This window comes from Bufo bufo, chromosome 1 (assembly GCF_905171765.1).
Source record: "Bufo bufo chromosome 1, aBufBuf1.1, whole genome shotgun sequence".
Lineage (NCBI taxonomy): Eukaryota > Metazoa > Chordata > Amphibia > Anura > Bufonidae > Bufo > Bufo bufo.
In genome coordinates, this window is record NC_053389.1 from 393,917,921 (window position 1) to 394,062,099 (window position 144,179).

Below are 144,179 nucleotides of genomic sequence, written 5' to 3' on the forward strand. Positions count from 1 at the left end.
TCGACCAAGACACTACAACCATATTAAACAAGTACTATACACACTGCATACTACAGTAAGAACAGAAGAGTAACGCTGAGATCATGTCACATCCTTGGTGTAGAGTTCTGTCCCAACATCGTATGTGAATTTAGTTTGGGCTGGAACACCCACATAAGAAAACCATAGCCTAAGTTTCAAGCCAATGATCTTAAGTACCTTGGAAGAATGACATTTCTATAAAAAAAATAATAATAATAATTTACACAACTTTTACAATAATTCGTCCTCTAACATTGGATACCCTTCTACTATACATGTTTGACATATGGGCTATGCAGGAGGAGCGTCTTGTCACCTTTGCCCAAAATGAAATCATTCAGGAGATAATTCAAGGTATGGATTATTCCTTTCAGTCTGTACATCTGACTATATATGACTAGGTTATGATAGCAAAATAAATCTATAGAATCCAACAGGTCATGATTTGACAAGAAAGTAATTTGCAAGTGCAAAAAATATCTATTTTAGATCAAGTCTATTGAATGGATCATTTCTTCACATATTTGTGTAAATATGCTAAAAATGAGCTCCCTCTAAATAGTGTCCTTAGTATTGTCTTACTTCACAAACGGAGCAGGTAATCTCTTCAACTGACAGAAGACACCGCCTCAGGATATATGTGTGCAATGACCAACCCTGATGCTGGTGGAGAGGGTGCCACTAACTACTAGGAGAAGGAAGCAGTAGATGTAATGTGTCTGGGATGGGGTTAGGGGTCTCAAATGCGCAGCAGTCATGCCACATGTATTCAATTCAATCATCATTTTCTAATTAGCACTCCGCAGTAGGGAAGTTAGGTTCTCATTGCTATTATTTTATATTATGTACAGTATTAGTATTGGATTAAATGGAAAACCTACTTAGCCACCTGCTGCATGAAAATGTAATTGTAGAGTATGAATATTACGGTGATGTTGGATTTTCTTTTTGCCAGTCAGTGGATGGTAACTAAATGCGTAAGGCAAGATCATTTACCAATTCTGGCCAAACCTTCACCACTTTGCAATTTTTGTTTTTCTATTTCACGTTTTGTTTAAAGGGGGAGGCCATCAATAGCTGATGGACAGGGGTCCAGCACCTCCACTGATCTGTGTAACTTCATAAACGGGATGTCAGTGCCAGAGCTATTCAGCACCAGGGAAATTGTAGCGGTGGGAGCTTACCATTATAGCACTGTTCCCAGGGAAGTAAACGGGTGCAGCGCTGAAGTAGTGAGCTCCCGCCGCTACAATGTCGAGTGGAGCATCATTGCTGACTTCCAGTGACTAATTGACTGGCAGGGTGCTAGGCCTACACCAATTAGCTAGGGATGGCCTATCCTAGAGATAGGATCTATGGACAACCCCTTCAAAATGCTTGTGTGCCATTTTAGTGCAGCATGTTAATTGTCTGACTGTATGAATAAGCAACAAAAGATTGATCGACACAATGTGGTAGATCCTAATTTTCAGTGTATGGTCTGATTTAAGGAATGAAACAGGTCACAGTTATGGGTGACTTTATCCCATAAATATAAAACCATTTTACTTGCTTATCTGGAGGATTTTCTTTCCTTTCTGTGGGTGGGCAGCAGCTCAATAATCACCTGCATCTACCAGGATCCACTGCAATTAGCTCCTGTTAATCCTTTCCTCCCTTGGATAGAAAATAGTCACTCACAAATAGCAGCAAAAGATACATGTGCTATGTAATGCCCCCAATTTCCTTCTCCGCTGTCTAGAGAGAAATAGAATTCTATAGATCTATATGAATTTTTTACCTTGGGATGAATGAAAGGTGTCTGGGCTGTTTCACCTGCATGAGATCACTAGACCAAGGGAAGGGAGCAGGGAAGCTACTGAGCATGTTAGGCCACCTCTCAATGTAGGAGAAAATGGACCAGAAGGGGGTGGAAAATGTAAAATGTACATAAAAACTACTGTACTTTTAAAATGCCCTATTCACTGCAGAAAAATACTTTTTGTGGGATAACCCCTTTAAGTTCAGTGAATGGCCCCCCTGATGTGAAGAGATTACAGAAACAGCAGAAAATAAAAAGCAATGTTAAAAACCAAGTTGTTACTGACAGCACAGCCCATTACTTCCTTCCTTCATGTCTGAAATAGAGACAGTGGGGCTTACTTTCCCTCATCTCTCTAACACTGGGATGTAACTCATCAATGGAAAATTGTACGCAGACCTGAAGTTGCAATCAAAAGGTGAATTTCTCCTATACTGTGCACAACAGTGCGCATAATACAGAAATAACCCAGAACTATGTGACACGTTTTAATGGGCTCCTGCTAACAGCCCACGTTCTAGAAATTTACTGTGGTAAGGCACACAAGAGGAGACCGTGGCATTGGGCCAAATACACAGCCATTGCTTCTCTCTCATGTATAAAAGGACCCACACAATGTCTTATATTTCATGACTCCATTATTGTTACCTACAAGGGACTGGGAGACCCAAAGAATTTACAGTTTTAAATGAAATTTAAGAACTCTATATGTGGGCACCATAAGATGCACCTTCTTGTGATACTTTGGATGAAAGCCATTTGATAGCAGCCCTCCTAAAGAGAAGAGTCACCTGTATGGTGAACAGATGGGAACACTGACCTTGCATTAAAGAGACAATGGGTAACAGCAGAAATCCGCAATACATACAATATTCCCTGCCAAGTCAGCGCGCAAAATGTCAAGTATTACGTATTAGGGAGCATTTATAACAAGGGGCATTCTGCCAAAGGCCTAACAGAAAATGTTGCACATACCCTATAAATCTGAAGCAGGCTTGTGAAAAACTAACCGTGACCCTCCAGTCGTGTTTGACATTTCATATGCCAAGCTGGCTTCAAATATGTCATAAGATTTTCTAAATGTGCCACAAGCCACACATCATTTTCATTTACTTATTTGGGGGAAGGTGGAGAAAACCAGTCAACCAAATATACCATGCGCTAAAAAAAAAAAAAAAAAACTGTGTAATGACGAGGACTGAACTACTGTCCACAGGCCAGGGTTGGTATTGCAGTTAAAGGGAACCTGTCACCTGGATTTTGGGTATAGAGCTTAGGACATGGGTTGCTAGATGGCCGCTAGCACATCCGCAATACCCAGTTCCCATAGCTCTGTGTGCTTTTATTGTGTAAAAAAAACCATTTGATACATATGCAAATTAACATAAGAGTCATATCTTACTTGTGTGACCAGAGAAGAGTCATATTTTCAAGCTCTGACTCATCTCGGGTTCATTTGCATATGTATCAAATAGTTTTTTTTCCACAATAAAAGCACACGGAGCTATGGGGACTGGGTATTGTGGAAGTGCTAGCGGCCATCTAGCAACCCATGTCCTCAGCTCTATGCACAAAATCCTGGTGACAGGTTCCCTTTAAAGAGGACCTGACACCACAAATGCAGTGCAATCTACAGGCAGCATGTTCTAGTGCAGGAGCTTAGCAGACTGGTAAATCATTTTGTGGAAAAAGATTCAGTAAAACTTGTGATTTATACATTTATATATGCTTTGTTTTGTTTTTTTTACTTAAGACCAATCTGCTCAGCTCCTCCCACTCTATAACATGCTGACTGCAGATAGCATTACATTACATTGTGACCGGTTCTCTTTAAGCACCATTTAAGTGAATGGACATACCCTGCAGTATTAGACACTGTTTCTGAGGGGAAAAAATAAATTAAAAAAAATTCCAAATCACACCTTTCAGCCTTCTGGACGATTACCTGGTTGAGTATGGATAAAAACATGGAGAATGGCTCTTTAAGAACAGTACAATAATACAGTAACATGATTATGAATATATTTTTTCTGGAGTAAAAAAGTGCATTTTCAACACTGTTCTGGGGAAAAGTCTAATTTCAAACTTGGAAGTGAAGTGACAAAGTGGTTAGCTTATGTGCAATAATTACAGCAGTCACAGTATATCGTAATGTCATGAATGGACATCCTTATATCTGCAGAGAGAATTTAGCTGTAGATCTTTGACAACTATTATTACCTATCCTCATGAAGAAACATTAACCAAGGTTTAGAAGACGACCACCATCTACCACTACTGGTGGTCAGATTATGACAGCACTGACTTGAGTCAAGGCCACATCATAATCAAAATCAGAAGGTGATAAAAACACATGAGGAAGTGTTCTTTCTACCGCACCGTTAAAGAAACTGAAGGAAATCAGTAGCATGCGGCCTGATATAGCTGACAAAGAGCAACCAGTTCTGCAATGTGGAACATGTAAAGCATTGCTACCAATGAGGAAGCTTGATGTAGACTTGCTTCTTTTCTATGTGATCATTTTTGAGTTATTAACCCCTTTAAAAGCAAGCAAGGTCATGACGGACCCTTTCCTTCAATGAATATACAGGACTCCTAGATGTTATCACATTCAAGGGGTCTTGCCACATGGAAATGTATGGCTCCATTTCTGGTGATGTGCGATAGCTCCTGTTCTTGAGATAGGAGTGGAACCCACACCTGGCATATCCTCTGTATATGCCATAAACTTCCAGATGGAACAACACCCTTTGAAGCGAAATGGTCTATATAAGAGCTTTCCATGAGATCCACGTAAGGCTACTTTCCCACTAGAGTTTTGGCTTTCCGTTTCTGAGCTCTGTCATGGGCTCTCACAAGCGGTCCAAAACGGATCAGTTTTGCCATAATATATTCTGAATGGAAAAGGATCCGCTCAGAACGCATCAGTTTGCCTCCGTTCAGTCACCATTCCGCTCTGGAGGCAGACACACAATGTAAGTCAATGGGGACGGATCAATTTTCTCTGACACAAAAGAAAAAGGATCCGTCCCCCATTGACTTTCAATGGCGTTTAAGACGGATCAGTCATGGCTATAGAAGATATAATACAACCGGATCCGTTCTTGACGGATGCATGTGGTTGCATTATTGTAACGGAAGCGTTTTTGCAGATCCATGACGGATCCGCAAAAAACGCTAATGTGAAAGCAGCCTAAAAAGTATTGCGCGCAGTACCCAGGGCACTGCTGCTGACAGTCACTAGGAGATACTGCACAATTGTTCAAGCACCATTTTCACTTCTGAAGAGCAAAAACACTGTACACGCTAAGGATTATATGTCCATGCCAATAAGAGTAGAACATCCTTTCTCCCGTATAAAAGCAATTCATAATTGAGCTACACGTTAAAGACCTTAACGTTTCTTGGCACCAGGGCTAATACATTTTGTAGGTACATCCTACCAAGAAGGTCTTGTAGACCTCCATGTTAAAATCCAAAGGATCCCATTTCATGGGCTAAATACAGAGAAGCCTTGCTTCACATTACACTGTGTTTCTCTGCCATCAGCTGAAAACCAGCTACACTTCTGTATATCTCAACATTTTAATATCCTAAACTCTGCACAGAATACTGGGGGAATACAAGAGAGTGATTCAATACCTGACATAGTTAACGTGACTCCATCATTGATAGATTATGTATAATAAATCATACCCTGTTACCCAATCTGAAGATTGCCTTTCATACAAACTATGTATCATACTGATTGTAAAATAGTGTTATGTGGTCTAGAGCAGTCCTTCATCGCCCACTCAATAATACTTCTATATTTCCATATATTTCTCTCTCTCTCTCTCTATATATAGTCTCTTGCTTATATTGGCTCTTAAATCTGATGTGCGCGCTCTGTTCTGCTTTTTTCTTCTTAATAATATGATCATTTCACAGGTCCTAAATGACATGTATGAAAGTACCTATCGCTACACTAAAATGCACTGCTGCTTATTCTCTTCTCTAACACGGTAAGACAGTACAAAGTGACAAAGCCCACAAACCATTAAAAAAAAAAAAATGCATATGTTGTATAATAAAGAATTTGGAAGGCTAATTTGATAGGAGATATATTAAAAACTGCACAACCCCCTTTCACTGCTGAAAGACAGGATTTAAGGTGTCACTTACTTGGTCCAACCCTGTGACACGTCACAGCAATCAGAAAACGTAGATGTGTGGTCTGTGGAAAATACTACTTACTACAGGTGGGGATCCAACCCCCCCCCCCCCCCCCCCCCTGACACTGACGGTTTGACCATAGACAAGGGAAGGACTCTGCTTCCCTGTACTTTTTACATTTGCAATAAGCTTTATAAAATAAATAGTTTTAAAAAGTTATCGTGCATGATATCAGGAATATCGATTCCTCTGTAAAATGATGGAAAAAAAATAACATTCATTATGCTATGAAAAATAGTTTAAATAGTTTTCTATTCTTAAATAAAAAGTGAAGCTTCAGCATGTGTCTCTCAGCAAGATGATCAGGAAAGTGTTACATGGTTATGGCTGAAACAAAGTTGTGCGGAGCGGTTCGTCCTCAGCACCAGCCAGACAGTATGTTATGGCAGTCTTCCTTCTCAACAGGACACAGTGTTGTGGAAAAATAGAGAGGCAGCAAGAAAATATTCCGGGTCCTTAATGCTTCAAACCAGCATCTAAGCGCAACCAATGCAGGCCTTGACGAGTGTAGCGTACCAGTTCTGTCATGGTGCTTGAATTAAAGATCAAGGGGCCCATTACTTTATCCAGTTCTGTAAAATAATCTGAGGGGAGAAAACAAAAAAAAACAAGATTTCAGAAATGGCCCGCTACCAGAAGACGACCACATTTGTCTAATCGCTCAGTAAATTTAGAACATACCATTTTGCTCTTTACAGAGCTGTTCAGCTTGGTCCCAAATCTCAGTGGCATAAATAAAATTGGATGTGACCTGGACATAGCTGGCTGCCATTTGGTGAATCCTCTGTGGAATAGTTACAGACGACGTACCACCCGATGAACTAGACACACTGGAGGTGTAGCTGTTGGAACTACCAGGAGACAGCTTTGGAGACACGGGAGAAGGCATGCTGACAGACTTACTGTTTAAAGAGAGGAGGACACAAGGGGTAAGATAATCATCACTGGTGGCACATGGACGTACAATACATTGATTGCTGAAGAGAACCTGTCACCAGAAAATGCAATGTGATCTGAGAGCAGGAGAAGCAGAGCAGATTCATATACAGCTTTGCTTCAGTACAAGAAGGGGTTATCAGCATTGTGGGTATAAGAGATAGCCATCAGTCTCTCCTTCCTCTACAGATCGCTATTTCCACTTCCTGTGAAAACCTAAAGATACAATTGTATAAATTACAGGTTTAAATCTTTTCCTTTATCGATCTGCTTAGTTTCTCCAGTTCACGTTGCATTGCGTTTTCTGGTGACGCGTCCTCCCTTAAGTCTGTCAATAATTTCATCTATTCAATAAAGTATTTTTATAATACCATAGTGTGAACAATAATTATGAAAAAACATCCTTGACTGCTAGGGCATAAGCACAGAAGATGTGCAACAATTTTCAAATGATGAAAAATGATTACTGTATGACATGCAAAAAGGCAACTATCTAATAAATAAATTTAAAAAAAAAGACACGTAAACTATTGGTTGAATGCAAATGCTGCAGATTGGCTGTAGATTTTCTGCACTGCAAATCTGCAGCTAATTACAGTACAATCCAGAAAAAATCTGCAGCATATCACTTTTGTCGTGGATTTTTACCCCTACAATGTATAGGGTGGAATCTTCTGTGAATCCACATGAATATCTGCATGTAACCGCAAACTCTGCCACAATATACACAACAGAAAAAAAAAAATCTGCTGTGTGCACTCATCATTTTCTTACCTTCCCAAACCCGGCGATGGAGCTTGTGAATTATTGTAAGAATTCTGAAAACAAGATAAGAAGGGATTCAGCGCACAGTTTGTACATGAATAGGAAGATGTCTAATACTGCATAAAGAGAAATCAAGTTCTTTCCAGGTTACTAATTCTCAAGAGGATTATTTCTCCATTAATATATAAAATGGAAAACCCCTTTAACCTTCCAGTGTGTCCTGGACATGGGACAATATTAACAAGTAAATGGACCACATCCCGCTGCTTACTTGTACAAGGCAAGGGGACAAAAATCCCAGCTGCACTAACTGTTCATGAAGACAGCGTTAGTACATAGAGCCACTAATGATTCCCACTGGTGGCGGATGTTGGGTGGTCTTACTTTTAGGTGCTCCGTTAAGGTTTTTGAATACTTCAGTGCACTCTCTTTCTTCAGTTTAAACAATCTCAAGTACAGGAGGGACTGACATCGAAGACTAGAGAGAAAGAAGCATATACTGTCAACAAAATCTAACATACACATTATATACTGTATGTATCTCTATATACAGTGTATACACGCACAGAGCCAAAAAGTACTGTAGAAAGACAAGTCCCTTATACATGGATTCTGGGGGCTTAGAGGCTGGCAATGTGGGGAAGAAAGGGGGAAAGAGATGCAGGACTGAGTTTCCTTGAGGGTAAACATTACTATCTTTAAGAATTTATCAGTACCTACCAAAGAACAGCCAATCTTTTATCAGCTGCTGTAGCATCTGGTGCTAAAGAACTTTTCAGTTTCATTGTATACCTAAGGAGTAATGGACAATACGTAAAAAAAATAATATAAGTATCTTAAGGCCTTACTCAAAGCATAGAACATGAATAATCAGTGCAAAAAATTAATAACTGCTGGCCAACCGATTTTATCATCTAGAATCTGTTCAGGAACCATTGATCGCACATGAAATCACATTCCCTCCATTATTTACCAGGCACAGCTCAGTACTGGATTACTACAGTGTTTATGTGAAGAGACTGAGCTGAAATACCAGGCACAGCCACTGCTGAAAGTACAGAACTCTGCCTGGAAAACCAGAAGCAGGAATGCATTTAACACCACCAGGTAAAATATTTAGCAATATATATCGGTAATGCCTGCGTAGCCTGGAAGTCAAAGAGAAAAGAAAATCTGCTTTAGGCCTCATGAAACGCATGTATTTTGTGGTCAGCAAAATACAGATGACTACAACGGATCAGTGGTCCACATTTTGTGGCCAAGTATAGGACATGTTCTATCTTTTGCAGAACTGACAGATAAATGTGGAAAGCACATAAATCATCCATGTGCTTTCCACATCCATATGTCCGTCCCACAAAACGGGTCCAAAAAAACTGATGCCACACAGACGTCATCAGTATATATTGAGGATCTGCGTTTCAAGGACGATTAAATACATACGGCGTGTGCATGAGGCCTTATTGACAGGGATGAGCGACTTGACTTCAGATGAAACGAGCGCTCCGTACAGTAATAGAATGTATTGGCTCCAATAAGCCAAAGTTATTACGTCGCAAAGTCTCGTGAGACTTCAGGTAATTTCATAAATTGATTTCTACTGTAAAAAAAAAAAACACACATTTTCCTGAACTCTGGCTCGGTTCCAAGGTACCAATTGGAAAAAATGTTTAGTTTTTTTTACAGTAGAAATCAATTTATGAAGTTATTACGCAAAGTCTCACGAGACTTCGCAAAGTCAGAACTCTGGCTCATCGGAGCAAATACAGTTTTATGCGAATCGACTTCGGACGTTTAATAAGTCAATTCGCTCATCCCTAGTTATTGACATTAAGTCGCCTAAGAAAGGCTTAACATATGACTTCTCCACATCTGCCTTCAAATTGTAAGCAGTTCATATATGGAAGGTATGGAAATCATGACCAGAAGATGTATGTATGAATGAAAGAAAGAACACATACTTAATCAGCTCCACAGTCTCAGAGTACATAGGAAAGGGGGATTTTGACTCTTGCACACTTTTCTCCAATGCATTCCCACACTCGATGAAGGAAACCACAGCATCAAGGTAGTATACTGCTTTTTCAAATCTGTCAGACTGCAGATAAAGAAAGGTATCTGTTAGAGGCAAGAAGACTCTTGAGGTAAATGAAGAGCACATATCATTATCACATGACACTACCACTTTACAAAAGGCAAACTGAATAAACCACTACAGTTACTTATGAAGCACACAGAACTTTACTGCAGCACTGTGCGTTACAAATTAGGATTCTGAAAGTGGGCACATTTGCACCCTTCCACGGACTGGAATACTATTTATCAGTGCAATGATAAAGGCTTACAAAATAAGCGGGGACTTAAAGGAAATGTATCATCAAAAGTGGCCTATTGTTTAAATCACATTTTTATGTTTAACATATTTTCAAAGAATTTTTGACTATGTTTCTTTTAATTTTCCATGTCAATATCTATATTTAAACAAAAAACTGAAAATCCTGCAGCTTTCGCACCGGCCACTAAGCCTAATAATAGGTGCCATTCCTAATCTATACACAGAGGTGATATCGTTCCAGGCAGGATCAGAATAATAGATAAGACAGGATGTAGGCGATTATAAAAGTTTCTTTTTTTCCTTGTACGATGACCTCTGCAGAGGTCACAGAGCATGCCCAGAAAACTCTCCCATAGAAGTCGGTGAGGTGCCCTCCAGACCATTGTGTCTATGGACCATGGGGCTGCATTAAAGCAATTTTCTTAATGCTTTCTAAATGTTGTTAAGCTGGCCATACATTTGAGATAATGATCCGCCATAACAATCAGTCGTCCATGGGATTGTTATCGTATGAACAATCCCATCAACTAAACTGCCCAACGAAGGAGCAAGTTTTTTGTTTTTTAGATAAAAACTGACTCCCTGGTGCTTGAACAGAATGGCAAATGAACGGCTGAATTCTGGTGATCATGCCATAAATATCCAGTTTCGGCTGATGGCCAGCCAAAGTTTTCCAGCGCGGCGGATTGCATTTCTGCAGACAAGAGTCTGCCATCCATGATCGCGATCTCTCGTTCGTGCTAGTTTCTTTTTAAACAGTTGGCCAACCTGGCCGACTTTAAAGGGAACCTGTCACCTGGAAAAGACAATTTACACTAATCACAGTACCTTAAAGTATCTCTCATAGTGTGCCCAAAGATGTATTCACATCTTCTTTCTGCGTTGTGCTGTCTCATAAAATCGACTTATAAAACTGTGTTTGTCACCTTTTTGAAGTCGTGCTGAAGTCACAGGGGCAGCAGCCTCCTTGACTCAACCGTCGGATAAGCCCGCCCCCATGCCGCTCCTTCGCATATTGATGGACATTTTTCCCTGTAGCCGTGACCGCGCTCTTCTCGCGAATTCGCCGTGCGTGTCCTGCCACAGCACGATCCCGGCTACGGCTCCCTCCCTCCCTGGCCTCTTCTTGTTCACTGCGCCTGCTTTGTTCCTATACAGCACGCTCGAGCCCATCGCTTCTCCCCTGCGGCGTGAGCGCGATCACTGTCTGCTTGCACTGCAGCGCAGGCGCAGTGAACATGCAGATGCCAGGGAGGGAGGGAGCCGTAGCCGGGATCGCGCTGCGGCAGGACGCGCACAGCGCATGCGCGAGAAGAGCGCGGTCACGGCTACAGGGAAAAATGTCCATCAATATGCGGAGGAGCGGCATAGGGGCGGGCTTATCCGACGGTTGAGTCAAGGAGGCTGCTGCCGCCGTGACTTCAGCACGACTTCAAAAAGGTTCCAAACACAGTTTTATAAGTCGATTTTATGAGACAGCACAACGCAGAAAGAAGATATGAATGCATCTTTGGGCACACTATGAGAGATACTTTAAGGTACTGTGATTAGTGTAAATTGTCTTTTCCAGGTGACAGGTTCCCTTTAATCTTATGTGTATGGCCACTTTTAAGAGGAGCTCAGGCAGGATTGCAGCCCCTATAATCATGTTCAGGAAATACATTAAAACAATAAAAATAATCTGTCATAAGCAAAGGGTATGTGTTGCTATCTGGTTTTAACTGGCAGAAAATTTTTGGTGACACATTTTCTTTAAAAGGGGTGTGAGGTAATAAAACCATTTGGCAATAAAATATAGAGATGAACTTTTAGAGAGGACTGCAACCTTTCCTGATGTGTGTTTTAGTATCTACTTCCATTCCCCATGTAATAACAATTCTGCAGCATCTATTCTTATTACTATGTTTCATTCCTTTATTATTTCTGCAAGAAGTTATGAACCTCTGCAGACAAGATACTGATGAGTTATCCCGAGGATAAGTCATAAATATCTTTTCCTGGATAACCCCTTTAATATTCAATTTCCAGACAACCCAGTTAGTATCTTGCTTGAAAAGTCCCGTTCACATATAGCAAGACCTAGCCCAATACTCGCCTCTACCCTCTGCCCACCAAGTACTGTATTCATGCATTTATTTACACATTCCATATAAAACATGAAGCATGTCATAGTTTACCAGAGCATCCGCATTGTGCTTGAGCTTCTTTGCTTCTTGTAAATAATGGTCAGCTGAATGATTCCTGGAGGGGACAAAATACATAAATATATATATATTATATATATATATATATATATATATATATATATATATATATACATACACACACACACACACGACAAAGGCTCCATAGAGAGCTGAAAAGTTGCCGTCACATGGGTTAATAAACCACCCATTTTCTTCACAATATTTTTTCAATGTATTCAGCAAGACCTTGGTTGCCGGTCTTTTGCTCTTTACTTTTTTTGTTTTGAGATAGAGATATAGATACAACACACACACACAAGCTCAAAATTAGAGAACATACAACTTCCTAAACATCACAGTCACCGCATAGTCCTATTTGAAATTATCCAAAACAGGAGTATAAGGCAGTATTTTAAACATTTTTCATGAGTTACATTTTGTGATTTTTAGAACATTGCATCTTTTCAACGTCGCAAACTCATTCAAGTCTTAAGAAAGGCTGGTCGTCCATGAAAGAAAAATGCAAGAGAGGACAGGATGATGCGGAGAATATCGAGGAGCAATCCGTTCAACACCGCAGCTGGAATTGCACTGAACAGGGTAAGGATCTCTCTCGTCGTTTAAGAGCATTTGGACTGAAAGCCCACTCAGCAATGACCAAACCTCTTATGAGCAGAAAAACAACAAAAGGCTCGGCTAACTTTTGCTGAGCAACATGCTGTGTGGACAGAGGATGAAAGCAAGTTTAATGTGAGTCCAATGGGAAAGACTGAACCCAAAGTGTGTAAAGAAGTCTGAACGGTGGAGGAGGAAGTGTCATGGATTGGGCAATATTTTTGGGAGCAAGAGTTGGGCCTCTTATACAGATACATGGCAAAGTGAATGCAAATCTTTATCAGAAGCTTCTTTGACAACATGTGGTTCCTTCCCTGCGTTCATCACTCAATCAGCCAGCAATTTTCTTGCAGTACAATGGCCCCTGTCACACAGCAAAAGCAGTTCCTTGCAACTGAAAACATTGAAATAATAAAATGGCCAGCTTAGAGTCCTGATCTAAACCAAATAGAAAACCTCTGGAAAATCTTTGGCGACAACGTTATGGCCAATAAACCCACTACAGTCACCGAACTGTGGAAGGGACTGAAAGAAGAGTGGACCAAAATCACACCAGAGCAGTGCGAGAGAAGAGTGAGGTCCTGCCATTCAAAGCAAAGGCCTTTACACTTTCTACTAATTGGTGACTGTTGTAACCTTCAAAGAATGTAGTTGTCATTTTTCAATGTACTACAGTAATTGACGTTCTAATTTTGATCACTGTGTTTTCTGCAAAATAACGTTTTTTTGTTGAAGTGCTGAAGTCATTTTGTAAAAACACGGTTCTTCTAGCATGGTATAGCCACAATAAAAATTCCTTTAATGTTTGAGCAATGAAGAATACATTATTTCTGAAAAAATAATCGAATTGTTCTCTCGCTGGGCAGCCCATTTATCTTCAGGTGAGTAGCTGGCATTGATGAAACTGGATGTTATGACATACCCTAAAGATATACTATAACATTCCAGAACGGGAAAATCCTTTTAAACTGCAATAATGTTTGTATTTCTATAATATGAGCTGTTAACCATTAACTAGCACGCATTCCAAATCCACTGAAAGGATAACCACGTAGAAGTATTCTTTTACCCTTGCAATTAAGAGACATTTGGGGTCCAATACCATGGGGTCCAGTCAGTAAAAAGGCTACATGGTAAACCTTTAAGCAATTGCACACAACAAAAGTCACATGCAATGTTTGCAAAACTTAGATTGAGCAACTATTGCATTCTCTGTTTCACCTCCCAGGATTCCATATCCGTATTTCCACTCCTGAATAGGTCTGTACGTCTCTCATTGAAACAAATGGAAATCTGTCACAGAACAGTATCTAGCAGTCACAGTATATCACCCGAAAAGTGCAATTTAAAGGGGTTGTCCCACTAATATAAGAATATCCCGTCCAACAGATATCTGTTATATCACCTCCCCCAAATAACACCATTTATCAAAACTGACGTATTCGTAAGTTATAAGCCTACCATTGCACCCTGCGGTAAATGTGTTTCACTATTCAGTGGGGAGAATGGACGTACGTCTTATAAAGCGAATACTAGTGAGCACTTCCATTATAAAAGCGCTCACTAGTATGAATTAGGTGCCAGGAGTTGGGAGCGAAGCACCGCAAGGGCTTTTAGTACTCACCCTCCCTGATCTTCCTTGCTGGGGCTGGCGCTTCACTGTCCTGACCTGGTGCTGCAAGCAGTCCGGGAAGACAGGGAAGCGCAACTTCTGCCGGAGGTGAAGAGGAACCATGGCGCAGGATAGGCAAGAGGAGGTTTTTATTTTAATATTTTAATCTGATCTAAGGTATGATAACATTGAGGGCTGATCAGAGGTCTGACAATGTGGGCTGATCTGAGGTCTGATGGGGGTTGACAATGTGGGCAGATCTGAGGTCTGATAGGGGTCCAACATTGAGGGCTGATATGATACCCTGATAAGGGGGTCAGATGTGATGCCCTGATATAGGGGCCTGATCTGATGTCCTGATATTTATGGGGGTCTAATCTGAGGATCTGATAAAAAATAATATCAATATTTTCTTATTTTCCTCCTCTTAAACCTGGTGTGTGTCTTATAAAGCGACAAATATAAATATATATATATATATATATATATATATATATATATATATATATATATGTATATATATATATATATATATCTCTATCTATATATCTCAAAGGAGAAATAGGAGCTAGAATATTTAATGAAAATACAGTTAGAAGTAGATCATGGCACAACCCCTTTAAATGTATGCAAGGCAAGTGACACATAGCCTTCCCCGTATAATAATATCCTAAAACTGTAAGAAATAGACATGCTGAATTAAAGGGTTACTGAGCTTTCTGAGATCTTTCGATATGTCATAGAGACATACCAAAGCTTTTAATAGGTGGGGTCTGAAAGCTGAGACCACCCCATGATCTATAGACTGAAGAGAGAGAAAGAAGCACTCAGATCAGACACTTTCCTTGCTGCAGTTTCCTGCAGTGAGGAGAGAGCATGAGCATTTCTCTCACTTTGTTCTAAGGCCCCTTGCAGATGAGTGTGTCTGGATTAGGTCCGGATGCGTTGCGTCCAGTGAAAATAATAAAGTAAATGGGGTCCTGGGTTGCTCATCCCTCATCTCCTTAGCAACCATCAGTGAAAACCACATCCGCACTTGCTTGTGGATGCTTGCGATTTTCATGCAGCCCCATTCACTTCTATGGGGCCTGCGTTGCGTCAAAAACACAGAATATAGAACATGCTGCGATTTTCATGCAACGCACAAGTGATGCGTGAAAAAAAACGCTCTTGTACAAAGACCCATTGAAATAAATGGGTCAGGATTCAGTGGGGGTGCTATGCGTTCACCTCACGCATTGCACCCGCACGGAATACTCTCCCGTGTGAAAGGGGGCTAAGATTCGGTGGGGGTCTCAGCACTCAGACAACAACCTATCAAAACCTTTCATATATTTCTATGAGATATCAAAAGTTTTCTACAAACTCAGTGACCCTTTAAGATACATAGGTTCACCCAGTTTAGGAAGAGTGTCATCAAAACTTTGTAAATGTATTAAAAAGAAAAGAAAAGGGTTACCTGTCTTCAAAAGTCAGCTTTGCTTTTCGGGATTTGTTATCAATTGGAGGAACAAAGGCAACTGCAGCAGAGTTATTTGAAGCTTTCTCCTAGAAAGGAAATATTCTCCATAACTACTAGAAAATTATACCAAGCGCGCCAAGGTTGTATCAAACCATAAACCCCCCTTTCTGACATACTGTTAGAATTATTAAGTAAGATTTGCTCATTTCAGTGATATAATAGCATAAACATAAATCTATTCTAAGTGTAAAAGTGATTTATTACTATGACAATATAAGCTAAATAGCAAAACCAGAAAACTTTACAGTTGTGCAGCTGAGCCTCCGACCAACAGAGAACTTAACCCCTTAATGATCATGCCCAAAAAGGTCTTTAAAAGGTGTATTTCCATCTAAGCCAGAAATAACCTCCGGCCAGGGTGAGTGAATGCAAGCTACGCTGACAACACAGGACAGCCAGCTACACCATTTCCGTAACACGGCTCCTATTCATTGCTATGCGAGTTACAGAAACAGCAAAGCACCAAACACTTGGCCATTTCTGTAACTCCAGCCCCCCACCCCTCCCAGTCATCACACCTGGCTCTGCCAATCAAAGTGGTGAGGGCCCGACAGTGGCAGCGACAGCAAAACCTCTAGGTGTAATGGCGACGCCCCTGTTGCTCCTGGAGGCTCATTTGCATATATTAAAACCTCATTTTTCTCAGAAATACGGGCACATATGAACATGGGATCAACACAGATGCCTACAGAAGCCAAGCGCACATGTAACAGGTCAGCCAGTTTCATAACGTACAAATCTGCTGACAGATGTTCTTTAAAAATCCAGGACTGGAAGTAGAATATATGAAGTCACTTCAAAAAATAATATCCACAAAACCATACACCAGATTAAAAAAAAAAAACTGTTTATAGAATATTCACATATTGGTTGTTTATATGTGATAAAAAAAAAATGTTGTTGGTAGTGTCCTTTTACGGTTATTATGGTCATCTAATATGTGTAGGTTGTTTATTTTTTTACTACATTAATTATAACATTTAAAAAACAAAAAAAAAACATTATGGGACTATTTTATAACTATTCCATAATCCGTTGTGCTAATACATTATGCACAGTCTCTCTATGGTACTGTTAAGGCACGATTAGTGTCTCATAACTGCAGGATAACTGGACAGACATCCTTGGGGTCCCTTGTAGGTCTTCAGGACTGCCTTCAGAAAGCTCACCCATTCTTTGAGCAGCTTACTGGGAAACTTTGTGATCTAAGAGTAGGGAGGAATCCCCCTTGATCATTCTACAGTAATGGACCATGGCAATCAAAGGGCAAACAGCCAGGATTAGATTCCTCTGACCCCAGCTGTGAACCTGAGCCGCTGGTAACAGCTAGTTCTTAATGTAGGGGCACTCCCAGGGTCTGCAACCCGCCTTTACTGCAGACATAGCAGAAGACATTGCTGCAGACTGAGGACCTGCATCGCCCACCATCAAAATATAGTAGGTGCTTCGTTGTGGAGATTAAAGGAGTCCCCTACTGTCAAAATATAGTAGGTGCTTCGTTGTGGAGATAAAAGAAAAACATCCAGTCTAAGCTGGATATGGGAAAAATACCAAATAGGCACGGACTTGGCTTTCACAAATCATTGATTCTCTGCTGGTCTGTCTATCATTGTAGATAGCAACTGACCAGCATAAGAGCTGCATTGGATGTAGAAAGTGAGTGTGTGCATACCTGTTATTTCTAAATGTTAGCAAACCCCTATGGAGGCTCTCTGTCACACATTCTGTTGCAGAAACCTTGGCAGTGGATCTGGCAAATGTGAACAGAGCCTATGATGGGATATGTGAAGGCACACAACTGCAGAACTGTAGAAACGTTACAGTTCAGAACTCATTTTCACAGACACAAGGTGTAAAGTAAGTGCTGGCAAATCATAAGGACTTAAACCTTTTCAACATCACAACCAGCTAACCCCCACCAAATAAAAGCCAAACGGCAGACAGTTACCTTCACCTTGGGCTCCTTTGTAGTGTTGGCTGATTTCCCTTCAGTCTTTCTTTGCTTGGCGGAAGAGTTACTTTTGGAGCTGGTATCTTTAGTGCTGCCACTGCTGCCTGATTTCAGGGAGGACGACTGACTAACTGTTCTCTTCCGCTCCGTCTTTGAATCCTTCTGTAGTGCAGGAGGGGCCGGAGAGGGAAGCGGATCTTTTTCTTTCACTGGATTCTGTTTAGTCGACCTGTGAAAAAGGCATAAATTAAGGTTTCCACACCACAATCCTGCAAATAGCTGACTTGAGTTCATACCATGGGGATGGTGGTCTGAGTTTGTGCATAATGTTGTAACCTCTTAACATTTAGACAATTGGAGGCTGCAGAGTTGAATGCAATGCTGCTGCCTGTCTTATGGGAGAAACTCCTCCAATCACAACATGACAATAGGTAAGAGAGGTCACATCTCCAGTTTAATGGAGCGGCAGTGGACACACAACAAGAAAGGAGGAACGCAGGACCCCTGTCCGTTATCAGTTTGGGTCCCAACAGTTGGATCCTGTTGATAGGGGAAATGTATTACCCTTTTAATGTACCCCTTTCCTCACATGCACCAGCACAGCATGGACAGACTGATCATTGACTCACTCTTTGCTGGACGTCTTGTGGTTTGATGACTTTTCCTCCAGTTTCTGTTTCTTGCTATCATTACCCCTGACCTCTTCTTCGTTCTGTAAAGAAAAGTAACAAAACATCATCCTCTAGGTATAAGTGAAATAGCTTGGATTTTCTTCTGAGCCTGGATCTGTGAATCTGGTAACATGTACGCAAATGATCCTCTTGGAAATTAACTGCAGTCTTAAAAGGGTTAGCCACTTTCTGGTTATTGCTGTCCAACGTGTTTGTGAGATGATTATATGGCTCTTACTAATAGTCTTTTTTGAAAAGCTGCACAATTTTCTATATTTTATAAGGTATACCCCTTGTTTGCCCCTTTTGCGGTCCACACAGAGGTCCTGTCCATAAAATGGCTGCTGATGGAGGGTCATGTGACCAGGAAAATATCCTTCATGTGATGTCTCCTCTGTTCAGATACACTACACCTGCCATCTGCACTTGTACTGTTCGGAATTTAGTGCAGGTGCAGTGTGTATGAATGGAGGAGACATCACATGGAGGTGATATTCCTGGTCACATGACCCTTCATCAGCCATCTTATGGGCAGGGCTCTGTGTGGACAGCACAAAAGACACTATAAGGCTCCATTCACACGCCCGCAATTCCGTTCCGCATTTTGCGGAATGGAATTGCGGACCCACTCATTTCTATGGGGCCACACGATGTGCTGCCCGAATCCGGAAATGCGAACCCGCACTTCCGGGTCCGCAATTATAATCCCGAAAAAAATAGAACATGTCCTATTTTTGTCCCCAATTGCGGACAATAGGCATTTTCTATTAAGTGCCGGCGATGTGCGATCCGCAAAATGCGGAACGCACATTGCCGATGTCCATATTTTGCAGATCCGCAAAACACACATGGATGTGTGAATGGACCCTAAACAAGGGAGCATACCTTATGAAATATAGAAAATGGTGCAGAATATCAACAAAGCCTATATAACAAAGAGACAGTCATCTCACACTGGCCAACAATAACCAGAAAGTGGCCAATCCCATACAATGATGGGCTGAGCAGAGACTCCTTTTATAAAAATGCAACATGCGCATGTCCCCTTCCATGCCACGCCCAGAATTTTAGACCTGGTTTGAGCCGGGAGAAGTTGCAGATTGTGGCGCAACTAAGGGTACTTTCACACTAGCGTTTTTCTTTTCCGGCATAGAGTTCCATCACAGGGGCTCTATATGGGAAAACTACTGATCAGGTATATCCCCATGCATTCTGAATGGAGAGTAATCCGTTCAGGATGCATCAGTTCAGTCATTTTGACTGATCAGGCAAAAGATAAAACCGTAGCATGCTACGGTTTTATCTCCGGCGAAAAAAACTGAAGACTTGCCTGAATGCTGTTTCCCCATATTAATGTATTAGTGCATTCAAAATACCGGAATGCCGGATCCGTCCTTTCGGTCTGAGCAGACCGGTAAAAATGTGAAAAAAAGATACAAGACGGATCCGTCTGTCCGCATGACAAACGGAGAGACGGATCCGTTCTTGCAATGCATTTGTGAGACTGATCCGCATCCGGAGGAGTCTCACAAATGCTTTCAGTCACATCCAGATCGGCGGATCCAACGGCACTGCTTGCCGGATCACACTGCCGCAAGTGTGAAAATAGCCTAATTGTTGCGCCGCAATCTGTGCCCTGAAATACGCCTAATGACCCCCGAAGTCTTTAATTGTAGACTGTAGCCAGATTACAAACAGTTGTCACTTTATCAAATGCATCAGTTATTAAAGGGGTTTTCCGAGATTTGAACTGATAATCTATCCTCTGGATAGGTCATCAGTATCTGAGAGGTGGGGTTCCAACTGTTTGAGAAGGCACCGATGCTCACAGTAGAGCTGTGGGCTTTCTCTAGGCTTTTCCTAGGTCACATGATGTCACCATTCATCGGTCACGGTTAAAGTGAATGGAGCTGGACTGCAATACAAAATACAGCCACTATACAATGCACAGCGCTGTGCTTGGTGAGGTGAGAGGAGGCCGTACTGTGAGCACTGATGCCTTCTCAAAGGGCTGGTTGGCGGGGGTACTGGGTGTTGGACCACCACTGCTAAGATACTGATGAACTATACACAGGATAGGTCATCATTTAAAATATCTTGTAAAACCCCTTTAAAGGGAGTCTTTCACCTAAACTGACCATTATAGAACACTAACACCATGATCTGCATTTTAGTCCCCATATTGGAATGCTACTTACCGTATAGCCTGCCCTAGGTTCTTCAGAAATCCAGCGCTGTTCACAAGATTTGCTGCACCTGCGCACTTCATTCCCCATTATGGACAGAGGCACAAGAGCGTTTAATGCGCATGTGCCGGCCCGTACATCTAGCCGGCCTTATGCTTTTGCCCATAATGGGGAATGAAGTGCGCAGGCGCAGCGAATCTTGTGAACGGCGCTGGATTTCTGAAGAACCTAGGGTGGGCCAGAGGGGTGAAAGGGGAGGGGTTTCATATGAAAAGCGACGAGGGGCCTAGGCACCGGCCGCTTGAACGCTGCCCCTGGGCACCTTCAGAACCTAACATATTGAATAAAAGTGTTTTTTAGCGAAAATAGGCAACGGACAGCCATACGGTAAGTAGCATTCCAATATGGGGACTATAATGCAGATCATGATGTTAGTGTTCTATAATGGTCAGTTTAGGTGAAAGACTCTCTTTAAAAATGTGTTGACTATTCCAAGCACTCAGCCAGAGACTAAATGACCAGATCTGGCCAATTGTAGTGGTCATACTGGTGAGATAATGAGATTTCATGTTGTTAAAAGGGGCTGTCCGGGCTTTTACTACAGATCTATCTTCAGGAAAGGTCATCAACATGAGATCGGTGGGGTCTGACACCTGGTCCCGTCACTCTTCCTGTCCACTGCTGCTGTCTATGGCACCCCCGCCGATCTGATATTGATGACCTATCATCAACAGTAAAAGCCTGGACAACCCCTTTTAAAAAAAGGTAGTGATTGTAAAGCACAGTTTGAGTAAGATTTCTCTATTGTTATATTCCATATTTTTCGCTTTATAAGACGCACTCCCCCCCCCCAAAAGTAGGGGGAAAATGGCCGTGCATCTTATAAAGCAAATGCTAGTGAGCGCTTCCATTATGGAAGCGCTCACTAGTATGCATTAGGTGCCAGGAGTGGGGAAGAAGTGCTGCAAGCGGTTCCGATACTCACCCTCCCTGGTCTTCTTGCTAGGGCCCGGGCTCCACTGTCCTGACCCCATATAGCATCAGGACGTAGTGCACACACTACGACCTGACGCTGCATGCAGTCAGGGGAGTGTGACACCGGAGCGGAGCCGCGGCGCAGGAGAGGCAAGGACGTTTTTTTATTTTAGTCTGATGGGAGTCTGAAAGAAAAGGGCTGTTCTGATGTCTGTTTGGGTCTGACATAGAGGTCTGATGGGGTTCTGACATGGAGGGCTGATGTGATGTCCTGATATTTATGGGGGTCTGATCTGAGGATTCCACTCCAAAAAACCTCCGGCAGTCACACAGAATTCGCCTCCTATAGTCCTCAAAACAATGAGAGACTGCTACCGCTGTCTTTCTGGAATCCATGCCAAATTCCACTGTCAAACGTGGTTGTGTGAACAGCCCCTAAATGTAGCTGAATTCAGTACAAGAGAAGCAAGGGATGTTGTGGAATTTAACCATTCAGTGGTAGGAATTTTGGTGAAAAGCAAGGTTTCCTTCTGCAGAGTCTGCACGTGTGTAATGTCATTTGCTCCTGTCCTCTTGCGGATTTCCCAACAGCTGCAATAACGGAAATATTAAGCCTGCTCTGGGGTTACCATGGTAGCAGATTTCTCTATGTCACCTTCCTGTCATGTGACCTCTGCTCTACGCACAGAAGACTTGGGCTGGGGTACCTAGTTGCTTGACCTATTTTATGTGTCTACAGAGATATAAAGTAAAGGCACATGTGGACAATATCATTAAAGGCAACGCAATGAGGGGCTGTTCACAAGATGGATTTTCCAGCTGAATTTTGGCGCGGGCAGCTGCAATGAAATTCTGCCAAAACCCAAAAGGTGGCACCGTCCTTTCTGCCTCCCATAAATCTCAATAGGAGGGAGGGCTGAGGATCGCAGAGCAGTGGCTTATAGCTACTTCATGCCGCGGCCACGGCTTTACAAGTAACGTTTAAAGAAAAAAAAGTTATGCTTCTCGTTCCCGCACTGCTCCCCTATCCTCTCTGCTGGGTTTTGATTTCCTGACCAAAGTGATGACATGAGAATGGATCAGCCAGCACTCACCCTGTGCACGCTGCACGGATAGGAGCAATCTCCAATAATGGTATAGAAGAAATCCCAGCAGTCGTGTCTTGATAATATGATGTTTTTTTATTGCATCAAATCGATATGTCCTACACCCAGGATGCGTTTCGGCAAGCATGCCTTCATCAACAGGTAAGAATATACTCAAAGGATACAGGTATATATAAGGAAAGATATAAGGTACCGCCTCTCATGACGTCACGCCCACAAGGGCGGGAACTAATTAAACAATCACTTGATACAATTAACTGAGCAATATATATAGAAGGGCAATGAGAACAAATGAATCAAAGTAACCTATCAAAATACCATATTGTCAGATGTTGGATCCCACATCTGACATGAGAGGCGGTACCTTATATCTTTCCTTATATATACCTGTATCCTTTGAGTATATTCTCACCTGTTGATGAAGGCATGCTTGCCGAAACGCGTCCTGGGTGTAGGACCTATCGATTTGATGCAATAAAAAAAAACATCATATTATCAAGACACGACTGCTGGGATTTCTTCTATACCAAAGTGATGACATGTCCATATACTGCATGTGACCACTGCAGCCAATCACTGGCCTCAGCTGTATGCAGCACAAGCCTGTATAAATGGGGAGGGAGGCGTGTGTGTAAAGGAACACTGGCTTAGCTGATCATAGCAACCACTCAGATTCTATAGAGCTCCTTTGGAAAATGAAAGGTGGAATCTGATTGGTTGGGGAACTAAGCCAGCTTTGATAATCCCTCATAATTCACCACCCCCCCCCCCCCCCCCGATGTTCTTTACATCTCAGTTTTAATACTTTGAACGCTGCTATTTAAGAGATGACTTCTCATCTGCTATGCCACAATGGCAGCATGTGTAGGTCTTAACTTGTAGAGAAAGTTATTACCAGGCACTTACTAGGGTTGGGCGATATACCGGTGTTCACGATATACCGCGGTATTAAAAAACGACGATATGGCGATATCGCTGTTTCCTAATTACCGCAGTATTTTGGGACGTCATCGAAGCGGTCATGTGTGCTGACCGCTTCTAAATCTGCGTCCGCCCGCCCCTGCACCTTGCATAGCGTTGAGAAGTACAACACATTACTTTCACTCGCTCCTGGCTCCTTCTTGCTCCGCCTCCCTTATTCAAGTCTCTAGACTCCACCCACCATCTGACATCAACGTCCGTCACCCACCCGTGCCGGTTCCATTGTATGTGGTGAACTCTGTGTGAGTACTGGGTGTCTCTGGAGAGACTCTTCCTGCGCCTGCCTCGCTAGTGTGCTCTGATGACAAAATTAGAAACATATTACTTCCCGCAGCGGGCCGTTCCCGGCTCTCCCTCCTCCTTGCTCCCATATTCAAATCTCCGCCCACCGACATCTGATGTCAGAATCGGAGCACACAAGCGAGGCAGCCGCGAGAAAAGTATATCGTAAAGTATTATTGTATGTATGGTGGCCTGTGGCCACAAGACTTTATTGTACCGTCTCCTTGTGGCTGCCCCCCCATACAGTATAACGTCTCCTTGTGGCTGTCCCCCCATACAGTATAACGTCTCCTTATACTGTATGGGGGGGCAGCCACAAGGAGACGTTATACTGTATGGGGGGCAGCCACAAGGAGATGTTATACTGTATGAGGGGGCAGCCACAAGGAGACGTTATACTGTATGGGGGGGCAGCCACAACGTCTCCTTGTGGCTGCCCCCCCATACAGTATAACGTCTCCTTGTGGCTGCCCCCCATACAGTATAACGTCTCCTTGTGGCTGCCCCCCCATACAGTATAACGTCTCCTTGTGGCTGCCCCCCCCATACAGTATAACGTCTCCTTGTGGCTGCCCCCCCCATACAGTATAACGTCTCCTTGTGGCTGCCCCCCATACAGTATAATGTCTCCTTGTGTTTTTTTTTCTTTTAAACGGGTATTTATCGCGATATATATCGTTATCGCGATAAATTTCTTAATATAGTTATCATCTGAATATTTTTGTTATCGCCCAATCCTAGCACTTACTAATATATTGTTATAGTCCATATTGCCTCCTTTGCTGGCTCAATTCATTTTTCCATCATATTATACACTGCTTGTTTCCATTGTTACAGACCACCCTGCAATCCTTCAGCGGTGGTTGTGCTTGCACACTATAGGAAGAAGCACCGGCTTCTCTGGTGGCCAGGAACGCGGAAGTGCACAGGCGCTTTTTCCTATAGTGTGCAAGTCCACCACTGACTGATTGCAGGGTGGTCGTAACCATGGAAACGAGCAGCATATAATGTAATGGAAAAATAAACCAAGCCCGCAAAAAAGACAATATGGAGAATCACGATACATTAGTAAGTGTCTTGTATTAACTTTCTCTACATGATAAATGCCACTTGCTGAAGTGAGATAACCCCTTTAAAAAGGACCTTTCATGGGTCCAAACATTGTAAGATAACTATCTGGCCATGTAGAGCGGCGCCCAGGGATCTCACTGCACTTACTATTATCCCTGGGCGCCGCTCCGTTCGCCCGCTGTGGCCCTGTTACCTTCTCCCGCACTGTATGATAATTACTACTCTCGGTTCACCAGGGAGGAGTCTGCCCTGTTTCTCCCTGGGCGTTCCTTCTCCCTGGCTGTAGCGCTGTCCAATCACAGCGCAGAACTCACAGACTTGGGAGTTTTTTTTTCTCCCTGGCTGTGAGCTCTGTGAGGGAGAAGGAACGCCTAGGGTGAAACAGGGCAGACTCCTCCCTGGTGAACCGATAGTAGCAATTACCATACAGCGCAGGAGAAGGTAACTGGGCCACAGCGGGAGAACGGAGCGGCGCCCAGGGATAATAGTAAGTGCAGTGAGACCCCCTGGGCGCCGCTCTACATGGCCAGATAGTTATCTTACAATGTTTGAACTCATGAAAGGTCCTCTAACTTGTTTCCGAACATTAGCAACTGGACAGACAATATGCCAAAGCACGACTACTACAATTGCACTGGTTGGCACTTGGCAGCAGTAATATTTTCCACAGAGCATGATGAGAAAAATTATGTTTTAAGATATACAAAGTGTGTCTCTAGGAGCAACGGGGGCGTTGCCATCACACCTAGAGGCTCTGCTCTCTCTGAAACTACCACTCCCTCTCCACTTCGACATGGCCATGATCCGTTTCATAGGTACAAATCTGCTGACAAAAGGAGACTTTTGTATTACTTACCAGTAAAGTCTCTTTCTCGCTCTTCCTTGGGGGACACAGGAAACCATGGGTATAGCTCTGCTCCCTAGGAGGCGTGACACTAAGTGAAAGCTGTAAGCCCCTCCTCCATCAGCTATACCCTTCAGCCTGGAGAAGAGACTGCCAGTTGCGTGTCCAAGTAGTGAAAGATAACCACCAACCGGAAAAAGAACTGTCGAGCCCCAACGGGGGCAACCAAGCCGGAACCACAACTGTAACCCAAATGAAGGGCGGGTGCTGTGTCCCCCAAGTAAGAGCGAGAAAGAGACTTTACTGGTAAGTAATACAAAAGTCTCCTTTTCTCGCCCATATTCCTTGGGGGACACAGGAAACCATGGGACGTTCCAGAGCAGTCCCAAAAGGGAGGGACCAGAACAAACTAGACCAACACCAGAGGCATCAATTAACTGCCGCCTGCAACACCAGACGGCCTAAAGCAGCGTCAGCCGACGCATGAGTATGCACCCTGTAGAACTTGGTGAAGGTGTGCAAGGAGGACCAAGTGGCCGCCTTGCAAATCTGCTCCGTAGAAGCCCGATTCCTCTGAGCCCAGGAAGCCCCGACCGCTCTAGTGGAGTGAGCGGTAACACCAAGGGGCGGAACCTTGCCCTTGGCGAGATAAGCCTCAGTAACAGCCATCTTGACAAAACGGGCGATAGCAACTTTGGATGCCGCCATCCCTCTGCGCGACCCTTCCGGGACCACAAAGAGCGAGTCAGTATGCCTGAAAGAGCTGGTTACTTCCAGGTAAATCTTGAGCGCCCTGACAACGTCCAGGCGATGAAGCTTCCTCTCCCGCGGGTGGGAAGGGGAAGGACACAAAGAGGGGAGAACGATGTCCTCGTTCAGATGAAAGGCGGAGACCACCTTAGGAAGGAAGGAAGGGACCGGACGAAGAACCACCTTGTCCTGGTGGAACACTAGGAAAGGTTCCAGACAGGAGAGTGCAGCCAATTCGGACACCCTCCGAAGAGAGGTGACGGCTACAAGGAAAATAACCTTGCAGGACAGAAGTCGCAAGGAAACGGTCCGCAGAGGCTCGAAAGGAGAAGCCTGGAGCGCTGAGAGAACCAGGTTCAGGTCCCAGGGCGGTACCGGAGGGCGGTACGGGGGAACCGCGTGAGCCACGCCCTGAAGGAAGGTCTTGACAGGACCAAGGGGGGCCAGTGGGCGCTGAAACAAAATAGACAGCGCAGACACCTGACCCTTCAAAGAACTAAGGCCTAGACCTTGGGCCAGTCCGCTCTGCAGGAAGGACAAAACGGTGGGGAGAGAAAAACGGAGCGGAGGAATCCCCAGATCGGCACAGAACCCCAAAAAGGTCCTCCAGGTCCTATAATAGATCCTAGAAGAGGACGGCTTACGGGCGCGGATCATGGTGCGGACGACGTCCGCAGAAAAACCCCTACGTGTCAGGACGGTGGTCTCAACAACCACGCCGTCAAACGTAGGGACCCTAAACGCGGGTGGAAGATCGGTCCCTGAGAGAGAAGATCTTCCCTGGCGGGCAGCGGCCAGGGCGCGTCTGCCAGGAGCAGCATGAGGTCGGCATACCAAGACCGGCGGGGCCAGTCCGGAGCGACCAGAATCACCGAGACGCCTTCCGCCGCAATCTTCCGAAGGACCTTGGGCAGGAGAGGGATGGGAGGGAATATGTATGGGCGCGCGAAGCCTCGCCAAGGAAGAACGAGGGCGTCGGCTCCGCAAGCTCCCGGATCCCTGGCCCTGGACAGATAGGCGGGGACCTTGTGATTGAATTTTGAGGCCATGAGGTCCACGTCCGGTATGCCCCAACAAAGGCAAATGGCCTCGAATACCTCCGGGTGAAGAGACCACTCGCCGGGGTCGACGGTGGTGCGACTGAGGAAGTCCGCCGCCCAATTGTCCACCCCTGGAATAAAAATTGCAGATAGGGCCGGGACGTGGGCTTCCGCCCAACGGAGAATGCTGGTGACCTCCCGCATTGCTGCAGCGCTGCGAGTGCCCCCCTGGTGGTTTATGTACGCCACAGCCGTGGCGTTGTCCGATTGTACACGAACTGGATGACCCTTCAGCAGATAAGTCCAGTGTCGTAGAGACAGAAGGGCCGCTCTCAGCTCCAGGACATTGATCGAGAGTTTGGACTCCGATGGAGACCAAATGCCCTGGACGGATCGGGGAGGAAAGACGCCTCCCCAGCCCAAGAGACTGGCATCGGTTGTAACCACCAACCAGTTGAGTGGCAGAAAAGACCTGCCCAGAAGAGGGGACTGTAACCACCAGCGGAGAGATGACCGCACCGGAGGCGATAGATGGAAGGGATGATCCAGAGACTCCGGCGATTTGTCCCAGGAGGAGAGGATCGCCCGTTGGAGAGGGCGGGAGTGAAACTGCGCAAATGGGATCGCCTCGAAGCAGGCAACCATTTGCCCCAAGACCCGCATGCAGAAGCGGAAGGACGGTTGACGGTGGAGAAGGAGACCCCGAACCGCCCCACGGAGGATCAGACGTTTTTCCGAGGGAAGACGTACCTCCGCCGCTCCCGTGTCTAAAAGCATTCCCAGGAAGACTAGTTGTCTGGAGGGGGGAAAGAGAGGACTTGGGGAAGTTGATGACCCAACCGAACCTCGCCAGAGTCTCTAGAGTGAGATCCACGCTGGCAACCGCTTGAGAAAGGGACGGAGCCTTGATGAGGATATCGTCCAAGTACGGTAGCAGAAAAACACCCCTGGAACGGAGTAAGGCCAAAACCGGGGCCAGGACCTTGGTGAACACCCGGGGGGCTGTTGCCAGCCCAAAGGGAAGGACGACAAATTGGAAGTGGAGGTCCCCCACGGCGAATCGGAGGAAGCGATGGTGACACCGGGCTACCGGAACATGGAGGTAGGCATCCTGTATATCGATGGAAGACATGAAATCTCCCTGCTCCAGGGAAGCCACCGCGGAACGGAGGGACTCCATCCGAAACCGTCGAAGGAGGAGAAAACGGTTGAGCTTTTTGAGGTCCAAAATGGGCCGCACCGAACCTCCCTTCTTGGGAACTACAAAGAGGTTCGAGTAGAACCCTTGGAACCTTTCCTCTAGAGGAACGGGGGTAATCACCCCCCTGTCCAGTAAGGCTTGAACGGCCGCGGAGAACGCAGCCGCGCTTTTCGGGTCCCGCGGCGGGCGGGAGCAAAAGAACCGATCTGGAGGGAAGGATGCAAATTCGATTTTGTATCCGGAGGACACAATTTCGAGGGCCCAGGCGTCGGAGACGTGAGCCATCCAGACGTCCCTGAAAAGGAGGAGCCGGCCCCCCACCCGGGTGGGTGGGGGCGCGCCTTCAGGCAGAGGACTGTTTTGCTGCGGGTGTGCGGGCAGCCTGCGGCTTGCGCCAGGAGGGCTGCGCCCGAAAAAACGGCTTCCTACGCTTATCCTGGGGAGGAGCCGAAGCGGCAGCTGTGGTGGGAGCCCCAGAGGCCCTGCGGGAGGACCGAAAACGAGACGCACCAGGGCGTCCGCGGGGGGCGCCCCTGGCTTGGGGTTGAGGAAGATGGGTGCTTTTACCACCCGTGGCCTCCGAAATAAGTTCGTCTAAGCGGACCCCGAAAAGGCGGGAACCCGCAAACGGTAGCCCCGCCAGGGAACGTTTGGAGGCAGCGTCCGCTTTCCAAACCTTCAGCCAGAGCTCCCTCCTGACGGCAACTGCCAGGGCGGAGGAGCGTGCAATAAGGGCTCCCGCATCAAGGGAGGCCTCACAAACAAAATTCCCGGCCCGAATAATAAGCTGGGCCAAGGAACGTAGGTCCTGGATGGGGACGTCCGAGTCCAACTCCTGTTCCAGCTGCGCACCCCAAGCAGAGATTGCTTTCCCTGCCCAAGCAGAGGCAAAAACCGGTCTGAGAGCAGAACCGGAGGCAGCAAAAATGCCCTTGGAAAGGGTCTCCATGCGACGGTCCTCCGCTGACTGAAGAGAGGATCCGTCAGGAACAGGGATGGCCGTGTTCTTTGACAGCCGGGCCACAGGGGGGTCCACCTTGGGTGGGGAAGACCAGGTGGCCACGACATCAGCTGGAAAAGGATAGCAAATGTCCAGCTTCTTGGGGTTGACAAAACGGGCGTCCGGGCGAGCCCAAGCCTTAGACACCACGGAGGAGAAATCAGAGTGGATTGGAAAGACTTTTGAGGCCTGCCTGGGTCTGATAAAGGAGACGCTAGCTGCGTCAGAGCTAGGGGGATCATCCTGCACCTTAAAGGTGTCACGAATATCAGAGATGAGTTGACCCATCGCTGAGGCTAGCTTGGACGGCAGGGCCGAGTCCATTTCCAAATCTGAAACCGCCAATTCACCTTCAGAGAGTGAATCCCTTGGAGAGGAGAGGCCCGTCTGGGTGCGCACGCGTGGCGGGGAGAGTGAGGCCTCAGAGGAGGAGGCTCGCTCTACTCTAATACGCTTCTGAGAGTGCCTAGCTCGGGAGGGGTCACTAGGAGAGAGTGAACCCGCTGCAGCGGCAGAAGCAGTGGACCCGGAGGGCGCGACAGTCAGAGTGGCGTCCTGCGGGGTAGGTGGCCTGTCTATTAGGCGGCCCACGACATGAGTGAGGCTTTCCACGGCCTGGGACAGGGATCTAGCCCAGTCAGGCGGGTCAGAGGAAGCAGGGAGCGATGCAGCAGTGGCCATGTAGCAGTGGCCATGGGGGATGTAGCAGCGGCCATGGGGATGTAGCAGCGGTGGGAGGGAGGAAGGGGAGGCTGGAGCAGCCACTCTCACCATACGCTGTCTTCGCCCTCAGTCCATCCAGCGGGGGTCGCCCCTTCAGCTTCTGGCACCGCAGTGGCAGGAAGCCGGGGGAGGGACTTGGCGTGCGGGCGACCCTGAGCTGGCGGGACGCAGGGGAGCGAGGCTGCCCTGGTCCACCTTGTCTTCTGTGGGGGAGGCGGCAGTGCGGAATTACCGGCACTGGCGCAACTCAACCCCGGGAGAAACAGAGGGGTCTAATGCGCCTCTGTTGTCCCTGTAGGTAGAAAAAAAAAAAATCGAATTAAAAACAAATAACGCAAAAATAAAAAATCATAGGAAAACAACCCTGCATAAGCAGGGGGTGTCTTGCCTCCTTGGACACTAAGCAAAAACTGGCAGTCTCTTCTCCAGGCTGAAGGGTATAGCTGATGGAGGAGGGGCTTACAGCTTTCACTTAGTGTCACGCCTCCTAGGGAGCAGAGCTATACCCATGGTTTCCTGTGTCCCCCAAGGAATATGGGCGAGAAATGATCTTTAAAAGAAGAATTTTACGTTTTTAAACAGCAGTTTCACATCAAAGTAAAATTTCTGTCAAAAGGAGCTGGACAGGACTAGACAAGTTGAATGAAACCTTTTCTTAGGACAGTGACAACCACTCAAAATTTCAGCAAGGTCTTCTGGGGAGGGAATGTCCTCAAAGAAGAGGCCAATGTACATAATATGAGGAAACGAAAGTCCATCACAGATAAATCTTATCTAAATAGGCTCTGGACCATCACACAGATATGGACTTTTGGATAGCGTTCACTGTATAGGTCGTAGCCCCTGGGGCTCATGTTTCCTTACTACAGACAACTAATCTATCCTCCCCGTACACTTAACTTAGAAGGCTCTTTTAAATGAATGCAAGTAAAGGAACACACCATACAGTGCATTCACATTACATTTGCTTTGTGCATCGGCACAAGCAAAAGCAGATCTACTGCGCACTCGCCGATGGGGGACTGTAGGGCGCAGGTGTGCGAACGCTGCTGATCCCTGACCTTGGCAATCAAGTGGAATAGGGAATGTCCAATGTTTCAGAGCAGTGAAGCTAATGTGCACCGAGGACCTTAGGCCCGCCCCTTAGTGTACTTAGAGGGGTTCTCCAGGAATAAAACATTACTGAAAATACTGAAATATTACTTTATTATTAACCTTCCATTATTTATAATGGCTCATTCTGTCTAGAGGGGATTAATAATCAGCCTGAAATATTAGTACACACAAATCCTGTCCTACAGGTTATACAGAAGGATGGGTTACTTATCTTGACCTGCTTCGACTTCGCTCTTCACTCAGTAGGATCAGCAGTAAGTCTGTCTCTGGAGCTCATGACGTGCAGAGAGGACGAGAACACACTGCTCTTGCCGTCTTCTCATGAGCTCCAGTCCGAAAGACATACAGCTGAAGAGCTTGTCCATTGTATGTTTAAAACTGACTATATTAATGGCACTAAAGTGATAAAAAAAAGGAAAAAATAAAAACAGCAAATTTCCAGCAATATATCCTCTCTAGACTAACCTTGTGTTTCCTCTTTCCCTTGCTGGAAGTTTTATCTGTCTGTTTTTGTGTTTCTTTCGGATGCTTCTCTGATGCAGTCTTTTCCACCTTCAGTGGTTCTGTCTCTTTAAAAGGCCTCCCTGGTATCCGTGATAACAGGCTCAAGTCAATTTTAACAATAAGTGGGTATCTGTCCTCAGGCTCACTTAAGGGGGAAAGAAGCTCCTTCTCTTCCATAGGAGAGAAGAATCGTTGCCGAAAAATTGTATCATCCTCCTCAACGGAGGGTTTAGCTGGAGGAGTCCTATTGCTCTCAGAATATTTGGGGGTTTGGGATGAAGGCGGAAGGCTTTCAATTTCATCTGAATCAGAAGATGAGGTATCAGTGTCAATAAACTCCTTGGATTTTTGAGAGGGTTTACTTGAGTTCTTGTATTTTTTCCTTTCTGCTGCAGGCCGAGGTGATGACTTGGGTTCTTTTTTTATGCTGGGTTTTCTGGACCCTTTTGTGGCCGCTTTATGGCGATTAGCAGGCAGATTAGTGGTAGTTTCTGCCGTTGTCACGCTTTCAATTTTGAGATCTCGTCTTGGGGCCTCTACAGTTGTCTTTTCAGTTTTTTTGGGTTGTTTTTTACCAACATTTCTCCTCTGAGATGTACTTTCACTTTGAGCTGGAGACTTCTGCCTTCCACGACTTCCCTCTGATCCTTTTTGGGCTGACTTAGAGTCTCTGATAGGAGTAGAGTTGCTAGACTCCTTTGGCCCACTGGGTTCTGTGTAATTTGCTCCAGTTACCTGCTCTTGAACATCCTTTTTGTATCCTTGTGAAGAAGGAATATTACTCTCTACTGAAGATGCAGGAGACACTTTATGAGGATTAACTTTGTTCAGCCAATTATCCAGTTGCCATTTATTTGATGGTGGAGGCTCAGGCTTAAAAGAAAAGAAACAAAATATCATCATTCACAAATGTGCCAATCAATTCAGAAACAAAAGAAAAACAAGAGCACAAAAATTGCTCCTTAAAATGAAACTTTATATCGACATGAAGAAAAAAAAATATATATATTTAAAAATGACAAATAGAAACATATATAAAACAAAAAAACTACTCCTAGCACAGTCACATTATTAAACAATAGGTAATTTTCTGATGAGACATTTCCTTTAAATGCAAATCTTGCAAGTGTGAAATACATGCAGCATTTTTTGTCTGGCCGGATCCTATGACAGTGAATGGGGGTTCGGCGGTGTGCGGTGGTATCCGGGCTGTTCTGGATACGGTAAACTCTGACAAAACAGCAGATGTGAACCCAGCCTGAACAGTAGTCACATGGTTAACAGTCATTAGATTACTGTTGACCAATTAGGAATCATCAGGGTAGGTCCACACGATAAGTAATTTTCAGAGACAAAACCTGCATTGCATAGGGTAAAATCAGCTGTGGAAGTCAAAAGCATACACCGATATGCTGCAGATTTAAAATCCACACTGCAGGTCAAGTTATGTTGTAGATATCTTCAGATGAGTGTGGATGATATTTGGTAAATTCCTGTCCACTTAGCTGGTACTATCATACACTGCAGATTTACACAAATTTAGGACGGCAACTCTGCAGCATATTTGGGATATTCAAGTCCCCAAAAAACTGCCACTTTAGACCTTCTGCTCAATTGGTATTGTTACTTCTAAGCTCAGTGAGAAACAGAATGGCAAAAAGTTTGTGACAGAAATTTCCACTGATGCCTACTTATTAGCAAAGAGACGCATATAGGTTCCTAACTGCAGAGGATAATATCTTTACTTTGACGAAAATACAGGCACATGGTGGGTGGGGGACAGACCTTTACTGATTGCTAAAATGAAGGTGCAGAAGCGCTGCGCTCCTTTGTTCATGACTTGCTCTCACCGAAGAGCTAGGTGAGCAGTGCATGGGCTTGTAGACTTACTATAAAACTACAATAACCCTCGCTCTGCACTCCTCAGAGATCCGAGCTGAAATGAAGGAGCATAGTGCTAAGGCGAGTGCTTTTGTTGACTCATTTCTGCAATTTGAAAGGGTTGTAGCGTCCCGACCTCACAAATCAAAAACTTCAGACATGTTGCTATGATTTTGTAATTTTTTTGTTAGGTACCACTAAGTATTTATGTAGACTTGTTTGAGCAGCTGCATGTGTAAGGCCACTTGTGAGAGGTTTCACCTTAACCAGCATATATGGCAGTTATTTGGTCATGTGAGCAGAATTTATATTTGCTGTACAACACTATAGACTTGATTTTTACCTCAGGAGAGGCACTGCGGGAGGGTTCATTAGCCTCGCTATCACTGGAACTGCTTTCACTTTCAGAATCTGACCCGGAACTGCTCTCTGATCCGCTGTGACTGCTTGAATCATCCCTGGAATTCTCTGCTCCTTCGCTGTTAAGCTGTGATGGCTCAGAGTTACTGACACAGAAAAAACAAAAAAACGGTCATGTTCACTCCATGGGTAACATAATACACTTAACTTTCAATGTTCACTTTCATTTATTAACAGAAATAAATAAAAAATTTAATTATTCAAACAGGAAAGAATTTATTTATTTATTGTCACACCACGCAAAAAAAAAAAACCTTTTCGTCTGCTACTGGGCAAAAACAGTTTGTCCTATACTAAATCGAGTGTGCGGATTACAAATCCGAAGTCAGAATTGTTGTAACAACAAATTTTGCTATACATAAATATGCCTAAATGAATTAAGCACTTGGAAAGCATTGAATAATTTTGAACAGAACGAGTTTTACTCCAACAATTACCTGATCTACATCAAAGTTTGAGTAGTAAACAGTGTATGAAAATGTAATGGAATAACAAAATTTCAAAAAGTCTAGTTTTTCATTTTAAAAGTCTTACTTGAGCAAGACCCAGTACTGTTAAAAATGCTTCAGACATCTGCCTTTGCGTTTGTGAACGGTCATATTTTCCCGTTGCAAAAACCAGCAGTAGTCCCCCATCATCTTGGGATTCCAGCGGCCTTGATACCTGTTCTCCATTGTAGAAATATCTTTATGGAACCGCTCTCCATGTTCGTCACTTACGTGTCCCAAATTGGGTGGGAAACAGTCAAGATGGGAATGTAAGAAATGCACATTCAATGACATTTGGCAGCCATGTTGTTCATATGCTGTAAGCATATGGTCTACTAATTGAGCATAGTTTGCAGCTCGTCTGTTCCCAAGGAAGTTCTGCACTACTAGCAGAAATGCATCCCAAGCTGCAAGTTCCTGAGGGTTGAGTTTTGTTCCGAATGTGTCATCATGCATTAGTTTGCTGATTTTGGGGCCAATAAAAATTCCGGCCTTTATTTTAGCATCAGTTCTCCTTCAAATACTGGAAACCATTTCCATCACGATCAAATGCAATTTCCAAATTTTTCATTAAACCAAGTTTAACTTGAAGTGGATCGACCAGTTATTTTTGTCGTACATTGTACTGACCAACTGTGTGCTCGACTCTAAGAGGCCACTGTCTCATTTTGTAATGATTGTTGTCATCACGACTGTTCCATAGGCACAAGAAACATAAGCTTTTCTACCCTAACTGTAGGTCAAGCAGCAGTGCTACCACTTTCACTTTCTATTTATGTTCTGAGTATTTGATAATTTTCAAAATTAACTCCATAGAAGCACGAGCCAATGAAACAGATGTTTTTTCGTTACCATTGTGCAACAAGACAGCTTTCAAACTTGTTTTGCTAGAGTCTATGAATAGCCTCCATTCATCGGGAACATGAGTACCATCTAACTCCATCATAAGACCATTTACATTAGTACAGAAACAAACATTGCTTTCCATTGCATAGTATGCAGCTAACTTGACTGGATCGCTAACACATTTGCGTTTATCCATCTTAAGTTTCAAAAATATAGCGCTATAACAGATTACTATGAAAATCTGTCCAGCTTGCCTTATATACTTACTGCTGACATCAGCCTGAGTGCGTCCAAACAGGTCTGGACCTGTCCATTGGAATATCTCCAATATAATGCATTAATAATATAACAGAATAGGCATTGCATGTAGAACTTAACCCTTTAAGGACCTCGGCCGTACATGTACGGCGGAAGTCTGGTCCCCAAACATGGAGCCCGCTCGCATGAGCAGCGGGCGCGATAGCCATAGGGTTTCTGATTTATGGCTGATCACATACATTTTCCCTTTCAGATGGCGTGGTCAAATGTGACCCACTTCCAGACTGCACAGATGCCGTGAAGTCGCGCACTTCTGCTCCGGTAACAGCATTCCCCGACTGAGATCGGGGAACGCTGTTACATTGATCTATTAGGCTGAAGCCCCAAGCAGGCTTCAGTGCCTATTAGCGGACCAATACAGGCCACTAGGTGGCAGCATTGTATTGGTATAGTGTAAATTAAGTGTTCAATGGTGTCTATATAAACATCAATGAACACAATAGGCAATCTAATGATTGCCAGTTATTGTCACCCAAGGAGACTTAAAAAAAAGTTTTTGCTAATAAAAAAAATTCAAATCACCCCTCTTTCCTTAAAATAAAAATACTTAAACAATAAAAAAGAAAAAAACACGTCATGGGCATCTCCTCATGCGAAAATGCCCATACTATTAAAATACAACAATAATAATGGCATCCGGCAAATGGCGTAACGGGGGGGGGGGGGGAAAAAAAAAAAAAAACAGCCAATTTGCCATTTTTTGTCACTTCAACTACCCAATATATTTTTTTATAAAAAGTGATCAAAAAGTCGCACACACTTCAAATAGGATCACTGAAAAGAACAGATCGTCCCGCCAAAAATGAGCCCTCACACCACCCCGTACACAACTACAAAAAAGTTATAGGTGATTTCCCTCAAAGATTTTTTATTTTTTTTCCAGTATTAAAACGCAAGAAAAATTATACAAGTGTGGTATCGTAACCGTACTGACCTGGAGAATGAAGATATAAGGTCAATTTTACCGCATGGTGTACGGCTTCCCACTACATGGTATGCAACTATAAATGGCGCCATTAGAAACTACACCTTGTCCCGCAAAAAAATAAGCCCTCATAAGGCGATGAGAATGGAAAAATAAAAAAGTTAGGACTATGGGAAGGCGGGGAGTGAAAAACGAAAACGCTAAAATGGAAAATCGCAGGGTCCTTAAGGGGTTAAAATCTAGACGTGTCAGGCAAATTCCAAGTTCATATTTGGAATAAGTGCGCTCATTTTAGTATAAATCAGATGTTTTTCTCTGAGTAGCAAAATCATCGTTGTGCGGTGTTATTTTTCCCAGAAAAATTGGGCCAAGCACAAAGGAGAACAGAAACATTCTCGAAGGATGTTTAAGAACATATCTATTTTTCACTTGTAATAGGACCAGTTAAAAAGAAACTGGTATCTGCCCGGTTTCATGTTACAGCAGCAGCTTGCATTTCAGAGCTGCTCGTCCTTCAATGAGGTCCCCAAAAGTGAATGCCAGTTTCCTGTCCCCAGTTACAGAATGGTCTTGAATAAAATGAATATGTGCATTTCTTTATTAATATGCAATCGATAACATCAAAATCATAATATACCCTATAAACTTCGCTAGCAAGAAAAACTAGGAAATTTCATTTTTGGTCACAGCAGAATAAGGCTACTTTCACACTTGCGTTTTGTGCGGATCCGTTCAGATAATACAGCCGCATGCATCTGCTCAGAACGGATCAGTTTGTATTATCTTTAATATAGCCACGACGGACCCGTCTTGAACACGATTGAAAGTCAATGGAGAACGGATCCATTTTCTATTGTGCCAGAGAAAACGGATCCGTCCCTATTGACTTACATTGTGTGCCAGGACGGATCAGTTTGGCTCCGTTTCATCAGACGGACACCATTTTGGTGTCAGTCTCCAAAGCGAAAAGGAGACTGAACTGATGCATTCTGAGCGGATCCTTTTCCATTCAGAATGCATTAGAATGCAAACTGATCCGTTTTGGACCGCTTGTGAGAGCCCAGAACGGATCTCACAAACGGAAAGCCAAAACGCTAGTGTGAAAGTAGCCTTATGTATGCAGCTCTAAACGAAGGACTTGCCGTAGCTCAGGATCTGTATAAACTATGGATAAAATCATTTATGTGCTAAGCTGCTATACGTAAGGGGAATGAATTGCTAAAGCTTTGCACACTTACCTTACTGGGGTGTTGGTTGGGACAGCTTTATCACAGTCCTGGAAGAAAATAAAGTAAGAGGTTGTAAATACCAAGATGAACAGAGGTGAACATGTCAATCACAGAACCAACTATGAGAGTGTATTTCAGATCACAACTAACAAAATAATCACTACTCATGAGAAGATGTTGGCAAGCTGAAAAATGTATTAGGATAGTGTAGTTCAGTTTTTGGAGCTGGCTTCAGTATCATTTGGGGTCAAAAAACTTTTTTCTCAATTCGGTCTTAATTAAAAAAAAAAAAAAAAATTTAAACTGTTTTTCTTCTACATATTTCACTTTCAGTGTACAGTATTTGCGGACTATAAGGTTCTGCTTCACACTGAATCCGTCAGGAGCTTCTCTGTTTGCTGGATGAGTGTTTATAGCTAAACTGTTATCAGTGTGACAATGTGTTTAATGAACTATTTTAGTTGAAAAATGAGTAGAATGCTATAATAAAAATATAATTGAACCCCAAAAGTGTCCATAGCCTTTTAACCCCACAACAGACACATTAAAATTGGAAAAAACCCGTCTGAAAATGACTTATTGTAGTAAATATAGTTGTGCACAACTCAGGACAAAAGTACATTCTAATCCCTTAGCGACATAACTAAGATTCAAGGACCAGTAACATTTTCTGTTCTCTAGAGGTCTGAATTTTTTAATTTTTTATTCAATTAAGCTATACGAGCTGTAGTTTTTTTTTTCTTCTAGGAAGCATTTTGGGGTGCATTTAGTATACTAAATAACTTTTTATTTTTAGGGAAAAGAGAAAAAGTAGCAATTTAACCACCTCATCTCCCCTAGCTTAAACCCTCTTAGACCACTTTTTACAATTCTGCACTACACTACTTTCACGGTTTATTGCTCGGTCATACAACTTACCACCCAAATGAATTTTACCTCCTTTTCTTCTCACTAATAGAGCTTTCATTTGGTGGTATTTCATTGCTGCTGACATTTTTTCTTTTTTGTTATTAATCTAAATTGACCGAAATTTTTGCAAAAACAAAAAATACATTTCTATATAAATTTTTCTCTAAATTTATTGTTCTACATGTCTTTGATAAAAAAAAAATGCAATAAGCGTATATTTATTGGTTTGCGCAAAAGTTATAGCGTTTACAAACTATGGTACAAAAATGTGAATTTCCTCATTTTGAAGCAGCTCTGACTTTCTGAGCACCTGTCATGTTTCCTGAGGTTCTACAATGCCCAGACAGTAGAAACACCCCACAAATGACCCCATTTCGGAAAGAAGGCACCCTAAGGAATTCGCTGATGGGCATAGTGAGTTCATGGAAGTTTTTATTTTTTGTCACAAGTTAGCGCAAAATGATATATATTTTTTTTCTTACAAAGTCTCACATTCCACTAACTTGTGACAAAATTTTTTTTTTTTACATGAACTCACCATACCCCTCACCGAATACCTTGGGGTGTCTTCTTTCCAAAATGGGGTCACTTGTGGGGTATTTATACTGCCCTGGCATTTTAGGGGACCTAAAGCGTGAGAAGTAGTTTGGAATCCCAAGGTATTCTGTGAGGGGCATGGCGAGTTCATAGAAGTTTTTATTTTTTGGCACAAGTTAGCGGAAATTGATTTTTTTTTGTTTTTTGTGACAAAAAGTTCAATCTTTTATGGACTCAATATGCCCCTCAGTGAATACCTTGGGGTGCCTACTTTACGAAATGGGGTCATTTGTGGGGTGTGTTTACTGTTCTGGCATTTTGGGCAAATTGTGAGCAACCCTGTAAAGCCTAAAGGTACTAGTTGGACTTTCGGCCCCTTTACGCACCTAGGCTGCAAAAAAGTGTCACACATGTGGTATCGCCGTACTCAGAAGAAGTAGGGCAATGTGTTTTGGGGTGTATTTTTACATATACCCATGCTGGGTGAGAGAAATGTCTCTGTAAAATGACAACTTTTTACATGAACTCGCCATGCCCCTCACAAAATACCTTGGGGTGTCTTCTTTCCAAAATGGGGTCACATGTAGGGTATTTATACTGCCATGGCATTTTAAGGGCCCTAAAGCGTGAGAAGAAGTCTGGAATATAAATGTCTAAAAAAATTTACGCATTTGGATTCCGTGAGGGGTATGGAGAGTTCATGTGAGATTTTATTTTTTGTCACAGGTTAGGCCTCTTTCACACTTGCGTTGTCCGGATCCGGCGTGCACTCCACTTGCCGGAATTACACTCCGGATCCGGAAAACCGCAAGTGTACTGAAAGCATTTGAAGACTGAACCGTCTTCAAAATGCTTTCAGTGTTACTATGGCACCCAGGACGCTTTTAAAGTCCTGGTTGCCATAGTAGGAGCGGGGAGCGGTATACTTACAGTCCGTGCGGCTCCCGGGGCGCTCCAGAGTGACGTCAGAGCGCCCCATGCGCATGGATGACGTGTCCAATGCGATCACATGATCCATGCGCTTAGGGCGCCCTGACGTCACTCTGGAGCGCCCGGGGAGCCGCACGGACGGTAAGTACACTGCTCCCCCGCTCCCCACTACACTTTACCATGGCTGCCAGGACTTTAGCGTCCCGGCAGCCATGGTAACCATTCAGAAAAAGCTAAATGTCGGCTCCGGCAATGCGCCGAAACGACGTTTAGCTTAAGGCCGGATCCGGATCAATGCCTTTCAATGGGCATTAATTCCGGATCCGGCCTTGCGGCAAGTGTTCCGGATTTTTGGCCGGAGCAAAAAGCGCAGCATGCTGCGGTATTTTCTCCGGCCAAAAAACGCTCCGTTCCGGAACTGAAGACATCCTGATGCATCCTGAACGGATTTCACTCCATTCAGAATGCATTGGGATAATCCTGATCAGGATTCTTCCGGCATAGAGCCCCGACGACGGAACTCTATGCCGGAAGACAAGAACGCAGGTGTGAAAGAGCCCTTAGAGGAATATGAGACTTTGTAAGAAAAAACAAAAAAACAAAAAAAAATCTATTTCCGCTAACTTTTGCCAAAAAATAAAATTAAAAAATCTATGATCTTTATAGCGCCGCAGCGATTTTACGGTGTTTTTGCAGTGATCAGAAAAAAATAATTTCTGTCACTGCAGTGGGGCGGACTGAACGCAAGTGTGCGCACAAGATCAGGCCTGATCGGGCGAACACTGCGTTTTTTTGTAGAGCCTATAGAACATGTCCTATTCTTGTCCGCAATTGCGGACAAGAAAAGGCATTTTCTATATAGTTCTGGCGATGTGCGGATCCGAAAAATGTGGAAAGCACATTGCCGGTGTCCGTGTTTTGCGGATCCGCGGTGTCCGTGTTTTGCGGATCCGCAAAACACATACCGACGTCTGAATGGAGCCTTACAGGAGGGTGATCAATGACAGGGGGGTGATCAGGGAGTCTATGTGGGGTGATCAGGGGTTAATAAGTGACAGGGGGGGTAGTGTAGTGTGGTGGTTGGTGCTACTTACAGAGCTGCCTGTCTCCTCTGGTGGTCGATCCAAGCAAAAGGGACCACCAGAGGACCAGGTAGCAGGTATATCAGACGCTGTTAACAAAACAGTGTCTGATATACCTTTCAGGGGATAAAGAAATCGCATCTACAGCCTGCCAGCGAATGATCGCCGCTGGCAGGCTGTAGATACACTTGTTTACCTCCCGATCCTGTGAACGCGCGCTCCTGTGTGCGCGCGCGTTCACAGGAAATTTCTCGCGTCTCGAGAGATGACGTGCCGATGCGTCAAGGAGGAACAAACCGATCGCCCGCAGGACGCATCCCTGCGTTAGGCGGTCGGGAAGCGGTTAAACATTATGTGGGTCACTACGATTGAGCTATAACTCCCAACCTGATTTCTAAACAGTTATGTTTCCTGATATAGAAGAGATAATGCAGTGATTCTGGACTTATTTTAAAGCTTAGACTATCAGCTGTCAAACAAGACTAGGCTGAGATATGAGCAGTTAGAAGGATTTTCCTAGAGTTTTTTTTTTTTTTACTGATGACCTATCCTCAAAATGAGCAGGAATTTAAATGACTGAAATACAAGTAATACTGAATCTTATTCATAAAAATTATATATCAGTCTGCTGAGCTCTTTTTCCTTTACAACATCCTGCTGGCAGATTAAACTGTATTTTCATGGCGAGTGGTTCTTTTTAAATGGGTTTTCCAGGTTCACAATACCAAAAGACAATTCCTTTGGATAGGCCTTCAATATCAAATTAGTGGGAGTCCAGACACCCGTCAGTCAGCACATCCTGAACACTGGAGTCCCTTCAAACAGCAGATCAGCAAGATACTAAGAGTCTGCTCCTACCACTGATTGGAGATTGATAGCCTATCATATAGGCCAGGCATGCTCAACCTGCGGCCCTCCAGCTGCTGCAAAACTACAACTCCCAGCATGCCTGTACAGCCTACAGCTATCAGCCTACAGCAGGGCATGGTGGGAGTTGTAGTTTTACAACAGCTGGAGGGCCGCAGGTTGAGTATCCCTGATATAGGCCATCAACAGTGTGAACCCAGAAAAAGCCTTAAACTTGCAAGACCTGTCTCAAAATGTGTTTCTGAACAACGGTACTCTACAAACCAAAACAAAGAATAAAAAAAAAAGGTGATGCTGCTGTTAAAAGTACCTGATCTCCATCGCTGTCTTCACTGCTGCTGAGCTTTAAGTCCTCCTTCAGCATGCTGTAAAACAGGGGTCAATTAGCTCAAGACCTGTTAAACATAATAGCTTGGCTGTTATGTTTCAAGCAAAAAACATCAGATGAGTGTGAACTTGTACGAATGAGAATGCTTAAAAGGGATACCACATATTTCTAAAGATTTTTTTCCATTCTTAAAATATAATAAACCTTATTTCTACTGTGCATAATTTTAGAGAGTCTTAGAAATGCAGCCAACAATACAAACCGCAGAAATTTTAATGTGGTCTTCCAGGGCTAATTCCAAATTTTATATACAAAATAATGATCCCTTTAAGATGGTGAATCTACTCTTAGACAAATTAGGGAACCAAATCAGAAACACAAATACAGGTCATCAAATGTTCTTTAAGGACAGAGGGCTGCTGCCAGCTAAGCGGCATTAGGAAAACTCCCAGGGAGTTATTTATACTCCTCCGTATAATCCTGTACTACATAACTTGCTATAACAATAGCCTGCGGTTTAGGACTTGCACTATTCTAATTACTTATCAGCTGCAGATGGAGAGTATTATTCTATGTAAAGAACAGAACAAAGAAGTTAACTTGCCTTTTTATACCAAGATTACATTTAAAGGGAGTCTGTCACCACATTTGAGCATATTAGACTGATCAAATAGTGTTATATGTGCCACCCAGAACTTAAAAACGGTACCTTTGTTGTATGTAATGGAGTTTTCTTTCAGCCGAAAATGAACTTTAACGATTATGTAAATGAGCCCTCAAGTGCCCAGGGCGGCGTCTCAACCCTCCGAGCCCCAGGCAGCACCTCCTCAACGGCTCATAACCCCGCCCTCCGTGTGACTCTGCCCGCCCATTTACTCCCCTCCTCTGTCCTTTTCCACTGCAGCTGCGCGGTCAAATTTGTAGCAGGCGCCTGCGCAGTAGGTATTGCGATGCCCTGCCAGGAGCGGGCATCGCATTGCGCGTGCGCCCGCTACGAATTTGACCGCGCAGCTGCAGTGGAAAAGGAGAGAGGAGGGGAGTAAACGGGCGGGCAGAGGCACACGGAGGGCGGGGTTATGAGCCGTTGAGGAGGTGCTGCCTGGGGCTCGGAGGATTGAGACGCCGCCCTGGGCACTTGAGAGGGCTCATTTACATAATCTTAAAAGTTCATTTTCGGCTAAAAGAAAACTCCATTACATACAACAAAGGTACCGTTTTTAAGTTCTGGGTGGCACATATAACACTATTTGATCAGTCTAATATGCTCAAATGTGGTGACAGACTCCCTTTAAAGATCAGAAAAGTACACAGAAGAAAATGCAACTTACGATTTTGGTTGATGACCTTTTGATACATTGTATCTCTCTAAGAAGTGAAAAGAAATACCACAATGGTAATAGCAGTTATAGATACCTACTAATGTATACAATGAAGCTCTGCACACCATTACAACACATACTTCTCTAGGATACAATATTAGATAGCACATGTAGAGTACACTTACTTTGATCAGTGTTGGCAAAGTTTGATTGTTGAGATTCCTACAAACAAGAGGGTTTAAAACTAGAATCAGCAAAGTTATATCTTTACTATAAAGGTTTTACTTATGTTTTTATTTTAGGCCAACCTCTATTACACAAAATGTGAATATAGAAAAAATAAACTTACTAGTATTACTATTTTTATTACTAATATTACTATTTGTAGGCAAATGGATACGGATACTAATGCCTGCAATGGACATTCTACGTATGTTAGCGCTAAAGATTATGGACTGAAAATCAACGTCTAAATGACTAGCTGGGGGCATTCTGTACCAACCATGGAGGAACAAGCATTAGCTCCTCATAATAAATAAGTATTCTTAAATGAGTTGTCCAGGATTTTTATATGGATAGCCTATCCTAAGGAGGTCCTCAGGCAGGAGTCAGACACCCAACACAATCTGCTGTTCCAAAGTAGCTCTGGCAGTGTGTAGTGGACAGAGCAGGTGACTGCAGCTCTGCTCTCATTCACTTTAATGGGTGCAACGCAGCAGTAACCATCCTCTACGCAATGGATGGAGCCCAGAAGTTCTGGTACTGGAGCTACTTTGGAACAGTTGATTGGTGGGGGATGCAGGCTGTTGGAACACTGCTGATCAGATATTAACGGCTTAACCTGAGGATAGGCCAATAATACAGAAATCCTGGACGGACCATTTTCTTATAGAATTAGGGCTCATGTACGCGGACGTAGTTTCTCAGATGCAGACCCATTAATTTCAAAGGGGCCACAAAAGATTCCCCTTCCAAGGCCCTGCAAAAAATAAAATTAAAATAAAAAAGAGAACATGCCCTATTCTTGTCCGTTTTGCAGACAACGATAGGACATTTCTAGGGGAAAGAAAGAAAAAATGCCAGCAATCGGTTGGGATCCTTAGATGCATTAAGAGCTAAAAAATAAAAAGGTGCAGAATGCTGTTCACAATGAAATCAGTCAAGGTTCTTCTGATGCAGCATCTCCAGCACCTTTTCTCTCATCTCCTGAACAACTGAAGCTGATTTATGGTCAAATCAATGCTCAACATAAAAACATGGCTCAGAAATTACACATACATAAACGTATGATGGCTGAGGGCCCGACCGCTGGAACCTACAATAATCACAATCAAAATTTAGTATCAAAGTTACTTTTTGCCGCAAGTACTCAATACATTCTGAAGACCAACTACCAAACACTACCATTTCACTCATGCTCCACAGCGGGCCACACATTTATACTGCTTATGCGTCTGCACAATACACTGCTCTCTTTCACCACTAAGAGCTAAATACAAAGTAAGGACACAAACCTTTGTAGGGAATGGAAATTTGGAAGGCTCAGTCTTGCATGGGGTATGAATTGCAGTCAGAGGGGGTGGCCATGAGTGGGTCATCTCCTGCAAACAAAAGTATACATATGTTAAAACAAACAAACAAAAAAAACTCAGGTCTATAAGAAACCTTAATGACAAATGAGGTATATCCCACCAAAAAGTAAGTAGATTTCACCTCTGTCCACTGACTGCTTCGGCAAGTCAGACATGGCCGACCCTTTTCTATCTCGTTTAATGTGCATTATTTTAGGAACATTACCATCTGCCCCGGACTGGCGGGGAATAGAAGAGAGCAGTACTTTTCAGTTTAAATAGCATTTGCGGCTCATTTTGTTCTGTTAGAAGCCAGGTGACTCCTTTAATTATTTGCTGCAGTGAATTCTGATAACATTCTGTAAATTCCTCTTCCCCAAAACTGCTGTGTGAAAGGTTTGAGAAACAGTAGTGTCAGCAGAGGAAGCGGCAATGTAGATATTCTGGATGTCTGATCAGAAAAGCTCCCTGGAACAGGTCCTCCTCAATCTCTAATGCCACCTGAAAGCGCAGAGTCTTTCCTGTGAGCCACCTAGCAATACACTGTATACCTGAAGTGATAGGAGCCCAGACCGTGTAGGTCATTTCTTACTGACACGTTCCCTTTATTGTTAAATAATGGGGGTCATATACTATGCTGAAATACACCTAAATTAGGCTACTTTCACACTAGTGTCGGGGTTCCGCTTGTGAGCTCCGTTTGAAGGGTCTCACAAGCGGCCCCGAACGCATCCATCCAACCCCCAATGCATTCTGAGTGGATGCGGATCCGCTCAGAATGCATCAGCCTGGCAGCGTTCAGCCTCTGCTCAGCGAGCGGACACCTGAACGCTGCTTGCAGCGTTCCGTTGTTCGCCTGGCCGTGCGGAGGCAAACGGATCCGTCCAGACTTACAATGTAAGTCAATGGGGACGGATCCGTTTGAATTTGACACTATATGGCTCAATTTTAAAACGGATCCGTCCCCCATTGACTTTCAATGTAAAGTCTGGACGGATCCGTCTGAAGCTACTTTCACACTTAGAATTTTTTCTACAATATAATGCAGACAGATCCGTTCTGAACGGATCCCAAGTCTGCATTATATGAGCGGATCCGTCTGTGCAGACCCCAGACGGATCCGCTCTGAACGCAAGTGTGAAAGTAGCCTAAGACGTATATGAGGGGCAGATAGCGGTGCAACGGTTAGTTGCGCCACTATCTGCGACTTTACCCTGCTCACAACCAGGTCTAAAATTGTGGATGTAGCACAGGTGGAGGATTGTTTGAAGCATAGAAAAAGGTCTAAATGTAAGACTGCTCGGAAGCTGTCTTGCATTTAGAACTGGCACTGGATGCCCCAAAGTTATGGAGAGCCTGTGCCTCTTCATAACTACAGCGGATCCACTGCCAGTTTATGGCTTTATAAATAATAATTAGTGTGCCCCAATGTTTTCATGGTAAACTTTTTTTTAAAAATAATTTTCGGTGATGGTATTTTACATTTTTTCCATGTCACTATCTAAACAAATTGTAAATCCTGAAATTTTGACCTTGGCCACTAGGCCTAAAATATGTGAAGACTTACTGTCTTTTGACAGCAGCTATACAGGCCATAGACACTATGGACAGGAGGGGGACCATTGACTTCTATGGGAGAGTTTTCTAGGCATGCTCTGTGCCCTGTGGAGAGGTCAGGAGGCAGCTGATAAGCTGTGATACCACCTATTGTAAATGGTGGACCCTGTGTTATCTGTCATTGCAAGTCTACCTGTAGGGATAACTATAATAGCTACTGAAAAGTTCCCTGTGCAGGACAGGAAATCGTGACCCATTAGTCCTAGTGGCCAGTGTGAAAATTGCAGGATTCTATACATTTTAAAAATATAGATCGTGACAGAATTTTTGGTAATGTTATTTTTTAATTTTTGGCTTAAAAAAAAAAATGTTAAACATAAAAACATGATTTAAACAACATTTTCTGATGACACATTCCCTTTAAAAATTGGCAAGGAAGGAGTCATGTACCCGTCTAGCACTGTTAAAGCTGTAACCAAAAGCTGGACAAACTGCTGAATGTATGGGAACGCCAGGATTACCTATAATTACTACAGGGAATTTGGTTTCATTTTCTCCGTAATATGAGAATACAAGGAGAAAACATTAACAAAAAAAACCCTGGCTACAGCTACATGGCGGCCTAAGGCCAAACATAAATAAGACTGCCACTGTGTGGCTGCACAGAAACGTCATGTTTGGCCAACGTGGGGGTCACAACACGACAGCATTCACTATCATTTAGCGTGACATTGTGATCTCATGTTAAGAGACTAAAAGTGCACGGCTGAGTGCTGTTCTCTTTGCTTTCGCAATCAGTGGGGATCTCAGCACCCGGAACCCGACAGGTTAAAAATTCTGACATGTGAAATGTTTTCTGAAGCTGCAGTTACACTTTCAACTCCTCACTGTTCAAGATCGACGCCTGCGGTCATTAAATAGTTTATTTTCAGTGGATAAAAATGTATCTCAGAAATGTGAGGATCACAAGGGAGGGCCCTGATAAGCGTCTGGCTTACATGCATGGCCAGTCCTGCTCTACGCAGTCTAGACCATGCTCGGTGAGCGGCCTGGACTGCAGAGATCTGGGCAGCTGAGTTATACACCCATAGATCTTCTCTCGTGTTACAGCAGGACTAGCCACGTACGTCAGCCCCTCATTCACTCACAGCAAACAGTTATCTTGAAGATGGTGAGGACCTGAAACACAAAGGTGGACATTTATGAAGACCGACGATTTAGACGCCAGTCTTCATCCCTCCTGCGACAAATGTAGAGTTACGCCTCATGCACACGACCGTAAGTATTTTGTGATCCGCAAAAAACATGGTTGACATCCATGTGCATTCCGTATTTTGTGGAAAGGAGCAGCTGGCCCCTAATAGAACAGTCCTATCCTTGTCCGTAATACGGACAATAATAGGACATGCTCTATTTTCTTGTGGAACGGAAAAACGGACATACGGAAACAGAATGCACACAGTAATTATTTTTTTTCTGGACCCATTGAAATGAATGGTTCCGTATATGTTCCGCAAAAAAAACAACGGAACTGACACGGAAAGAATATACGTTCATGTGCATGAGCCCTTATGAAGAGGCCAGACTTTACACTTGTCTAAATCTATGCCAGCTCCCTTGCTGGAGTAGATTTACACCATTTTCTATGCCTAAAACCGGTGCAGAAAATGATAAATTAGAAGGGCCTCCTGGCCCTCCCTTTTCCCCGCCCCCTTTTTCACACCTGGTGGGGGAAAGTCGCACATTGTGGCGCAAATGACGTTTGCGTCACAATCTTTGACACATATACACCAAAAAGTAGCGTATATCTGTTTGTAAAGGACCCCCAGAGTTTATTAGAAGGTTCTACAACTTTCCATTTAGTGGAAAAACTGGAAACCCCTAAGGGTTTTGCAAGATCTCATGGAATTACTATGTAAACAAACAAAAAACTGTATACTTAAAAGGGTATACCCTTCTGGAATGTTTACGGTATACCGCTAAATGTCAGATAGGTGCTGATCTTAGAGGCGGGAGCAGCATTCATCTCTAGAACAGGCCCCTGAAGTCCCATAGCACTGAATGGAGAGCAAGCTACACAAGCGTGGCATCCATTTATCATTACAGGACTTCTGAAAATAGCAGAACCAGTGTTCCGCTAGAACTCTCATACTGGCCATTTCCGTTGGGTCTATTGAAGTGAATGGGAGTGGTGGCCGGTCATGCGTGGTGCGCTCCCATTCACTTCTATGAGGAGAGCGCATGGTGGTGGCCGGAATGGAGTCCTCCAGCCACCACCTTGCGGGGCTCCATTCCCGATATAGATGCGGGTCCCAACGGTGGGACCTGCACCTATAAGACAATGGGGGCATATCCTAGCAATATGCCCTCGTTGTCTGAGATGAGACAACCCCTTTAAGAACAATGGATGCAAACATCTGAGAAAACCCCTTTGAGATCATCCAAGTAACATTAGCTGTCTACAAAAAATAAAAAAATCACTTACTTTTAGAATTTCATCCACACAGCTAACATCACCAGATGCTGAGGCCTGAAATACAAAAAAGTAACAGCTGCTAAAGGACATGGCAGAAACCAGCGAGACAATCCTTGCCGGGTGTCATTTGTAATGCTGAGACTCCTTTACATTCTTTTGCAGGTTATGCACAAAGCTTTATACTGACAACTATCTTCTGTAAAACCAGAGGGAAAAGTGGTGCAGACTGTTTCCATGAAATCACTAGTGCTTCAATCGTCAACCCCTAGCGATACAACACTGCTAAGTCACGTTGAGCTGATTCACCATGAGTGATACTAAGTGACGTGGTTAATGGCCGTGCAACCTTTGAATTGCTCTGGGCACGGGGAAAACAAATGAGCAAATAATTATTGTATCCTTCTGGTGACCTAATCCGGGGGGGTTTTGCTGGTAAGTTTTCTTGACGCGATCTAGACTTCCCACATCCTAGAGCATCAAATGTTTCATCAGCACAACCAGAAAGTGACATGTCAAAAGTTTTGACTATTGGGGGAGGAGGGTCTGCACATACTGCAGATGGTGGCCTGCCTGCGTTAGCTGAAGAAGAGCTCACAGAGTCTATCAGCCCATCTAGAGGAGCATGTGAAAACTTTTTTTTTTTTTTTTACTTTCTGAACTCAAGGCTTCTACATGCAGCTCTTTCCATTCATTTCTATGAGCCTCAACAAAATAGCCGAGCATGCTTGCTCACCTAACCCCCACAGAAGTGAATGGAGAAATATGTCATCACCTCTTCATTCATTCTCGGCTCAGACATGACAGCAAGTGGTGGCACCGCAAGAAATGGGAGAGAGTTCTGGGGATCTCGCTTCTGGAAATAGGTGCAGATCTGACTGGAAGTAAACTGCTCTAGTGAGACAACATTTTCAACAGAAAACTGCAGTGTGGTACTGAATGTCACCAACAACGTGATCAATAGAAAAAAAACAGGAAAACCATACTGCATTTATCAATTCTGGAAGGTTGGCCCTAGCCTTGTGTAGATTCATAATAGGTGTGTTTTACCTTTAAATTGTCATACAACTTTACATAAATCAATAGTACAATTTATGACATGTCTTATCAGTGAGAAATGTCTAGTTTTCATGTTATCAGCTTTTAACCCTCCCCAGAGCCCTTTATACAAGCAGAGAATCCACCAGATAATCACTAACAAGCGTATGAACGCCCTTTAGCGTTTATATGGCGGTGTAAAGGTGCTGCTGATTACCCGATAAACAAGTGAAATGCTCATTCGTCAGGTAACTGGATCAGTTGTGTAGGCACCTAAATCATCGTCTGCCGGCAGTAAAGTGTGCTGTGTAATCACACTCTACTGCCGGCATACAACGCAATCTCCTCCCATACCGTGGAGATCGCTGCATGTAGATGCAGTAGTCTCCACGACTGACGAGCAGGCGATTGCCAGGAAGGAACAATTCCTTACTGGCAATAGGTTGCTGAACTGACCCATCTAAAAGGGACCTTTAATCCTGTCCAAGATGGATCTGCTCCACAGGAGAATCATATTAGGCATGTCAAGACTGCTGGAGCTACATGGGCTGAGATATAAAACTTCCTTTATTCACAATTATATAGGTTAGTATTTCTTTGTAATGTTCTCCATGATCCTGGGGAGGCTTCTAAGTAAGAGAAGGTTAGGACGCAGGTTCTCCTCTACTTTTCGTGCAGTGGATGGAAGCTAGTCTTGACCTACCATGTCTGAGAGAACTGCAAACTATACGGAGAGGAAAAGTACTAAAATGCCAGAAACAAGTAATAAAATGGTTATAAAAACAGTATTATTCCTCATGTACACACACTACAATACTGATTAATACAAAGGTTAGTGACGGTTTAAGGTACATTCAAACGAGATTCAAATGCTGCAGATTAATCATCCAGCAATACCAGGAGTGTGGATGAGATCTGAGCAAATACAAGTGTCCAAGTCAGACAACCCAACCTGCCATGAAGCAAACTATTTGGCTACGTTCACACGGCAAGGATTTGTAAGAGCTAATGTGCCATGAATTTTAAGCATCATCTGTTGCAGAAAACCACAACTGAAAAACTGTTTTCTGTTGCAGGTTGGTACACAGATTGGCATGTGGATTAGCTCCCAAATCCTGACAGATTCCACAAAGTATGAATTTCCAAGGGTATGGAAGAATCGACTTACATCCAGTGGCTGAGAAGGGATCTTCAGCTTTGTTAAGTGTGCTTTAGAGGCCTTCAGCTCACTCATGCTATTGCCTTGAGACTGGTTGCTGTAGTGTTCAGTGGACAATTTGGGTTCCATAGATTCCGGCCCATCCATCGGCCGTACATAAGCTGTAGGTTTCTGCAACATTGAGCTAGATTTAGACATTAAAGATGGTGGAAATGTTTGTGAGGAGTGCTGTCCACTTGAGAATGAAGGTGCTCGAGAAGGGGAATCCCAGTTAGCATCTGGGTCTCTTGGAGATTTGGAGCGTGGACGATCTTTGCTGTGGTGATCAATCCCATGAGAACGGGAATGGCTAGAATTTAAAGCAGCCTGCTTTGATGGGCTGATGGACCGTGATTTTGAGTGGTCTGACCCATGTTGACCCTTTTTCCGGCTACTGCTATAGGGCTCCCTATCATGCCTTTGATTGCTGCTGCCACTGCTGCTCCTATGTCCGCCTTGTGAACCTGATGAGGAGCGTTTCTGGGACTGTGAAGATGTGCCTGCTGCAGGCCCCACAGGAGTCCATTTACTGCTCTGGTGTGAAGTACTATGTCTCTGATCCGCATAGAAGACTTGTCCTGATTTATCATCTGATGGAGGGGGTGGGACGGTGTGCTTGGAAATTCCAAGTGACAAAGGTGGGTCAGTTATCATATCCTTCATCTCATCATAGTTTCCCAGCATACTCTTGATTCGGTTTGATAATTTATCTTCCTTGCTTGTCTAAAACAAGGGAATACAAAAGAAAGGTTGCCATGAAATACCAGTATGTCAAACAAAATTAACAAATACAGTCACATCATTAGGTAGTAACTGAAAAATGTACTCATTTTTGGTATATCAAATACTTCTTCCTCTGACAGCACTAATATTGTGGAAAAAGCAACAACAATAGAAAAGGAGGAGTAAAAACTGTATCTGAGTGAGTAGAGCTAAAAGGAAGATGAACTGGTCATTTTGATACTCTGTCTATTTTTGAGGAGCTTTGTGAAATAAGGATGTTGCTAACTCTCATCAGCTATTTACTGTAACTTATGCTTAAAGGGGTCGTCTGGGTTCAGAGCTGGACATAACCCCTTCTTCACCCAGGCAGCCCCTCTGAGTGGAGCATTTCATGCTCCGATGCCCTCGCTAGCCCTGTGCTGAATCACACAGAGCTTTTTCTGCAGATCCGGTGTCGTGCCACGAGTCTCTGCTAGGCGAAGGCCTCCGCCTAGCAGTGTTCCCAGTGGCGTCACCGGTACTAATGGGCGGGCTTTAGCGCTGCCCCTAGGCTGTAAAAGGGGTTATGTCCAGCTCTGAAACCAGACAAGTTAAGGCTACACAACGGTGATCAGGACCTGGACCTGTTTTTATAATTCCACCAAATTCTTAATGATAAAGTACTATCTAATTGCCCATGGGAAAAGTCCCACGTCTATCACTGAAGTAAATGGCACTGCAAGCAAACAGTCAACTGCAGATCAGGTTTGATGGCAAGTTACAAAAACATGAAGCAGTGTGCCATAGCCACTATGTAGCCCTACCCTGAGGCTGAATTCAGACAGCGGTCTGCTTTGTGCCAAGCACAGGAATTAATAAGAGCAGTAAATCTATGACATAGCTCTCACAATATAAAAGGCCACATGAGTTGAGTGGTCCAGCCCTTCACAAAATTGCACCTTCAGTGGAACACTTACATAGGGTAGGCAACTTAAAGAGTTACCACCATCTCAGCCATTCTTAAATGAAAACCGCATAGGACAAACTGCCCGGCATAGCGTCAGGCATACAAAGCAGCAAGGCAAATATTTTCATGTTGAGCTGAAATTTCACTTCAGACTAAATTCATTCCAACACAAAACCCACAGAGGTATAAATATAAGAGAAGGAACTCAGGAGTGAAGTCAAAAATGAAAGAGGTTATCTTGTCACAAAAGGTCACGTCAGGGGATGGGAAAACGGCAAAGACTGAGATCACGACCGAAGACACGGGTTACTGTGGAGCCCCTGGAAACTCCACTAAAGATATGAAAGTGGCAGTTTTAAAATTACCCGTGCCCAGTACATTACATTTACGCCGAATTACTTGGACATTACAAATACTCTGCTTTCATAGGTCCTACACGGGACTTATTAGAAGTAGTGACCCAATAGTAGAGCAGGGCGGCTGGCAGCAGGTTTCACAAATCAGGAGGACACAAAGACTACAGGACACTGCAACCTGCATTGGCAGAGGTATTTGCATGGTACCAGTGGGAAATTCATTTTTCCAATTCGGTTGGATTGCACAGACAAACTCCTAGGTTGTGGAAGACTTCTCATGGGGATGGAATGGGGTGGGGAATCAATATGGTCTTACTCTCACTATCTAAATATCCCTCATTCCTCTCTCTCTCGCCCTCTCCTCCATCCCTCCTCTCTCTCGCCCTCTCCTCCATCCCTCCTGGCAGGTGACAAAAACAGATATTAATAGAGTCCCTGGTGTTAGACCCCCACTGATCTGATATTGATGAAATTAGCTGGAGTAGGGAGTGTGTGAGTGAGTGTGTGTCCATATTGGTTTCTCAACCCCCCCTGTCAAACCCCTTGGGCTCTCCCTTCAGGGAAAGTCCAGACCTTTGTTGATGCTCCTGGGTTGCCATTTGTCCCGGTCCCTTGCAGGAGCCATAGGCCCGGAGGGATAGTGAATGGTTTGTGGTGGGCCCTTCTCTTATGAAGATGGCCTGCGCTAGAGCACAACCTAGTGCACGTTTATGTGTGGCACGCTGCACGATTTTGTTGCACAGGGTGAAGAAAGCACGTACTTTGGCCTTTCGAAAAGATAAAAATAAATAAAACCAAGACTCGTTAGGGGCCTTAAATATTGCATTATTTTGCCTTGGGGGGGAACTGTATCAAAAAAGTAAAACACATTTCTCTTAAATGTTAGCAGTTCTATGCATTTTTTTTTTTTCTAGGGACAAATGCAACAAGTATAATAAAAAGGTGGGAAATACAATAATTCGGCCTAGGCTACTGATGCTTGTAAGTGGACTTCTACTAAGAGCCCTAACCCCATGGAATTGTTAGCAGAGAGAAAAAAATTATAATAAAAATCAGACAACATGACGCATTTCAGGAAAAAAAATAAGATCTGTAAGAATACTTGGATAAGCTACATGTAATAAGAGTTTATTTTATTTTCTGCTCGAGTATGTAAGCCTATATGGAAGAATGCTTTATAAAAAGGTATGTGTGTAAGGATAGGTGTCTTTGTCAGACACCACCAATGGAGAGAGTGTCATAATTTTTACTCAACGTAAGACTTAAAAGCACTAGCTGAATTAAAGGTGTAATTCCATCTAATAAAGTAGGATATGTCATCCCATTATGATCAGTAAGGGAATCTGACTTCTGAGATCACCACTTACTGGATCAAAGCACTTCAAGCACTGGCTCCTGTGGAGGGAACTGCAGCCAACCTAATTCCACCCGAGCAGAGTTATGCTGCAGTTGCCTGCACAGCGGGAGGTTGGGGTTCCACTGTAGATAGAAAACTTAGAAGGGGACCCAGCACTACACCAGCCCCTTCAGTCAGTGGGGATCCCAGAGTTTAGAACCCCACCGAGAAAGTGATGTCACATCCTAGATAGGGAATGCACTTCAACGGTAAATTAAACAAATGTACCCAGTGTAATAGAGAAATGATGCTTGGTGCAATTACTCTTTAATCCGGAAGCAATTACCTCATGAGTCAGACCAGTTTGGTGGAGGTGGATGCATTAATTACTCAGAAAAACACATTTACGAGCCAGGACATGTGTCAAGCAATGCAACCAATGAGGATTCCATTTCTGAAGGGAACGCTCTGGAAGCCATGCCTCCTAAAGGGTAATTCATAAGAACTTCCTACAGCAGGGAGTGCAATAAAACAGTCGGCAGATGAAGGCTTGCCACGGGAAAGCAGAAGGATTATCACCGTGTAGCACACTTACAACTTTATAAGGTTCAGCAAAGAGAGGAGAAGTAGATTGAAAGGCCTCTTCGCCCTGCTGGATTTCTTGATTTCGCCTTTCCCTTTCTTTCATACGCAGCACGTTCCGTTCTTCACGGTTCATATTGCTACAAAGAAAGACGTACATAAAGTCAGCATTTCAACAGTTAACTGCACTATTGCGCCCACAACAGAAGCCTATTTTGGAATGGGATGTCATTCTACCAAATGCAGGAAGGAACCTCTTGAAATTGAGCAGACTATACACAAATTCAAAGGGAACGACGCCCGTCTTCTTGGAGGCTGGAAGCCAATAATTGATATTATGTAATGCCTGTAACTTAGAAAAACACACACTTGTGTATGGAGGTTGCTAAGGTTGAAAGATGAGTAAGGATACAGAAATGAAAAAGCCATAGAACCAGTTTATGACATGACACTCTTAAATTCCACCAGCATCCAGCACTTTTTTCCAGCAGATTAAGACTGATGTCACACATGGGGTTTTTGGCGTTTTTGAGGTGTTTGGGGGATATTTATTTTTAATATTTACACTTAAAGGGAACCTGTCATCAACTTTATGTGGACCTGACAGAGCAGCATAAAGTAGTGACAGAAAGGCTGATTTCAGCAGTGTGTCACTCATGAGCTAAAAGTAAGTGGCTGCCGAGAACCAGCATCATAATCATTGCAGCCAAGAAGAGTCCAGGTTATCCATAATCTCCTGCTCTCCCCGCCCATCCGCTGACGATTGGCAGTTGTCTCCTAGAGAGAAAGAGAGAAAACTAGGTAGAAGACTGTCAGTCATCAGCCGGTGGGCAGGAGAGCAGGACTTCATGAATAACCAGGACTCTTCTCAGGTGGCCGGGACTCTTTTCCAGGCCCAGTCTGCAATGATTGTGATGTTGGTTCTCGGCAACCACTTACTTTTAACTTATAAATGACAGACTGCTGAAATCAACTCACCTGTCTTTACTTTATTCTGCCGTTAGTATGGGCAGCATAAAGATGATGACAGGTTCCCTTTAACTCACCAGCAGTATTCTAGTAGTGTCGATTGTTTGCATCCATACACGTTGAACCTTTTTATTTTTAACCTGGTCATGTGATCAAGTCTGACTCCTTGCTCTAATGTGTAAACAGGAACTCAGTCTCTCCTTGTGGCTGACTTCCTGTGAACAGACCCCTCCTGGCAGGATTAATCTTGATAGATTTGGTATTCTGCAATCTGCCTATCTATGGCACTATTTGGAAGTGAGGAGAGGGGGTTTGTCTTAGTAGATTTAGGCTAGGGCTACATGACGACATTTGTTGTGTGACATTGTGTTGCACCAATGTCGCGCAACAATTTTTATAATGATAGTCTATGGTGCCGCACTGCGACATGACAGTCGCAAAAAAAAACCATCCGAAATGGATTTTTCTGCGACTGTCGCGTCGCAGCATGTCGCAGTGCGGCACCATAGACTATCATTATAAACATTGTCGCACGACACGTTACAGTGTAGTTGCGACACATGTCGTCGTGTAAGCCTAGCCCAAGGCTAGGGCTACAAGACGACATTGTCGCACCAATGTCGCGTGACAATTTTTATAATGATAGTCTATGGTGGTCTAAATCCAAAATGGATTTTTCTGTGACTGTCGCGTCAGTTTGTTGCAGTACGACACCATAGACTACCATAAAAAAAATATGTAGTGCGACATGTTGCAGTGTAGTTGTGCCCTATGTGTCGCACGACAAGACACATGTCGTCGTGTAGCCCTAGTATTCTGCGGTCTCAATATGGTTATAAACCAACTCTCCCAGGACCCTGAAAAGAAAGTCTTCCTAGCTATGGCACTATTTAGGAGAGATGGGTGTGATCTTGATAGATTTGGCATCACTTCTTTTCTATACTGCGTAGAAAAGTGCAGTCTACTGTGCTTTCCTATGCAGTGGGCCACCACAAAAAAAGTGTTATACCCTTGCCTTTTTCCTCCCCCCTTGAACATTAGGGCCTATGAGTGACATGTTGCTGCAACATTTTCATGCAAAGTGAATACAGCCTCACTGCCCCAGCTCAGAGGGGTTTTCTGGTAATTTTTTTAAATCAAGTGTTCGCATCCTGTCTCCTGAAACAGAAGATTCATACTTACTTCTGCACCACTGCTGCGGTCCTCCGCTTAGCCTCCACAGTGTCCATCTTCCAATCCCTGCATTGCTTTCTATTTGCGGTGCATGACCATGGCTTCATCGGTGACATGCTGCTTGTGGCCATTGGCTGGACCAACACATGGATACAGCAAAGGCAGCAAAGAGGACCGGAGCAGCGGGGAGCGGGTAAGTTTGAATCTTTATTTCAGGGGGCAGTCTGTGGACACTTGTTAAAAGATTATTATTACCTGAAAGCACCTTTAAAATAAAAAAATAAAAATGAATATCCTCTGCTCTATCAATGTCAGCATTATTAATAATTTACAGATATACTGCACATTGTAATTGTCCTAAGGGTCCATTCACACGTCCGTAGTGTATTGCGGATCCGCAATACACCCGGACAGCACCCCATAGAACTGCCTATTTTGTTTCCGGAGCTGCGGACCGGAAGTTCAGGGCGGCGCTACGAAGAGCATAGAGTGCTCTCCACATCCATTCCGTCCCCATAGAGAATGAATGGGTCCGCACCCGTTCCGCAAGTTCCGGAACGGATGTGGACCCATTCTACAGATGTGAGAATGGACCCTAACATGTATGTATGACCATCGCATGACCCACATCATGTTTCTTCAAACATAAATGACAGCCACTTGAATGTATTGTGAGTAACACCACATTTAAAGTTGGACAACTCTAAGGCCTCTTTCGGTTAGTTTTGACTGCGATTGCGTTGTTTAGTTTTTATCGCGCGAGTGCAAAGCGTTTTGCACGCGCGCGATAAAAAAACTGAATGTTAACACAGAATGCTTAGTTAATGTCAACTGAGGGGTTAAATTTTTTTTTTAAAATTAACTCCCTTCATCCTCTTGTTTGCGCAGCCAGCATAGTCTTCTTTCAGGACCTGCAAAAGGACCGTTGATGACGTAATCGCGCTCACCACGATGTGAGCGCGGTGACGTCAGCGCAGGTCCTTCTAAATTAAGATAGAAGATTAAAGGTCCTTTTGCAGGTCCTGAAAGATGACGATGCCAGCTGCGCGAAGAGGATTAGGAGAGTTAATTTTTTTTTTCAACCCCTCAAGGCACATTATACTGCGCATTCTGTATTCAGAATGCTATTATTTTCTTTTATAACCATGTTATAAGGGGAAATAATACAGTGAATTGACTTTTATCAATTTAATTACATCTCTTTGCAACCATGAGTGAAAATCGCATTGCATTCGCACTCGCTTGTGGATGCAATGCGATTTTCACGCAGCCCCATTCATTTCTATGGGGCCTGCATTGCGTGAAAAACGCAGAATATAGAACATGCTGCGATTTTCACGAAACGCACAAGTGATGCGTGAAAATCACCGCTCATCTGCACAGCCCCATTGGAGTGAATGGGTCAGGATTCAGTGCGGGTGCAATGCGTTCACCTCACGCATTGCATCCGCGCGGAATTCTCGCCCGTGTGAAAGGGGCCTAAAGGAGAGAACTGCCTTGCAAATATGTGTTCATCACATGTCCAAGACAGATCTTTTTATCCCCAGGTAGTAAACAGGGAACATTACTATTGAATGACTGAAAGCAGAGATCTTGAACACTGGAAGGAACTGATACAGAAAGTATACAGCAGGCCCCTCTAGCTAGTGTAGGGACTATATAAATTAATCAGTAAGTACCATATAGGATTTCATGAAGCCCCTGCACTTTTGACTGCTTTAGCCAGCCAACAAGTGTATTTGTGCCAATGGTTATTTTTAGGAGGCTAATTGATACCATGTATAAATGTGGAGCACCTACCAAAGCCTTTCTAATCTTACAGCAGCAGGTGTCCTCTGCATAGGGAGATACATACAGTATATGTAGGCGGCAGCAGCATGTAGACTAGAGGTGGGCTGAGGAGCCTGCCTCTGCATGTAAGGACCCATTCACACAGAGCATTTTAAAGGGTAATTCAATTTTGCTGAAAGCCCACCAGCATTTATATATGGATGGCAGTGCTGAGCGGCAACTTAAAGCTGCAGCTATGCCAGGAACAGATATGTCCCTTCTTGGTGTGGCCCCTGCTATAAGGCGACCCTCCACGATCCTCAGCGCCATCATCTGCTTGAGATATATGGGAGGCAGAAAGGACGCAGCCGTGGGCAGGTTTTTGGTGTAATTTGAGCACAGCCGTCTGCGCCAAAATTACGTTGTAAATCCCGCTGTGTGAACATACCCTAAAAGTGGGCCAGCATCAGTGTGTACAGTGCAGGCTGAAGACAGATTTTCCTTAGCATTGCTCACTTAAAGCACTGCTAATGGAAAACTTCACAGCCACATTTTTTTTTTTTTATAAAAGTAAAACGGTATATAAGTATATTCCAAAAACAACAATTCTGGATATCCTAGAACGCTGCAGTCTACCGTTTCTATGTATTAGCCCTAGAAACACATGAATAAATTCATAACTGGGTGTTACCAGTTGGTGGCATGTCCCTACAAATCCAAAACCATGCCAGTGTAAGACCGTGTATGGACAACCCTCCAACCGTTAACACCCAGTTGCAAATTTGCACGGACCAACACATTTATATGAAAAGACGCTTCGGAACGGCTATTTATGATGTGTCCAAGCAGAGGAAGCTCCCTGGTTTCCTGCGTGGGTCACGTCCGCGTCCATGATGACAACATGCAGGTCTTCATGTTTCAAACAAGCCTGGTAATGCTGAGATTTATGGAATTCCTGCTCACTGCTAAACACTCCTTCCCCTACTGTTATGCAAGAAGCCCCTCATAGGATCAGGTTCACACGGCAGAGTTTTGACAGGTCACTGTGGAAAGATATAGGGGCAGATTTATGAAGACTATGCTGTCCATAGCAACAAATCATAGCGCAGCTCTCAATCTTCAAGAGCAGAATACAAAATGAAAACTGGGCTATGGGCAACAGCAAGTTTCCTGAACCCTCCCAATAGTCTATAGTACGAAAGCACAGAGTGGTAGTAGTTACAGAATGATGCAATGCAATGAATGAAAACAGGCTATCCCTTCACTATCCAACTGGCGAGGCTATAAATGGAGATAAAATCTGCATCTCACTAGTACTCCGCAGTAATGTCCAGAGGGAAAACACTCAGCACCGTCCTTATAGACACAGATTCCTTGCACGTGTGCGCTGTACCTTCATACCTATCCAATCTCCACGTGCATTCTCTATGTTAGGTGCAAATCTAAAAATCCAGTTTACCCGAAAAGAAAAATCTGTAAATCAGAAGAAACCAGGTTTGATAACCTCATTAATTTACACAGACTGTCATTTTTAGGTATGGCAGCCATTTCATGAGAAGTGACAACCAGAAGTGCAGTCATTTCTGAATTAGCTTCTCAGAAACTGACGACAACCAATATGGTTGCACTTTCTGATGCCACTCCTGCACAACTAGTAGGTGCCAATTTCTCCAAGTTAAATGAGGTGACTGGACGAAAAATATACTTTTCTAAATGAAGAAAGCTCTGTAAATTAGCTCTTAATCCAAGAGGAGGCGCCACTCACAGGATATCTACCCTAGAAGCCAATGTTTGCCCTTTTAAAAACAAGACGCCTCTGATGTGCGTCTGGCTGAATAAGCACAGGGCACCCAAGCTAGGCCATGCTCCCTGGGAAACACGGAAAGTAAAGGAGCTCTTATCCAGGAGGACATCTCGTTCCACCTATTAGATAGATGGCTACCCTATCATTTAAAAAAGGCTCATAATACCTGACTGACTGGACAAACCTTTGAACAAATTTTGTTTGATGTTCTAACTTCTAACTCCTGAGAATTTGAAAGTCATGGTGGGAACTCCTCTTTACAGAAGTACCAGAGCCATCACCTATAATGTGGTTACATGCCGATATCTTGCCCCCTGCTCTTATTCACAGCATTATTTCAGAAATGATCTTCTTCCTGCTTCCATTGTCAAGTTAGGCTACGTTCACGGTAGGGTTGATCCAACAGGCTGTCCCAGCATAAGGGAGAGCTGTCAGCTGGAAAAATACCACCATATGCAGCAGTATTCGTCCAGCCGAAACCCAGCATTTATACCGGAAAACCCTCTGGATCACCACTGGATACCACTATAGTCTAAGGCAGGGGTGCACAACCTGCGGCCCGCGGGCCGCATGCGGCCCCCAGAGCCAAGATTTGCGGCCCCCGTCCCCCTGGACAGAAACACAGCTGATTGTAAAACCAGCTGTGTTTCTGCCAGCAGCGCTGCGCGATGAATCATTACAGCTCCTGTCCCTGCATTGTAGCAGGAGCAGGACGGGTCGTCGGCTGTCAGTGACAGGGAGCCGAAGAGAAGGCAGAAGCAGTTATCAGCGCTTCTGCCTTCTCCTCACACAGGTGAGCGCTATGTAGGGTGGACCCGGCTTGGGGGCAGAGGGGGGCAGAGGAGCGCAGAGCTGCAGGGTTAGGAGACCTGATCAGCTCTGCCTGTGTACAAATGCCCCCACCATAGGCTGGTTTCCCCTGTAACTGGGGCTCCTGGGGACAAATTATGCAGAAAAAATATATTAAATAAGAAAATAAAAAATAAAAATGTAAAAAAATAATAAAATACAAATAAAAAATATATAAAAAAAGTGCAAAATAGTAGCGTGCTCATTGTCCCCCAACAGTCTTTTTATGACCTCTTTGGGGAGATATTATGTGGCAAAAATATAGTTAAATAATAAGTAATAAAACAAATATAAAAAAAAGAATACAATAAAATATTATTAAAATACAAATAAAAGTAATAAATAAAAAGGAAATAGTAAAAAATACACAAAGTGTTAGTGTCCCTCAAAGGTCTTTTTATGACCTCTTGGGGGATATTATTTGTAGCAGAAATATATTAAAAATTAAGTTAAAAAAGATAAAAAACTATAAAGTACATAAAAGAAAAAACACCCACACCAACCAAAACCGTTGCCATTATCGCCCCATTCATGTGAAACTAACTATACATATAAATATACGGTAACAAAACGACCGACACAAAATAGGAAACTAATTATAATCATTTATTTTGGTGTCAGTTTGAATATTTAAAGAATAAGGAGTTTGAAAAATACTTTTTTTAAAATGTTTTGTGCAGTTTTCCCCAAATAAAACGAAAAAATAAATTATAAGGCCCTATCTGTCAAGTGAAAAATTGTTGCAAAAATTATTTTGGTAGTCCCCACACATAAAGTTACAACCGTTCGAACCACCAGGTGCACAAAAACACAAAAAAAGTATATTTTCAGGCCTGGTTATTAACCAATAAGCGCTTTCCCCACTAGTAAGAGAAAGTGCTTACTGGTTATTGCAGGGTGCCTGTAACTGGCAGGAGGCGATAATAATCAGGGAGCACGGCCATTGCAGTGAGGGAAATCACTGATTTATGAACAAGTTCCTGCAGCGTGGCCCCTGAACCAGAAGATGCATACTTACCTGCTCCATGCCGCCCTGCCCCCGCTGCCTCCATCTTCCGGTTCCTGCACTTTTACACCTGTCCGTGCATGACCATGGTCAAATACACCGCTCCAGTCAATGACTGGCTGCAGCAGTGACACGCTGCTTGTGGCCACATCACCGCTGAAGCCAGTGATTGGCTGCAGAGGTACATGTGACCATGGCCATGCACTGACAGGTGTAATCAGCGCCAGGAGCAGGTAAGTATAACTCTTCAGTTTCAGGGGCCATGCTGCAAGAACTTGTTAAAAATTCATTTTTACTGGGAAATCCCTTTAAGCCAGGGTGGATTAGCCATAGATCTTACAGGGAAATTTCCCAAGGGACCGCCTGGACCCTCCTCACAGCCGGCCAGTGAGAGTTTTTGGGGATTTATTTTGTGCTCATGGGGGCAGTATTGTGTGCGGTGGTATAATGTGCCACAATATGGTATTGCTGCCCCGGACTAACATCAGTTTGTACCCGACTACAAAATGGGGCCACTGTTAGTATTTTTCCAGGGCCAGCAGCGAGATATTCAGATCAATTACTGGAAACACGTCTTCATAGGGACACTCACTCATGATACCTGGCGGTATAATCGTGCCGCACATCTCTCTGTGTGATCAGGGATGTGCTACTGATAGTCAATGTAACTAAATGAAGGAGGAATGACTGATAGCGATCATTCCACCCCAGTCACTTTACATCGGCCTGTGTACATTGCGGCCCCTTGAAATAGAGCGATATGACAATGCGGCCCTCAGACCAAAAAAGGTTGTGCACCCCTGGTCTAAGGGGATCCGGCGGTGTACAGTCATACCAGTCAATGCTGGATACGATGAGCTCCAATAGTCTGATCATCAGCCGAATCAGGCCACCAGAATTCAAAACATAACTGAACAGGACCCTAGCACTACTGTGTGAATGAAAAACTATATAGGAAGCTTCAGTAGTTCAAATAGAGGGCATCAAATACATCTGACCATCATTAGCTCAAACCATTGGAGCTTCATATGTCAGATATAGCTACCACAAAAATATCAGCACTAGATGAATATGAAAAATTGAGGTGCAAGTCCAAAAAGGGACACGACACAAAATCACAATATGTAAATAAATAAAAAAAAATAAAATAAATAAAAAGGCAATACAGCCCTTCCAGGAGGTTAAAAAACAAGTCTTTTATTCACCCAACGTGATTGCAACATTTCAGCTCAACATTAGAGCCTCTCAAATAAATGCAAGGATAATTATAGGATATATATCAATTAATAAAAATATAAAGTGATCACAAAAGGTAATTTTATATGTTGAAAATTAAATCAGTCTCGCTGCAGTCATCTCTCCTCCTATGAACTGCAGATTGTGTCGCTTTCATTCCAATCTTCATGTAGACTCATTAAACATTACATACATTTTGGGTGCTGTTTTATGATCAATTAATATACTATGGGCCTTTTTATAAATATAATTATGTACTGAAAGATTTTATGGTGATCATGCACTCTGATTTAATTTTTAACATATGAAATTACCTTCACTATATTATGCACTTTATTTACTTATATTTTCTTATTAATTAATGTGTATATGAGATATAGGATGTGTGTGTAGCTATAAGGTATACATAATATTGTTATCAATATTGTTGTTATACGCTAAAATGTTTCACTTTGGTTGAATAAAAGACCTTTTGCTTTTTAAAGGGCATCTATCAGCAGTTTTGTACCTATGAAACTGGCTGACCTGTTACACGTGCACTTGGCAGATGAAGACATCTGTGTTGGTCCCATGTTCATATGTGCCAACACTGCTGAAAAAAATTATGTTTTAATATATGCAAATGAGCTTCGAGTAGCAACGGGGGCATTTACATTACACCTAGAGGCTTACTTTGACATGTCCAGGTGTGATGTTTTCCCTACCTGGCCGTGTCAATCGAAGTGCAGGGGGCGCAGCAGTTGCAGAGAGAGCAGAGCTTCTAGATGTAATGGCAATTCCCCCTTTGCACCTAGAGGCTCACTTGCATATATTAAAAGATCATTTTTCTCAGCAATGCAGCCACATATGAACATTGGACCCACTTCCGTCCCAAACGTCCATGTGACATTTTTACATGTATACGCAGCGCTAGTGCTGCAATAAAAACAACTAGGTCCGAGTGGAAGGAACAAGGTAAAGAGAAGAGGGGAGGGGAGGGACTCGCATCACCACACACCACCTCCAATCAGGAGGCAACTTTGCCGCCGCTGTACCCGCCCCTCTTCTTAGAATTGAATGGGATATTCGTCAGACTGCCAGCTTACTCTTTACCTACTGGGCGCCTGTGAAGAGAGGCCGGGCAAAGCAGCAGTGACAGCCGCAGAAAGAGAGAGAGGCCGCTGGCTGCCGCCATGCTAGGAAGAGCCAAAGCTCCAAACTGAGTGGCTCGTCAAACACTGGCAGTGGGATTAAATCTTCACTGTCAGTCACTACATAAAGTGACCCAGCCAGGCCAGCCCCCTGTTATATTCAGTTCTTAGTCCCTCATTTGTTGGTGGCCCTGGCAGGCAGTGAAGGTTATACACCCGCTGAGCCCGTTTGGTGCCTTCACTGGTGACATGAGGCCTAAGGACATTTGAAGATTCCCAGCCCAGAGTCCACTCCTGAGCCCAGCAGCCACCAAGGCACTCTAGTCCAGGATCTGCCTGTTCCTTTTTTGCAGTCTTGGTAGGTTGAGGTTCCTGGTTTACTTTTGCCTTAGTTAGAAGGAGTTCAAATGACCATTCGCTTTCTATTCTTCCCTCAGGAGTACAGAAAAATAAAAAGAAACAAAAACGGATCCTGTGCATCAGTTGCACATTCAGCATCCATTTGAGCCATTTCATTGCAAGATCCGTTATCCTGCATACAGGACTTATTTTTCCGGGGAAAAAATAAACGGATCTCAGACAGAAAAATGGCTAAATCTGATGCAAAATGGGTGGCACACAATCGGTTATTTTATTTTTTACGGGATCTGTTTTCTTTTCCTTTTTTCTGAGGTATCATTGAAAGCTCTGTAACCATTTTTCTTTTAAGACAAAAGATGTTAATGCAAGAGCTGTTTTTTTTTTTAAAACTAAAACCTCAGTATTCAGGTTAAATTGTAGTTGGCACTTTGCAATAGATTCGTGGGCTTTATGTTGCAGCTTGGGCACTCGGTCTCAGTCAGTCTCTCACTTCCCTATGGTAATCCCACCTGTCTGATCCCCACCCCTAACACAGGAGGACCAATCAGCAATGATGACATGGAAAAGACATGTCATAGGCAAGTAATTTGTGTATTTTTATTTATTAAATTTTTTTAGATAAGCTGGGCCAGTAATCCAAAGCGAAAACTCTGATTTCTGCCACAGATGGAAACCAATTGCAGATTAGCGCTAACATAATTCACTATGGCTTTTCAGTAAGAAATCTGCAGCAATAAGCAGCATTCTGCGCTGGCCAGGATTGCAGAGGCATCATGGCGATCCCATAGAAATGAAGGGAATCCCACGTGTGCTGTGACTGAGCCCTGAATAGCAAAAGTGTCGCTGTTTAGTCGGACCCTTACAGAAACATCAGTAGAGGATGAAATCCGGTATAAAAATCTGTGTGCAATCTAAGCGGTTCTGCAGCAGATTGGGCAGCGTTGGCAGTATCGGATTCACATTTTTGTGCCAAAATCCGTCATTTCCGTAGTGAAGCAGATCACTGGGGGCCTTCTAACTAAAAAGGAACGTCCAAAGTAGACCACCCTTTTCTGTTCGGATTTGAAACATGGTTTAATTATCTTTTTTGTGGTAAATCATGAAAATTGGGCAGCACTAGGAGCAGCAGCCGGTCTTTAGAACTTGCGGTGGTAACCTAACCAACCTTCGTGTACCACAAAGTAATTTCCTTTGCTAATGGAAACAGGATGCTAATCAAACTGTCCTATCAATGAAGTCGTCAACAGAGTTATCTCCAGCGAACAGAACTTATCAGCATACACGATACATTTCCTCTCACTAGAACACTGCGCCAAAACCCCACCGACAGGTCTGTTCTAAAAATATCAGTACAGTGCAGGGCACCTAGCGTTTAAGAAAAGTGACCTTCCAATACCAAATCCCCTGCATGTATGCAGGGCGGAGAAATATACCTGAATCCACATGTTCCATTATTAGGCAATGACTAAAAATGTAATACCCCAATATAAATCTAATAGTGTGGGGAAAGCAAATTCGCCAGTAATTCCCTGTGAACCAGCACGAAACAAAAGCCTCGTGCACCGTATGTATTCTGCTGGCCGCCATTTTTGCAGACCTTGAATGGAGCGAGTGCTTGTAATTACACAACGCCGCCACTAGACAGGAGACGACACGTAGTGTAAAGACCAGTAAATGGCGGCGCCTACTCTTCAAACAGCTGAACGGTGGGGGTGCAGCTTGTCTTCATACAATTATAGCTCAACATTTAAAGGGTGCATGCCATTACAAACACATTACCAGGATAAGCGGGAGGTCAATCCTCTGGTGCCCCTGCCAATCATGAGAACAGGGACCCTTAGTTCCCCCATCTGAGGCAGCGGTCAAGAATGGCAGGGGCTCCATCAGTCAGACACCCACCAAGACACTTATCCCTTGTTCTGTGAATAGTGTCATGGGACAACCCCTTTAAAGGAAGGGCCCATTATTTTGGCGTTTAATTTATGAAAAGTTAGGCAATTTCTGAATACTCTGTGGTGCTGACATTCCTCACCCCTTGTTTGATATACTGTGCGAGAATGGAAACCTTCTGTACATCCTGAGGCCGAACCGCTCTCTCCAGATAAAGTGGATTAAAGGGACTATCACATGTAAAGTATTTAGCACCTACCCAAAGAACAGGAGATAAATCAGATTGGGGAGGGTCCTACTGAGGAAATCCCCAGCTATCCGGAGGACAGAGGGTCCCAGACTGAAGTTGTCGGTCTATTCACTTTTATAGGACTTATGGTGCGCTGCAGAACCGACAGTGAGAGTACCGCTGCAAGACCCAATCTATGAACGCATGTGGAGACCTGCAGTTAGTCGTAGCATTCTGAGATGGGAATCTCCATTCAATTATGCATAGCATTTTACATGGGCTAATGATCGGGAAGGAGCAGCGCTCACTCTCCTCTACTGGCACCCATCAACCAGGAAACACGCACTCATTTCACACGAGAAATAAAAAAATAAAAAAAAGTCTCGGGATCGCTTTGCCAGCACCTAGAACAGATCCGTACAGGGGATGAAAAGATCAGGTTACCAACCCTTGGTTTTAGGCTACATTCACACAACGTATTTTCGGACCAAACCCAAATCTGCATCTTTAGCAAATCACACGCAAACCCATTAATTTCTATGTCCCTAGTGTGCTGCCCACATCTGTATAAAACATGTCCTAGTCTTGTCCATATTGCAGACAAGAACAGGCAAATTTTACAATGGGGCCTGCGAAAAGCGAGGGATGTACAAGAACCGCATCCCTACTTTGCAGATCTGCAACACGGATACAGTTGTAGCCTTACTGAACATATACCGGATGTCAGACGCTGGTTGAGCTATACCAGCAAGAGCCTGGAAGACATTGAAGGAAAAGAAATGTCATCTCCTTACTGTCATGTGGAATTTGCTGGCTACACAAAGGGCTAATCCATGCAATGTTTGCCTGCTCATCCTAATGGAGCAGGAAGTAATAATGGTCACGTGTAGCTGCATTAACTCTTCGTTGGATTTCTCCAGCTTATTAGATCAGGTCTGCTTTTACTTTACATGTAAGGCTCTGTACACATTAGCATGAAGGGGGTTACAGTTACCCCTAGGACAGTGGTGGCAAACCTATGGCACGGGTGCCAGAGGTGGCACTAAGAGCACTCTCTGTGGGTCCCCTTTAAAGGGTTTCTGTCGTGAGAAATAACATTATGTAGCTGACTGATATTAGCGATGTGGTAATGTCAGCAGTACATAACAGTGGGCTTTATATCTCTCTGCCTGTCGCTGTTCACGCTAAATAATGACTTATGATATGCAAATGAGCCTCTAGGTGCAGGGCATTGCTTCAGCACCTAGAGGCTCCATCTTCTCACCCTTTGGCACTCCCAGGTCCAGTTGATTGACCTCCGTGTTCTCCTCCGTGCACTTCAAATCCCGTGCCTGCCCCGTCCATTTTACTATTAGGCGCAGTGAGTGAAGGACGCTCGCTTGCTGCTGTCCTTCACTCACTGTCCCCAATACTAAAATGGACAGCTCAGGCGTGGGATTTGAGGTGCAAGGAGGAGAACTAGGACGTCAATCAACTGGACCTGGGAGTGCCAAAGGGTGAGAAGATGGAGCCTCTAGGTGCTGAAGCAATGCCCTGCACCTAGAGGCTCATTAGCATATTTTAAAAGTCTTCATTTTAAGAGAACGGTGGCAGGCAGAGAGTTATAAAGCCCACTGTTCTGTAGAGCTGACATTACCACATCGCCAATGTCAGTCAGCTACATAACGTTATTTCTCATGACAAACCCTTTAAGGCCTTGTTGGCCCGCCCAGATGTTTATCCTGGGACCAGCTCACAATCTAATGTGTATGGGGAGCACCCAACCCTCCGTGAACAGTTTATGTCAGGGGGAGAAAAGATACATTCATCAAAGGTGGAATGCATGGCACAGGTGCAGGATTACAGGGGCTAGGCAAGAGGACACTGAAGATGCCCATCAATCAAGGGGGGGGGGGCAAAGCTGCACAGAGGATAAGCTAAAGTACACCCATGGGTTAGGGCCCACCCCTCAGTGCACTTAAGCCCTCTTTTGCATATACATTTAAAGAAGGGTTTCCTGTTAATGGTGCAAGAGAGCTGCATAACAGAAGATGCCTTAAATCAGCATGATCAACCCTATCTGGGTTAATTGGGTTCTGCTAGTAGATGCTCATTAAGCCAACACCATATTCTTCTACATAGATTGTAGTCATCCTCCTAAAAGCCTGTTATGTTGTAGAACAGTTTTTCTCTCCCAGATGACTGTCCAAACACAGTGGGGGTCATTTATTATTAAGACCGGCGTTGTAAGGCCCTGCACTGGCAGTGGATCCGCCACATTTACGTTGAGGCGTCGGCCTAATATAGGCGTATTTCAGAATAATAAATAACCCCCTGTGAATGCAACTCTGGACTATAATACCGGTGGTAACACAGGATCCCAAGGGTCATTATTGACTGATCAGATATTTACTGTATTTACTATGTGACAGGTTGTGACCTGCCTGTTCTTTGGCACAATTATTGTTTTCATCCTGCTTTGACCTTCTGCATCACCAAGACCGTCATGCTACTTGCACTTCTGAAGACACTCCATGCTTCACAGGACACGTTCACAATGGCCCTTGTCTCTCCACAAGTGAAGAGCATGGTTGCCAAAGCTCAATTTTCAACTCAATCACAAGGCTGGAGCGGCTACCAACGGGATTAAGACTTTCCACCGCTTCCTGCAGCACAGGAAAGGAATTGTAAATCAAGTCTTAAAAAGATTTTGCTTATGCAAATCACTTTCAGTCACAGGGATAAGGAAAAGAAAACTGGAGACAACAGAACGGACTCGCTGACGTAGAAAAACCAAATGTACAACTCGCCACTTCCTGCCGCATACCGAGTAACATTTACTACTGTGCACCTCACTGAGGAGTAACAATGTATATACTGTCAAATCTGCATGGGCGGTATGGATGTGTATTCAAAGAAATAGATTTACAGTGGAGACAGAGAATTTCAATGTTTTACAAGACAACCGGGAGCGTCAGCATATATCAGACTTTAGACAATGCTTGATAATATAAACTTACTGAATGCCTTGGATTTGTAACTTCCTCTCATAACCAACTGTAGTAACATTAGAAAGCTAATGGGAAAGGTTTCCTGGAAAGATAGAAATGCAATGCCCTGGTATGCGCTCCCTCCTCTCCCACCTATGCACAGCTCTGCGACTAGACACAACCAGAATCCACCCCACAGCCGAAAGTAAAAGCAGGACCTGAAAAACAAAGACGCGCCCGCACACACACACACAGGACTTCTCTGTACAAAGGTGTGTTCACACAGGGCAGATATTTTTCTTACGTTTCCGAGACTGAAAACAGGGTTGTGTTGGCGGCAAGCATATAGGTTTCTCAGCAAGCCACAGATGATTGGCTTGACGGCAGAAATTTCAGAAACACACTTAACGCATAATAATATCCGGAGAGGCTGAAAAACACTGGTGCACAATTACTAATGTGAGCGCTCCTACATTGTAGCCAAATAACCCCAAAATGTGGCACAATTTGCCGCATCAGCGCCTAGTCCTAGGGCTTGGGCTTTCGGAAAAGTGGTGCGGCCTAAGACGGCCATGAAGAAGTGGAGGCCATGAACTCAGCTTGTATCAGTGTTTTTGCGGATCTCCCCGAATCGCGGGCTGCAAAATGGATACGATCGTGTACATGAGCCCTTATTCAAAAGTGTCTATCCCTGCACCAGATTTATAATCATTCATCATATACCGCTGTGATAACTCTGCTGCGGGTTTAGACCACCTAAGTTTACACCACCTATAGGATTAGTAAATCTGTCCCACTGAACAGGCAGGTACCAAAAGCAAACACTTCTCTGCTCAAAGAGAAGCCATGTTTGATTGGTGGGGTCTGAGCTTCCAATAGGTGTCAAACAAAAGGCATGTTATGGGCGTTATTTCCCTTTCACTATGAATAGGCTGCTGGACTCTAATGCTCAATGGACAACCAGTGTGTGGTGCATAGTAAGTGTATATACAGTCGTGGCCAAAAGTTTTGAGAATGACACAAATATTAGTTTTCACAAAGTTTGCTGCTAAACTGCTTTTAGATCTTTGTTTCAGTTGTTTCTGTGATGTAGTGAAATATAATTACACGCACTTCATACGTTTCAAAGGCTTTTATCGACAATTATATGACATTTATGCAAAGAGTCAGTATTTGCAGTGTTGGCCCTTCTTTTTCAGGACCTCTGCAATTCGACTGGGCATGCTCTCAATCAACTTCTGGGCCAATTCCTGACTGATAGCAACCCATTCTTTCATAATCACTTCTTGGAGTTTGTCAGAATTAGTGGGTTTTTGTTTGTCCACCCGCCTCTTGAGGATTGACGACAAGTTCTCAATGGGATTAAGATCTGGGGAGTTTCCAGGCCATGTACCCAAAATGTCAACATTTTGGTCCCCGAGCCACTTAGTTATCACTTTTGCCTTATGGCACGGTGCTCAATCATGCTGGAAAATGCATTGTTCTTCACCAAACGCTGTTGTTGGAAGAAGTTACTGTTGGAGGGTGTTTTGGTGCCATTCTTTATTCATGGCTGCGTTTTTGGGCAAAATTGTGAGTGAGCCCACTCCCTTGGATGAGAAGCAACCCCACACATGAATGGTCTCAGGATGCTTTACTGTTGGCATGACACAGGACTGATGGTAGCGCTCACCTTTTCTTCTCCGGACCAGCCTTTTTCCAGATGCCCTAAACAATCGGAAAGAGGCTTCATTGGAGAATATGACTTTGCCCCAGTCCTCAGCAGTCCATTCACCATACTTTCTGCAGAAGATCAATCTGTCCCTGATGTTTTTTTTGGAGAGAAGTGGCTTCTTTGCTGCCCTTCTTGACACCAGGCAATCTTCCAAAAGTCTTCGCCTCACTGTGCGTGCAGATGCGCTCACACCTGCCTGCTGCCATTCCTGAGCAAGCTCTGCACTGGTGGCACTCCAATCCCGCAGCTGAATCCTCTTTAGGAGACGATCCTGTCGCTTGCTGGACTTTCTTGGACGCCCTGAAACCTTCTTAACAAGAATTAAACCTCTTTCCTTGAAGTTCTTGATGATCCTATAAATTGTTGATTGAGGTGCAATCTTAGTAGCCACAATATCCTTGCCTGTAAAGCCTTTTTTATGCAACGCAATGATGGCTGCACGCGTTTCTTTGCAGGTCACCATGGTTAACAATGGAAGAACAATGATTTCAAGCATCACCCTCCTTTTAACATGTCAAGTCTGCCATTTTAACCCAATCAGCCTGACATAATGATCTCCAGCCTTGTGCTCGTCAACATTCTCACCTGAGTTAACAAGACGATTACTGAAATGATCTCAGCAGGTCCTTTAATGACAGCAATGAAATGCAGTGGAAAGGTTTTTTTGGGATTAAGTTAATTTTCATGGCAAAGAAGGACTATGCAATTCATCTGATCACTCTTGATAACATTCTGGAGTATATGCAAATTGCTATTATAAAAACTTAAGCAGCAACTTTTCCAATTTCCAATATTTATGTAATTCTCAAAACTTTTGCCCACGACTGTACATCCCAGTGGCAATAGACATTAACGGGCTAATGTATACCAAAGGGGTAAGGTTTTTTGACACATGTGCAGCTGGGACATGCCTCCGACAGCCTAAGGCTACTTTCACACCTGCGTTCAGGTGTCCGCTCGTGAGCCCCTTCAAACGGAGCTCACAAGCGGCCCTGAATGCAGCCGTCCGGCCCTAATGCATTCTCAGTGGAGGCGGATCCACTGAGAATGCATCCGTCTGCCAGCATTCAGCCTCCGCTCCGCTCAGTGAGCGGGCACCTGAACGCTGCTTGCAGCGTTCGGGTGTCCGCCTGGCCGTGCGGAGAAGAGCGGATCCGTCCAGACTTACAATGTAAGTCAATGGGGACGGATCCGTTTGAAGATTACACTATATGGCTCAATCTTCAAAAGGATCCGCCCCCATTGACTTTCAATGTAAAGTCTGGACGGATCCGCTCAGGCTACTTTCACACTTAGAAATTTTTCTAAGTTATAATGCAGACGGATCCGTTCTGAACGGATGCAAACGTCTGCATTATAGGAGCGGATCCGTCTGATGAAACATCAGACAGACCCGCTCCGAACGCTAGTGTAAAAGTAGCCTAAGGCTCCATTCACACGTCTGCAATTCCATTCTGCATTTTGCGGACCCATTCATTTCTATGTGCGGCCCGATCCCGAAAAAAAATAGAACATGCCTTATTCTTATGTGTCCGTGTTTTGCGGATCCGCAAAACACACATGGACGTCTGAATGGAGCCTAACTGCATCGAAATGCACAGGAGACAAATGTTACTGTCTGGCAGTATATGGTACATGTTCAACCCACGCTGCTGTGACGGGGACCCGATGTCGTGGCTGCCTACCGTGTGAGCCTGTGAGATCCAGCCCCCTGGATCTCACAGGCAAGCAAGCTGAAGTGTATTACAGTGTGTAATACACTTACAGCCAATGCATTACAATACAGAAGTATTTTAATGCATTGTACAGGGGATCAGACACCCAAAAGTTGAAGTCCCAGAGTGGGACAAAAAATAAAGTGGGGGGGGGGGGGGGCTATAAATAAATAAATGTGTGTGGGGGGTGGGGTGGGGAAAGCTTCCTTTTCCCAAAATAAAGTAAAAAATTAAAAAAACATTAAAAAGTAGACATATTTGGTATCGCCGCATCCGCATCGACCAGCTCCATAAAAATATCACATGAACACCGTAAAAAAATAAAAATACATAACAGTGCCAAATAAGGCATTTTCTGGACACCCTGCCTCAAAAAAGGTGTAAAACCAAGCGATCAGAATGTACCCCAAAATTGTACCAATCAAACAGTCATCTCCTCCCTGCAAAAAAGAGCCCTTACATAAGACAATAGCCCAAGAAATAAAATAAAAATATGGCTCTCAGAAAAAGGCAACACAAAAACAAGATTTTATTCTGTTCAAAAAGGCTTTCACTGTGTAAAACTTAACAAAAATAAAAATAGACACATTGGGTATTGCCGCGTCCATAACAACCTGCTCTATAAAAATATCAAATTATATGCCCCCTCAGGTGAATGCATTAAATATGCCAAAAAGCCATTTTTTGTAACCTTGCCTCACAAAAAGTGTAATACAAAGCGATTAAAAAGTCTCATGTACCCCGAAATGGTAAAAAATAAAAACGTCACCTCATCACTCAAAAAATGAGCCCCCACATAAGACAATAACACACACAAAAAATAAAATAACTATGGAAACCAATGGCACCCGTAAACCAATCCATCAAAATCTGTGCTGCAAAAAACATATGGTGCTCCTTCTGCTCTGAATCCTGCCATGTGCCCCTACAGCAGTTTTTCCACCATATATGTATTCAGGAGAAAATGGGTAAAATTATGGGCTGCTTTTTTTCCCTCCTGTTACCCCTTGTGAAAATGAAAAATTTGGAGCTAAAGCAACATTTTATTGGAATAAAAGAAACTTAATTTTCACAGTGTTTCCAAATTCCGGAAAACGCCTGGGAGGGGGGGGGGGGGGGTGTGGATCAAAGTGCTCAGTACCCCCTTAATATATTCTTTAAGGGGTGTAGTTTAAAAAATGGGGTCTCTTTTTGAGGGTTTCCACTGTAGGGGTACGTCAGGGTCTCTATAAAATACAAAATGGTGCCTAAAAAACATTCAAGCGAAATCTGCCTCCAAAACCCATACGTCGCTTTCGCCCTTTCGTTCTGACCACTGCCACGTGCCCATAGAGCAGATTACCACCACATATGGGGAATTTCTCTAAACTGCAGAATCAGAGTAATGTATATTAAGGTTTATTTTGCTGTTAACCCTTGCCATGTTGCAAGAAAAAAAATTGATTAACAAAAAAAATCTAACAAAAAAGTGACATTTTGAAATTTCACCTCCATTTTCCTTTAATTCTTGTGGAACACCTCAAGGGTTAAAGTTTGTAACATCAGTTTTGAATAATTTGAGGGGTGTAGTTTCTAAAAATTTGACAAATTGCTTCTAAAATTCAAAACCTTCTAAAGTCCTAAAAAAATAACATTTACAAAATTATGCAAACAAAGCAGACATATGGGGAATGTTGAAAATACAAATTCAATGCAATGGTTCCCATAAAAAATAAATAAGAGTAAGGACTTTACCAGTTATCACCACCACTCCGTCTGTGTGCAGAATGAATCCCTGCGCTTCAACCATGCTTCTAACAGTTGTGTCTTCCCACACTTGTACCTAATGGGAACAGTAAAAAGAAAATGGCATTTATTTTTTCAGTTTTTTTCTTTGCTTGTCTAGGGTTGTCCCAGAATGTCAACTTATTACCCATCCACAAGATACTGGATAAGTGCCTGATCAGGGGGGATCCGACTGCTGAGACCCAACCAATCACAAAAATGAGAATCCTTTGCTTGAATGAAGTGACCAGGAGGCTGCCGCTCCCTTCACACACTATAGTACTGCCTGAGAGAGCAAGCATTGCACCCTACTATCTTATGCCGTTCCATAGACCGTGAATGGAGAAGTAGTGCACATGCTGCTCGATCTAAACAGAGCACATGGTGACCCCATTCTCATGATTGCCGAGGGTCCCAGCATAGGAATGATCAGATACTTATTACCTATCTTGTGTTGAGAGGCAATAAGCTGTCATTCTGCGAAAACCCCTTTAATACAAAATGGACAACAAAATTCTGAAGTATTGGATATAATAACAGCAACTCTAAGGCCTCTTTCACACAGGCGTTGCGGGAAAATGTGCGGGTGCGTTGCGGGAACACCCGCGATTTTTCCGCGCGAGTGCAAAACATTGTAATGCGTTTTGCACTCGCGTGAGAAAAATCACACATGTTTGGTACCCGAACTTCTTCACAGAAGTTCGGGCTTGGGTTAGGTGTTGTGTAGATGTTATTATTTTCCCTTATAAACATGGTTATAAGGGAAAATAATAGCATTCTGAATACAGAATGCTTAGTAGGTGATCAATTGAGGGTTAAAAAATAAATAAAAAATTAACTCACCTTCTCCTCTTGTTCGCGTAGTTCCCGGTCTCTTCTTTACTTCTTTAATAATGAGCTGTGGGCTAAAGGACCTTTGGTGACGTCAGACCACATGCTCCAATCATATGGTACATCACCGTGGTGATGGACCATGTGATTGGAGCATGTGATCTGACGTCACCACAGGTCCTAGCCGGTAGTTCATCATTAAAGAAGTAAAGAAGAGACCGGGAACTACGCGAACAAGAGGAGAAGGTGAGTTAATTTTTTATTTATTTTTTAACCCTCAATTGATCACATACTAAGCATTCTGTATTCAGAATGCTATTATTTTCCCTTATAACCATGTTAAAAGGGAAAATAATACAGTGAATAGACTGTCACCTAGCAACCATGAGTGAAAATCGCACCGCATCCGCACTTGCTTGCAGATACTTGCGATTTTCACGCAACCCCATTCACTTCTATGGGGCCTGCGTTGAGTGAAAAACGCAGAATATAGAGCATGCTGCGATTTTCACGCAACGCACAAGTGATGCGTGAAAATCACTGCTCATCTGAACAGCCCCATAGAAATTAATGGGTCGGTAATCAGTGCGGGTGCAATGCGTTCACCTCCCGCATCACATCCGCGCGGAATACTAGCCCGTGTGAAAGGGGCCTAATACAGCTAGAACGCTTCTAAGAATAAGACCAGCAACATGGATTTAACACATCATTTCTCATTCCTAGAATACAGGATGCTAAACACAGAATCTGCACACGTCTAGATTGTATTATGCCAAGCAGAAAAAAAAATACATAAAATATCCCAGCACTTCCTCCCTTGAAAAAAATTAAAGGACATAAATAGAAAGCACTTCGACATTTTATAATTCACTGTACATGTGGTGACATGACACCTGAAGATAGTCTCCCCTCCCGATTTTCTAAATCTGAACTTCAGAACAGCATGTACTTACAGAGCGAAAAGCCACTGCAAGTGACAGTCCTAGCACGAGAAACCTACACGTGAAGTTATGGTAAGTCTGTTAATACACCAGAAAAACCTATCCGCGAAAATCAAATACATCAATACAGCTCCCCCTACCTGGCGGAGAGAAAGAGTCCTTTTGCACTCCATGTGGGCGGCGTACAACAACATAGCATTATTTTACGGCCCAAAAAAAAAGACAATGGGGACCTATGGGTGACATATAAGTTCCTGCTCCACAGCGAGGCATCATATGACCTCGCATAAGGACAAGATAAGTAATGCTACACTCACTTTTATGGGGATCATACTGCAGATATGTAGGCACAAATTAACACTCCATCACTGCACATATTAAATTTTCAATGGCCACTAATGAACATCATACATGCAGGCAAGCAAATAAAAAAGCACACAAAGACTCCTGCTGGTTCTGGGCTTTGAGGTCATGGAGGAGGTTTTGTCAATGACTGCGCCTAGAGATAAGAGTCAGTCACTATTAAGAACACTTCCTTGACTCCAAATCCCAGAATCAGCAGGGGTTATCCCACAAATTAAATAAAATAACTGGAGTAATCCACACCAGTAGCAAGAAGGTGGACCAGAAGGTTAGTCACATAAGAAACTAACAATATTTGTATTACATGTTTATTGCATGAACTTCATTTGAAATGTCCTATTCATCGCCGAGGGAATACTTTCCATGGGATAACCTCTTTAAAAGTAATAAGGAACCTCAGCGTACGACATTGCCATTTCAGGCCTGGAAGCTGACTGTGCGCCACTCAATCAATCCGCATTCCCCTGCTATTAATCAGTTTCTCCCCAGAGTAAAGCCTCATGCACGCGACCATCGTTTGGGTCCGCATCCGAGCCGCATTTTTTGGGTCTACAAAAAAAATGCAGACATCTGTTGCCCCTCAAAAATAAAAAATAAACTAAACACAGAACATGTCCGTTTCGCGGACAAGAATAGGCATTTCTAGCCAATTGCGGAACGCACACGTCCAGCATCTGTGTTTTGTGGATCGGCAATTTGTGGACCACAAAACACAGCAGTCATGTGCATGAGGCCTAAAAGTACTTCACCTTGAGAAGGGGATAAAATGTTTCTCAAAATTCACAGCCCTGTGGGATAAATGGCTATCTGCTAGTGAGGACTCCCCTTCTTCCCGGCCATAGATTAGGGTCTTCTCCATCTGCTGTGCAAATCCACCTCACCAGTATCTGTGCAGAAGAAGCCCCAAGTGCGGTGCTGTAGTTATGTGGAGCAATCTGGTGGGGTGCAGTACGTGTTTGGGCACAAGTTGAATATATCCCAGAAGAAAGTAGGTGCAACCTCCTGCTAACCGTCTCTTCAGGTTAGAGGTATAACTGTACAATGTTTGTGCTTCCTTTGTTACTAGATTTTCTGGGATGCTGTTACCCGTATTGTTAGTACTTTATTGTAAATGTTCAATAAAAACTATGACTCAAAAAACAAACAAGGAATACAATCTTTTCCCACAAAACTATGTATCTATCTGCTCTGCATTTTCAATGTGATAGGTTCACTTTAAGACAGCTTAACAATGACATTTACTCATAAAACACGACTGCCTCTAGCTATGAAAATAAAGGGCTGTGCCACAATTCCCGGTCGTGTTGGAATGAAGCCCACCACAGCAAGTGCTCGGCAGCCGGCCTGGAACAGGCCACAAACATTCCTGTGCTTCCTTCAGTCCACAGGATACGGCTCTGCCTCAAACCAACAGACCCAGACTCTTGGCAAGCCACCGATATAGGCCTCAGCAAATAGAGCTTCGGATCACGCATCCCGAGTCGATTCGTTTAAAAACTTCTCTGTTAAAGCTGTTTGCGTACAGCATTAAAACGTATTGGCTCTGTAGGGCCAATACTTCATTGTGCGAGACTTCGGTGAATTACTACTCATTTATCAGAAATCTCCAGGACAGGTCACCAATAATTAAAGGGGTATTCCAGTAGTGACACGTTATCCCCTACACACAGGATAAAGGATATGTTAGGTCAGTGGGGGTTCCAGCGCTGGGACCTCCACCAATCACGAGAACAGGGATTCTGTACCCATTGGAACACCAAAAATGAACAAATCAGTAGGTCGGTCATGAGCCCTGTGACTCCGTTCATCTATATGGGAGTTCAGAGACAGCCGAATTCAGCAGTGCTGTAATTATTTAGTTCAGATATTTCAGCCACACCCATTGCAAACACATGCATAAAACCATTCACATGTCACGTTGTGGGGCACCTGCACACGTTGTGAATTACACACGGTTTTTTCCATGCAGATTATTGTGTGGAAGAACTGAACTGTAAAAGCACCAGCAAAGCAGAAATTGACCTGATGACATATTTTAAAATCCACAGTATGTCAATTGTTTTTGTGATGCCCTACCTAATGTAGTGTTTTTTCCCCATAGACTTCAATAGGGTTGTTCAACAGCACACAGTAAGGTGTCATCAGTGATTGATAGCATTCTCTGTGTAAGTGTATATACATAGCTAGCTGTACACAGGGGAGGTGTTATCAGTGATTGATAGCATTCTCTGTGTAAGTGTATATACATAGCTAGCTGTACACAGGGGAGGTGTTATCAGTGATTGATAGCATTCTCTGTGTAAGTGTATATACATAGCTAGCTGTACACAGGGGAGGTGTTATCAGTGATTGATAGCATTCTCTGTGTAAGTGTATATACATAGCTAGCTGTACACAGGGGAGGTGTTATCAGTGATTGATAGCATTCTCTGTGTAAGTGTATATACATAGCTAGCTGTACACAGGGGAGGTGTTATCAGTGATTGATAGCATTCTCTGTGTAAGTGTATATACATAGCTAGCTGTACACAGGGAAGGTGTTATCAGTGATTGATAGTATTCTCTGTGTAAGTGTATATACATAGCTAGCTGTACACAGGGAAGGTGTTATCAGTGATTGATAGTATTCTCTGTGTAAGTGTATATACATAGCTAGCTGTACACAGGGGAGGTGTTATCAGTGATTGATGGCATTCTCTGTGTAAGTGTATATACATAGCTAGCTATACACAGGGGAGGTGTTATCAGTGATTGATAGCATTCTCTGTGTAAGTGTATATACATAGATAGCTGTCAGTCACTGATAGCTATACACAGGGGAGGTGTCATCAGTGATTGATAGTATTCTCTGTGTAAGTGTATATACATAGCTAGCTGTACACAGGGGAGGTGTCATCAGTGATTGATAGCATTCTCTGTGTAAGTGTATATACATAGCTAGCTGTACACAGGGGAGGTGTTATCAGTGATTGATGGCATTCTCTGTGTAAGTGTATATACATAGCTCGCTGTCAGTCACTGATAGTTGTACACGAGGGAGGTGTTATCAGAGATTGATAGCATTCTCTGTGTAAGGTCTCATGCACACAACCGTTTTGGTCCGCATCAGAGCCGCAGTTCTTGCAGCTTGGATGCGGACCCATTCACTTCAATGGGGACACAAAAGATGCGGACAGAACTCAGTGTGCTGTCCGCATCCGGTTGCTCTGTTCCATGGTCCGCAAAAAACAAACAAAAAAAAAACAAACATGTCCTATTCTTGTCTGTTTAGCGGGCAAGAATAGGCAGTATATCAATGGCTGTCCGTGCAGTTACGCAAATTGCGGACCGCAAATCCCACAACGGTAGTGTGCATGAGGCCAAAGTGTGTATACATAGATAGCTGTCAGTCACTGATAGTTGTACACAGGGGAGGCATTATCAGTGATTGATGGCATTCTCTGTGTAAAGGTCCATTCACACGTCCGTAGAATAGATCCGCATCCGTTCCGCAAACTGGGTAACGGGTGCGGACCCATTCCTTCTCTATGGGGACACTATGTGCTCTCCGCATACGCATTTCCGGAGCGCAGCCCCGATCTTCGGGGCCATAGCTCTGGAAAAAAAAAAATAGAGCCTGTCCTATTCTTGTCCGCAATTGCGGACAAGAATAGGCAGTTCTATGAGGGTGCCAGCCGGGTGTATTGAGGATCCGCAATACACTACGGACATGTGAATGGAGCCTTAGGGTACTTTCACACTTGCGTTGCGAGTATCTGGCAGGCAGTTCCATTTCCGGAACTGCCTGCCGGATCCGGATAGCATTTGTAGACTGATTCGGATCCGTCTCACAAATGCATTGCAATACGGGATCCATCTCTCTGGTGTCATCTGGAAAAACTGATCCAGTATTTATTTTTTTCACATTTTTAAAAGGTCTGTGCATGCACAGACCAGAAAACCGGGTCCGTTTCTCCAGAAAACTTGGTGCCAGATCCAGCATTAATGCATTTAAATGGAAAGTAATGCCTGCAAGTGTTCCAGAATTTTGGCCGGAGAAAATACCGCAGCATGCTGCCATTTTTTCTCCGTCCAAATACAGCAAAAGGACTGAACTGAATACATCCTCATGCATCCTGAACGGATTGCTTTCCATTCAGAATGCATTAGGATAAAACTGAAGCGTTTGTTTTTTTTTCCTCGGTATTGAGCCCCTAGGACGGAACTCAATACCGGAAAACTTTAACGCTAGTGTGAAAGAACCCTAGGTGTGTATACATAGATAGCTGTCAATCACTGATAGTTGTACACAGGGGAGGTGTTATCAGTGACTGATAGCCTATGTATATATAGTTACCCAGAGAATGCCGTCACTGATAGAGGTCTTAAATTGAGAAAAAGCTGAGATATAAAAAGTATAAAATTACAAGTTGTTGTGACTGGTTCTCGTTAATTAAAAGGAGTTGTCCCACGAAAAATATTATACATTTTTCAAACAAGCACCTGGATCTGAATTACTTTTGTAATTGCATGCAATTAAAGGAAGTCTGTCACCAGGATAATCGCTATTGAAGAAAAGCCATAGCCTAATAGCATTTAGTACCTTATTTCCAGATGTGCCTTTGTTTCAGATGTTTTCTATCTTCTCAAAATCCAGTTTATTTGGTATGCAAATGAGACAGTAAGGTGCCCAGAAGGGCGTCACTCTTGCAGGAAGGAGCCCAGGCAAGCCCGTCCTCATTCTGGGAGCAGTGAAAAGGGGCAAGAGTTATGGCTTGAATGTGATGTAGGAGGGGTGGGTGGACACATTGTGGCAGGTGGCTTATCTGGGTGCCTTCCTGCAAGAGTGAGGCCCCTCTGGGCACCTTACTGGCTCATTTGCATACCAAATAAACTGGATCTTCAGAGGATAAAACACATTGCTGGAACAAAGATACTAAAGGTACTAAGTGCTATTAGGCCATGGCTTTACTTCAATTGTGATTATCCTGGTAACAGATTTCATTTAAACATTTTTTATAGCCACTAAGTTATTCAATAAGGCCTCTTTCACACTTGCGTTGTCCGGATCCGGCGTGTACTCCACTTGCCGGAATTACACTCCGGATCCGGAAAAACGCAAGTGTACTGAAAGCATTTGAAGACGGAACCGTCTTCCAAATGCTTTCAGTGTTACTATGGCACCCAGGACGCTATTAAAGTCCTGGTTGCCATAGTAGGAGCGGGGAGCGGGGGAGCGGTATACTTACAGTCCGTGCGGCTCCCCGGGCGCTCCAGAATGACGTCAGAGCGCCCCATGCGCATGGATGACGTGATCCATGCGATCACGTGATCCATGCGCTTGGGGCGCCCTGACGTCACTCTGGAGCGCCCGGGGAGCCGCACGGACGGTAAGTACACTGCTCCCCCGCTCCCCGCTACACTTACCATGGCTGTCAGGACTTTAGCGTCCCGGCAGCCATGGTAACCACTCTGAAAAAGCTAAATGTCGGCTCCGGCAATGCGCCGAAACGACGTTTAGCTTAAGGCCGGATCCGGATCAATGCCTTCCAATGGGCATTAATTCCGGATCCGGCCTTGCGGCAAGTGTTCCGGATTTTTGGCCGGAGCAAAAAGCGCAGCATGCTGCGGTATTTTCTCCGGCCAACAAACGTTCCGTACCGGAACTGAAGACATCCTGATGCATCCTGAACGGATTACTCTCCATTCAGAATGCATTAGGATAATCCTGATCAGGATTCTTCCGGCATAGAGCCCCGACGACGGAACTCTATGCCGGAAGACAATAACGCAGGTGTGAAAGAGCCCTAAAATGTATTTTTTTTTGTATAGCGCCACCTGCTGTTTGTTTTTTTCTTATTTCTTTGACCTGCTCACCAAGCTGTGAGCTTGATATAAATCTAGCAGAGCAATGAATGAGGAGATCTCTGGATCCATGTGAGGTCCAGGCCTGGTTCTAGCTTTGTTACAAAGAGATTGGCATGTACTATAGCAGGGATGGCCAACCTACGGCTCTCCAGCAGTTATAAAACTACAATTCCCACCATGCCTTGCTGTAGTCCGATAGCTGTAGGCAGTCTTTGCATTATGGGAGTTGTAGTTTTGCAACAGCTGGAGAACAGCCGGATGGCCATCCCTGTACTATAGGATGTCCGATTTTCATTTTTTACACCAATCATATAACCCCTTTAAGAGGCAGCTATAGAGGAGCAAGCGAGCAAGGGGACACGGAGAAGAATGAGCTTCTGTTTTCTATACAAATCTGTCTAATAAGCCATCTTATTAAAGTAAAAGCAGTGGGTAGAGTACCCTTTTAAATAGAATTATCCTTGTTTTTTTTCTAATATAAATGTGCTCACTGTTCCGATTCCATTAGTAAGGCAGTTTTGGATTATGGCTTTAATAACAATTAAATTCATGACTGAGGAGTATAAAATATGACTATACAACACCGGCTAAGCACAGACTGAGGTCAGATCAGTGCAAGTTTATCACGCTTCAAGAGAATCCATTTATTGCTAAGAAGTCAAATGAGCAGTCTGACCAGTCACGCTAAAAGCAACAGTTTCAGGAGTCCGCAAAGTAATATCACCGTAATCACTTACTAGATATATATTCATTCTAGTTGGTATGCAACACACAGCACTTCTATTGGCATTACTCCCCTCAGAGTTTAAAGGGTTTCTACCACCAGAAGCGTGAGTGGACGGAGCCTCTAGGTGCTGATTTTACGCCCACATAGCACCTAGAGGCTCCGTCCACTCACACTTTATCCCGCCCAGCTCCAGTGTTCTGCCTGCCCAGCTCCTCTTGATTGATGCCACTGTTCCCTGTATCGTTGGTGAAATCCCGCGCCTGCGCCGTTTACTTTTGTCTTCGGCACAGGCGCAGTGAGTGAAGGCCGCTCTCCTGATGCCGGCTTCCTCACTGACTTAGTCGGCGCAGGCGCAGTGAGGAATCCGGCACCAGGATCGCATCATTCATTCACTGCGCCAAAGACATTAGTGAACGGCGCGGGATTTCGCCAACGATGCAGGGAACAGTGGCATCAATCAAGAGGAGCTGGGCGGGCAGAACACTGGACCTGGGCGGGATAAAGCGTGAGTGGACGGAGCCTCTAGGTGCTGAATTACGCCCATATAGCACCTAGAGGCTCATTAGCATATAATAAAAGTGCTTTTTTAACAAACACGGCTGCAGGGACTAATGTTGGAAACATACTGTGCGCATCGCTAACGTCGGTCAGCTACATAACAGTATTTCTGGTGGTAGAAACCCTTTAAACGTGAAGACATGGGGGAGATTTATCAAACTGGTGTAAAGTAGAACTGGCTTAGTTCCCAGAGCAAGCAATCAGATTTCACCTTTCATTTTTCACAGCTCCTTTGGAAAATGAAAGGTGGAATCTGATTGGTTGCTATGGGTAACTAAGCCAGTTTTCCTTTACACCTATTTTGATAAATGCCCCCTCATGATGATAATCTAATAGACGCAAGAGTTCCAGGACCTTACGCTACATATTAAAACGTTTGGTCAGCTGTACCAAGGCTTTGTTTACATGTCCGTTAGGAGATCCAGCAGGCTCTGGCACAGAGCAGTTGCTGGATAATCCACTTCTCCACCGGATCGCCATTGACTGTAAAGAGGTCCTGGGGTGATTAGGCTGCTTTCGGTAATAAATGCTGGGTTTTTGCTAGACAGACAGCATTTGCGCTGGATGTGAACGACACCAAACAGCTCAAATTAGGGGGGAAAAAATGTATTGTGTTTTGTTATTATGTTTACTGTTTTTATTAAGGTTTTCAGGTATAACAGTATAACGAATAATGGACAACTATTACATGAACAGTTCAAATACAGGACAACGCAGGATCCAAGTTGCAGATTTACAGATGAAGACATATCTGGAATAATATATTGCATTGAATACGTACATTTATCAATGTGTCTATATACGCTGATACTATCTTTATTAGTACAGCCTTCTTCAATCAATAAAAGATGTGAGAATAATTCCAAATTTATCTTCTGTACTCTATTTCTTCTCATTGATATTCTGAAGAAATGCAAATTTTACACTCTTACATAACATAGACAAGTAAAATAAATAGAATAAATCAGAAGGGAAAGCAGGGGGAAGGAAAGAGAAGGGGGGGGGGGGGGGGAATTAAAAAGGAACCAGGCTATAAAGTTATGTTCAGAGAGAACCAGGGTGTAGGTCAAACCTATGGAGTTAGAAAGATGATAGCATGTTCCCAAAATCTGAAGAGTCGAGGAAAACTGAAACCATTTGTAGACGGATCCGGATCAGTCTCAAATGCAAATGCAATACCGGATGAGTCTCTCCGGTGTCATCCGCAAAAACAGATCCGGTATTTATTTATTTTTGTTTAAAGGCCTGCGCATGCACAGACCGGATCAGTCAATGCGGCAATTTTAATGGCACCAATACATTCCAAATGGAAAAGAATGCCTGATCTGGCATTCCGGCAAGTGTTCAGGATTTTGGGCCGGAGAGAAAAATGTAGCATGCTGCGTTTTTTTTTCTCCGTTCAAAAACCGTAAAGCAGTGTTTCCCAACCAGTGTGCCTCCAGCTGCTGCAAAACTACAACTCCCTGCATGCCCGGAGAGCCTTTGGCTGTGCAGGCATGCTGGGAGTTGTAGTTTTGCAACAGCTGGGGAAACACTGGTATAAGGACTGAACTGAAGACATCCTGAACGGATTGCTCTCCATTCAGAATGCATGGGAATAAAACTGATCAGTTCTTTTCCGGTATTGAGCCCCTAGGACAGAACTCAATACCGGAAAACTGACGCAAGTGTGAAAGTACCCTTAGCTCCCTTGTCCATTCAAGTACTGTAAGGTGGGGAACTGGACTTCCAATGCCTGGGGATTACCATCTGCCCAGCTGACAGGAAATGCCTCAGAACTCCTTTCTTGACTTGGGCAAGGGAGCCAGGAATAAGAGACAGCAGGGTTAATTAGGGATTGTTAGGCCCCTTTCACACGGGCGAGTATTCCGCACGGATGCGATGCGCGAGTTGAAAGCATTGCACCCGCACTGAATCCCGACCCTTTCATTTCTATGGGGCTGTTCACATGAGCGGTGATTTTCACGCATCACTTGTGCGTTGTGTGAAAATCGCAGCATGCTCCATTTTGTGCATTTTTCACGTAACGCAGGCCCCATAGAAATGAATGGGGTTGCGTGAAAATCGCAAGCATCCGCAAGCAAGTGCGGATGCGGTGCGATTTTCACGCACGGTTGCTAGGAGACGATCGGGATGGAGACCCGATCATTATTATTTTCCCTTATAACATGGTTATAAAGGGAAAATAATAGCATTCTGAATACAGAATGCATAGTACAAGCGCTGGAGGGGTTAAAAAAATAAAAATAAATAAAATAATAATAATTTAACTCACCTTAATCCACTTGATCGCGCAGCCAGCATCGCTTCTGTCTTCTTTCTTTGCTGTGTGCAGTAACAGGACCTGTGGTGACGTCACTCCGGTCATCACATGATCTTTTACCACGGTGATGGATCAGGTGATGGACCATGTGATGACCGGAGTGACGTCACCACAGGTCCTGTTACTGCACACAGCAAAGAAAGAAGACAGAAGCGATGCCGGCTGCGCGATCAAGTGGACTAAAGTGAGTTTAATTTTTTATTTTTATTTATTTTTTTAACCCCTCCAGCGCTATTGTACTATGCATTCTGTATTCAGAATGCTATTATTTCCCCTTATAACCATGTTATAAGGGGAAATAATACAATCTACAGAACACCGATCCCAAGCCCGAACTTCTGTGAAGAAGTTTGGGTACCAAACATGCGCGATTTTTCTCACGCGAGTGCAAAACGCATTACAATGTTTTGCACTCACGCGGAAAAATTGCGCTTGTTCCCGCACCTTTTTCCGCAACGCCCGTCTGAAAGAGGCCTTAGGAATCATCTTGCCAGAGTATTTAGCGTATATCTGCAAGATTTGATTCCAGAACGAGTGAATTGTCGGGCAACTCCACCATATATGTAGTAGGGAACCCCTATCTCTCTCGCATCTCCAGCACCTCTCTGAAACAGAGGGAAACATATGGTGTAGTGTGGTAGGACAGTAGTACCATCTAGAGAGAATTTTGTAATTCTTCTTTGACCTGCGCCGCCAGTGATATTCAATTAGAGAACGTACACTTCCTCACCTCCTGCCTCAGTGAATCAGATTCCCATTTATGAAAAAAATTGGGCTTTCTCCCCACTATGGAGGTCCAGAAGTACTCCATACAATGTGGACAAGATACCTCTATTTTCCCCTGATTGTAGGCATACTTTGTTAAAATTCATCAGTGGGCCCAAACCCTCCTTGGAGAATGTAGCTCTAAAAAAGGAATTTATCTGGGCGTATCCCAACCAAGACATCATGCTAAAGGCAGCGTTCTGACGTAATGCTTCAAATGAGGACAGCTTCCCTAAAGTCAGGACATCTCTAATTCTCAGTTAACCGTTGTATACAGTTTTAATAAGGAAGGATAAGGGAACCAAACCAGGAGTAAATGCTCGATTCCCATGCAGCGGGGTCATGGGCCCAGGTCTAAAAGTAATCTGTGATTTGGCAATCCAGTCCTCCCAAACAGCAAGGGAATGTCTTACAAGGTATGGCCAATCTTCTCTAGGAGGTCTATCTGCCAGATTGACCCAGGGTACGGCTTGGAGGGAAAGAGGTTACAAAGACCCACAGTTTCTTTGAGCCTTTGTGCATCCAAAGTCTGGTGAGTACCAACGCATCATGATTGATGTGAATATCCGGGAGACCAAACCCACCTAAGGATTTATGTTTAATTAGAGCCTTTTTATTCAATCTAGGTTTACTAGCATGCCAAATAAACCTATTGAGAGCTTTTTGTAGTTCTAAGAAATACTTTTTTGGAGACTGAACAGGTATTGTTTAGAAGAGGTATAGAAACCTTGTCAGGATATCCATTTTGATATTGTTCATGCGACCAAACCAAAGATGTTTGAGTTTATACGCCTGTAGATCTTCAAGAGTCCTCCTCTGCAGTGGCAAGTAGTTCAGAGGGAATAATAGGTGCAATTGTGCAGGAATTTGAACGCCTAGGTATGTCAAGCTTTGGTCTTTCCATTTGAAAGAGAAATTTTGGATAGAGGATACCTCCTCTTGGGAGAGGGAGATATTTAATAGTTTGGTTTTAATAATGTTCACCTTAAAATTACTGAGGTGGCTGAATCTGCTAAATTCCTGGAGCAAGGACGGTATAGAGATGTGAGGGGACGTCACGTACAGAAGTAGGTCGTCAGCATAGAGAGAGAGCTTATGCTGAATGTTCGGGGTCTCTATGCCTTTAATATCTGGGTTGTTCCTTATTGCCCCTGCCAGATGTTCCATTGTTAAGACATATAGAAGAGAGGACAGGGGGCAGCCCTAGCGCGTACCATTATGTATTTCAAAGGAAGGGGCCAAAATAGCATTTGTTCGAACTCGTGCTGTGAGTGTACAGTGCTGCCACCATCTCTACATATCTCTCTCCCAGACCCATTTGTTTTAGGCCTCATGCACACTACAGGTGTTTTTCTCGGCCTCAGTTCCGTTTTTTTTGTAGATAGGATGGGGACCCATTAATTTCAATGGGTCAGCAAAAAAATGCTGATAGTTCATCCGTTTGTGTTCCGCGTCCGTTGTCAGTTTCCCTTCAGCAAAAAATGGTAGAGGTGGAATTGCGTGCCAGTCTGGGAGAGCAATCTCAGGCAGGCCTAGAGCAGCCAAAAAGTCAGCCAATTCAGAAGGATCCCTAAGCTCAAAACACTTGCCTCCACATTGAACCACCGATTGGAAGGGGTATCCCCACATGTATGGAATTTCATGCCGAGGACGCATCGCCCTACGCAAGGTAGAACGGTAAAGGTCTTGCAATAAAGAGATGCGAGCATCTCCATATTCACACCGATTCCGAGTTTTTTCCGGTATTGAGCCCCTAAGACGGATCTCAATTCCGGAAAATTAAACGCTAGTGTGAAAGTAGCCTTAGGGTGCATTCACACGTCAGTATTTTTACCTTTCCAGATAAACGTTCCTGTTTTTTGCGGATCCAAAAATCTGGATGACATGAGGATGCTTTTAGCATGTCATCCGATTTTTTTGACGGATCCATTGACTAGAATGGGATGACGGAACGCAAAATCAGACAAATAGTAGGACAGGGTATATTTTTTTTCCAGGATCCGAATAACGGAACCCACGGAACGGAATCACGGAATCGGAGAGCACCATGAGTGCTCTCCGATTATTTGCGGATTCCATTGAAAATGAATGGATCCGCATAACGTTCCGTTTTTAATCGGAACGGATGCAGAACACCAAAAGGACGTGTGAATGGACCCTTACACAGTGGAAAAGTTTATAAAAAAAAACAAAAAAAATTCTATGGTCTTACATAAACAAACAAATTTTCATTAAAGGGAATGTGTCATCAAATAATGGCCTAAGACTAAAAACAAAATATATGCCCGGGCCCCTCACACTGAATACTTACCTGGCTCCCGCACTGCCGCTGATGCTTCTCCGCATGTGTGGATGAAAAAATTTGGGTGGGGGGGGTGTCATGGCAGGCAGGGGCGAGCCTCCCTAGCGTCACCCGCACTAGGACGGCTCGTCCCCGTCTGCTATAGGCTACTACCTCTCCCCTACACCAGATGTTTTCATTTGCATGGAGAAGCAGCAGCGGCGGTGTGGGGACTAGGAGCGTCGCGAGGAGCCAGGTAAGTATATTCAGTGTGCGGGGCGCAGGCATATGCGATGCAATTTTTAGTCTCGGATAACTCAGTTAAAGGGATTTTCCGAGATTTTAATGCTGATGACCTGTACTCAGGATAGGTAATCAGTATCTGATCGTGGGGGTCCTACACAGCGCTGTACATTGTATACCTGCTGTGCTTGGTATCACACCCAGTTCCATTCACTTCAATGACGCAAAGCGCAATACCAAGCACAGCCGCTATATAAATCAGTTATATGAGCAAAACAATAAAAATCAAGCAAGTGCCGAGACTGGTCCATAACTAAACCCAACGGCGCCCCCGCCGAGTATAATGGGATCTATCCAGGTTCTGTTAAAGGATCCATAATTTTACCAATGTTGGATGTTTTTGATGGATTCTGCGATTGAGAAAAAGAAAAAAAAAAGAAAAAATGCCACGAAGACCAAAAATTGCCGGCAACACCAAGGGGTTGACGTGACTCTGCAGTGAACCTTTCGCCTAAATGTACTCTAAACAGAATAAAACCAGTGACCTTTCTCTCCTTCAAAATGAGACACCTTCCAGTGATGAAAGATTACAGTGTTTATAGTGAATATACTTGCTATAGTAAAAACATAAAACCCTCCATAAACAAAGAGTGGACAAGAGCCAATGCGCTTACAACTATCTGGATGTTTTACAAAGCATATGAAACTCTTATTACCAGGTCTACTGGCTCATGAAGGAATCTAACTGCCTACTATAGTCTACTTTCATTTTTTTGGCCAAGGCAGCCATAAACCTCTTCAAGAAATAATTTTAAATAAGACTAAACTGAAAACAAAAATGCCTGATTTTTGGTAGAGATGCACAGTTCAAAACCATAAAAAATAATAATTAATAATAATACTAACCATGCTTACGGTCAGTTATTGTGAGCCAAAACCAGTAGTGAAGCCTACACAAAGATAAGGTATAATGGAAAGATCTGCACCTGTTCTGGGCTTTTGAATCTCACCTGGTTTTGCCTTACAATAACTGATCGAAATAACCTGACCAAATAACTGAAGTGTGAACTAGGTCTTAGATAAAAGTAAGCCAAACCAGGACTGGACAACCATCTACTGTATGGTGGAAAAAGGGGGGACAAACTGCTGTCAGAGGTAGGGTTCAAGCATGTTGGATTTCAACTGCCCAGTCTGTTTATTCTTGGAAAGATAAGCTGCCGACAGAAGCATCTGACAAGACAAAAGTAAAATATGAGTCTATCAGGCGGTGTAGATCCTGTTCCCAGGAAGAACTCGAGCACAATGCCACAAGTAAACAGGGTGCTACTGCTACACAGCATTCAGAACTGTACAACCATCTTATATATGTATATGCACACCTCATTTACAAGAGCAGGATAACACCGCAAAACATCTAAGGGCCCATTCACAGGGGCCAACTGAGCAGGCAATCAGAGGTGGTGAGGGATGCGTTTCCATGCAGCAATCACCTCACTGTATGCTGGGCTCATTCCCATAGAGAATCTATTGGGGTCATTTACCAAACTGGTGTAAAGTAGAACTGGCTTAGTTGCCCATAGCAACCAATAAGATTCCTCTAATTGTTCACAGCTCCTTTGGAAAATGAAAGTGGAATCTGATCAGTTGCTATGGGCAACCAAGCCAGTTCTACCCGACACCAGTTTGATAAATGACCCCATATGTTTCTGGTCAGCAGGTCGCAGTTTAACAGCGCAAACTGCTGAGATAATGATTTAGGTGCCTAAATAAACTAAGCTTTCACCTGATCATTGTGCACCTCTTCACAGGCCAATTATTGGGATGGAGCGTTCATAGGAATGTTCGTCCCTGATAATCGTCCCGTGTAAAAGGGACCTCAAGGCTAGTAAAGCAGAGCATACACTAGAAACATCTCCTGATACATGCCTCTATGATCCATTACCCAGACATATGCCTACAGCTCTTCTGGCATACGTTGGGCTGGTACACCTTTAGCTCAACAGTACTGAAATGCATAGCACACTACGCTTCTTAATACAACTGTGAGCACAAAATAAAAAAGGTCAGTCCTAGCCGTAAGGCAAGCTGCTAACCACAGGTGAGAAACCACGGATATGAGGCTGTATGTGAAAGGAATAACATGACTCACATACTGTTTATACCTAAGGCAGAACGAAGCTTCAGTCTCCACCTTCCTAAGGGTACTTTCACACTAGCCTTTTTCTTTTCCGGTATCGAGTTCCGTCCTAGGAGCCCAATACCGGAATCAGTTTTATCCCAATGCATTCTGAATGGAAAGCAATTCGTTCAGTATGCATCAGGATGTCTTCAGTTCAGAAACGGTGCGGTTTTGCCGCTGTATTTTCTCAGTCCAAAATTCCGGAACACTTGCATTATTTTCTATTGAAATGCATTAATGCCGGATGCGCAGACCTTTAAAAATGTGAAAAAGATAAATACCGGATCAGTTTTTCCGGATGATAACCGGCGAGACTGATCCAGTATTGCAATGCATTTGTGAGATGTCTACAAATGCTGTCCGTTTGCATACAGATTGCCGGATCCGGCAGGCAGTTCCGGCGACGGAACTGCCTGACAGAATCCAGCAACGCAAGTGTGAAAGTAGCCTAAGGCTGGACATAGCTGTCAGCCAAGGCTTGTACAACCATAAGCTATACCATCTGACCACCACCTCTCCCCAATACGAGACAGTATAGGAGCGAGGGAAAGTGAGAGATAAAGGGCAGAAGTGTTGGGGTATTTTTGGGGCATTTTCTGTGTTTAGTGAAACTTTAAAAAGGTTTTCCAGCTTTCTGCATCTCTGTTCCAGCTCCCTGGCCCTCTTCTGCAGTTATCCAGTCTCCATCTTGTAAACATCCTGAGGGATGAGGTCATGTGTGGCGCTTCTGCTAATGACATCATAGCTAATCATCACCACTGAGGCCAGTCAATGGTTGCAGACGCGATCACCACCAGGGACTGGAAGACAACTAGGAACCCAGAACAGAGTAGTAAGTTAGGGGACGGCGTAGTTGTAATTACACTTGCTCAGCTCTGCACTTGTGACACTGAGCAGGTAAACATACGAACGCTGCGGTTTCTTCAAACAGCTGATCGTCTGGAGTGCCAGGAGTCAGACTTCTACCAATCTGATATTGATGACCAATCTTGAGGAAACAGCCTTCTGAAACAGCTGATCGGGGGAGGGGCGAATCTCAGGTGTCGGCCCCCCCACCGGTCAGATACTAATGACCTATCCTAAGCGCCGCTGCCTTCTCAAAGCAGCTGATCAGCGGGGGTCCTGGTTGTCGGACCTCCACCGATCAGTTGTCATGGTAATTCTGCCTGCGGGGAAAATGAGATAGCTACTGAAAAGTTACCTGTACAGAATAGGAAATCATGTCAGTGAAAACATTTTAAAAGGGGTTTTCTGAGGCTTGAATACTGATTATTTATCCTCTGGATAGGTCATCAGTATCTAAAACTAATTTGAGAAGGCAGTGGTGGTCGAAACAGCACTGCAGGCTTCTCTCACCTTTCTCTAGGCCATGTTATGACTCAATCATGGGTCATATGTCCGCTCTAGGCCAAGGATCAGGAACCTCTGGGACTGGCACTAGTTGTGGTAAAACTTGCATGGCTTTTGTCATAACTCCTATAGAAGCGAATGGAGCATGTTGAGAGTTGTAGTTTCAAAACAGCTGGAGTGCTGGAGGATGCTGAACCCTAGGTCTAGGCATAGCTCAGCCCCATTCAAGTGAATGGGGCTGAGCTGTGATACCAAGCACAACTCACCAAAAATGTAAAAAAATTTAAAAAATAAAAACAAAAATGTCAGTGGTGATTTTCTGATGACATTCGCTTTAATGGAAGACCTTTCACCTCTTAACAACTGGAACAGAAATACAGAAACGTCTGTGTCCCAGACCCAGTGAAGCTGTGGATGGAATGTGGACACGTGGAATGTGAATCCACTGTTTGTCTAGTCATGTGAAGCAGTGATAGGATCATCATCATGAGGACAGAGGAGCACCAGGCTGTTACTATATGATTTACACGGGGCAAAAATGCACAACACCCAACGCTCAAACAACTATCCAATAATGCGAAATCCATAACTGAATTCTTAGATAACCCGAAACACAAGTTTGCTCACCCCTAATCCACAGCATAAAATGCTGCAGATTCAAATCCGTGCCCCAGGTCAACTTACGCTGTGAATCTTTCTGCAATGTATGGATGAGATTTCTATGGTTACTTTCACACTGGCATTTTGGCTTTCCGTTTGTGAGATCCGTTTTGGACCGCTTGCGAGAGCCCATGACGGATCAGGTTGCATTGTAATGCATTCTCAATGGAAAAGGATCCGCTCAGAAAGCATCAGTTTGCCTCCATTCAGTCTCCATTCAGCTTTGGAGGCGGACACCAAAATGCTGCATGCAGAGTTTTGGTGTCCGTCTGACGAAACTGAGCCGAACGGATCCGTAAGTCAATGGGGACGGATCCGTTTTCACTGACAAAATCTGGCACAATAGAAAATGGATCTGTCCTCCATTGACTTTCGCGAGTGTGAAAGTAGCCTTAAAAAAAAAAAAAAAAAAAAAAAAAAATCCACTCATCCAGGATGAACCCACCCTAAAAAGTAATCTTCTAAACAAGACAAGTTCCCTACTAGGGTATGTTCACACGAGGTGGATATGCTGCAGAACAGTGGATGGAAATCTGGCAGCTCATTAGCATAACAGCAGATCTCATCCACGTGCCACTGAAAAAAATAAATCAACTGTGGTAAATGACCTGTGGTGCAGATTTGAAATTTTTTATGCATAGGGTGAATTCTTTGGCAAATCCATGACAACGCTGCGTGTAACTTTATCCACATCCTGTGTGGATGTACCCTTAGTGAATTCTGACTTCAAGGGTTATCCAGGTATACATTTTTCCAGGCCCTGCAACTTCCTAATGCTAATCTGTCTCACACCGGAGATCTGGAGAGTGGTCACGTGACTGTGCCCTCTGTGAAGACTGGATTTCCTCAGACATCACAGAATCCCAACTGGTCGTGATGTCAGACCTATGTGATCTTGGAATGAGCTATTATGCTCTGTAGGAGACACAATTAGAGGACATCTTTAAGGATCCCGCACAACCTGTTTAATAGACGGTGGCCCCATTAAGGATAGTCATCAATTAGCCACAGTGGAAAGCAGCTACTAAGAAGGTCTATGACGCGTTGGTGGACTGTTAATCCAGCTTCAAGCTTTTTACAGAACAATCGTGCAGCACTTTTATCATTCACTGCCATGAAAGGTACTTTACATGTGTGAAGTTTTTTTTATTCTTTATTTAATCAACTAAAGAAAAAGAATAGATCCAGATAAAGAGCAATTACCAACCAGTAATCCCATCCACATGAGCAGAGGGGGTAAAACAAAAAAAAAAAAGACAGCATTATAAAACCTTATAATCCTGTGAGGTCCTGTGTAAGGAGCAGGGTCCATAACGGGAACCCACGTTCCCACACAGACACATTCATCTGAAATTACCCTAAGGTGTGTTTCACATGAGCGGATGCTGTGCGTGTCATCCGCTGCGTGAAAGAGAGCCAAGCCGTGCTCCGGACAGCAGAGACACGGAGCATTAACATGATTGATAAGCTCTGTGCCTCACTGTTACCTTTTTACTACAAAATCGAAGCGAGATATAGTTGTCACTGTGATTTTGTAGTAAAAAGGTCACAGAGAAGCACGGAGCTCATCAATCATGTTAATGCTCCGTGTCTCTGCTGTTCGGAGCGGGGCTTGCTGTCTTTCACGCAGCGGATTCCACGCACGGCATCTGCTCGTGTGAAAGAGCCCTTAAGGGTTCATGCACAAGGCCATTGAGGTTTTTGCAGATACGGAAAGCACCGATACCGGCTGTGTGCATTCCACAATTTGTGGAACGTAAACTCCTGCCCACTATAGAACTGTCCTATTCTTGTCCGTAAAATGGCTAAGGATAGGACATTTGTTTTTGCAGGCATGTCCTGTCTGCAACTTTTGTGGCCCAATTGAAATGAATGGATCCACATCCTACCCGCAAAAAAGGCGGATCAGATGAGGACCAAAAATACGTGTGTGTGTGTGTGTGTGTGTGTGTGTGTGTGTGTGTGTGTGAGCCCTAAAGCAGATATATAAATGGAGTTTATGGAAATTGTTCAGCGACGTCTTGGGGATGCTACTATGGATGAGCGAAGCAAGCTTCAGATCCTAGACCCGAAGTCGCTTTGCTCAAAACTTCGTTTTAAAGCCATACAGAGATCGGTCTCCATACTGCATTGAAATGTGTGGGCTCCGGCGAGGTGAAATCAGTTATCATAAGTTTTGCGAATAACTTCAGCATTTGATTATTAAACTGGAAAAAAACAACAGGTATCCAAAGTAGTCTTCGGTACCGACTGGTACCTCTGTACCGAAGACGACTTCAGAACCAAGTTTTAAAATGGTTTTCAAATGTTGAAAAAAGTCAAATCCTGAAATTATTCACCGAAGTCCCACAAGCCCCTTGCTGATAACGAATTTGCCTCGAAGTTTTTAGCAAAGCGACTTCAGATGTGGGATCTCGAGATGCTACCATAAGGCTCTTTCCAGTGATGTGGTGAGAATTCTCCCACATCCCTCATCCATTTGTTTTGGGACTTAGAATTTAGAAGTTTAAATATCTAACTCTAAAAAGATATTATAGAAAATGGACAGATTCTCTTCTGCTCCAGGGGTTAATCAGAGCATACAAAATCTCTGTATGCATAGTGTCTACAATTATTTTCTCATTAATCATATAATATACAGTTCTTAATTTAAAGGAATGAAAGGAGTCTTTATCCAATAAGTGAAAATCATTTTTCATACTGAAGAACTCTTTTAAGTCTCCATTATAGAGAATTTTAGAAACCTGTAACACCCCTGCCCCCCAGACATCATGAAGTTCAGATCCAGAAAATGACTTAAGGTGACCATACACAGTCTAAAAGCTGATCAAAACAGATGATTTCAACCAAAACGCAAATTCGTCAGTTGAACTTTGACAACGAATGATCATTTTAGCCAATGACAGACCATCACCTTTTGAAAAGAAGTCAGTCATGCTAAAAGAACGTTACCAGCAAGATCTTTCGCCAAATATATCATTGAATATGTATGGGCAAATCAAACAACTCCAACAATCAATTTGGACTAAAAAGGTTATGGTCAAGTCTGTGAGGAATGTTTGGTAGATGGTTGGACAGCAGTTGCATAAACAACTCTCACACATGTATGGCAGATGACATATATATTTCGGACAAGCGGACGCAGTATAGAGGCAAAGACCAGTTTGTAACTCAAAAACCTCAGTGTTCTATTCACACTTATGGCAACAAAACAGCACGACAGTCCATTTGCAGTTTTGGTGTTCGTTCACACTTAGACAGTTCATACAGCAAAATCTGTCACCTTTTATCCTGGGTGTTAATCCACACCTGGTCGGCATAACACAGGACAGAGCAGTCCTCCCGGATTCAGGCCTCCAGCCTGGCACAAGGCTCAGATCCCACAGAGATTGCCACTGCTCCAATGTCAGAGAGAGATCATCACCACTACCTGACACTGCTGGCTGTTTTTTTATAGGCCTCTCAAAACCCGGCCTGGAACGTGGGGAGTAGTCACCCACCCAGCACTTTGGCTACTCCCAGTAAGAGCCGTCCCGGATTAGTCATTACAGCTATACTAAATAGCAAGGTGTCAAACAGCAACTGCTGCTGACACATGGAAACGGCCCTTACTTTACGGAGGCCAGGAACCTCGGTGACACATACCTTCCGTCAACGACTGACCCTTGCTCCTTCCTACTATAATATAAGCCACTTATTTTAGTGGAGCTCCTTACATAACTAAATACTCAGATTGTGGGACTCTGTCACATTGACAGCCCAGGTCTCAAACTGAACAAGTTACAATAATAACACATTGGCCAGAGAACAGATCACCCAAAACTGATGTGAAGAACAACGGCAGAAGAAAAATATCATCTGAATGCTTGTGCCTCCAGAAGTATCCATGCTGGAAGCTTACATTACATACAAGTACGGTAATGCGAACAGTTAGGTAATAAATCACCAGGTATATGACGTACACCCAACATCTGCAGGAAAAGACTGCCTATACTACCCCGCCATGGAAATTTCCCAGCACTGGAAGAGCCACATTTTTACCTGGTTAATCACACTACCGGGGTGGATTTCTACCTGCAGTATAACGTGACAATAGATACAATCATTCTATACTGAAACCTAAAAGGAGCTAATCACAGAGCAGCTTTCATCCAGACCAACTGCCACAAGGATCCTCTGCTTTCTCCAATACGCCTCAGAAGAAATCAGATACTTCTAGTTGCAATTGGGTGAACTGTCCAGAATCTCTCAAATAGCAGGAAACCTAAAACAAGTGAAAGGGGCACCTTGTGTTTTCAGCGAGTCCATGGAGCCAAAAATCTGCTCTATCTAATACATGCCCTTTAAGGGGACGGCCACATGTAGTGGAATTTCCAAAGCTAAAATTCTGCTGTGATTTCACCCTGTGCACGGTGGATAGCCACAGCATAAACTGACAGGTCAATTTACTCTGGATATTTTCACAGCATGTGGAGGGGATTTCTTTAATGGTACTGTAAATTCTGCTGATTTGCGGCACACAAACCCATGGCGGCAGATTCGCAGAGTATCCGCTACATGGACATGTACTAGCAGACGACTATACAACACTGGAGGCAACTTCTGCATCTCTTGCTAGCACTGGCAGGAGACGCACAACTGGAACTACCTTTTAATAAAACCAACCAGGGCAGAACTGGACATTTCCAAGAAGTTCTTTGTGCCGATGTCACAGACATAAATAATTGGGGAGACGTTTTAGCACCTTTGAAGGTGCCTGCATCACTGGAGAAGTAGTCCAAGATGTTCACAACTGCTTGGTAGGAGTCCCCACAATACTGGTTGAAAAACAGCACTTCATGGCAAAGAAGGATCCTAAAACTGGCATTATAGATAGTTACTAAATCCTTCATGCAGCACACTATTGTGCATTTCCACTCAAATCCTCTCCGCCATTTTTTCTGATGGCCTCCTTCTCTGAAGTGGTCTGACTTTCTGTATTGGTAACCACATTGCCTGCTCATGTAATAAGACTTATGGTCACTGGTGAAATTCAGTGCAGCACTAAAGCAGTTTTGACACAGTCAGTGTTTGGTCAGTGATTTTAAACCAAAACCAGGTGAGGGTCTAAACACAGAACAGGTGAGATCTTTCCTTTACACCTTATGTCTGTACAGGCTCTGCTTCTGGTTTCGGCTCACTGACCAAACACTGACTGTGTGAAAGCAGCCTAAGACCTGCTCTAAGTATAGCACTGCACACGCTACGGTATATTGCCTAAAGTAGGAGCCCAATACACAAGTACAGTGCACCCATTTTTGTATTTTGGTAGTGGATGACTGGTGCCCCATAAGGGTCCATTCAGACATCCGTATGTGTTATGCAAAACACAGACACCGGCATTTTGCAGACCGCACATAGCCGGCACTTTCATAGAAAATGCCTTTTCTTGTCCGCAATTGCGGACAAGAATAGGACATGTTCTATTTTTTTGCGGAATGGAAGTGCAGATTCGCAAATGCGGACAGCACATTCCAGCCCCATTGAAAATGAATGGGTCCGCACCTGTTCCGCAAAATTGCGGAACGGATGCGGACCCATTTTGCGGACGTGTGAATGGACCCTATTAGGCTACTTTCACACTAGCGTCGGGGTTCCACTTGTGGGCTCCGTTTGAAGGGTCTCACAAGCGGCCCCGAACGCATCCGTCCAGCTACCAATGCATTCTGAGTGGATGCGGATCCGCTCAGAATGCATCAGTCTGGCAGCGTTCAGCCTCTGCTCCGCTCAGCAAGCGGACACCTGAACGCAGCTTGCAGCGTTCGGGTGTCCTCCTGGCCGTGCGGAGGCAAACTGATCCGTCCAGACTTACAATGTAAGTCAATGGGGACGGATCCGTTTGAATTTGACACTATATGGCTCAATTTTCAAACGGATCCGTCCACCATTGACTTTCAATGTAAAGTCTGGACGGATCCGTCTGAAGCTACTTTCACACTTAGAATTTTTTCTACATTATAATGCAGACGGATCCCTTCTGAACGGATCCCAAGTCTGCATTATATGAGCGGATCCGTCTGGGCAGACCCCAGACGGATCCGCTCTGAACGCAAGTGTGAAAGTAGCCTTAGTGAGCATCCTGAAAAAGACAGCCAGTATCTGCTCCTGCCCTCATTATAGCAGAGGACCTCAGAAAGCAGTCCTTCACTCCCACACACATTACTGCGGCCTGTGGCACACCAGTCAGATCAGAATAGACACATGCCTGCAGGTCAAGTTGCAGTAGTTCTAGAGGGCAATCTCTAATGAACCTCAGAGGCTTAGATAAACAAATAAGACTATGGGCGCACTTTGGGTACGGCTACACTTGTCGGGGCCAGGATCACAGGGGCATTGCAGTGTAGAGGTGATGCCTAAGAAATAAATGAAGTTGCATGTGTGCCATGACGGCGACCTCTGAATCATAGTAAATCCAGCAGAGTTGGATTTTTGCAATTCAGGGGTCACAGCCATGGCACACGTGCGACGCCATTCATTTCTACAGGATCTGCTACACTGTGATGCCTCCGAGACTGTGGCAGCAACCAGTGTCACTGTGTAGCCGTACCCATAGTACACAGAATCCCACTCTGCAATTCAGGGGTGATAGTGACTTGTGCTGCAACTCCAAGATTTCAAAGAGAGCCCCACTACATTGCGATGCCCCTGTGAACCTGGCCACCACCAGTGCCGCTGTGTAGCCGTAGAAGGATTTAGTAGCACCTATAACAAGGGGGCACCATTATCCACGTATTTCCAGTGACTGGTCAGAATATGATAAAAGTGACCAGAGAAAAGGGACATAAGTTTTCATCAGTGGGGGTCCAAATGCTGGAAGGATGAGGAGATCTGCATTTGCAAGGATCTCCAAACCAAATAGCTTTTATTGATCGCAATGTGTTGTGCATTCTCAATAGGGTCCCTTTAAAGTCAACGAGATCTCTGGTAGATCAAAATTGGGAGATCTCTTACAAAAAATAAAATAAAAATAGAAGCCCCTTTACTCTAGCCATCAATGGGGAACTCCAATGAAAACGTTTGACAAAGGGCTGGAATATACATAATGGAATGGAAATTCTAAGAAAAATATAAAGCAAAAATCCCCAAAGATCCACAACAACACTTGTAATGGATTGTCACTGGATCCAGCACCTTGAGAAAACGCACAGCCCTATAGATCACTGTCCAACAAGAGTCACAGCAGAGTTTAGGAGCCAGCTGAATAACTTCCTGAGACTCCTGTGGTCAGATGTCCAGGCTCACTACCTGACTCCAGGCATACACGTCCCCGTCATTGACCCATTTACAGATGACTGGAGCTCTGATCACTCTCCGGAAATTCTCCAGCAACATTATCCCATTTCACAAACTGTACTCAAGGAACAGCGCAATCTGTGATATACATGTCACTACACATGGGGCGCCTGACCTGATCGCAGGGGAGTGGGGGTTCCTACAACTCAGGACTCTGAGCTGGAGCTGATATGTCCCACATACAGGGTGTTGTCCAGGATATTATAAAATCTCGCTGAAAGGACAGTACGTGATAAAATTATTATTATTCCCCTGAAATAAAATATATTTTATTTTTTAAGCCTTCCTAGCCTGTTCACCAGCAAAAAATTAGCCGCCAGACAACTCCCTTTAACTTCATTATAAAAATTGCATTTTTTTGTTAAAAATAAAACTATTAAAAAAAGGAGTTTAATAGCTTTTGGGTGCAAGACTGTTCTTTTGCTAAAATATTTAAGATTTCTCAATTATCTTTGGTCCTCCAAGGAGACTTGAACCAGCAATCATTTGAGGACACCTGGTAATTCAAAGCACTGTCATCTGTCAGCATTAAGCCTAATTTACACGTCCGTGCTTAATTCTGTGAAAAGGTGGTCAGTGATGCCTCCGTGAAGATGTCCCTGATGGATCCGTGTGTCAGTTTTTTGCTGTCAGTGTGTCATTGACACTAATTTTCAAAACATCTCTTCCCAATGATCTGTGAAACACGGATGAAACTGATGGCATCTGTGGTTTTCACGGACCCATAGACTATAATGGGGGCCATAGATCCATGAATATGGACAAAATAGAGCATGCATTCGTGCTAAAACACGGACCAGCACACTGTGCTAAAACACTGATGTCTGAATACACACATTAAAATGAATGGGAACATGTGCTGTCCGTAGAGAACACGTACAGCCCACATGTGTGGAACACAGACGTGTGAATGAGGCTTTACACTGACAGGCAACCTATTATCCCAGGGGATTGAAGTGTCACTGCCTGCCCTGTGAGAGATCTAAAGAGATCAGATAGACTCACGTGCAGCAAGTCTATCTGACAGGTTCTAGGTGTTTCCTTTCGGTTTGTTGTTGTGGGATGGGATCCCACTTCTCCACAGGTTTGGCTCGTTTGCTGGTTAGAGGCTCTATTTCAGTCTGCCTCTGACTTCTCACCATGTGGTTGATATTTCCTTCTCGTTGTTTGTGGATCCCTTGTTCCTCACTCTTCCCAAGCTAAGTTCCGCTTTTGCTCTGTGTTTGCGTCAGTCTAGGTCTCGGGGAGACGCTGGCCACTTCACTGTGGAAGGTATCGGCAGTCACATTCCCCGTTTCCTAATCTAGGGTTTGCTACCGTATTAGCAGGGTCTAGGTACGAGTGTATGTGTTCGTCCACCATCAGGGCTTGCACATACTGTCAGGAGTCAGGGAGAGACTCAGGGATTGCTAGGAGGTAACCATCTCTACCTTACTAGCTTCTAGGCCTAAACTGTTATCCTATGCTGTCTGTTTAACTGGTGTATCTGTTATCCACATTACCCTGTGACAGGAAGACATAGAAAGCTTTGTTAGACCCCTGGAAGCCATAGAACCCCGTGATCACAAGGGATACCCCTCTGTCCGTCAAACAAATAGGATGTCTGTGTTAGTTTTTTGCCCCACGTGTCATCCATATTTCATGGAAAATGCCAGATCTGATAGCCACAATCCGTGAAAACCACGGACGGCATTGATGGTATTCATGAACCCATAAACTATAATATGGGTGAGGGATCCATATTCACAGGCAAAAATAGGACACCAGCGATGTGTAAATACACACATTAAAGTCATTCAGGGGCATTTATGACACTATTGTGACCTAAATAAAATCGCAAATGATGGTTCACGTCATATGTGAGCCATTATTTGCGACTTTTTAAGCTTCTTAGCCCTTTTCTGAAGTGCTGAGAATGGGGAGGGGCTTAGCACAAGAGGAGGGGCTTCACAACACTTGCTGCATTTGCTGTAAGTGGCTGAAGCTATAGCTGAAGTCTACTACCACCTGTAGATGGCATAGACTTCAGTAGCTGGCGCATGGCAGGGCAGAGATGCACGGAGATGAGGACTGGGGTATGGCTATGACAGTTTTGGTAAATGTCCCATCTGTGTAGACCATGGACAGCACATGTCCATGATACACTGACGTGTTAAGGAGGCCTTAGCACGGGGATGCCTCAGTGTGTTACAGCTGCTGCCCCACTCCTGGGGCACACTTGATACAATGTAGCAGCCACATACTAATCCTGCGTCATCAGCTAATGAAAGGCGTTAGTCACTTTCCAAACATAGGTCACATACCCGAACATTAACCTATATTATAGTCTATGGGTCCATGAAAACCACCGACACCACACAAAAGCCATCCATGTTTAGTCCGCTGTGGCTAGCAGATGCATTGGAAACCACATTGTACGCCCCCCATTACAGAGGAGCATGTAAATAATAGTAGCACGCTGATGGACTACGTAACTGTCACATATATACAGCAGCATATAGTAACATGGAGGCTGGAAACGCGGTAAACGTCATCATCTCGCTGAAAATCTCCAACTAAGGCTACTTTCACTCTAGTGTTTTTACTGGATCCGGCAAAAATTGCTTTCATTGCTGATAACACAACCATCTGCATCAGTTATGAACGGATCCAGTTGTATTATCTTTATCATAGCCAAGACAGATCCGTCATGAACTCCAATGAAAGTCAATGGAGGACGGATCCGTTTTCTATTGTGCCAGAGAATCCCATGACGGGAAGAAAACCGCATCATGCTGCGGTTTGCTCTCCGGTATGAGAACGCAACCAAACGGAATGGAATGCATTTTAGAGCCTTCAGTTCTGTCCCCATTGACAATTAATAAGGATAAAACAAAAGCGTTTTTCCTCAGGTATTGAGACCCTAGGACGGATCTCAAAATCGGAAAATGTAAACGCAAGTGTGAAAGTAGCCTAAATAAAGCATAATTCACATAAACTGAATTTTCTAGAAGCCCTGTAACGCAACAAGGGAGAAAGTGTTCATGGATCTTACAAGATTAAGCTGCGGATGAACTTGCACTGTGTGAACAGGACCTATAGGCCACTGATGATTTATTGCCCCAATTTGGTAGCTTCTGAGCAATGGTACCAATAATTGGCCAGTGGTAATGTAGAGCAAGATCAATGATAAAGCTAATGTTTACCCTGTGCAATCTGTCAATGCCACTCATAGCGACTAGTCAGACTGGCCTAAGAAGAAGATCACAATGGTTTTCACCCCCACTGCTAGGACATGCCATCACACCCTAATCAACAGAGGCCTGAATGTCAGGACCCCCACCTCCCCCTCCCCCCTGGCACCTGCTGTGCAGAGCAGCTCTGCGGCCCTGCATTCTCCCAGCTTCCAATTGAGAAAGCTCTACCCCAACATGTCACAAAATAGTGTCCATGGGGGTCTGGGTGTTGGCTTCCCATGAGGGGAACCCTCTGACATCTCTCCCGAATGAAGCGGAGTTGGCACTGTAGAGAATGGCAGCCATTTGATCCTAGCATGCGCATGGGCCACAGGCACGTGGATGCCCCGACAAGATCATCTTTTTGTCACCACGACATGAAGACAAAGTATTTTGTGCACATTTACTGATGTCCGTTCCTACTCCAACATTTTTACAAAAAAAACAGAGCCACTGCTAAATTCAGTCTGTTGGGGGGGGGGGGGGGGGGGGGCCTATTGGTGGAACCCCCAGCAATCGTGCACTGATCACCTATCCCCTGGATGTCACAGAAGCTCTTTTCCACAGAACCCCACAATATACATTATAAAACTGCACATCCAAATCAAATAGGTTCTGTCCCAACTACTGGCAGAAAAACACAGAATCCGTAAAAGACGAGCGCGTGTTACACGTGAGGAAAGAACGTACTACTGTGCCTCTGAGCATCCGAAAATCACTGCTGTCAAAAGAACACGGGAAAGGGCGAAAGGATTTACTGAGCAACAATAAGATATTAATAAGATAAGCGGATGAGGAAATCCAGTGCCTCCAGTACAGCGTCCCCCCACCAGTGATGCCACAGACATGCTCACTGGACTGAAGTGGAGGAACAAAGCCCTGACGTCAATTACTGGAGATTCAGCCCGTCACAGGCCTGCTCATCACAGAGGACAGGGATATGCTGCTATGTTGTTCCGGGAGCACACAAAGGCAGAAAAAGATGGATCCGAAGAAGCGGAAGGCAGCGCTGGCACCGGGCGCCTCATCCCCCCTCAGCCGGGGGCTACGACTGACCACTCTGGCATCACAAAAGAACCGTTAGGGCTTGATGAGAAACCAAGGGGCGGGGGTTGCAGTGCCCCTTCTTATATACACACTTTATATAACGCCACACACCGCCCTGTCAAAATCAGTGGACTCCCAGGGGTTAATTAAATCAAGTAGGAGACAAGGTGCAGGATGTCAACCCTAGACACCCCCTGCCCAATCATTCAGGGGACAGCCCAGGCCATGGTCAAAAGCAAGAGGCTCCTCTACCTCCCCCACCAAGGGTGACACACACTTCAGGTTATAAATAGAGTCTGGGGGAGGTGGACACATTACAGATGCTGATGGGGCAATCCAGAGGGCTCATCAAACACCCATTAACACTTCACGTGCCAGACTGCCAAACCCAATTTACACCAGGGGCCAAATAGCCTTCCTCGCCTCCCAGATAACAAGTCCATGCAAGGTGGGCAGCCTTCAAGATCACAGCCCCCTACACAGAAAAGTAAAGCCTAGCTGCCACTCATCAAGAGGTTCTGCAGCAGTGCCAGCCAGTCCTCACCCATAATGGGCTGTCATGTCAGGTCAGAGCTCCTATCTGCTCAGGCGAGACCCCCTGTAGCGAGGTGATGGGGTCAGAGGCAGACATGGAGGATGGGCAAGTGACCCCAGACACATGACAATACCCGGGCTGGGGGAGGGGAAGCCACTGCCGATCTTCTTACCTCCAGCTCCACCTCTTGTGAGGCCTCTGGCCCGGGCGCTGCCACAGCAGAGACTTGTCTCCCTCCTCCCCCACCGTGTACGGGGGATTAGCCTAACGTCTGTCTTAGCGGCTCCTCTGAGCCCCGGGTGCCCCTCCTGCGGCCAGGCCCATGGCTGTCTGACCTGTGTGTTGTATCCGGCGTCTCTTTTGTGCGCACCAGCTAGCGCTCGGTCCCTCTCCGGTGTCTCTGCGCCTCCCGGTCTCGGTGTCTCTCACTGACCGTTGGGAGGGTCTCCTAGGCAGTCACGTGACGCCCCACAGGCGGAGATTCGGGCTAGTTGGGGCGTGACTGTCTCGCTCTGTCTTGGCGCGAGAGACGTAGACTACGTCACCTATCGCATGCGCCGTGACTCGGCCTGGTGACCGAACGTAGCCCGCTCCAGCTGTGTCGCTATTAAGAAGGCAGCCATTTTATTGGTGGCACCTTGGAGTCTCAGACTTCTTTTTTTTAGTCTTCATTTTCTCTATCCGTGGTATAAGGTGTTAGAAATATGTATGTGAAGGTAATAAACATGATAATCAAGTAATTGGTTAAAATAATTTTTTGGAATAACTGATGCATGGCGTTTACTCCATCTACTGGTAGAGAGGTATATTGCATGTTGTAAAATCATATGTAGCCTTTTTTTAAAGTTATTTTTAGGCTAGGGCTGTGATTTGGCATGGACTTTACCACCATTCAAACCAGGCAAATGCTTGGGGCACCAGAGATCAGCAGACCTCCTGCTGGACACAAGCAGTGGGATTAAAATACCACATAAACAACGAAACCAGGGGTGGACATGATACCTGTGTGGCCAGTTCAGCTGCATGGGGCCCAGTGGGGAATGGGTCCCTTCCCAGCAGTAGCAAAAGTGCCTGGGCTCCACTGCTGAGCTGGGAGTGGAACTTTGCAGGCTACAGGCAAACTTTCGTGGAGCGTAGTGGTGAAATAGGACCCTCGGGCATGACTTCAATAATCACCAGGGTGCTGGGATTTGGACCCCACCAATCTGATACTGATGACTAGGGATGAGCGAATCAACTTCAGATGGTACATCCGAAGTCAATTCACAAAAAAACTTTATTGTAATACTGTACGGAGCAGAAGCTCAGTATGTAGTGTCTCACTAGGTAGGGGTGGGCACTACACAAGGGTCAATTGGGTCACGTGTTTCTCCTACTCCTAAGGGACAGTAATATTATATTTGACCATATACTTTAATGTATTTTTTATGTGTTTTTATATGTATTGTTCCCCTGTGACATGCATAGCAGGCCTATTAGGGTGTAGTTAGGCATCCTAGACACTAGAGGGAGATAGGGAGCACCTAGTATAAATGTTCAGGCCCAGACAGGGAGGAGTTAGTCTGTAGTCAGGAGTCTGTGAAGACAGAAGTGAGAAGGCACCAGCCCGAGATATGCTGAGGGCCTCCTCCTGACATGCAGCTGGATAGTCCAGGCTGCTAGTTGCTACCAGGAGGCTAGTGAAGAACTCTAGCCTGCCTGTAGATAAAGTGAGCCACAGTTAGCTCAGAAGATTACCCCAAGAGAAGAGATGTGCCTCCTGGGAGAAACCTGCAGTACCCTCAAGCCAAGCAGTGCCAGCACAACCAGCTCAGATAAGTAAGCTGATGGGCAGAGGTACTATAAAATAGAAGCAAGGGTCAATACGGGAGGAAGAATATTTTACCAAGGATTAAAGCCAGCATTTAGGCATCCGGGCCTTGGGATACAGCCAGCTAGAATAGCTGTGGGGATAGTGCAGCCTGGTCTGTGAAGCATTAATTGTGTACCCTCCAAGTATCTTGCAAGATTATACCTGCCATTATTGAAAGTAAGCCTGCTTGTGAAATAGATGATAAAAGGGACTGCATCATTACCAACTGTATATACAAAGTTTGGACTGTTTAAAGTAAAGCAAAGTTTGGTTCACTATACCACCTGTGTACCTCACTTATTGCTACTGGAAATCGGTGTGCCACCATTACAGGCACTGGCGTCACGATCCTTAAAGGGACCTTGCTCCAGGCACTCAAAACACCTGCAACATCAAGGGCACCTCATCCACCATCAGGCCTGGTCCCTACATACAGAGTGTGCCCCAGAGGAACTTTGTGTCAGCCTCTCCTTCACTGCCGCAGGCCTGCCCAGGGTTCTCCTTCAAACAGTGAGTAACCCTTGATTGCCCATAACCGTGACCTCACTCCGCAATACCCTGCAGGTCTGGCGTGCTGCATAAATTGGCGTTACGAACAGGATATGATCATATCCGCGCCATTGTGGATTACAAAACTGTGTGCCATTATAAGCCTAAAAAAGTGACCAAGCCCTATTTATTGAAAATTGCTGGGCCAGAGAACTGTACTAATTTGTGGTGTGAAACTGTGATTGCATGGACTATTTGCCGTTTATTTAAGCCACCGCTTGCTGTCAGTGAATAGACAGCGTTTTTGCTTAAAGATGGCCGCTTAACCTGCTTGGATTTAACTGCTGCGTCATCTTCATATCTTCTTGGCGGTAAAAACTGGCGCCTTCTGCTGAAAAGTGCGGGAAAGGCTATATGTCCGCGCCACCACCCTGTCTGGACATTTGCATGTCTGCTAACATGGACTCCGCCTCCCCTATGCTAGAGTACCTGGAGGGCGGCCTCCCGAAGCAATGGGAGGATCTGACTACAATTATTGCTGCCGCCCTTTCGCTCTCCAGAGAAGGATCGAGCATGTTGACCAGTGAAGACTGCGCTGCAGGGATGTCGGCACCTGGCGATTTAAAAATGAATCCTACTGATATGGAGCAAGAGGACGCTCCACCGACCTACTCTCCGGGACCGGAGAAACCAACCTGCCCGCCACCGAGGACGCAGCCTGAGACCTACTATGGCTCATGGAGAGACTTTTACCAGCCCTCGTTTAAATTGTCGGCGTTGATGGCGGAGATACGGGAGGCCGCAATAAAGAAGACGACTAAGACTAAGATTTATTTCGAGGAACTGGCAAAGACTGTTCACGAGCGCCACACTGATAACCAACCCCACCTGGAAAGGAGAAAGGGGCTGGTAGTGGCCTTTGACAAGGCGCGAGGCTTCGGCTTTATTAAGGACTATACTACCGGCAGGGATCTTTATGTTAACCGGAGGTCCGTCAAGCGGAGCTACCTCCCAGAGCACATGCACAACCTCCGCGAGGGAGAGGAGGTGGAGTTTACCCCTATCGAGGGCCTGCGAGGCCCCTACGCCACTGCTGTGACCCGTCCCAAGAAGAGACCGGAGGACTGGGAAGAAGAAGAAGACTACTCTGGCTGCGAGCGCGAACCTGAGCGCTCTCCAGAACCGGCCCATAACGCTTTTCAGGAGCGAGGCTCCTTCATCGGCCCTAATGTCTTCTGGCAACCTACAGTAGTAGAAAAGTGGGTGAGCCCGTATCCGTCCCCTGAGTTACCCCGCAGGGAAAAGAATATCAAAGAGTTGTAAAACTTGGAACGATTCCATGCTACCCTGGATAACATTCGAAAAGGGAAAAGACCCGACGCCTCACCTGAAACTACAGCGGCTGCGTCGGATGCATTAACTTCCCCACCTGTGCCAACAGCGCCATCGGATGACAGCGACACAGAATCCGAGAGCCTGGACGACCAGATTGTACGGCTGGAGGAACAGCTACGTGAACTGTGCCAGCTTGCTACCGCCAGGATCCTGACTCCACCTAAGAAGGAGGAAAGGAGACTCCAGTACTCGGACATCGCTGGGTCTGAGGTAAGGGTACCTGTCCCTGCCAGTCGGCCACCTGTAGTGTCTGCAGCTGCAGTAAGGCCCCCAAGGCGGCCCTCTTATGCCGTGCACCACAGCGTAGAAGCGGTCACCCCTGAACCCACAGAACCGCTTGCAACAGCGGTACCTAGGCCAATGCAACAGCCCACAATTATTATGCCTGGACCGATGCAGTCACCAACTGTGATTACCCCTAGGCCTATGGGGCCCATACCGATTAGGGGTCCTTTCATGTTGCAGTTGCCTCCTAATACCGTTCTGTGGGCCCATCCGTCTGTTGAATCCCAATACAGGCCAAATTTGCAAATGGAGCCAGGGAGCACCACTGTTATGCCAAGTGGATTTGACATGCCCCTGTGAGTAGGCCTGCTAGGCCGTTGATTCGATGTCTTTTTGCTAAAGGACCCTATCAAAGAGGATTTAACCCTTCCAGGACAGGAGTCCTTTGTTTTGGCCCTCTGTTGCTGCTGCCAGTTACCCACGGCTCAGTGGTAGTGGTCAGCCACTGAAAATACCAAAGGTATCAAGGGCATATTGTTTACAGGACCTCCTGCCTGCTTCCACAGTACTTGAACCAAGTTGTGCCTATTTTTGTGTTGCACCTTTAACCCTTTTAACCCCCTTTTCAGGTTGATTAAGGGACATTGCAGCACTTATTTTTATATGGCATTTTAAATAATGTGGATTACTTTTATGTGCTGTGACTTTTATTATGCAACTTAAATTCCAAGGAAATGCGCCCAGGGATAGACTCTAATGCACATGAGCCTCTGAGATCTTGCTACTTTAAGGAAATGTACCCAGAGATGGACTCCAATGTATGTGAGCCTCTGAGATTCTGTTCTTCTGCACTATATTCATGGCTTGAGGGTGACTGTATTTAACTTTTAACTAATCACAAGAAGGAAACCTGGGTACGGACTCATTTATATACCTTGAGCCTCCAAGAATTGTTATTTGATGTTTGCATTTTCTATGGGACTACTGTGTTTTATTATGGACAATTGCACTTGAATTTTATTATGGACTATCCTGGTATTTCTTGATACGCTGCACCAGGTCAGCGCCCCCTGTTCCCTTATACTATCCTGACAGAAGAGAATGACGCCCCTTTTCAAGCCAGCTGTACTGCCTGATAAATACATATGTATATGCAAATGTAGATGTATGTTCCTGATTTGCATTATTTTTGTCTTCCAGGTGCAGTCTCCAGCTGGGCAGGGCCCCTTTATGTTGCGCCGAGGACGGGCAACGTTGTAGCATGGGTGTATGTAGTGTCCCACTAGGTAGGGGTGGGCACTACACAAGAGTCAATTGGGTCACGTGTTACTCCTACTCCTAAGGGACAGTAATATTATATTTGACCATATACTTTAATGTATTTTCTATGTGTTTTTACATGTATTGTTCCCCTGTGACATGCATAGCAGACCTATTAGGGTGTAGTTAGGCATCCTAGACACTAGAGGGAGATAGGGAGCCCCTAGTATAAATGTTCAGGCCCAGACAGGGAGGGGTTAGTCTGTAGTCAGGAGTCTGTGGATACAGAAGTGAGAGGGCATCTTAGCCAGAGATATTCTGAGGGCCTCCTCCTGACATGCAGCTGGATAGGAGGCTAGTGAAGAATTATAGCCTGCCTGTTGATAAAGTGAGCCACAGTTAGCTCAGAAGATTACCCCAGAAGAAGAGATGTACCTCCTGGGAGAAACCTGCAGACACCCACCAACCAAGCGGTGCCAGTACAACCAGCTCAGATAAGTAAGCTGATGGGCAGAGGTACTATAAAGTGAGAGCAAGGGTCAATACGGGAGGAAGATTATTTACCAAGGATTAAAGCCAGCATTTAGGCATCCGGGCCTTGGGATACAGCCAGCCAGAATAGCTGTGGAGATAGTGCAGCCTGGTCTGTGAAGCATTAGGCTACTTTCACACCTGCGTTTGGTGCGGATCCGTCTGGTATCTGCACAGACGGATCCGCACCTATAATGCAAACGCTTGGATCCGTTCAGAACGGATCCGTTTGCATTACCATGAACAAAAAAAAAAAATTTTTTTTTTTTTTTTTTTTTTTTTTTGTTCATGATAATGCAAACGGATCCGTTCAGACTTTACATTGAAAGTCAATGGGGGACGGATCCGTTTGAAGATTGAGCCATATTGTGTCATCTTCAAACGGATCCGTCCCCATTGACTTACATTGTAAGTCTGGACGGATCCGTTTGCCTCCGCACGGCCAGGCGGACACCCGAACGCTGCAAGCAGCGTTCAGGTGTCCGCCTGCTGAGCGGAGCGGAGGACAAACGGTGCCAAACTGATGCATTCTGAGCGGATACGCATCCACTCAGAATGCATTAGGGCTGGACGGATCCGTTCGGGGCCGCTTGTGAGAGCCTTCAAACGGAACTCACAAGCGGAGCCCTGAACGCTAGTGTGAAAGTAGCCTTAATTGTGTACCCTCCAAGTATCTTGCAAGATTATACCTGCCATTATTGAAAGTAAGCCTGATTGTGAAATATATGATAAAAGGGACTGCATCATTACCAACTGTATGCACAAAGTTTGGACTGTTTAAAGTAAAGCAACGTTTGGTTCACTATACCACCCGTGTACCTCACTTATTGCTACTGGAAACCGGTGTGCCACCGTTACAGGCACTGGCGTCACGATCCTTAAAGGGACCTTGCCCCAGGCACTCAAAACACCTGCAACATCCAGGGCACCTCATCCACCATCAGGCCTGGTCCCTACATACAGAGTGTGCCCCAGAGGAACTTTGTGTCAGCCTCTCCTTCACTGCCGCATGCCTGTCCAGGGTTCTCCTTCAAACAGTGAGTAACCCTCGATTGCCCATAACCGTGACCTCACTCCGCAATACCCTGCAGGTCTGGCGTGCTGCAAGTACAGTATCAGAATGTATTGGCGCCAAAGTTATTACTTCACAAAGTCACGTGAGACTTTGTGTAATAACTTCGGTAATTAATTATTACTGTAAAAAAACCTTGGTACCAAACTCGGGTTTCATTTCAAGGTACCACTAGGAACCAAATCCGAGTTCGGTACCGAGGTTTTTTACAGTAATAATTAATTCCCAAATTTCTTACACAAAGTCACACGCAACTTCGCAAAGTAATAACAAAGCGGTAATTGTTCCACAATATATTTGTGCAGTATAGCATACCTTACATTATGGTACTTGCAGAGAAAGAAACCATTTGTCCTATCTTCCCGTAAAGACACCATACCAAAGTAAGACAACACCCTCCTCACGGCCCTGTACATAATGACCAGACACTTTCTGTTTTTGTGTCTCCGTTTTTTACTCCCTGTCTACCCAGAGCCATAACTTTTTTTTTTTCATCCACATACCCGTACAAGGGCTTGTTTTTTGCAGGACAAGTTGTACTTTGTAATGGCAACATTTTCCAGGTCAAGTCCCCCAGACAGCAAGGAAGGGAAGGACCCAAAAAAGATGCAGGGTGTGTTCCGAAAGGGGGATAAGATAAGACACCATTTACCAAAGCGAAACCTGCCCTGAAAAACCTGGCCTGTGCATGCAGGAGTGTTTTAGAATCTACCACACATCCATGGAGTATTAATTTCTTCCTTGATGTACCCTGTAATTTTACCACCTAATACCTCTGATTTAGGGTCCATTCACACGTCCTTAGAATGGGTCCGGATCCGTTCCGCATCGTTGCGGAACAAATCCAGGCCCATTCATTCTCTATGGGGCCGGAAGACATGCGGACAGCACACAGTGTGCTGTCTGCATCCGCATTTCCGGAGCACGACCCCGATCTTCCGGTCCACGGCACCTGAAAAAAATAGAAGATGTTCTATTCTTGTCCACAATTGCGGACAAGAATAGGCAGTTCTATGGGGGTGCCGACCGGGTGTATTGCGGATCCGCAATACACTACGGACGTGTGAATGGACCCTTAGTCCACATAGCTTACATATCCACTTTTCACCAACCACTGCATATTCATTTCTGTGAAACACCTGTTAGGTCAAAAGTGCCCTTTCCGCCCCTTAAAATGTTCGTACGGGGGTCCACTTTCCAAAATGTAGTCATTTCTTGGGGTTTTTAATTTCTGGGGACCTCAGGAATTTTTTAAATGCGACATGGCACCTAAAATTCATGTCTGTTTATTCAGGCCTGCAAAAACCAGTTTTTGCACTTTGCCTCTAGATCCCTGCTGTGCGCCAGGCTACAAGCACATATGGGGTGTTTGCAAAAAGGGGAGAAAATGGGGAACACATACTGGGGTGCATTTTCTCCTTTAGCCCCTTGGGAAAGTGAAAAATTGGGGTCTGCTAGTAATTTTTCATTTTTACAAATGTGTGCTTTGAAATCCTTTCTCTAGAATTTCTGCCTTCTGTGAGACACCTGTTTGCTAAAAAGTACCCTTTGCACAACTTAAAATGTTCATACAGGGGTGCTCTTTCTGCTCTTTCTGAAATGGGGTCACTTCTTGGGATTTTCTTTATTTCTGGGGACCTCAGGAAATGTATTTAATGTGACATGGCACCTAAAATCCATGTCTGTTTATTCAGGCTTTCAAAAAACAGTTTTTGCACTTTCCATCTAGAAACCTGCTGTGCGCCAATACAGCAGGCTACGAGCACATATGAGGTGTTTGCAAAAAGGGGAGAAAATGGGGAACATATACTGGGGTGCATTTTCTTTTTTTAACTTTCAAGTTTTATTGAATTTTCCAGATTAAGTACAGGAAATTCAGTAATCATTAAACATTAAAAAACAAAACGTCTCTTAGAAAGTTATTGTCAATAGCAACACATGTAACAGACATGTATTATGTGTAACATATTCTTACATAATCACTACAATAACATAGTAATAACATAGTAATTTTGCCAAATCCAGAACTTGTAATTCTTCTGTGCAGCGTAATATATCTTAACCGCTTGTAACCAATATATGAGTATTATTGTAACCTAAATGCATATGATATGTGAGTCGTGCCGTTACTCAGCCGCTCCTCCCCATTGCTATTAATAAGCATTGTCGTTTGCTACAAAGTAATCAGTGGGATTTTAGATGCATATGCGGAAGAACTCCATATTTCCGACCTCTTAAGTGTTTGCAGACGCTCTACATAGGATTCTGCATAGATACATTCATGTTGCATGTATTGATTCACTAAAGGGATCAAGTCTGATAGCTTTGGAGTGATCAGCAATTTCCACGAGGTAGCAATAAGCTTCCTAGCTGCTGATAAAAAAATCCCATTATGACCGGTCTGTTACTATAAGGCATATCACCTATTCCGATGGATAAAACCGCTAGTGAAGGGTTGAGAGGAATTGGGAAACTCGCCACTGAAGAAAGAAGATCAAAGACCCTTGACCAGAACGGGAGAATAATAGGGCATGACCACCACATGTGCAATAAAGTTCCCCTATCCCCACAAGCCCTCCAGCAGCCTGGGTTATAGTTAGGATCCATATGGGCTATACGGGCTGGAGTTAGATACCATCTGAGCTGTATTTTCCTATTTTGTTCAATGTGACTGATACATTTGGAGTTAGCTACCGTCCAGTGGAATGCATCCTTCCATTCTTCAACTGTCCAGGAACATCCCAATTCTTTCTCCCACTTCTCCATAAAACTCAATTTTGTTTCTGAAGTAGGGCCTAAGGCCTGGTATGCAATCGCGAGACCCTTCCCTTGACTCCTTCGGTTATTGAAATAACTACTAAAAGGGGTACCCCTAGACAGCTGCCCCGGAGATGTCCCCGATTTGCCCAGCATATGTCTAATTTGAAGATATTGGTAAAAGCTGGAATTAGGAATACCATATGTTTGGTGCAAGTTTTAAAATGATTTAATGCTAGAGCCCTCATATAACTGTTCCAAGCACAATATACCAGCCCTCTCCCATTTATCTAGTGAAAGTCCTGGGATTCCATAGGTAAGTGCCACCAACGGGATCTCGGATCTAATAGGAGAGAAAAGCTTCCCTTTTTCTATACAGGGGCACCAGGTCCATACTGCGGCTCGCATAGTTAAAAGGAGGGGTGGGGGTCTAGGGGCAACCAAGGAGTGAGCAGCAAGGAACCTGGGAGACACCCCTTTTTCGTATAAGTGGGCTCCAACTCTATCCACCTCTGCCTTGAGGAAGGTGACCACCACTCTTTAGTCTTTTCAATGAGGCTCGCCCTATAATATCGAGTCAGATCTGGGACACCTAAACCCCCATCTTTTAAGTTTGGGTACAAAGCTCGCCGATCCACTCTAGGGGGTTTGTTGCCCCATATAAACTTTAGGAGGTCTGCCTGTAATAAAGGTATGGTTTTAGAGGGTATAATAAGAGGTATACATCTAAATTTATAAATAATCTTAAGTAATATCATCATTTTGACTGCATTGATTCTGGCTATCCAGGACATAAAGTGCTGAGAATACCCAGTATAATCCACCAATAGTTCTGCTCTCAGGGTGTTGAAGTTACTGGATACTAAGTTATGCAGCCGAGACGTTAATGTGATACCCAAATATGTTATGCCATCGGTTGCCCACTGAAACGGAACCCTCTCCAAAAGCTTCCTCTTAAGAGAGTCTCGAATTGCAAAGGGGAGTACATGCGATTTAGTGATATTCAGTTTATCCAATGACCCTTGTGCATATTCTTGCAAAACTGTTATGACTTTGGGAGAGAAACTTCTGGATGTGTGAGAGATAGCATAACATCATCTGCATATAGGCCAATTCTATGTGTTATGTCCCCTATTTGTATTCCTGAGAAACAAAAATCGTGGGTGCACCTGAGGCCTCCGACAGGTAGGGACACAGTCACTAGTAGTCAACATATCCTCCCAATCACTCAGTCCAGCAGATATGACACTCCTAGAAAAAGGTTTATCTTTCTGTCCCTCCCACATACTGAACACTTTTCAATTAGAACTGGACCTACACAGATTTTACAGACACATTAGACTGACAACTCATTTCAGTACAATAAAAGAGAAACCCATTCCTCAAAGCCCCAACACCCTTATTTCGGTTAAAGATCTATCTTTACGAAATAAGAGCTCATACATGCCACCCAAAACCCAACCACCGGTAGAAACATTCGTATCACTGGTTCAAAAGGACATGCTTTCCTTCAGGAAAAGCATAGAAAAACACGTATTGAAATTCACAAGTAACCTTACTCAGGTAGATAAACAAGCACTCAAGAATCTAACCAAACAAAAAAAACTGATCTTCAAACCAGCCGACAAAGGTGGGGCTCTAGTCATAATGGATAAAGACCACTATATAGCGGAAATCCTAAGACAGCTAAATGAGCAAGATATCTATGAGAAACTCACTCATAATCCAACCACAGATATAGCCCGTAGGATCCAAGATACTCTTACTCTATAGACAGAAAAAGGAACCATAGACCAAGAGACAGCCAATTTTCTTATCAACAGACATCCAATCACTCCCATTTTCTATACCTTACCCAAAATCCACAAAGATCTGCTCAACCCGCCCGGACGCCCCATTGTAGCCTCCACTGATTCAATTCTCTCGCCTTTGTCCATCTTTCTAGAAAAAATATTGACCCCAGAGATTAAAAAAATGTCATCTTTTCTACTCAACACGTCCGCCTTCCTAGATATCCTTAAGAACCTTGGTCCGATACAAAAAGACACTATTCTAGTGACCTGGGACGTATTCAGCCTATATACTTCAATCCAGCACCACAAAGGCATAACAGCGGTCGATAAAATGCTTAAAAAGACAGGCAGATTTTGAGGAAACCCACATATACCCTGATAACAACTTCACGACACACGTACAGTTATGGAAAAGATACATTGATGATATCTTTTGCATCTGGAAAGGCACAACAGAAACATTACTCGAATTCCATAAATTTCTGAATCACATCACATTAGAGCTTCAATTCACCATCCATTTTGACCCGATAACCATTAATTTCCTAGATACACTAATAACAAAAAATCCAGAAGGGAGGCTCACAACTGATCTATAAAGAAAACCGACCGACAGAAACAACTTACTACACTTTTCAAGTTTTCATTCAATTAACACCAAAAAATCACTCCCGATGTCACAATTTCAAAGGATCAACAGGATTGTACAGACAGAACCCACACAGTCTAAAAGGATCGAAGAAATGCAAGAACGCTTCAGAGAGAGAGGCTACCCCGCACACCTAATTAGACATCCAATACACCCCCGTAATACTAACCGTCCATCAGGAAAACGCATTCCATTTGTCCACACATATCATCCATGCACAAGAAAAATGGAGAATAGCCTTAGATCACACTGGCATCTCTTAGCTAGGGCCTACCCGGATATCGAAGAATTCAAAAACCCAGTCCTTATGTGCAATAGACGCCCAAAAAACCTACGGGACCTGTTGGTTCGAGCAGACATCGGCTCAGCTACTAGAATATCTCGCCAGACATTTCTAAGGACACCAAAGAAAGGCACGTTTCCCTGCCACCACTGCATACAGTGTTCCCACGTACAGAAAGGTAATAGTATATCGCATCCATACACAGGCAAACAATTCCTAATAAATGACTTCTTCACATGCGACTCCGACTTCGTCATCTATACACTCAAATGCCCATGTGGACTTGTCTATGTCGGCGAAACCACACAAACCATCCGCAACAGAATATGTCAACATAAATCATCAATACGCAAACCAAACCTATTACTCCCTGTCCCATACCATTTCAATCAGGCCTCACATTCCATCTCTCAACTTAAGTACCAAGTCATAGAACACATCCCAGCACCAAGAAGGGGTGGCGAGAGAATCAAACTACTCAAACAAAGAGAGGCCTTCTGGATACACAAATTGGAAAGTATGGAACCAAGGGGACTCAATAGGGAATATGACATACAAACCCTACTATAAACCATTTAGATGATCACTTATTAACCAGCTTTTTTTTCTTTCTCCACAGGCCCATTGACTCTCCAGGACCACTCTAGTGCCGCAATGTATCCTTTTATGTAGTTTGTAACTTCATGTTTTACGTCAAGTCATACCGTGTTACTATGTCATGTCATATTGTGTTACTATAACATATTGTCACTCTACAACCTTATCCTTGTGAAAGTGTTTTAGGTCATCTTCGCATACATCTCCCCGCCACTTGACCATTTAATTCAATATCTGTGAGTAGACAATGCCACATAGACTACCATCCCACATAACCCAGATATAGCCTTTAGAGTATCTCTACTCATTCTTTCACCTCCCTTACTCCTTAAAGGGAACCTGTCATGTGGATATTTGATTATAATCTAACTAATTATATACAATCATTAACTACTAAAAAGTACCTTAGATGTATTCATTTACTGGTGTGACAGATGGTTATCTCATAATATACACACAAAGATGCCACATGCTAATGAGCTGATTTGAGTCTAGCGTGATGTCATTGAGTCCAGCGTATATTTAATTCAGAGCTATAGCCACTCCCCTGCCCACCTGCTGCTGATTCCTATGGAAACAAACTGTCATTCAGCACCAGGTGGGCGGGGAGAGTCAGGAGCTCATGAATATTCATGACTCATCATTATCAGCTGGAGCTTTTCAATACAAGATGTTGGCAGATTGACTGGGTCAATTAAAGAAAGTGACCCATCATTGTGCTAAGAGAATCAGTCACTTATTTATGTTGCCCTTAGTTAGGACACCATAAAACTGGTGACAGGTTCCCTTTAAATACACTCCGCCTCCATAGAAACAGATACCTACATTTCATCTCCCCTATTGCCTATATAGACTCCGCCCCCATTACAACATCTACCCCTGTATCACACAACTCATGACACATAGTATAATACATTAATTAAAAACTCAGATATAACATAACGCATATTTTCCTAGATATATCTACTGAGATGCCTTTATTTCAAATATAGTATATAACATTATTCTCTTAAATCGATTAGATGTCATTTCCCCTCTCCCTATAGTGCATATATGCCTAGGAACTATATAATCGGATATACGAGCGGACACACACATCTCCATTAGATACTTCCGGCCGATGGAACGCATCATCCATACAATATGCGTTCCACCTCGTCACACTACAGTTTAAAACCCAGGCCAACCCCGTATCCATGATAATACACTGCCACTTAGATCCCATTCCCCCACACGCCACTTCGTCTTATTTACTTTCTTTGCTGCAATGTATCTGTGGGTCCGCTCTGCGCTCCACCTAGACACTTCCTGTCGGTGGAACTCATGCCGGCGATAGCTTGCATTCCACGTGACGCACTTCCGGTTCCGGAAGCGCGGAAAACGTGGGGACAGCGCGTGGGTATTTAAATACCCACGCATATGACCTCAGACATGGCGCTTCTTCTCTCTAACGGTACTACCGTATGTCTATCCCTCACTGCGTCCACAACTGCGATCTCCTCTCCCTCAAGCGGCACTAGGTAAGTTGCTCCTGAGACTTTGGACCATTATGTTTCAACTTGTAACCTGCTGAGAGATATATAGGTAGAAATATGTTACCTGTAATTACATTAATAGCGCTGACCATTACTGAGAATTCCCTTAACTTACCACAGATAGCTCCTTCTGAGAATAAGAGGATGACCGCGACTGACTGTGTCCTTACCATTATAGGCCTTTTTTAGCCTTGAACTTCAGCAACGGAAGTTATGCATTCATATTGCCATTTTTGCTTATCTCCTTAAAATAATAATTATTTGTTTTTTATTTTAACTCTAATTTTTGTTCATAAAATTCCATATGACTTTTGCGTTTGTAAACTTACTAAGCATATAGACGTATATGATATATTCGCTGTCATGCATACTGATAGAAATACCTTATATACTTAGGGCTCTTTCACACTTGCGTTGTCCGGATCCGTCGTGTACTCCATTTGCCGGAAGTGCCCGCCGGATCCGTAACACTGCAAGTGAACTGAAAGCATTTGAAGACTGATCCGTCTTCAAAATGCGTTCAGTGTTACTATGGCAGCCAGGACGCTATTAAAGTCCTGGTTGCCATAGTAGTAGTGGGGAGCGGGGGAGCAGTATACTTACCGTCCGTGCGGCTCCCGGGGCGCTCCAGAATGACGTCAGAGCGCCCCATGCGCATGGATGACGTGATCCATGCGATCACGTCATCCATGCGCATGGGGCGCCCTGACGTCACTCTGAAGCGCCCCGGGAGCCGCACGGACGGTAAGTATACTGCTCCCCCGCTCCCCACTACCCCACTACACTTTACCATGGCAAACAGGACTTTAGCGTCCTGGCAGCCATGGTAACCATTCAGAAAAAGCTAAACGTCGGATCCGGTAATGCGCCGAAACGACGTTTAGCTTAAGGCCGAATCCGGATTAATGCCTTTCAATGGGCATTAATTCCGGATCCGGCCTTGCGGCAAGTGTTCAGGATTTTTGGCCGGAGCAAAAAGCTCAGCATGCTGCGGTATTTTCTCCGGCCCAAAAACATTCCGGTCCGGAACTGAAGACATCCTGATGCATCCTGAACGGATTTCTCTCCATTCAGAATGCATGGGGATAATCCTGATCAGGATTCTTCCGGCATAGAGCCCCGACGACGGAACTCTATGCCGGAACAGAACAACGCAAGTGTGAAAGAGCCCTTACATATATTTATCTATTCTTTGCTACAGTCTGATGAAGACACGGATGTGCCGAAACGTCACTTTGCCGTAGCAACCACAATTTTGTATGCAAAATAAACAAAATTGCACTAAATACTACTTGGCTAGAGTCTTTAAATTTATTGTTTATAGGAGTGGGAACCCTACTCCAGCAGAATATCCACCGAGTGCTACAAGGGCTCTGCTTGTATTTGGATACTAAGTTATGCAGCCGAGACGTTAATGTGATACCCAAATATGTTATGCCATCGGTTGCCCACTGAAACTGAACCCTCTCCAAAAGCTTCCTCTTAAGAGAGTCTCGAATTGCAAAGGGGAGTACATGCGATTTAGTGATATTCAGTTTATACAATGACCCTTGTGTGTATTCTTGCAAAACTGTTATGACTTTTGGGAGAGAAACTTCTGGATGTGTGAGAGATAGCATAACATCGTCTGCATATAGGCCAATTCTATGTGTTATGTCCCCTATTTGTATTCCTGAAATCTCTGGATCTACACGTATTTTCTCTGCCTGGGGTTCCATCACCAGTACAAATACCAAAGATGATAAAGGGCAACCTTGTCTGGTTCCATTTGTTATATCAAAACTCTTGGAATAGAAGCCAGATGCCAGAACCCGGGCTATTGGAGAGGAGTAAAGGTTTAGAATAGCGGACAGTATAGGTCCCTGAAACCCAAAACGATTCAGTACCTCCGCCAGAAACCCCCAGTGCACCCTGTCAAAAGCCTTTCCCGCATCTAGAGAAACAAAAATCGTGGGTGCACCTGAGGCCTCCGACAGCTGCAGTAAATCAATCATTCTACGGGTTCCGTCTCTGCATTGACAACCCGGGATGAAGCCAACCTGATCTGGGGAAATTAGTTTGGGGAGGAGAGGTTGTATCCTTAAGGCCAGCAGCTTAGAAAATAATTTTAAATCATTATTTAATAAAGAGATGGGACGGAAGTTTGACGGGCTATCTTGGGGCTTCCCTGGTTTGGGGATTGTTGTGATAATAGCACTTAGCATTTCTTTAGGTATGCTACCGGGGAGTAAAAATGTATTAACCGCCTCACGTCCGCCCATAGGATATAAACGTCCTATGGGTGGACGTCTATTTCTGACAGCACGTTTTAAAACGTCCTGTCAGAAATAGCAGCTGCACGCTAATCGTGCAGCTGCTGATCGGGTTGCCCGCTGTCAGTGACAGCAGGGCAACCCTAAGACAAGGCAGGGACAGTGCCCAGGTGTCCCTGCCTTCACGATCGCTGCAGACACAGCGCTCACCGAGCGCTGTGTCTGCAGAGCAGGAAGCGCTGTGCGCTTCCTGTTCCGGCCCGGCGGTCATGTGATCGCCGGGACCGGAGAGTGCAGGAGCTGTGTGAGGTCTCTCAGAGACCTCGATCAGCCCTGCTGTGAGGCTGTACAGCGCAGGATTGCTGCTGTACAGCCTCTATAGGGGTGCATTTGTCCTGTAACTGGGGCTACTATGTCAGCCCCAGTTACAGGAGAAATCAACAGTGTAAAAAAATATAAAAAGTGAAGTAAATGTCCCCCAGAGGTCTTGTATGACCTTATGGGGGACGAAAAGTGTAAAATAAAATAAAAATAAAATAAAGGGTTGAAAAAATAAAATAAAAAAAAGTTTCACATGTAAAAAAAAAAGAAATCCCAAGTAAGGAATAAAAAAAAAAATTAAAAATAGAAAAAATAAAATAAAATAGACATATTTAGTATTGCCGCGTCCGTAAAAACCAGCTCTCTAAAAATATCACATGACCTAACCCCTCGGGTGAACACCGTAAAAAATAAATAAAAAAAACTGTGTCAAAACAAGCAATTTTTGTCACCTTGCATCACAAAAGGTGCAACACCAAGTGATCAAAAACGCGTATGTCCCACAAAATGGTACCAATAAAACCGTCACCTCATCCCGCAAAAAATGAGCCCCTACATAAGAAAATCTCTCAAAAAATAAAAAAACTATAGCTCTTAGAACATGGAGACACTAAAACATCATTTTTTGGGTTTCAAAAATGCTATTATTGTGTTAAAGTGAAACAAATAAAAAAAAGTATACATATTAGGTATTGCCGCGTCCGTAAAAACCAGGTCTATAAAAATATCACATGACCTAACCCCTCGGGTGAACACCGTAAAAAAAATAAAATAAATAAACTGTGTCAAAACAAGCAATTTTTGTCACCTTGCATCACAAAAGGTGCAACACCAAGTGATCAAAAATGCGTATGTCCCACAAAATGGTACCAATAAAACCGTCACCTCATCCCGCAAAAAATGAGCCCCTACATAAGAAAATATCTCAAAAAATAAAAAAAACTATAGCTCTCAGAACATGGACACATTAAAACATAATTTTTTGGTTTCAAAAATGCTATTATTGTGTAAAACTTTAATAAATGAGAAAAAGTATACATATTAGGTATCGCCACGTCCGTAACAATCTGCTCTATAAAAATGTCACTTGACTGAACCCCTCAGGTGAACGCTGTAAAAATAAATAAATAGAAACTGTGCTAAAACAACCAATTTTTTGGTCACCTTGCCCCATAAAGTGTTATAATGAATGATCAAAAAATCATATGTACCCAAAAATAGTACTAATAAAACTGGCACCTTATCCCCTAGTTTCCAAAATGGGGTCACTTCTTGGGAGTTTCTACTGTAAGGGTGCATCAGGGGGCTTCAAATGGGACATGGCATCTAAAAACCATGTGGAGTTCCTTTCCTTCTGCGCCCTGCCGTGTGCCCATACAGCAGTTTACGACCACATGTGGGGTGTTTCTGTAAACTGCAGAATCTGGGTAATAAATATTGAGTTTTGTTTGGCTGTTAACCATCGATGTGTTAGAGAAAAAAATTGATTAAAATGGAAAATCTGCCAAAAAAGTGAAATTTAAAAATTTGATCTCCATTTTCCTTTAATTCTTGTGGAACGCCTAAAGGGTTAACAAAGTTTGTAAAATCGGTTTTGAATACCTTGAGGGGTGTAATTTCTACAATGGGGTCATTTATGGGGGTATCCACTATGTAGGCCCCACAAAGTGACTTCAGACCTGAACTGGTCCTTATAAAGTGGGTTTTGGCAATTTTCTTAAAAATTTGAAGAATTGCTTCTAAACTTCTAAGCCTTCTAACGTCCTAAAAAAATAAAATGACATTTCCAAAATGATGCCAACATAAAGTAGACATATGGGGAATGTTAAATAATAAATATTTTATGAGGTATCACTTTCTGTTTTAAAAGCAGAGAAATTGAAATTTAGAAAATTGCGAATTTTTCAAATTTTTGGGTAAATTTGGGATTTTTTCATAAATAAAGGTGAAATATTTTGACTCAAATTTATGACTATCATGAAGTACAATGTGTCACGAGAAAACAATCTCTGAATGACTTGGATAAATAAAGGCGTTCCAAAGTTATTACCACATAAAGTGAGATATGTCAGTTTTGCAAAATTTGGCCTGGTCAGGAAGGGGGCAAAGGGCCCAGATGGGAAGTGGTTAAAGAGCCGGGTGAGATATGGTAGTAAATTTGCTCTGAAGGTTTTGTAGTAGTCTCCAGAGAAACCATCTGGGCCTGGGGCTTTATGCAATTTCAGGGTTTTTATGGCAGTATCCACTTCCAATTCTGTAAAGGGAGTATTAAGTAACCTCAGATCTTGAGGTGTAATACTAGGGAGAGATACCGAGTCTAGGAAGTTCAATATGATTTGTAAAGTAGGTTGTGGAGTGGTGGCCTCGTTTTGTAAGTTGTAAAGGGAGCTATAAAAATCCGCGAAAGCATCCGCGATATCAATTGGGTGTGTAGTCAGCACTCCATTGCTCTGCTTCATTGACTCAATACGGGAAGATATCTCCCTGATTTTCAATCTACGCGCTAGCATAGCTCCAGCTCTATCTCCTAAATGATATAGCTTTGCCTTTGAGCGATATATCTGCAGAGTAGTAGAGAGCGAAGTTTAAAGCGTAAGTCTGTAAGCTGGGCAGATAAAGTATCAGTAGGAGCAGGGCCAGTGCTATAATAAGGCAGACCAAGCAGCTGCCTTAGGGCGCAGAGACGGGGGGGCGGAAAAAATGAAACTTTATTTTTTTTTAAATACGCTGTCTTTTTTGCCCCTGGGTCTTATGGGTTGAATACTAATGAAGCGCTGCCATTTTGGAAGCGCTTCATTAGTACCGGAGGACCAGAAAGCGGTGAAGTATCTGTACTCACCGCTTCCTGGTCCTCCACTCGGCTGTCTGCTGTAAAGAGCTGCGCACAATGTGACCTCACTGTGCACAGCCTTCACAGCTGACAGCCGAGAACCAGGAAAAAGAGAGAGAGCGCTGGTGGTGAGGACCGTCAGCGTCCAGGTGCAGGAGAGGTAAGTTATTTATTTTATGTTTTTATTTGCGCTGATGGCTGACATGGGGGGGGAATGATGGCTGACATGGGGGGGGCATGATGGCTGACATGGGGGGGGCATGATGGCTGACATGGGGGGCTGATCTGAGGCATTGCTGGTCTGACCTGAGGTGCAATGGAAAATATTTTTTCCTTATTATCCCCCTCTAAAACCTAGGTGCGTCTTATGGGCCAGTGCATCTTAGAGGGCGAAAAATATGGTCCTCAAACCAGCGATTGTCTGAAGCAGAGAGAAGATACCAGGACCACACAGAGGAGAAGACAGCTGCTGCAGACGAGACCAGGGCCAGGTGAGCTGCGAGGGCGGGGGGGGGGGGAATGTAGCTTCGCTTGTGTTGACAAAAATCCTTGCGTAGGAGCTGTCTTGTGTTGTGATTGCACAGCCGCTATCTGAGTTAAAATATTTTGCATCTGCTTTTCTCTTTGTTTCTTAAGCTTAGAAGCAGTCTGAATGAATAGTCCTCTCATATAGCTTTTATGGGCGCACCATAATGTGGAGATGCTAATTAGAGATGTCGAGAACATAAAATTTTCCGTTCGTGAACAGCGAACGCGAATTTTCACAAATGCGAGCGGGCGAACCGCCATAGACTTCAATAGGCAGGCGAATTTTAAAACCCACAGGGACTCTTTTTGGCCACAATAGTGATGGAAAAGTTGTTTCAAGGGGACTAACACCTGGACTGTGGCATGCCGGAGGGGGATCCATGGCAAAACTCCCATGGAAAATTACGTAGTTGACGCAGAGTCTGGTTTTAATCCATAAAGGGCATAAATCACCTAACATTCCTAAATTGTTTGGAATAACGTGCTTTAAAACATCAGGTATGATGTTGTATCGATCAGTTAGTGTAAGGGTTACACCCGCTTCACAGTGACAGACCAAACTCCCTGTTTAACGCACCGCAAACAACCGCAAACAGTCCATTTGCACAACCGCAAACTCCCCATTTGCACAAGGTTGGATACCAAGCTAGCCATGTCCCGTTCCTTGTCCTCACTGACGTCATTGAAGGTCTCTTCCTCCACCCAGCCATGTACAACACCAAGGGTCCCCGAAAGGTGACAACAAGCCCCCTGGGACACCTGCTGTGGTTGGTCTTCCACCTCCTCAAAGCCACCTTCCTCCTCTGACTCCTCTTCTTCAGACTCCTCTCTCTGCGTTGCCGCAGGTCCAGCAATCGACGATGATAAGGCTCCTTCTGGTGGTGATGGTGACCACAACTCTTCCTCTTCATGCTCATCTACGGCCTGATCCAGCACTCTTCGCAGGGCTCGCTCCAGAAAAAATGCATATGGGATGAGATCGATGATGTTGCCTTGGGTTTGACTGACCAGGTTTGTCACCTCCGCAAAAGGACGCATGAGCCTACAGCCATTGTGCATGAGCGTTCAGTAACGCGGCCAAAAAATACCCAGCTCCGCAGAGGCTGTCCTCTTTTTTTTTAATTAAAAAAAAATCTGTTCTTAACAGTTTAATCTCTGTTTTGTCCCCTATCAGGGGCCGGTGTATGGAATAGATTTTAGGAACCGGGAGATGGAAAAAGATGCTTGGTCGGTCCTCTTACTTCCAATTTGGGGCACTGCGCGTAAGCCATGCAATGTACTGTGCCACCAGATATGAGTGGTGTGTTAAGTAGTACTATTCCTATCAGTTTAATACCTGTTATGTCCCCTATTATTATTATTATTATTATTATTATTATTATTATTAGATGTGTTAAGTAGTACTATTCCTATCAGTTTATTCCCTGTTACGTCCCCTATCAGGGGACGTGTATGGAATAGATTTTAGGAACCGGGAGATGGAAAAAGATGCTTGGTTGGTCCTCTTACTTCCAATTTGGGGCACTGCGCGTACGCCGTGTAATGTACTGTGCCACCAGATATGAGTGGTGTGTTAAGTAGCACTATTCCTATCAGTTTAATCCCTGTTACGTCCCCTATCACGGGACGTGTATGGAATAGATTTTAGACAACCGCAAAGAGTTGTCAATAGTTGACACACTCATGACATAAATTTTATTCCTCTATGCGTCAATCTTGGTGTAGTGATGACTGTGCTCGTGCGCACGTTTGGGAGATTGCAGGCGATGGGGGTTTTTCAAAGTCTATGGTCGTGCTGACTGAGGTAGTTCAGTGACAGTTAAGTGACCCAGAAAACAATGATTCTGCAATGTGGGCCTATTGTTGGCCTAGTAGGCTTTAATGATCACCTTAGATGATCACAAAGAAAATGAATGTCTTTTCTATGCAAAATTATCCAGCCGATCGCTTTTGGTCTGTTCACAATGAAGCAACGACCTTATCATCTGGGGTGTGCCAACATTGCCATTGCCAACACACTCATAGAGGTGGTCGCTTCATTGTCATACGCAAGCCCCTTCACCACAACAAGGTAACGATCACGAAAGGGAATTGACACATGTATGTGCCTTTTTTTTTGTTTTGTTTTTGCAGCCACAGTGCAGAACCAGGGGCCAGAAAAATTAGGCATGTACACATGCCTGAAAAATTAGGTATTGTTGCAGCCGCTGCTGTAGCAGCAGCCAGAAAAATTTATGTTTTCCAGGCAGAAAGTGCACTAAAACATTTTGGCTTGAACCCTAGTTGGTGGCAGATAAGTCACGCAAGTCATCCGGCATTCAGAGATAAAATACAGCAGTGTGTGGACCATTTTTAGCCCAAGGCAGCTCATCTCATCACCAGGCCTTTATTAGTCAAATGTATCGCCCACTGTCAGTCCCTTCGGGATCCATGTCTCATTCATCTTAATAAAGGTGAGGTAATCTAGACTTTTTTGACCTAGGCGACTTCTCTTCTGAGTGACAATACCTCCTGCTGCACTGAAGGTCCTTTCTGACAGGACACTTGAAGCGGGGCAGGCCAGAAGTTCTATCGCAAATTGGGATAGCTCAGGCCACAGGTCAAGCCTGCATACCCAGTAGTCAAGGGGTTCATCGCTCCTCAGAGTGTTGATATCTGCAGTTAAGGCGAAGTAATCTGCTACCTGTCGGTCGAGTCGTTCTCTGAGGGTGGACCCCGAAGGGCTGTGGCGATGCATAGGACTTAAAAAGCTCTGCATGTCCTCCATCAACATCACGTCTGTAAAGCGTCCTGTCCTTGCCGGCGTGGTCGTGGTAGGAGGATTACTTTCACCTCTTCCCCTGTTAGATTCCCGTTGTGCTGTGACATCACCCTTATACGCTGTGTAAAGCATACTTTTTAATTTATTTTGGAACTGCTGCATCCTTTCTGACTTTCAGTAATTCGGTAACATTTCAGGCACTTTATGCTTATACTGGGGGTCTAGTAGAGTGGCCACCCAGTACAGGTCGTTCTCCTTCAGCCTTTTTATACGAGGGTCCCTCAACAGGCACGACAGCATGAAAGACCCCATTTGCACAAGGTTGGATGCCGAGCTATTCATGTCCCGTTCCTTGTCCTCAGTGATCTCACTGAAAGTCTGTTCTTCCCCCCCAGCCACGTACAACACCAGGGGTACCAGATAGGTGACAACGAGCACCCTGGGATGCCTGCTGTGGTTGGTCTTCCTCCTCCTCCTCAAAGCCACATTCCTCCTCTGACTCCTCTTCCTCACACGCCTCTTCCAGTGTTGCCGCAGGTCCAGCAAGCGATGCTGATAAGGCTGTTTCTGGTGGTGATGGTGACCACAACTCTTCCTCTTCACGCTCATCTACGGCCTGATCTAGCACTCTTCGCAGGGCACGCTCCAGGAAGAAAACAAATGGGATGATGTCGCTGTTTGTGCCTTCGGTGCGACTGACTAGGTTTGTCACCTCCTCCAATGGACGCATGAGCCTACAGGCATTGCGCATGAGCGTCCAGTAACGTGTCAAAAAAAAATTCCCAGCTCCGCAGAGGCTGTCCTAGCACCCCGGTCATACAAATACTCGTTGACGGCTTTTTCTTGTTGGAGCAGGCGGTCGAACATTAGGAGTGTTGAATTCCAACGTGTCGGGCTGTCGCAAATCAAGTGCCTCACTGGCATGTTGTTTCGCCGCTGGATATCTGAAAAGTGCGCCATGGCCGTGTAGGAACGCCTGAAATGGCCAAACACCTTCCTGGCCTGCTTGAGGACGTCCTGTAAGCCTGGGAACTTATGCACAAAGCGTTGTACAATCAGATTCAACACATGTGCCATGCATGGCACATGTGTCAACTTGCCCAAATTCAATGCCGCCAACAAATTGCTTCCGTTGTCACACACCACTTTGCCGATCTCCAGTTGGTGCGGAGTCAGCCACTGATCCACCTGTGCGTTCAGAGCAGACAGGAGTGCTGGTCCGGTGTGACTCTCTGCTTTCAGGCAAGTCAACCCCAAGACTGTCGTATCCGGGATGTGGAATAGCCCCTGGGGAGCTGGGGGGGTGCCGTTGATGTGGAGCAAGACGCAGCAGCAGAAGAGGACTCAGCCGAGGAGGTTATGGAAGAGGATGGATTAGGAGGAGTAGAGGAGGTGGCAGCAGGCCTGCCTGCAAGTCGTGGTGGTGTCAACAACTCCTCTGCAGAGCCACGCATTACATGCTTGGCAGCCATCAGCAGGTTTACCCAATGCGCAGTGTAGGTGATATACCTGCCCTGACCGTGCTTTGCAGACCAGGTATCAGTGGTCAGATGGACCCTTGCCCCAACACTGTGTGCCAGACATGCCGTGACTTCCTTTTGCACAATCGAGAACAGGTTGGGGATTGCCTTTTGTGCAAAGAAATTTCGGCCGGGTACCTTCCACTGCGGTGTCCCAATAGCTACAAATTTTTGGAAGGCCTCAGACTCCACCAGCTTGTATGGTAAAAGCTGGCGGTCTAAGAGTTCCGACAAGCCAGCTGTCAGACGCCGGGCAAGGGGGTGACTTTGTGACATTGGCTTCTTACGCTCAAACATGTCCTTGACAGACACCTGACTGTGGGCAGATGAGCAGGAACTGCTCAAGGCGAGAGATGAGTGGCGGATGGTTGAGAGGGGGCAAGGAGGACAGCAGTGGTTGACGTGGCTGAAGATGCTGGACCAGGAGGAGGATGGCGGCTTTGAGTTTGTGTGCTGCTTGCACTCATGTGTTGAGACATATCCCTGTTATCTACATCCTCTGGCAATAATGGTTGCGCATCACTCATTTCTTCCAACTGATGTGTAAATAACTCCTCTGACAGATCAAGTGAAGCAGCTGTGGTGCTAGTGTTGGTGGTGGTGGCAGGCGGGCGAGTGGTAACCTGAGAGGTGCCCGAAGCTGAGCTGGAGGAGGATGGTGCGTCAAGGTTCCGAGCGGAAGCTGTAGAAGATTGGGTGTCCTGTGTTAGCCAGTCAACTATGTCCTCAGAACTTTTCGAGTTCAGGGTACGTGGCCTCTGAACACTGGGCATTATTCTAGGGCCAAAGGGAATCACAGCACCACGACCACGACGGCCCCTGCGGGGTGGCTTTCCTCTGCCTGTCATTTTTATTTTATTTGTTTAGTTGTACTATGCGTCCAAGCTACTGTGACACCAGATATGAGTTGCGCTGGTGACACTATGCACTTGCAGGGCCTTAAACACACACGTGCAGGCAACTGACTGCTATTTATTCACAATCCAAATTGTTTTTTTTAAAATGTAATCTACTGTGACACCAGATTTGAGTTGCGCTGGTGACACTATGCACTTGCAGGGGACGAAACACACACACACGTGCAGGCAACTGACTGCTATTTATTCACAGTCAAAATTGTTTTGTTTTTTTAAATGTAATCTACTGTGACACCAGATATTAATTGCGCTGGTGACACTATGCACTTGCAGGGCCTTAAACACACACACACACGTGCAGGCAACTGACTGCTATTTATTCACAGTCAAAATTTATTTTTATTTTTTTATGTAATCTACTGTGACTCCAGATTTGAGTTGCGCTGGTGACACTATGCACTTGCAGGGCATGAAACACACACACGCGTGCAGGCAACTGACTGCTATTATATTACAGTCAAAAAAGTAGTTATTTTTTTTAAATGCAAGCTACTGTGACACCAGATATGAGTGGTGGCACTGGGCAAGTGGGCACAATATACGCTGTGAGCCTGACGCTCGCAGGAAACTGCAATTAGATTACACAGAAGAAAAAAAAAAAAAGCAGACTGATGTTCTAGCCCTAAAAAGGGCTTTTTGGGGTGCTGTCCTTACAGCAGAGATCAGATGAGTCTTTCAGGACTGTAGTGGACACAGTTTAGGTAAAAAAAAATCAATGAACTTGGGTCAATAATGGCATCTGAGAATGTAGATTTAGTGGCTGTTACGGAGACATGGTTTAATGAAAGAAATGACTGGGACATAACCATACCAGGGTACTCTTTATACAGAAGAGACAGAGAACGCAAGAAAGGAGGAGGAGTGGCCCTGTATGTGAAAGATAGCATTAAATCTAACCTAATACAAGTTGGTGAGGCCAACATAGAGTCAGTTTGGGTTACGTTGCAGTTTGCTAACCATGCAGTAACTCGTGTAGGTGTGATATATAGACCACCTGGTCAAGTTAAAGAACTAGATGATCTACTAGTTGAAGAAATAGCTAAAATGACAATGAAAGGAGAAGTTATCATTATGGGAGATTTCAATCTTCCAGATATAAACTGGAAAACCAAAATAGCAAGTTCTACCAGGAGTACAGATATTCTAAATTCCCTACTGGGGTTATCTCTACAACAAGTGGTTGAGGAGCCAACCCGGAGGGAGGCCATTTTGGATTTGGTATTCACAAACGGGGATTCGGTATATGATGTCATTGTAGGCGAAACCTTGGGATCTAGTGATCACCAGTCAGTGTGGTTTAATATAAGAACTGTGAAAGAGTCCTACCACACAAAAACAAAAGTTTTAGATTTTAGAAAAACAGACTTTTCAAAAATGAAATTAGTCATAAATGAGTCCTTATCAGACTGGAACGGATTACATGGAGTCCAGGAGAAATGGGACTACTTAAAAGGTGCATTATTGAAGGCAACAGAAAATTGCATTAGACTCGTCAGTAAAAGCAAAAAAAGGAGGAGACCAATGTGGTACTCAGCAGAAGTGGCCCAAATCATTAAAAATAAAAAGCTAGCATTTTGTAATTATAAAAAAACCCAGAGCAATGAAGATAAGGAAATCTACAAGATTAGGCAGAGAGAGGCCAAGCAAGTTATAAGAACTTCTAAAGCGCAGGCAGAAGAAAAACTAGCTCAGTCTATGAAAAAAGGGGATAAGACATTCTTCAGATATATAAATGAAAAAAGGAAATTAAAACAAGGAATAACTAAATTAAAAACAAAGGACGGAAGGTATGTAGAAGAGAATAAAGGGCTAGCCGACTGCCTTAATGAATACTTCTGTTCAGTTTTTACAAAAGAAAAAGGAGAAGGACCTCCACTAGAAAGAATGACTATTAAATCGTTTGATGCATGTATCTTTACAGAGGAAGATGTTCTAAGTTTGCTGTCTAAGGTGAAGACAGATAAGTCACAGGGGCCTGATGAGATACACCCAAAATTATTAAAAGAGCTTAGTGGTGAGCTGGCAAAACCGTTAACAGATTTATTTAACCAATCATTAGTAACAGGAGTCGTCCCGGAAGATTGGAAATTGGCAAATGTCGTGCCCATTCACAAGAAAGGTAGTAGGGAGGAATCGAGCAACTATAGACCAGTGAGTCTGACATCAATAGTAGGCAAATTAATGGAAACCCTATTAAAGGATAGGATTGTGGAACATCTAAAATCCCATGGATTGCAAGATGAAAAACAACATGGGTTTACTTCAGGGAGATCATGTCAAACAAATCTTATAGATTTTTTTGACTGGGTGAATAAAATAATAGACGGTGGAGGTGCAGTAGACATCGCATATCTAGATTTTAGTAAGGCTTTTGACACTGTCCCACATAGAAGACTTATCAATAAACTGCAGTCATTGAGCATGGACTCCCATATTGTTGAGTGGATTAGGCAGTGGCTGAGTGACAGACAACAGAGGGTTGTAGTCAATGGAGAACATTCAAAACAAGGTAATGTTACCAGTGGGGTTCCACAGGGATCTGTACTGGGACCGATTTTGTTTAATATCTTCATAAGTGATATTGCAAAAGGCCTCGCTGGTAAGGTTTGTCTTTTTGCTGATGACACAAAGATATGTAACAGGGTTGATGTTCCTGGAGGGAAACGCCAAATGGAAAAGGATTTAGGAAAACTAGAAGAATGGTCAGAACTCTGGAAACTGAAATTTAATGTGGATAAGTGCAAGATAATGCACCTGGGGCGTAAAAACCCAAGGGCAGAATATATAATATTTGACACAGTCCTGACCTCAGTATCTGAGGAAAGGGATTTAGGAGTAATTATTTCAGAAGACTTAAAGGTGGGAAGACAATGTAATAGAGCAGCACGAAATGCCAGCAGAATGCTTGGATGTATAGGGAGAGGTATAAGCAGTAGAAAGAGTGAAGTGCTTATGCCGCTGTACAGAACACTGGTGAGACCTCACTTGGAGTATTGTGCGCAGTACTGGAGGCCATATCTCCAGAAGGATATAGATACTCTAGAGAGAGTTCAGAGAAGAGCTACTAAACTAGTACATGGATTGCAGGATAAAACTTACCAGGAAAGGTTAAAGGACCTTAATATGTATAGCTTGGAAGAAAGAAGAGACAGAGGGGATATGATAGAAACTTTTAAATACATAAAGGGAATCAACTCGGTAAAGGAAGAGAGCATATTTAAAAGAAGAAAAACTACCACAAGAGGACACAGTTTTAAATTAGAGGGGCAAAGGTTTAAAAGTAATATAAGGAAGTATTACTTTACTGAGAGAGTAGTGGATGCATGGAATAGCCTTCCTGCAGAAGTGGTAGCTGCAAATACAGTGAAGGGGTTTAAGCATGCATGGGATAGGCATAAGGCCATCCTTCATATAAGATAGGGCCGGGGGCTATCCATAGTACTCAGTATATTGGGCAGACTAGATGGGCCAAATGGTTCTTATCTGCCGACACATTCTATGTTTCTATGTTTCTATGAATACACTGGCCTAGCTATCGATTTCCCTATTAAATCAGCAGCAGCTACACCGTCCCTCCTCTCACTAAGAATGCAGCTTCCGAATGAATCTAAAATGGATGCTGTCCAGGAGGTGGGAGGGTCTGGGAGGGAGGGTATGATGCTGATTGGCTGGAATGTGTCTGCTGACTGTGAGGTACAGGGTCAAAGTTTACTCAATGATGACGAATAGGGGGTGGACCAAACACCGCATATGTTCGCCAGCCGCGGCGAACGCGAACAAGCTATGTTCGCCGGGAACTGTTCGCCAGCTAATAATTCGGGACATCTCTAATGCTAATATCTGAAGTGTCGTTAAGTTCAAAATATTCATCTAATGACTTAGAGAATAAACTGTACCGTTCTTCGTTTCTCAATAAATAAGAGTTAAGACGCCAAAGCGGTGGGTTAGGGTAGTTATCCAAGAGATGTAGGGAAATTGGGGCGTGATCAGACCACGTTATATTGCCTATTGCGGTGTGTGTGGTTTTATGTAATACATCTTTGGAGATGAGAAAGTAATCTATCCTAGTCAGAGAGACATGAACCTGAGACACAAAGGTATAATCCCTTTCTGTTGCATGCTGATATCTCCATATATCATGCAGGGGAGTGGTTTTGAGTAGCTTTCTCAGTTCAGGTCGGTAACTCATTGTTTTCTTGGAACAGTCCAGAGAGGAATCAATGGGGAGATTAAAGTCTCCGCCTAGTATAATGGAACCCCTGGCAGAGTCCAGTAGTCTCTTGAAAAAACGTGTAAGAAAAGAGAGTTGATGAGAGTTAGGTACATATACATTGGCTATGGTATACTCAAAGTGATTTATGGAGCAGAGTAGAATAATGTACCGTCCCGCTTGATCAATGATGCTTTGATGCAATTTAAACTGGACTGAGAGTCTAATACCTATGAGAACACCAGCTTTCTTAGCCTCTGAGGAAGCGAAATATAGATGTGGATATTGCTTATTAGTACATCTGCTATTATCCTTGGCTAACAAGTGAGTTTCTTGAGCCAGTAAGATGTCACATTTACTCTTATTTGCATCATTCCATAATGCAGAACGCTTATAGGGGGAATTCAATCCCCTCACATTTATAGACATTAGGTGTAATACCATTGTGAGTTTTTGGGGATGAGCAGGAGCATAAAGTTACCCAGGGGAGAGCGGTGAATCACAGCCAGCATGACTGCATCAGGATTACAGTGAAGCTGGAAAATAAAACTGTTAAAAATAAAAAGTAAACCATAAAGTGAAACTAGGCAAACACACCCATGATGGTATAAGAACCATTGATTAGCACCCATGGTTCTCAGGGGCGCACAAGTATGACAATTAGAAGACAGAACCCTGAAAGGGTCACCTTTACATTTAAAAAAAGGCAGGAAGATATCTGAGAATACATATAAGAAAAGAGAGAGCGAGAGTATCTTACACACATATGAGGACATTACTCTCCCCACTCCCCTCCAGAGACAGAAGAGCAAAGGTGTTAGTCAGTCTAGAGAAGGAAGTACACAAGAAATCCCAGCAGTCGTGTCTTGTATAATCAAGATGTTTTATTCCATCAAATCAAAATTGTCCTACATCCAGGACGCATTTCGGCAAGCATGCCTTTATTAACAGGTGAAGGTATACTTAAATGAACAGGTATATATAGAGCGATAATACCGCCCATAATGATGTCACCCACCCACCCTGGTGGGAGGGGCCAAAGGTGTAAAAAAAATTAAGCAATGTCAAACAACAATATATCAGAAGCGAACAAATCAATTAAGATACCAAATATCTTAATTGAACATAACAGGCCATATAATATATCATTAATGGAAGATAAGGGTCTTATAGTAAAGCCTGCTAATAAAGGGGGAGCGATTGTCCTGATGGACAGAGTTAAATATGTGGCAGTAGTAATGCGTCAGCTCTCTGATGGAAACACGTATGAAACTGATCCAGTTTTTCGTATTAAAGAGAAAATCGTGCAAACAGCCAGCCAGTTTTTATCCTTGGGGGTCATAGATGGAAAATTGTATACGTTTTTGATTTATCATACACCGATTACTCCGGTTTTCTATATTCTCCCCAAGGTGCACAAGACCTTAATTGACCCTCCAGGGTGACCCATTGTGGCCTCTGTTGGGTCAATATTATCACCTCTGGCAATTGTTTCGGAGAAGGCATTGACGCCTTTAATTAAGGATACTAAATCCTTCTTGTCTGATACACAACATTTTCTCAATACAATTGCTAGTTTAAAATCCATTCCTCCTGAAAGTTTCTTGGTAACCATTGATGTGGTTAGTTTGTATACCTCTATTGATCATATAGGAGGTATTCAAGCAGTTAGATCCTTGTTAGATAGAAGTAAATACACTAAGAATGAACAGGATTTTTTCTACATCTTTTGAAACTTGTGTTGTATGAAAATTATTTCATGTTTGAAGATAACTTCTACCTACAACGGCGTAGGACCGCGATGGGGTCAAATGTGGCCCCGCCCTATGCAAACGCGTATATGTCAAATTTTGAGGATTTACATGTATATAATACCATGTGGTATCAGAATAATGTCCTCTTATGGAAAAGATTTATTGATGACATTTTTTGCATATGGGCGGGGCAATATGAGACCCTTTTGGCCTTCCTTTACCATTTGAACCATATACATGAAGGTATTTACAAGTGATCCACTGGACCCAGGAGGTCAAGAAGTACGGTTTCAATAGTCATGGGACTATAATTCCTGTTTCTGGCCGTTTCTCTATTTTTAAAATATAACTTTTATTTCTCTTTTAATTAACAATATAGCCACAAAAATATATAAATTTAAAACAGCATATGGAGGGCGAAATGCTGTTAGGGGACTATAGGTTTAGCAATCACTGCTTGTCTATAGGTGGGCTGAGATTTTTATTTATCTCTTGCAGTAAAGTGCAAAGTGCGTGTCTGTAATGTCAGCCGACATCAGACACCTTGCAGTTGACGCTCTTAGGATTGTTACCCTACCTACAGTGCTATATTTGTCCGTGTCCGATATTTTATCAGGCACTCATAGCGGCTTCTACCGCCCGCACTTGTACCTATTATCTGCCCTTATAATATGCGTATATATGCGGCGTCTGCAGATCGTCGTTCAATTAATCATTCATTTGCCCTGCCATATTCATTAAAATCTACTGGTGCAGCTCCCCCGACATGTTTCACCGTGAGATGCGGCTTCTTCAGCGGGGGTAAGGAGCTACTGACAACACGAGTGTTTCGTTTGTAAGATCCTATATATCCATGGGGCGGGTTTCTGCTCCATGATGTCCAGTAAGGTTATATCTCGTGTTGATGAGCTTGCAGACGGGCCAATCCAGGTGCGGTTTCGTCAGTCACAATGGTCTGGTTATCGGGCCAATCACATTGTTTCTTATGCGCTTGCGTTCGGTACTTAGTATCTTTTTGTTGTAACTATTGTGTGCGCTTGCGTCGGGACTTCAGGTTTCTACTCAGTTTCAGTGGCGTCAGTGCGCATGCATAACCACTTAGAAATTTTTCTGTCGATGTTTCAATGCGCATGTGAAAAGACTTAAACTTTTTTTCTTATTTTCCCCTCTACTTTAGGGATCTGTTTGCACTTAGGTGAGTAACATGAGGTTTTCTCCTGATCCGCAAGGTATAAATCGCTTATGTCAGGACTTAGATTTTTAGCCATTCTGTCTTAATAATATCATTCCTTGAATTTGCTACTAAGTTCCTATTCTGGTTGGGATGTTCATTATGTCGATTACACTACTGTGAGTCATCCTGACAATTAAACTACTGAGAGAGTGTTTCTATTTATATTTATACTAAAGGAATATTCTTGGTATTATCAAGAGGGTTGCAACCCCTTATATCATTGCAATCCAGGTTATATAGATACAAATTATTGAAGTATCGTGCCCATGTCTCAAAAATATATTCTGTACTTCCAACCATTTTTTTACTCATTACCTCAACTATAATTAAGACACATATACATACAGTCTCTGACTGGACTTGCCAACTTAGTTTGGTTATTTTAAACTACAACCGCATATTTATTAAAATCTGGATAGGTATGCTCTATTGTATTTTTGCTTCTGAGTATTTGTTTATTTATTATTATTTTCATTATTATCTTATATAGAATTATTCTTGGTAACAAGCGTGATAATTTATCAGATGCTAGTTATTTCTTTTCTTATAATCATTCAGTTTTTATTTATATGAACGCTGTGAAGGTGAATCCTTCATTCAATCCATTTGGACTCATGGTATTCAGCCTCTGAATCCATCTTGCTTCACTCTGTAGGAGTTTCCTATCCAGGTTGCCTCCTCTGGGACCCATACTTAGTTTTTCTATGCCCCAGAAACGTAGGACTTTTATATTGTTGCCATGTATATATTTTATATGTCTGGCAATTGGTGTATCTTTCCCTGTTTCTATAGAGCTCATATGACCAGAGATACGGCGCCTCAATTCCTGGATAGTTTTGCCCACGTACAATTTGGGACATGGGCACGATGCTATGTACACTCACCTAAATAATTATTAGGAACACCATACTAATACGGTGTTGGACCCCCTTTTGCCTTCAGAACTGCCTTAATTCTACGTGGCATTGATTCAACAAGGTGTTGATAGCATTCTTTAGAAATGTTGGCCCATATTGATAGGATAGCATCTTGCAGTTGATGGAGATTTGAGGGATGCACATCCAGGGCACGAAGCTTCCGTTCCACCACATCCCAAAGATGCTCTATTGGGTTGAGATCTGGTGACTGTGGGGGCTATTTTAGTACAGTGAACTCATTGTCATGTTCAAGAAACCATTTTCCAGTCTTCAACAGTCCAATTTTGGTGAGCTCGTGCAAATTGTAGCCTCTTTTTCCTATTTGTAGTGGAGAAGAGTGGTACCCAGTGGGGTCTTCTGCTGTTGTAGCCCATCCGCCTCAAGGTTGTGCGTGTTGTGGCTTCACAAATGCTTTGCTGCATACCTCGGTTGTAACGAGTGGTTATTTCAGTCAACGTTGCTCTTCTATCAGCTTGAATCAGTCGGCCCATTCTCCTCTGACCTCTAGCATGCACAAGGCATTTTTGCCCACAGGACTGCCGCATACTGGATGTTTTTCCCTTTTCACACCATTCTTTGTAAACCCTAGAAATGGTTGTGTGTGAAAATCCCAGTAACTGAGCAGATTGTGAAATACTCAGACCGGCCCGTCTGGCACCAACAACCATGCCACGCTCAAAATTGCTTAAATCACCTTTCTTTCCCATTCTGACATTCAGTTTGGAGTTCAGGAGATTGTCTTGACCAGGACCACCCCCCTAAATGCATTGAAGCAACTGCCATGTGATTGGTTGACTAGATAATCGCATTAATGAGAAATAGAACAGGTGTTCCTAATAATTCTTTAGGTGAGTGTATATAACTCCTTTAGTCTTACAGGTGATCAGTTGTCTAATTGTATATTCCTTTCCATCTGATGGATTTATGAATTTTATAATGCGTGGGATGTATCTACAAAAGGAGCAATCCCCACACGGTGTTGATCCACAATATTTCTCTCTAATTAGGTTTTTTCCAATTCCTTTTTCTTTTAGATGGCTATGCACAAGATGATCTTTTAGATTGGAGATCCTTCTATATGTCACACTTGGATTGACGGTGAGTACTTCTCTAAGGTGTCTCTCTGTCTGTATGATGTACCAGTATTTTTGTAATATACTGTATATTTCCCTATTATATCCGTCGAAAGTTCCAATGCACCAAATAGTCTCATTTTTCTTGGGAGGGATAGTTGTAAGTAGTTTATCCCTACTTATACCTTTCGCTCTGTTATAGGCTCTTTTTAAGGGGGCTGCAGGGTAGCCTCTTTTTTTAAAACTGGTATAGAGGTGCCTGCTCTCTTTTTCAAAAGTTGTTTTATCAGAGCAATTTCTACGAGCCCTCAAATATTGGCCCGTAGGTATTCCTCTCTTGAGTGGCAGAGCATGCCAACTCTCCCAATGTAAATAACTATTTGTGGAGGTTGGTTTTCTGTATACCTCAGTACCAAGATGTCCATTGTCCATAATCTTAATTTTCAGATCTAAGAACACAATTTCTCTACCCTGTAGTTCGTACGTAAATCTCATTCCTATGTTATTATCATTCAGCACCTGGGCGAATTCCCTGAAAAGTGTTTGTGCACCATCCCAAAGGATAAGGATGTCGTCGATATACCTGCCCCAAAAGAGAATGTGGCAGGTATATCACGACATCCCCTCCGTAAATACAGTGTCATTTTCCCACCACCCCAAAAATAAATTAGCATAAGTGGGGGCGCAAGATGTCCCCATAGCGGTACCGTTAATCTGTTTGTAATATTGTCCTTGGAATATAAAATAATTGTGCTCTAAAACAAATTTTAACATAGATATTACAAAGTGATTGTGCTGGTGAAAATTACTACTTTTTGTGCTAAGGAATTGGTGAACCGCGTTTATTCCTAGTGAGTGTTGTATATTACTATACAGGGATTCGACATCCAGGCTAGCTAATATGGTGTTTGGTGTCATCATCATATCGTCTTTAATATAGGACGGTAAGGTGGTTACGAAAGGCCTCAGTATTTGATCAACATACTGACTTACCCCCTGTGTCAGGTTATCATTCCCGGAAACTATCGGTCTCCCTGGGATTGGAGTTTTCCCTTTGTGCACTTTTGGAAGTGCATAAAAGGTAGAGATAGTAGGATCTTTTTTAAGGAGATACGTAGTTATTTACATTGGGAGAGTTGGCATCCTCTGCCACTCAAGAGAGGAATACCTACGGGCCAATATTTGAGGGCTCGTAGAAATTGCTCTGATGAAACAACTTTTGAAAAAGAGAGCAGACACCTCTATACCAGTTTTAAAAAAAGAGGCTACCCTGCAGCCCCCTTAAAAAGAGCCTATAACAGAGCGAAAGGTATAAGTAGGGATGAACTACTTACAACTATCCCTCCCAAGAAAAATGAGACTATTCGGTGCATTGGAACTT

The 144,179-nt window shown here is 44.0% G+C and overlaps 1 protein-coding gene across 5 annotated transcripts; it reads right to left on the reverse strand.

Moving 5' to 3' along the window:
- Positions 1–4,895: 4,895 nt before the first annotated feature.
- Positions 4,896–108,493, reverse strand: AFF4 (AF4/FMR2 family member 4). Of its 5 annotated transcripts, none has more exons than XM_040405818.1 (23): positions 108,379–108,493; positions 76,817–76,904; positions 58,420–58,634; positions 56,282–56,408; positions 52,296–53,048; positions 50,102–50,146; positions 46,003–46,089; positions 44,674–44,710; positions 44,498–44,534; positions 43,152–43,206; positions 38,526–38,563; positions 34,634–34,796; positions 32,371–33,282; positions 18,589–18,671; positions 17,957–18,188; positions 15,946–16,034; positions 12,251–12,314; positions 9,700–9,836; positions 8,459–8,530; positions 8,123–8,216; positions 7,748–7,791; positions 6,719–6,939; positions 4,896–6,621 (listed from the first exon to the last, which is right to left on the reverse strand). In XM_040405818.1, the coding sequence occupies exons 3-23, from the start codon at positions 58,539–58,541 to the stop codon at positions 6,494–6,496; spliced, it is 3,540 nt and encodes a 1,179-aa protein (XP_040261752.1). In that variant the 5' UTR covers positions 58,542–58,634; positions 76,817–76,904; positions 108,379–108,493; the 3' UTR covers positions 4,896–6,493. The 5 variants fall into 5 exon arrangements, with proteins under 5 accessions (XP_040261752.1, XP_040261745.1, XP_040261770.1 ...); XM_040405811.1 differs by having other exon boundaries at positions 108,216–108,482; XM_040405836.1 differs by lacking the exon at positions 58,420–58,634.
- Positions 108,494–144,179: the final 35,686 nt, after the last annotated feature.

Coding starts and splice junctions, on each gene's coding strand:
- AFF4 (XM_040405818.1), bottom strand. CDS start 58,541: ATGGCCACAAGCAGCATGTCACCGATGAAGCCATGGTCATGCACCGCA. Junction 50,147..52,295: donor TCCCTTCTCAGCCACTGGAT/GTAAGTCGATTC, acceptor TTTGTATTTCAG/GCCTCAGCATCTGGTGATGT. Junction 18,672..32,370: donor AGGGAAAGAGGAAACACAAG/GTTAGTCTAGAG, acceptor TTTTCTTTACAG/AACGAAGAAGAGGTCAGGGG.